At 57.0% G+C, this 104,315-nt stretch overlaps 2 protein-coding genes and 1 non-coding gene across 3 annotated transcripts; 1 reads left to right on the forward strand and 2 right to left on the reverse strand.

Annotated features, from left to right (window-relative positions):
• Positions 1-7,600: 7,600 nt before the first annotated feature.
• TMEM255B (transmembrane protein 255B) lies at positions 7,601-43,810 on the forward strand. The gene is made up of 10 exons (XM_072976592.1): positions 7,601-7,796; positions 14,607-14,749; positions 17,332-17,394; positions 20,394-20,483; positions 22,300-22,380; positions 22,870-22,955; positions 23,652-23,811; positions 26,706-26,849; positions 31,281-32,123; positions 43,728-43,810. The coding sequence occupies exons 1-9, from the start codon at positions 7,742-7,744 to the stop codon at positions 31,446-31,448; spliced, it is 990 nt and encodes a 329-aa protein (XP_072832693.1). The 5' UTR covers positions 7,601-7,741; the 3' UTR covers positions 31,449-32,123; positions 43,728-43,810.
• On the reverse strand, positions 41,249-74,727 carry GAS6 (growth arrest specific 6). The gene is made up of 15 exons (XM_072976591.1): positions 74,464-74,727; positions 74,048-74,214; positions 61,538-61,562; positions 60,238-60,300; positions 55,098-55,220; positions 54,195-54,317; positions 50,713-50,835; positions 49,996-50,117; positions 49,239-49,357; positions 48,947-49,136; positions 47,344-47,508; positions 46,191-46,359; positions 44,225-44,397; positions 42,590-42,818; positions 41,249-41,717 (listed from the first exon to the last, which is right to left on the reverse strand). Exons 1-15 carry the CDS (start codon positions 74,540-74,542, stop codon positions 41,566-41,568), a joined length of 2,022 nt encoding a protein of 673 aa, XP_072832692.1. The 5' UTR covers positions 74,543-74,727; the 3' UTR covers positions 41,249-41,565.
• A 14,782-nt stretch (positions 74,728-89,509) lies between these two features.
• Positions 89,510-89,584, reverse strand: TRNAS-AGA (transfer RNA serine (anticodon AGA)). The gene has a single exon. It is a non-coding gene; the product is annotated as a tRNA-Ser (tRNA).
• Between the last annotated feature and the right edge of the window lie 14,731 nt (positions 89,585-104,315).

Below are 104,315 nucleotides of genomic sequence, written 5' to 3' on the forward strand. Positions count from 1 at the left end.
AGTGGCAGGAGGAGGGACAGCTGAACTGCATGCTGGTCCAGCAGGGCACCTGGGGCCCCGAGGACATCAGTGGGGCTTCTGCCGTCACCTGGCTGGTGCGGCTGATGTTGGGTCCCGCCGGGGATGGAAAAGTGCAGTCCTCCATAGACCCCCACGTGCCTGGGGGTCCTGCCAACCTTCTAGCCACGGCACAGACAGCTGCCCCATGGGATTCAACAGAGCGTGGGGCACCTCCGTCCTCAGACTGTCACACGGAGTGTGGGGAGTGGCCCCCTGTCCTCAGACTGTCACACGGAGCATAGGGCGCTCCCACCGTCTGCTCTCCCTGCAGCCGCGGGAGAGGAGTGGTCCTGACAGCACGACCTGGCGGCCATGGCCCTGCTGGTGCAGCCACTGCCAGAGGCAGGCCCCCGGGCAGGTGTGGGGTCGGACAGCCGTCAGGTGTAAGAGGCCAGCTCGTTGGTGGGGATGTTCCAGTGTGTCTCCGGGTCCCGGTGCACGGAGGACATTAAAGCCCCGCAGGATGACCATCTCTCCTGTGCGACAGTCAAGGAACTTTCTGGAAGGGCCTTGCGGAGTGTCCAGTGTTTTTCGTCTGTGACCTGAAACTGCCCCTGTATGTCTCCTGGGAGGCCCAAGACGGGGGACCTACAGGGTGAGGGAGGCTGGGCTGTTGGCAGGACTGGCTTTGTGTCCCAGGGTGGGACAAGTTGATCACCCAATGGCTAGAAATCCCACTTCACTGCATTCTGGTGCAAGAAAGACCACCTCTGATTTTCCTAAGCCCACTTAGTCTGCACTAGGTCCCCATGGCCCTGAGCAGAGTGATTTAAGCCACCTCGTTGGGTGGGTGTGCCCTTGGCCCTCGGCAGACAGAGACAGAGCTGCCCACAGGAGGGCCTCCTGGGCGCTCCCTGGGGCTTCTGGGCTGATTCTGGCCAACCCGATAACTGACAAAACCCAGGAAAGTCGTAGTTGGTCTGCAGTAACGGAATCCTTGGGCACCAAGGGTCCCGTCAGATGCTGTGTCCTCGGCCGGTCCTGCTGCCTGCACCGCCCGCTGTGCCCCGGACTCAGAGACCCGCCCGGCGCCGGGCCTGAGTGATGGGGCAGGTGAAACCCACCTCGTCCCCAGGCCCCGCTGTCCACAAGCAAGGCCCTACTCCAGCCCTTGGGTGGGTAACAGGGCCTTCGATTAGATGGGACACCTGGCAGGGTGGGGCCTGCGGTGACAGACACCTGAGGCACAGTGGATGGTGGGGCCCCTGTGCACAGGGCTTTGGTCTTCAGTCTCGCAATTCCCCGAGGTAAGGACGCCCCCTCGTGGGTGTAGTCACCCCCACCCCCTGCCCCAGAGAAGCATCTTGGTGAGACAGCGCAGGGCAGACTGGCGTCTCGGAGACTCGAGCTCCAATCACCTTCAGATTTGAAAACAATCTGAGTGGATTTTGGTTGTGGGCATGATGGTGCTGGCGAACTACCCTACCCCCACCGCCCAACCCCGGCCTGCAGCTGAAACCACTGCTGGGAGCTAGCTGAGGCTCTGATGGTGGAGAGGGCAGGGGCCCAGGACCACCGGTGCAGTGCCAGAGAAAGCACACAGGGCCCCAGGAGAGGCTGCTCTCTGTGCCGAGGGGCGGTGGAGGAGGGCTGGCAGGTGGAAAGCAAGGCGAAGCGGGGACTGCGCTTTGATGAGGCCACGACCCCCCCTGGGCTGTGCCAAGGGGCCCCGTGGGAACCCGGGCTTCCTCCCGCTCTGCCCGCCTGGCGGGAATGACCACCCCCAGCAACAGGAATGGCCCCCGACCCCCAACCAGCACGGCAGAGGCCACCTGCAGTAACCGGTGCTGCCCCCACCGCCCCGGGCGCCAGGGAGCCCAGGGTCTGTAACATGACCCCCAGATGTCCAGGACACTGCGAAGGTCACCCATCAGCCAGGAGCCCCCACCCCCAGCTGGACTGAGCAAGCCTGTCAACAAAGTCAGCATGCAGCCACGGCCAGTGGGGTCACCGATGGCCCCAGCGAGTGATCACCCAGCACCTGAAGGAAGTAGAAACAGACAATCTCAGCAAAGGGATAGGGCTGTGAGCCCCGGGGTCGGGATGGAGGGGTTGTTCCAGGCTGTCTGGCAATGCCTGGCAGAACACAGTCCAGTCCTGGACCAAAGTCTTTGTCATCCCCCCTTGGTGGCTCTTGGGGACAGTGTGGGCCAGCCGTGTGCTCTCAGGGGCCCAGCCAGGGTGACCGAGGGACCGCTCCTGCTGATCCCTTGGACTCGGTCACACGCCCAACATGTCTCGGTGACCTTTCTGCTGGGCTCACTGTTAGATCCTCACAGCCAGCTGGGTGTCCCTGTGTTTGGTCTTCACAGAGCTGGATGGGCCCAGGCCCTGCAGCGAGCGTTCAGATGTGCAAGGAGGGTCATTCCCACAGACGGGTGGGCAGTGAGGCGTGGGATCCCAGGTGCCCCGGGAACCCCTCAGCACAGTCCAGTGGGGGGTTGGGTCCTCGTCACAGCCCATGGTGTGACGACCCCGACTGGAAATAAAACGAAGAGGTTACCGACATTTTGTAAGCTCACAGAAGACCAGTTGGAAAGGAAGCCTCTGTTTGAAAATAAGTTTAGAAATCGTACGAGACAGGCTCTTGGGTACCACCCAGACGATTTAACACGAATAAGCCTTGATGCGGCTCTGTACAAACCAGACCTCAGTCCCCCAGTGGCAGCGGAACAGTGTTTTCCGGTTTGTCCTTCTTACGGGCGGGATGGAGGGCCGAGGAGATGGAGTTCACCCAGGCCGGGGCCTCGGGGTGTGACGGCACAGGTGGTCCAGGCCGGGGCACCTGCCCCGGCTCCTTGCCCAGCCCCGTGGGCTGGGGGCCGCGGGGCGTCAGTACTGGGTGTGGGCCGTGGGCGCGGAGGCCAGGCCTGCACGTCACAGGAGGCGGCGGGGCTGCACCCCCAGGGCCGGGAGGTGCCCTTATGGGGGTCAGGGCTGGGCCCCCGCTTCCTGCGGGCACGGAGACTGAGCCTTGGGAGGAGAGTCTCCCTGCGAGGGCTCATCCGAGGGGCGGGAGACGGTGGCTGCACGATCTTCCAGGGAAGCCCCCACAGCATTTGTGGTTGGAAACACTGGTGCCTCAGAGAACATCTCCCGTCTGGCCCCGCCGCCCCGCCGGGCACAGGCAGGCGGGGCCCTGCATCTCCCAGCCTGGTCTGCATTATTCATCCCCAGCGCACCTCAGGGCTATCTGCTTACAGGCGACTGGTGTTTTTGTGTCTGCACTGCCCTGGCCCCCCGAGGCCCACACCAGGCTGTCACTCGTGCTCCTTGCCTGCACAGCGGCCAGTGGCTGTGGACCTGGAACCGACCGGGCCTGTGCTGACGAACGGGCTTCCTGCTGACTCCCGAAGTCTTTTAACCCCTCTCTTTTTAGAGCTGGTCCTGGTTTCAGGGGCCTGGTGCCCACTCTCTGCTCAAACAAACAGGAGGAGGGGACGGGTCCTCCTCCACGATCTCCCCCAGGTCGGCAGAGACACCGACCTGGCAGGAGCAGGTGCTGATCAGGGTGTGGGGACCATGCTCATTCCATCTCTGTCAACAAGGCTTTTCTGGGCGCCCCCACGAGCTCCATGCGGCTCCAAGCAGGGAACAAAAGGCAGGGTGCCAGGATGAGCTTGGTTTCCTCACAGGACTGAGTGAGTGCCGGGGTGGCCCGGTGGCACTTCCTCACACCCGCCTTCGTCCGGCCCCGGGGCCAGTTCCCTGGCGCGCTCTGGCCCACTGCGGCAGCAGGGGCCCGCATGCTGGCACAGCACCCAGGGCCCACACTCCCTTCTTGGGTTGCTGGGTCATGTATTTTTAAATCACCCTGATCATAATTTAAGAAGCTAAATTCTACACTCTTCATCCTCTCCCCTGTGCAAGCTGGAGCCTATGACATTCCTCCTTGGAGGAGGGAGGCCAGGGCAGGGAGGGGTGGATGGGCAGGAGTCCCTGTGATTCTGCCCACTGGTGGTTTCTCCAGAGCCAAAGCCTGGTGCTGAGAGGTGGTGACTGAAGGAAGAGGGTGGTGAGCCGGTGCCCAGGCCAGACTCTGCTGCTGCAGCTCCAGGCCCTGGCCCTGCAGTCACCAGGCCCCGGCCCCCTCAGCAGGCGGGGAGGAGGCAGATGTGTGCGGGCCACAGAAGGCCACCTGAGCGTGGTGGGGACACCAGGGGCAGGCGATGAGGACCGATGGCCCGATGAGCCCCCTACCCGCTGCCAGCGTGACAGGTCTTAGGATCTTCAAACGCTTTACAAGAAGCAGGAAGGAGGTTGGTATCAGGGAAGACAACAGGCATTTATCATCACTGTTTTAATAAATTAGCTTCTTAATGTCGGTAATAATTGGTCCAGACCCTCTGATTGTCCTCAGACCGGTAGAAGACAGATTTCCTCATCTTTTCATAACTGCCTTTGCAAGAGCTAGATTAAATTATGTTTAAAAATACCCTGATCCAGACGATCGCTCCCTGCAGAGTTCAGCTGCTGCAGGCGTCCTCAGGCCCGCGCGGATGTACAAGTTGTCTGTCGGCATCCTCAGCTGGACAGCAGTGACCCCCACGCTGTGGCTGCACTGCTTGGGCTCCTGGAGGGGTGGGGGTTCCTGGGGGACTCTGACGATCTCTGTCCCCACAGCTCGACACGCAGGCCTTGGAGGAGACCTAAGTCTGCTCTGGTCCCGTGGACTAGCCTCCTGGTCCTCAGTCCTCCTCTGGGCGGGGGAGCAGGGGAGGGGGGTGGTCATGAGCTGATCATGACTCACGTGGCTCCCTGCCCTGTGACCCTCCTGAGCTTCCCCCGCCGAGCCTGCCTGGGCCCCAGCTGCAGGGCAGCGTGGACAGAACACTCGGACACCGTGTGCCTTCTCCCCGACACACACAGGTGCCCCGGCTGGCAGGGCCAGGCCTTGTTTTCAAAGCGACCAACCAAATCAGACTCACCTCCTGTCAGAAAATGTTAGGAATTACTCTCCATTTTGGGCAGATGGGCAAACAGGCATCTCCACGACCACCAGCCGCTTCTGGATTTACTTCTCACCCTCCTGGGGATGGTGTTGGGGGAGATGGCGAGTTTTCAGGGGCTGGGCTGGTGCTGCCCCACCGACCATGTTTCTCACCCGTCCTGTTCCTCCGTGCCCAAAGTGAGGGCTGCGCGGAGGGGACACCTCGCCTTGGAGGGAGGAGGAGATGTCCCCTCTTCTCCCTGAGCTCTGGGCTGAGGCCCTCGTACAGTAGACAGAGGAACGAGACACGGTTCATTAATGTGCAGCACACATCACATATCACACAGCATGGGCAGCGTCTCAGCGGAGGACAGAGGCCTCCCAGAGCCGGGGCGGGACCCAGGAAAGCCATCTCAGCCCCGAAGGGCGGCTACCGGCGGGAAGGGGCGTACACGGGACGAAAGTAAAGGGTGAGGTCTGCAGAGGCTGCTGGCGCCTCCCTGGGGCGGGGAAGGTCTGTCTCTAGTCAAAGGAGGATTTTCCGTTTTTAGGCAGAAAGAGGGAGCTTTTTCTTCTTAATTGCCTTCAGCTCAAAATAATTTTTATGTGATAGAGGCACATTCAGGGTGATGTCTTCTGGTTCCCTCACCTTTCTTCTCCCGCTGGAAGTCCTCCTTGTCAGAGCCCTCGAACCCCACGGTGTATCATGACTTAAACACCACCACTTATTCCCGTATGACTCTGGAGCCAGGTGTCCAAAATGGGGTTCACCAGGCTACAGTCAAGGCGTGGGAAGGGTGTCTAAGGGCGAACCTGCCTCCCTGCCTCTTCCAGGTCTGGAAGCCACCTGCCCCCCCTAGGCTCGTGGCCCCAGGTCCCCTCCCGCCTGGGGCAGCTGCTCCATCCTGTTCTGACCCCTCTCCCCCCTTCTAAGGACCCTTGTGGCGATGTTTAGGGCCACCTGAGTAATCCAGGCTCACCTCCACCTCAGGGTCCTGAGCTTAGTAAGCCCCTGTCACCGCAGACGGTGCTGCTCCCAGGTCCCGAGCCCCGGACCTTGTACCACACACATGTGTGTGAGCCACCCCAGCTGAAGGCTGAGTGGAGCAGGGCAGGGTGTCCACTCCAGGCCTTGCCCAAATTCCAAATTCACCAGCAAAATAAATGCTCTTATTTAAGCCGCTACGTTCCAGGGTGACTTGACGCACAGCTGTGGTGCTGATAGCCTTCAAGGCCCCGTCTGACTGTAAACACCTACCATCCTATGACTTTCATCTTCTGACCTCCTCCAAGCCAGAACGTCTTTCCTGGATGTTCTTGGGCAAGACTCGCAGGAGGGGTCCTCGGGCAGCCCCTGTATCCCCTCCCTATCAAATCAACACCTGGCCAGTCTCCTGGTTCCTGGAGCTCTGTCTCGTGATAACTAACCGCCTGACTGCCACCCAAGTGTCAAGCCAGCTGCCTCCTGGTCATCCAACACCTGCTTCTTTCTGGAGCCTTCATGATGGCCCAGGTCACAGTGAAGCCCCTCCTGCCTGTTCACAAGGTGAGTATGATGCACACGGGGTCACCTTGGAACTGGCCTGTCTCCGTGTCTGCTTTCCCACCAGAGCTGGGCGCCTCTAGGGCCCCAAGGCGGTGCCCACCCCCATGCCCATCCCAGCAGCTGTTTGGAGCAGTGTCTGTGCTTAGGGCCGGGATGGGAGGGGCCTCCATCCTGTGGTTCCACAGCCCACTCTTGCGGACCCCTCTAAAGCAGGCTCCCCTGTGGCCCTGACGTCACTTCGAGTCAGTCGTCTGTAAGGCCCCTGATCCCCATGAGCCGTCAGGCTGGCCTCCTGCTCGCCTGGCTTGCCCATTGGTACTGCCTCACGCCCCAGGGGTGGCAGACGCCACCTCTCAGTGACGGAAGCTCTCCCTCCTCCGCTCAGCCCTCTCCCTGCCTTTCCCTAAGTCCTGGCAGCGCTGCTTTGAATGCACTCTGCCTTGCCCTCCGCTGCTGTGTGTGCTATGCACGCAGGAGCGCTCGCTCCACCAGGACACCTGGCTGCTTTGTCTGTCCGTCCTTCGCACGTGTGTGGAACAGGGTCCAGTATATGCAGTGGACGCTGGACACAAGTCAAACGGCGTCTGTGAGTGAACAGTACTGTTTCCATGCTTAAAACTGCACGTAAATGGTACTATCCTTAATACTGTGAAATACTTGTTCTAGGAGTTGTTCCTATCGATGCGTGAAGCGCTTCTGCGCGTTAGCCACCATGCAGTGCGCCCCGGGAAGCGTCCTGAGACATCGCGGGGTGCAAGCAGCATTCACCCATTCACCAAGAGCTCAGTTTGAATACTGCGCGCCACCCTCTGAGAACAAAGGTGAAACGCGCATTTCTGCCCACGGAGCTGTGTGGGCAGTTGCGGGACAGACCCCCGGGGGCTGCGTGCGGGGACGCGGGGGGGCGCAGACACAAGTCCCGCGGGGCTCCCGCGTACCCCGCACGGGTCTTCCCTCCCCTGGTGTTCGATCTCCGGGAAAATCGGGAGGGGGCGGGAAGGCCGGGGGAGGGGAAGGGGGCGGAGCCAGGGCGGGAGCGCAGGTGGGAAGCGGGCAGACTGACGCGGACAGAAGGGGCGGCGCTCCGGGCGGCGGATCCTCGCGGCCACCGCGCGCTCCACCGTCGTCGCTGCGCAGGAGGAGAGGCTGCCCGGCGCCACCGCCCGCAGGAGCAGTCCCCTCCCCGCGGGAGCAGCCCCCCAGGGATGCAGCCGCTCCCGCCGCCGGTGCCCGGGCCCCTGGCTCTGCTGGACGCGACAGGTGAGCGCACAGGCGAGCACAGGCTCGGGCGCGCGGTTGTGGGGCCGCTTCCGCGGGGCTCGCCGCCCGGGAGCGCAGGCTCCGCGCCCTCTCCGCCCCCAGCTCCGCTGGGGACCCTTGGCGTTGGCGCAGGCCCTCCATTCACAGCCTCTGCGCTCCCTCCGCTTCTTCCTGGGCGTCTCTGCCCTTGTGCCTGTCTCGCCCTGTCCCTTTCCCCACTGTCTATTATTATGAAAAATACACCACGATAGACATAACCGGACAACCCTCTCCTTCCCCCCCACAAATTTCTAGGAAAAGTTTGTTTTACGGACCCTGGTAGCATCTTCCTGCTTGAAAGTGACCAAGGCACTTACAGCTTTCCCGGGCTTGCTGGGCTCCAGCGCGTCCTCCCGGGCTTCTCCCCTCATCAGTGCGCGGAATCTCTCATTTGCTGATTTCCAAACCAAGCCCGATGAGGCCAGAAGCCAAGCCGGCGGGAAACAGGAAGCCGGCCGCCTGATCACAGGTTCCCAGTGCTTTTGTTTCTGTACCGCGAAGTGGTTGGGACTGGAGCAGTGCCGGGTGCGTTTTCCTGAAGGGGAGAGGCAGAGACGGTTTTGAAAAGAAGAGAAAACATAGTTGCACAGTCAGTGGTGCTCTGCCGGCTGGAATGAGGGTGGTGATGTCTCGGCGCCCTGCTGCTGCTGCAGAGGTGAGCCGGCTGAACAAGCGTGCTTGACCTCACACCCTGTTGGGAGTGTCTGCAAAGTCTTTTCCAAAAAACTAGATGAGTAGTGTTGCTTGATTTTCTGATAATAATCAAGGAATCTAGCTTCTTCCTAAAGGAAACAACTCTACGCCCCTACTCTCTAGAGCAAAATGCTCCATGACAAACTGACTTCCTTCCTCAGGGAAACACGTGTTACAACTGTTTGTTACTACCAGTTATTATTAACTAGCTGTCACTGTTGGCATCACTATTGTATTAGAATGGTCTGATGATTTAAAAATAGCACTTCTGACTTAGGTTTTTCTTCTGAAGAGGAACTTTGAATTTAAAAAATGCTGGGGTTGGGGGAGGGAATAGCTCAAGTGGTAGAGCACATGCCTAGCATACCTGAGGTCCTGGGTTCAATCCCCACCACCTCCACTGAAAAATCAAATAAATAAATAAATCTAATTACCTCCCCCCTGCAAAAAAAAAATGCTGGGGTTGGTGTTTAATTTAAAAGCCCTAAACCTCATGCGTCTGGGCTGGGATGGTGGGTATTTTCTCTTACATCTCGGCGTGCGCTACTTGGAAAAGCAGACCACAAGGGGAGCTGATGGCTGAGGGCACAGCACTGCCCGTTCTCCCTGGATTGTCGCTTTGCCCCCACGGCCGCTGTCATGAGTGAATGAGCTCCTTCTTCCTTCTCGGAGGCTGGGCCCTGCTGGCAGGGAGGCCGTGACAAGGACCCTCCCGAGCTGTGCCCCCATCTTTGCGACTCCTTCCTGGCTCCACTAAGTGGAGAAAGTGCAGAAAGGGGGGCAGCACGGGGTCTCCCCCGACCCTGCCTGTCTTCCAGACGCAGCCAGGTGCCCGAGGGGGCTGATGGTGGGCGGCAGGGCAGGGGCAGGAGGGGCTCCGGGGAGCGACCAGGTGCAGTCCCGAGACATTCTAGACGAACTGGAGTCAGAACAGCGAGCAGGACGGGTGAGCACCTCGGCCTTCAGCTCCCACCTCGGGGCACCTCCCCTCAGCTCCCAGGTGGAGAGGCACCGGTGAAGAGTAAGCACTTTGCCGTCCTTGTGTTGGCACCCCCGTGGTCACGTGTTCATTACGTGCATAGAGACACACCTCGCGCCTTCCTGGCCGTTCTCTCACTGGGTCCTTACAGCAGGTAGGAGGTGAGGAGGCAGGTGGCTGTCATGACCTCTGCTGTGCAGATCAGGAAACACGTTCACCCTTCGCTTGACACCAGGGGCCCTGGTGGCCCTGCACGACCCTGGCCCTCGGGGCTCAGAGAGGGCGAGCCTGGGCAGCCACACAGCAGTTGGGCACAGTTCCTGTAAGTTGCCACCATGGCTAGAAGCCTCATAGTACATAAGTTCACGGACAGTCAGGACACCTCCCCATGAAGGCCTTGGCTCTAGCACTGCGCACAGGAGGAGTCCCGCCGGTGGGAGAGGGGCTCGAGGGAGCCATTCAGGGAACACTGGCTTTTTCGCCCAGCGTGGAGGACCGGATCTGAAAATGCGTGGGTCGTGTGGTAATCAGAAAGGTAGCCTGCCTTCTTGATTTTCTCTCTTCTTGTCTGTTTAAATGCAGAATTCTATGTTTGTAAAGAGCGTTGAAGGTCGGGATTCACCTTTTTTTTAAAATCTCTGTTGTACCTGGAGTCTAAGTATTACAGTTCGTGTCACTGGAAGGAGGTTGTTCAGGACCACCCTTCCCAGCGCCCCGGGCTTCACGTCCCCTTGAAACCTACGATCAAAATCCAGACAAGACAGCTCACGTCTTCCGCTTTTTATCACGTGGCAGTTTCAGAGGCAAAGGCAGACTCAGGAAGCAGTGGGGAAATGGCAGAGTTAGACTGGGAGTGGTTCCCGCGAAGATCTATGTGGTCCTGAAGGAGGGGTGTTTGATGCGTGTGTCAGAATGTCACGCCGGGCTTGACAAGGTCCCCCCGGGACTGGTGGCCTGGTGGGGCCGATCAGATCCCCGCTTATCACACAGCTTCCCTAAAGGGACAGATCAGGGCGGAGTCCAGAGCCTCAGGAATCAGAATGTGGTCAGGTGGGTCTGCCAGACGGGCCACAGGGGGCCACGAGACGAGGCCCAGACGGTCAGAACTGTGGTTTGAAGCAGCTGCCAAGACTAATGGTTAATTGTTTTACGTGTAACAGACGTGTAATGAGTGAAATTAGGGAAAACAGCAAAAACCAAAGTCCTGTGAAGAGCAGGGCGTTCGTCTGACGTTTTCTGAGATACGCAGCCGCATCACGTTTAGTTTTCGGAGTCATACTGCTCTTACCCCTGTTTGAACAACTGGGATTGAAAAGGGAACCTAGGAAAGAAACCGCCGAGGAAGAGCAGCTGGAAAAGCTGCCGACCGATGGGAACCGATACAAGATTTAGGAACAAAGCAGGTGAATCGACAAGCCCCTTAGTGAAGGCGCTCTTGTGAGTGAGTTGCGTTTGGAGGGGGACTGAAGAAGCCGGAAAGCTTCTTGCAGCATGTTAAGCTGTTAAAAACAGACTCGAAGGTACTTTTGTCCCAATTAAAGGAAAAAATAAACGCATTGAAAAAAGACCCCAAGATTATCTGCCCACTTCCAGCGCTGGAAGATGGAATCACTGTGAATTTCAGTTTTTTCCTCAGTATTTAGTATACTTTATAAATGTTCTAAGAAATAACTGTTGCTCTTACGAGCAGATAAAGATCATACATGTTTAATATAAAACTTCACTCTTACTTTTCCTTGTAGAAGTGCTGTTTTTCATCTTGGGGATATTTTCCGGCCCCCATCTGGGTTGGCTTTTAGCTCATAGACAGTGAGAGGCATGGAAAGGGGAGTCCCTGAGTAACTGAAAAAGCCAGGCGTGGGGAAGAAGGAGGGGGGTGAGGCTGGGGAGGGAGAGGAGACTTGGTGGGGGCTGGGGTGGGCACCCAGGACTGTCCAGCCAGCGCCGCCTGACCGCGGACACGGGTCCTGAGTGGGCACTTCCTCACCACCTGCAAAAGCACAGCAGGTACCAGGAGCCCTGTCTTGGCACGAGTCTGACAGTGGCCTGGCCTCAGGCCACCGGGGGAGAGCACCTCTGGGGGCGGGCGGGCTGCGGGGCTAGTGTGAGGCTGGATGGAGGTGGGAGTTGGCTCTAGAACCAGGGCTGGGTTTGGAAGCTGGGGCGGTGTCGCAAAAGCCAAGCCCGTGGCCGTGGGCGTGGCCGAGGAGCGGGCGTGGCCTGGGCAGCGGTCTCTGCGCTCCTTGCTCCGCCCACTCCTCTCCTCCACGCTCGCCCTGCCAAGCCTGCCTTGCTGGGCCCTGGAACCCTCGGGCCGGCGTCCCTGGGGCGGGCGGGGCTGGTCCGGGGCTGCATCAAGACCCCTGTGCTGTTGGAGTGGGCGGCCTTTTGCAGCCACCGGCCCAGAGGCCTCGCTTCCCGGAGCCCTTGCTGAGTGTGCGCCCTGGCCGCCCCGGGCACTGTGCGGAGAGCTCGTCTGGCCTCGGGGGCGTCAGCCTTCTGAGCAGGTTTTGTTCGGTCCGGACTTGTTCCTCTGAAGGTTATTCTCAACACAGCCCCCATGGTGGGTGCCGCGGGAATCGGGTAGAAGGAGCCAGAGCGCGCCCCTCCTCTGTTCAGATCCGCGTCACCGCCCGCCCGGGCTCTCCGGGGCGCAGCTGGGGGCAGGTGAGAGAAACCCTCCCTGTGGACTCGGGAAGTAAACCAGCCTGTCTAGGGAGGCAGAGAGGGAACGCCTAAGGGAAGGAATTCTGGAGCTGGTGGCAGGAATTGAACCCAGACACTCATGTCCAAGTCTGGAGAGGCCCGGCCAGGGCTTGCAGAGCGGGGCCTGCAGACAGTGTGAGGGCAGGGCCCCCCGGTGCGGAGAGGGCCCTCCATCCCGCATCCCCGGGACCTGGGCCTTCAGCCGGCTGGTTGCTGGGCTGGGTGGGAGCTGGCGGTTCGTTACCCTGGTGAACGAGGGGAGCTCGTCCTCTCCAGGTGGAGGTAATAGGTGGTTTAGGGTGAGATCTCTGGAGAAGGGTCTTCCCGAGGGTCTGGAGGAAGGAGGCTGTTGGGGGGGGTGCTCAGCTGAGTCTGAGGGGCACAGGAAGGGGGGCCTGGGCCTCGTCCGGGTCCTGCTTGGCCTCGGCATGAAGTGGCCTTCCTGAGAAATTCACCCTTGCTGGGTCAGCGGGTACAAACGGCATTGCCCAGTGGCCAAGTTATTCTGAGTGTGCACGCTGACTCAGTTTTGTGTAATTTATTTCCGAGTACGTGACAGTCCCATTCTGGGGTGTCATGACTGTGACCTGCTGTGAAGCTTTTCTGATGGGACTGTGGACGGACATTGCAAATCTGCAGACGCACAGGTCTAGAGGGTGGAACGAGGCAGCCGGCATGCGGCGGGGAGGGGGGCGTCTGACCTGTGGTTGCAATCAAATACGCAGCTGCCCTCACCAAACACACACACAATCGATTTAAAAAGCTTTGGATTGGGGAGAAGAACCATGTTTTTCTTTCCTCCCCCATTTTGTTTTGGAGCCACAGAGATCAAGGTGGGTAATTTCCCGGAAAACAGCACAGCAGCCTGGCCGGGCTCAGCGTGGCCTCCAGTCCTGCCCCCCGGCTGTCGCTGCCTCGCTGTGTGGTTGCTGATGACCACGTAGGAACAGGAGCATCTGGGATAGAATTGTGGTGACAATTATCACAATTGTGGTTACTATACAGGAGGCTTCCCTGAGAGGGGAAGAAGCTAGGTCTACACAAAACCTAGAGGTGGGGGCTGAGGGAGGAGGCGCCGGAGGTTTCCTTTCTTGCCCACGATCTTGAGTTCAGTGACAGAATGAGGTTTGGATGCACAGACCAGGACATCCAAATTAGTGGTTTATAGTCTGGAGATCTAATTCTGCTACCTAATCAAAGTTTGGAGGCGGACAACCCAGGGCTGTCTTTCTGTTCTGCCTTTCTTTGCATGCGACCTCCATTGTCAAGTTCCGTCATGGTCCAAAATGGTGGCTGGGGCTCCACCTTTATGTTCACACTCCAGGCAGCAGGAAGGATGGATGGGATAAAGGCAAAGGGACTGGCTCCTGTAAGAGGTTTCCTGTAGGACCACCCAAGTCCTTCATTAAGGCGGATGATTATCTGCTGGGAATCCAGCTGGCATGTTTCCACATTCAGTAATCAGGGCCTGCTGAATGGAAAGAGAGGATGGACGTGCAGGTGGGGAGAGTTTGGTGTGGAAGCAGGCTCACAGGTGCACCCAGGGAGCAGTGCTGGCTGCCTGAGAGGGGAGCATGCACCTTCTCTGTGCACAGGGCGCAAAGGTCCTCCGTCCAGTCTTAGAAAGCGGCAGGTGTCTGGTTCACAGGCTCCCTGAGGTCCAGGGGTGCTTGTTAATGAGGCTAAAGTGCTGGTGGAGCTGGGCACAGAGCAGAAGCTCCACAAGCGGCCGGTGTGACTACCGCAGTGTGCGGTGAAGCCAGGGACTTGGAACCTAGGGAGGGCTCGGCCGCCCTCGGCTCTGGTATTTACCAAGAACCCACTATGTGTGGGCGCTGTCTTAGGGGAGAGGGGTGCAGCAGGGAACCAGGGAGCCTGCACCTGCCTCACTGGGCTTGTCGTCTGGGGGACAGGCATCGGGGAAGTGAGCACAGGACGTGGTGACAGTGACTGGAGCCCCTCTGGGTGCAGTGGGGGCTGCAGGGGAGGGCAGCCGGGCTCCTGCTTCTGACCGCAGGAGGGCCAGATGGAGGCGCGGATGAGGGAGGCTGTGCAGGTGGACGAGGGGCCCTAAGTGCGGTTCAGGGATTGATGGCGAGGAACCGGCAGAAACCTCAGGGCGGGCGGAGGGGCAGTAAGAGATCCCGGTCGGAGGACCGGGGTTGGGTGAGAAGGAGCTGGGCAGTGGTGGTCTCCACGGCTTTTCAGAGGCCACTTCAGTGCACCTGAGGGGGGCCCTGGGGAGGGGCAGGGCGAGCGAATGCCAGGTTCCAGCGAGTGGGCGGCAGGGCTTCGGGGAAAGAGCCTCGCTGACCCCGAAGGTGCCCATGTTTGCTAGGACCCCTCCCCGAGCCCGGCCCTGCACTAATCAGCTCCTTGTTTGCCCTCCCCAGAAGGATTTGAGAGAAGAAAGAAGACATGCCTGTGGTTTGTGGGGTCTCTGCTGGTGGTGTCCACCTTCATCCTGACCATCGGCCTCGCCGCCACCACCAGGACGGAGAATGTGACCGTGGGGGGCTACTACCCTGGGATCATCGTGAGTGCCGCAGTGCCTGGGTCTGCCGGGAGGGGCGGAGGGGCCGGGGGCCCCGGCGGACACAGATTTCTGTGAGGTAGTGACACGCTCCACCCCAGCCCCGCAGAGGAGGAGGTTAGGGTGTGGCTGTGGTGGGCTGCACAGCAGAGCACGGTCAAGGCTGCTGGTCAGCTGGCCACAGAGGGGTGAGTGTCCTGCACCGCCAGGTGGCCCGGTGGGAGCACGGGGTCCCAAGGAGTCGGGAGGGACAGGGGAGGGGTCAGAGCCCAGGGGTGGGAAAGGCCCCAGCCCAGTCTCCCCGGAGTCCCCCGAGGGAACCAGCCCTGTGACACCTGGATTTTAGCCCCATAAGACCAAACCAACCAAACCAACCGTCGGAAAACAGACATGGAGCTTTCCAAGGTGCCTGCCCCGAAGCCTCCATCGAAGACTCGTTAGTGACACAGTCGCGTGGGGACAGCAGGTGGAGGAGCTGGCGTCACCCCTCCTGACTTCCACTTCTGGGCAGGAATGCCAGTAAACCGACAGCCTAACCAGACCGGGCAACAGCAGCCCCCAAAGTCAGCATCACCCAGCGGAGTTCTGAACCAGGAACCCACGTCCTTGTGCTAGCAGTAGAACCTGCTCCAAGTGTCGGCAATGCACTCAGGGAACATCTGTGAAGTTGCCGTTAGCAGCTCTCGCCCTCCAAGGGCACCAGAACCTGAGTCACTGTGTCATTAAGTGCTGAACCAAGACTTAAAAACAGAAGTTTAATCTCACTGCGCTCACTAAAGTGTTATCAAGGTTAGTGACAACATTGGTAACATTTTTAGCAAGGATGAAATATTTGAAGACAGTTTGTAAAAATTGTTCATCTTTATGTGATTTTTACTTTTGTGTTTTGTGTGTGCTTTATAAGCCCACGTTCTCCTCCTCTGCGTAACTGACGAGTAGGCCTAAGGAAAGGGTCTGCGCTGAGTTTTCTCAGCGAAATCCCACGAGACTGCTGCTTTGCCCAGGTCCTGGGTGGGCGGGGAGCCTGGGGTTCAGGGCCGTGAGGATGCGTCCCCCCGAGTACTCGCAAAGCGTCAGGGTCAGCCTCAAGGAGCAGCTTTTTGGCCTGTTCTCCAGGCTTCGCTGATTCGGGATTTCACTGTGAGGTCACACGCACAGCAGCCTGGGTGTGTTCAGAGCCCTGCTCTGCGAGGAGCCTGATTCCGGGGCTGTGGCCAGGAGGAAACTGGCTTCCACTGAACGGTTCTGAGAGCAAACTGTGGACACGACAGATGGGATTCGCCCAACGAGGACGTGGATAAAATCACTTTTGTGGAGACACTGCGTTGACCTGGAGACCTAGAGCCAAGGGAGGGTCTCAGGGGGACCCCGGGTGGGAGGGAACAGACGCCATGACGTTTTGGAAAGAGGATTTTTTTTCAAATCCCCCAAAATGAAACTTAGTGAAATGTAACGGATGTATTTTGGCACTTTCATGCTGGAGTGGGATTTTGATATTCTGAGCTGTGAGAGGGACTGTTGTATTTTGAAGAAAACGCCCACCTTTCCTTTATTATTGGTGGAAACTGTGCACTCTGGTCCGGCTGCAGATGTGCCTGCAAAGACATCCCACATGAGCAGGTTGGATTTTAGTGCATTAAACTTGGCCCCACAGCCTAGGGCAGCCACAGTTGTGCTGGTCAGCTGGTCACCTGTCCCCAGGCTGGCTGCGGGCCAGCCCCAGATGGTCGCTCAAAGTCGGAAGCGCAGGGCTCACCTGCGGCAGGCGGGACTGCAGCGCAGCCCAGCTCCCTGCGGCCTGGGAGATGCTCCTCACCCGCTATTCTGAGCTTCAAGCTGAGGGGAAAGTAGGAACTTCCTCCACCAGGCCCGCACGCCCGGGCCGTGCTTGGGTGGAGGGACCCTTCTCCTTGACATCCACGCAGCCGTGTGGGTTCCCCCAGCATCGCCACGTCACTTGCGCCTGGGGGCTGAGAGCGGGGCTTCCTCCAGAACAGGCGGATCGATTCCCGCCCGGCGCCCGCCCCCAGCGGGAGTTCCCGCCCCCCTCGTCTGCTCGCCGCCGGGATCACCTGTCTGCCTGCGCACCCGAGTCAGCGCCCCCTTCCAAGCGGTGTCGTCTGCGTAGTGTTGCGGCGACTGGCAGCGCCCCTGAAACGCGCTCGGCTCTGGTTTCCTGTGACCCCACCCGAGGAGCCGATCCTTCTCCGACTCCTCCGGCCTCCAGAGGGCTTCTCCTGCCCCCGCGCAGCGGCGGGGCTACCACGAGGACGACCGACCGGTCAGGGTGAGGGGCACGGGCCCTCTTTTCCTGAAATCAGGTTAAACAGATGGGGGCATTAACGTATGTGAAGACAAGACCAGACGGGTCTGTTTCAGCGTTTCCATGCCAACCTGGTGGCGCCGGAGGCGCTCCCCCAACCCACCTCCGCTTAGCGGCTGGAGCTCCGAGGGGGCTGGCCGCCTGGCCCTCTGACAGAGCGCTTGGGTGGGCCGTCCCCTGTGCGTTGTCACCGCCCAAGGTCAGCGTTAGGCTCCAGGCCCGTGACCCGAGCGCTCTCTCTCTTGTCCTCCTTTGGTGTCAGCTGGGCTTCGGAGCTTTCTTGGGAATCATTGGCATCAACCTGGTGGAGAACAGAAGGCAGATGGTGAGCGTGGACATCGTTTCTGTCACGTGTGAGGGGGTAGTGGGTGGGAGGGGGTGTGTGGGTGTGGGGTGTGGGTGGGAGTGGGTGGGGGGAGTGTGGTGGGAGGGGGAGTGTGGGAAGGGGGTGTGGGTGAGGGGTGTGGGTGAGAGGGGGTGTGAGGGTGGGGGGTGTGGGTGGGGGAGTGTGGTGGGAGGGGGAGTGGGTGGGGGGAGTGTGGGGGTAGTGGGTGGAGTGTGGGAAGGGGGTGTGGGTGGGGGGAGTGAGTGGGGGGAGTGTGGTGGGAGGGGGGAGTGTTGGGGGAGTGGGTGGGGGAGTGCATGGGCGAGGGGAGCACAGGCAGTGGCATGGGGACGGTTGAGCACCACCGTGTGCACGCGGCAGTGTCCAGCAGGTGCTGGCTGGTGGCAGGTGCTCGGAGACCAGCAGCCACAGTTAGGTCCTGCATTTAAGCACGTAGGTCAGTCAGGATATTCATGCTGCTTCAAAAGTAGACAATAAAAAGCTGAGAAAACGTCAGCTAAAGAGCGTGCTCGTGACTCGCACGCACCCGAATGTGTAAGAACATTTCCTCTTCCCTTGATCTCCTTTTATTCCGGTGCTTTACAGTGGAAACATTGAACCCTACTCAACGTGGACAGAGCGGCATAGCAGCCTCTGCCCACCTCCCAGCGTCGTCATTGTCTCTGTAACTGTTCCACTGTTCAGTCTAGAGGGTGGAATCTAATCACCAGAAATGGCTTCACCGTTATCTCTGACCTGAGAGCCGCCAGTCATGTCGGCTTCTGCTGCTGCCCCGTTGCGGGTGGCTTACTGCTCTCTCCCCACCCAGACAGACTGAGGAGCCCGTGGTTTCACTGGTGGCTCTGCCATCGGGCGTGGTCCCCGTGGCCAAGGATGGAGCTGTTATGGGTCTAAAGCAGTTTCCTCCCCCCACGGCCGTCCAGGTGGGAGCACTCAAACACATGCTGGAATCTTCCGCAACAGGGTTTAAAATCCTCAGACTAACTGAAGTCACTTAGAAGTCGATGAGCATGTCCCCTGGGGGGCAGGGCATCAGCCTGTGTGGGGGAGGGTCCCGGCTGTCCTTCCCGTGCCCCCTCTGCTTGGGGTCAGGGCATCACGGGCCCCTTACGGGCCCCTCCCCTTCTGTGCAGAAGCCCAGCTGGTCTCTGCTGCCCCCAGGACTGGGTGGGTGGGGCTGACACAGAAGGGCTGTGCAGGCAGACGAGGGCGCATGTTCCGAGGTCCTGGGTGCGCACGGCGTCTCTGGTGGGAAAGTGAAGTCACTGATTCCATCTCAGAGCAGTTTCAGCCACCCAGCGACAACCATCAGTAACCGTTAATAACAGCCAATAATTGCCAGTGACCGTCAGTGACTGTCAACGACCACGAGTAACTGTCAACATTACTTTGAGGCACCGGTTTCCCCCTGACTTTTCCCGAGTGAGGATCATCATCACCCACCCATTTCTTTCTTCATCAAATGTTTCCCAAGCATGCATGGCCCTGAGCTGGGCACTGGGCGGGGAGACTGGTCTCACGGACTTAGAGCTGTGCATGGAGCGTGGGGGGCGCTGGGGGAGGATGGGGAGAGGCAGTGGAGGCAGACAGGGCCTGGGGGTCTACTCCCAGGCTGGGATGGGAGTGGAGCTCGGTGGTTAAGGCTGAGACCCAGGGGCAGCTCAGCTCTGTCCAGCTCGAGATGTGTCGGTTCTGTTAATAGTTTCAGAGAACCAGCGTCAGTTCTCTTCACTGCTTGTCTGTTCTCCAGTCTCTGCTTTGACCTTTGTCACACCTGCGCCCCCAGCTTCTGGTTGGTGGGACCCAGGAGGCCCACAGGGCGTTTATGCAGTGTACGGATAGTCAGAGGGGAGATGAGGGCCAGAGAGGCCAGCAGAGCAGAGACCGAAGGACTGGACGCAGCTCTGATTTGATGTTGGGGGCCTGGCTTCACCTGGAAGCAGCTCGTGGGGGCTGCGAGGAAGGGAACCCAGGGCACGGGCTTGGCCCTCGTAGCCCATCCTGTCCCCTGGAGTAGCCACTGGGAGCTTCACGCCAAAACTGAAACCAAAGTCCCAGGGGTCAAACCAGCCCGAATGCCTGGTGGAACCAGTAAATACTTCAGGTTAACCAGGGTGGGCGGGAGAGGCCGTGTGGAGTCTGTGACCAGGGGAAGAAGCAACCAGCTGACGTGGGAAAACAGCTTCCAATGGAACCGTGCTCTCTAAGGTTACAGGCGGAGCTCTGCAGGCGAGCCGTGGTCTCTAGTCAGTGGCTCGGTTTTCACAGGGTTTGGGTGAGAAACTCCACGGTGACTTTAGGCTCCTTTGGGGACTGAGCACTGGTTCTCAGGCTGCGGTCGTGGCCACTGGAGAGAGTGTAGGGGTCCTGGTGGGTTTGGAAGGGTTGACCCTTGGCCGCTCAGTGGGGAGGACAGACGGGAATTTTTATACTATTTTTGCTGTTTGTTTTGGTAAACCTGAAATCATTCATAAGAAAAGATAGAAAAATGTTGAAGAAATGGCCAACAGATGTGAGCAAAGGGCCTCTGCCTCCGTGAACACAGAGGAGTGTGTTTGAGGGCACAGGGAGCCTTTTTTGCCCATCAGCTCGGAAACCCCGAGGTTGGCCCTAGGCAGCATCTCCAGGCTTCGGGGGCAGGTGGCAGGCTGCGGGAGGAGCAAGCCCGCAGCGTCCTCTCGGGTGCTGAAGCGCGAGACCCTGCCCACGGAGCCCCGACTGCGAGCGTGGGTTCCTGCATGTCCCGGGAATCCACCCCGCAGAAATACTTACGCGTAAGCCCAGAGTTTTACATAGAACCGTGTAGCAGCGCTGTATTTGCAAGATGTCGCAGACGGTCACACTGCCCTGAAAGCCCCATCACCTCCGTGTGGGGCGGCACTGCATGCTCTGGGGTCCTCGGCCCCTCCCTCGCCTCCGGGGGCCTGACGCTGGCCTTGAGGGTCCGTCTGTGCTGAGCCCTGCCCTTCTGCTTCCAGCTGGTGGCAGCCATCGTGTTCATCAGCTTCGGGGTGGTGGCCACCTTCTGCTGCGCCATCGTGGACGGCGTGTTTGCTGCTCAGCACATCGTGAGTTTCCTTCACTCTTCCTGATGTTGGTCTCAGTTACTTTGGGTTTTAGAAAATCTGCAGAGTTAAGTTTCCTTTTGCAGGCGCAGCTCAGCACCCCCACTGTCTGTCTCCCCACTGGTGTTGGCCGACCGCGGTCTTGTCCCTCCTGCCCCTCGCTTCCTCCCGGGCTGACCCGGCTCTCCCCGCCGCCCCCGCCCGCAGCCCCAGCACATCATTGGAGCCAAAGTCCTCAACGCCCCACCGACTCTCCTCAAGTCTCTTTAAATCAACAATCTGCTGCCCTATGACTTCCCAGGTTTTTAGCTCAAATGCATCTTTCAGGAGGAGTGGCAGAATCTTCTGCCTCCGTGGCACCTGACGGCGTGGAAGTCTGGGCGGACGAGCCTGGCAGTGGATCTTTGAACGTGAGCCACATCGGACGCTTGTGGCTTGGACCTGTGGGGCCCCCTCGGCCTCGGCACAGATCACATAACGCAATATTAAATTGCGTTAAAATCAGCCAAGGCAGCCAGCCGAAGGAAAAATGCAAAACCCGTTGTCAGACCGCATTGGATGTGTCCGGATCCCTTTTCTGTGTTTGTGGAAGTTCTGTTGCACGGTCAGGAAGCGGTCCTTCAAGTTCCAGTCAGGCAAGTCCGAGAGCGTCAGTTGGAGTGCAGTGCAGCGGCCGTCCTCATCAGAAGCACCGAAGCGCTTGCCTGACCATCAGCCCCGTTTCCCTTGAAGTGAGCCAGCCCTGGTCACGTGCAGTGGTGCTTCCTGCGTTCGTCCACCAGTTGGTACCTTCGTCTTAGGACTCAAAGGTGGGGAGACCGTCGGGTCTGTGCTGGCGCTGCACCTGCTGTCTGCTTGCCAAGGGGTCTTGACCGTCACCCTGTCCCGCTCGAGCCCCCTTCTCAGCCCCCGTTCCAACGAGGCTGCCACAGTGAAGTCATGGCTACGTTTCCTGAGGAACCTCATTAGGCATTCTATGGCCTTGGACAGAAGTGACTGGGCTGAGATGCAGACTCAGTCACGTTCACTGCCCCACCCGCCTCCAAGCTCGTCCACGGGTACAGCAGCGTGTGACCGTGCTGTCGGGGCTTCTGCTGTGGACAGAGTGCTCCCATCCCCCAGACTGATGTGTTGAAACCTTACCTCCAGAGAGATGGGTCCTTAACAGGCGATGAGGCCCTGAGGGCGTGGAAGGAGGGATGGATGGATGGAAGATGGGTGGGTGGTTGCGGGTGGAGGGATGGAGAGACGTACAAGTAGAGGGATGAATGGATGGGTGGCTGTGGATGGAGGGATGGAAGGATGGGTGAGGGGTGGATGAACGAATGGAGAGATGGACGAGTGGACGAGTGGATGGATGCATGGAGCAATGAAGAGATGGTGGAGTGTTACGTAGATGGTTGAATGATTAAGCCATCAGATGGACGATTGGCTGGTTGGATGGATGACGGAGTTACTCTGAAATCCGTCTTGCTCCTTTCCTAGTAGTAAAAAGAGTTTTGCTTTTAGGAAAAGAGGTAGGAGCCAAGGAGTCTCTCTGGGCTGTGTGTGAGTGCACAGTCGTCTCCCTTCAGCTGCCTTGAAGTTGGGGGAAGACGCGTCCATCTGGCCGCAGGGCAGGGCGGCTGCTCACCCACCCTCTGGGCACAGGAGCCCAGCTGCCCAGGGATGAGCCACGTGCTTCCTGCCTCTCGGTCTCCTTCTGGGAGGCTCTGGTTGGTGCTGGCGTCTCCGCTTTAGACTCAGCGTCTGAAGTCGCCTCTGGCTGCTCTGGATTTGGGGCTGAAACCACTCCATTCCATTTGTGCCTCGTCTCCAGGAACCCAGGCCCCTCGTGGCGGGAAGGTGTCAGTTTTACTCCAGCGGAGTCGGATACCTGCACGACGTCTACCAGACGGAGGTAAGCAGCGGGGCCGGTCTGGCTCCGCGACCCGGTGGTCTCTGCCCGTTGACCTCACACACGTGGGTGGCGGGGGTCCTCCTGCCGGTTGCAGAGCGCTGGGGGAGGGAGGAAGGTGCATGTTTCTGCCCCAGTCTTGCTGCTTTCACATCAAAAGCTGCCCAAACACCTGCACCCCAGTGCCGCAGGCGCCCGAGGGGAGGCCTGCGGGTGGCTTGGGGTGTGCCGGCTTGGTCCAGTCGTGCTGCCCGGAGCCCTCTCCCTCCCCTTGTCCAGTGAGTGTTGGCCACCTGGCCTCCTGGGGTGGCTGAACCTAGTCCTCGGACTCCTCCCAGCCCTGCTGCACCCGGTCTGGGGGAGGGAGGGGTGGGTCAGGAGGGGCAGTGGTCTGACTGAGGGGCAGAGTGGCTGGGTCCCCCCTTCCCCCAAGGGAGGCCTCTGCCCACCTGGAGTGAGGCCGGCGGGGACCTGACGGGTCTCTGCTCGCAGGTCACCTGTCACTCCCTGAACGGAAGGTGTCAGCTGAAGGTTAGAAGCAACACCTGCTACTGCTGTGACCTCTACAGCTGTGAGAGGTGAGAGGGGCCTGACGGCTGGGGGAATCAGAACCCTCCCTGCATTGTCTTTTAAATTTTGTGTTACTAGCTTGAACGCCTACATTAGAACTAGCAGGGAGCTGAATGTTTGCTTCTTGGGGCCCCGTCTCTGAATTGTGGAAAACTCTGGGGGTCTAGGCTGCACCCCCTCCCTAAGAGTGGGGATCTACCCCGTTTCCACCCCAGTCAGGCTACTGGCAGCTCCTCGTGGCCGGGGCCATATGATGAGATGCCGTGGTCTAGACCCTGCACAGACCTCCGCAGGCCCAGGCCACGGGGCCAGGATGAGCCTCACTGGGGCTCACCCTCCCGTGTTCCCTGCCAGGGCGGCCAGGTGGAGAGGGCTCTGCTGTCAGCCTTTCTGCCCTGCTGGCTCTGAGGGCGACCAAGTCAAGGTTCCATCTCCCAGGGCCTGTGTTTGGGGCAGTCTTTCCTGCTCAGAGGCCTGTGCTCCCTCCCCAGGTGGACACCAAGCTCCCTGGGGACAGCCTTGCCCCGGGTCTTCAGGGTGCGCTCAACAGACAGCCCCGTCCCTCCATGGTCAGGGCCCCGGGACTTCTCAGCAAACGCCTGAGCACCTGGCTGGACACTGTGTCTCTGAGCCACCCTGCTCGCGGGATGCGTCACCTCAGTGCAGGTGTGGGTGACGCTGTTGTCCCCCCTGCCCCCGCGCAGCACTGAGCACCCTCCCGTCTACTACGAGTTCGTGGGCGTGAGCAGCTGCCGGGACGTGCTCCACCTGCACCGGCTGCTCTGGGCCTCGTTGGCACTCAACGTCCTGGGCCTGTTCCTGGGCATCGTCACTGCGGCCGTCCTGGGGGCCTTCAAGGACGTGGTGAGTAACGCCCGCCCCGTGCTGAGCAGACCAGGCCCACGGCCCCATCACCCTCACTCACAGATGAGGGGACAGGCCGGTGGGGCCCAGCCTCAGGGCTGTGCGTGGAAGCAGGGCCCTCAGTCCCCTCCCCACCTGAGGCTGGAGCCACTGAAGCCCACGCAGGGGGCACGACTTCAGCCGCAAGGGGACCTGAGCCTGGCACCCCCATGGCTGTGTCCACATGTGGATTGCCGGGGCCTCCCTCCCTCCCACCCCAAGCTCAGACGACTGTGAGGCCAGCCTCCTGGGAACGGGCTCCAGAGTCTGGGGCCTCCGGGGAGGGGCAGCTCTGCAGGGCCCAGGCCGGAGGCTGCTCTCGGGCTCTCCGCAGGGCAGTGTCCTCCCCAGGGACCCGTCTGTTCTGATTTAGGTTCTCACTGGGGCCAGACGCCACCTCCTGCAATGTCACCCTTCCTCCACAGACACCAAGGGGAGCTCACAGCCGCCCGGTGCCATCCAGCGCTAACGAAAACACAAATGTGTGCAAACACAGCCCCCGCAGGCCAGACCCCAGCCCCGTCCGCAGCTCAGACTGCCATGTGGTGGCTTGTCACCACAGCCCGGAGGCTCTGGCCATTGGCCACGTTTCTCAGCTTACCGGGAGCCTCCGAGATGTGACATGTTTCTTGAGGGTTCCCTGGCTCCAGACAAAACCTGAGATGCCACCGAGACCCTAAGCCCCATAACCACAGCCGTCCCGGCCCTCACCGGGCAGTGCAGCCGCTTGGTCGTGGGATGTCTTTACACTCATGAGGGACGAGTGTCCCATCCTTCGAGGACGAGGGCCAGGAAGCCTGGCGTCCGCAGGGCCCCACGGTGCATCTGCACAATCCCCCGGGGTGGGGCCTTCCTGCTGTGGCCATGTCAGAGCTTTGCCCCTGGCAGATTATAGGAGAGCGAGGTTAGACCAGACTGACTCGCAGTGTGTCTGGTGAGCGTCCTGCCGGCCTGCGAGCTGGGGTAGAGGTTGGCCTGTCCCCGGGGATGGCGGTCAGCCCAGTGGGTTTCCGGAAGCAGCTCCAGAGCCCACTGAGGTTACGATAACCTTGCTGGAGTGTTCTCTCGGGAAGGTAGTAATATCCTGGGAAGGCCCTGGTCACACAGGCAGGACATGGAGTTCTGTAGACTCTGGACAACCTCCTTCCATGAACCCAAAGCTCTGGGGGGTTGTAAGAAGCAAGGCAGGTGATTCCTTAAAGCAACTTTAATGGACCTTATAATTTAGGAATTATCTTAAGGGATGAAGACACTTCACTGACCACCCAAAGCCCTCGGCACTGAGGGCCGGGAGGGCCGGTCACAGACAGCTCATCCTGAGGGGAGCGGGGGAGCCTCGGGTCTGCAGAGGGTCTCCCGGGGCGGGGTTGCTCCAGCATCGTGGCAACACTTACAGACACCCGGCTTAAACTCAGCTGAAACCAGTCTGAGTGAGGAAGGGTCTGCATTGGCCTCGGGTATAAGAAGGCAGGTGGGAAGTCCTGCTGGCCCAGCCGGGGTCACATCGCAGTCACGGGGGCTCAGGGGTGACAAGGTGGACAGGCGGTCATGCCAGACTGGGCAGACGCGGGACGGGAGGCTGGGGGTGGGGTCCAGCGTCCCCCTCGGAGTGGCCGTAGTGTCCCGGAATGAGGCTGCCTCGTGGGAGACCCCAACCCCTGTCCCCCCGGGACCCTGAAAGGCTGAGTAGGGCTAGGCGGCTCCTCTCTGGCCCTGACCCTCGACCCTCACCAGCCCTCTCAGCCCCAGCCCCCAGGCTCTCCCCTGTGGCCGGGAGGCCCCCAGCCACGCCTTGGACCCTGACGGCTCTCCGTGGCCTTGGGGCGCGGCTGCGGGCTGAGCCGGCTGGGTCAGGGCGTGTGCAGCTGGCGCTCGGCTCTGCTCGTTGGCGAATAAGGTGTCAGGGCGTCGCGGTGGCTGAGCTTGGGCTCTGCCTCGAGTTCTCCGTCCTGTGTCCCTGCTGCTGAGCCATCGGCTCCCTCCTTGGAGTTCGACTGACTCCTCGATGCAGTTCAGCGACAGGCAGGCCTCGTGCTGAGCTCCTGGTAGGAGGGCCTGGCTGGCGGGGCAGCTCTGGGGGCTCCCTGCTCCCCCTGCCCCTGCAGGCCCAGCCTCCCCACTGCCCAGCCCAGCCCTCAGCCGGCTCTGGTCACCTCCAGTGCTGCGATGAGCTTTCAGACCCTCTGCCCCTGCTGTGTGGCCCCTCCCCAGATCCACGGTGCCTGCCCCATGGCAGTCAGGCGGGAACCCAGTTCGTGCTCTTAGGGAAGGGTATGCCTCTGGTCTGGGAACCCTGAGGCCCCCAGGGGAGTGACTGGCCGCCCTCGGGGGAGGAGTCTGTCCCACGGCCCGTCCTCCCCCGGGGCTGGGTGAGCAGCCGAATCAGGCCCAGGTCCCGATTTCCCCTGGGGAGTCAGAGCCTCCCGTGAACTGATGGGAGCAGGAATTTGGGAAGTTCTGGTCTCGTCCGTGCTTCTCCAGAAATCCCTGCAACCAGAGCTCTCCCTCACAGCTGGGCCACGGGAGCACCTGTGGGGAGGGGCCCCCAAAGCCAGCCCCTTCCTCGTGGCAGCTGCGTGGGGACCCCACGACACAGGCCCCTGCAGTGGAGGGGCTGGGGTCTTCCTGCTCTTTCAGAAAAAGCACCAAGAGAGCCTGGCCTAGGCTGGCGGGTCCCTGGGACAAAAAACCGAGAAAACGAAAAGCGGGACTGAGCCCCCTTTTAGGGAGAGAGCCTGGCTGAGGACTCGGGACCCAGAAGGACGGCGGCTGGGGGATGAGTTTCTCAGAGAGGGGTCGGGTGGAGGGGCGCACGCCTGGGAGGGTCGGCTGACGCGTCTCCACCCTCCTGGCAGGTCCCTCTGTCCCAGCGGGCCTATGGCCCGCCTGCACCGCCCCAGATGCTGTACAACCCCGCCCAGCAGGTCCTGGCCTACTCCGGCTTCTGCCCTGCGCCCGCAGCCCTCCCCACCTGCTCATCCTTCCCGCTGCCTCTCCAGGTAGGCTGAGCGTCTCCGGGCTGAAGCCGCTGCTCACGTCATGGGCAGTGGTCACTTAGCCGTCGGACAGGGTGCAGGGGTGGAGGTGCAGCTCTGGCTGAAGGTCAGGGGGCCTGTGGCTTCCCCTCCTGATGTAACAGGGCAGTGCAGTTGGCTTGCACCAGCAAAGGGTTCGGGACAGTCTAAGGGGACGTGGAGGGTGACCCCAGGCCCCTTGCCTGGACGTCCAACAGCTCTCCGGGGCATTTGGGGCATCCTTTGCTCTGTGTGGCCCTGGTGACCCAGCCAGCCCACAGAGGTTCCTGTCCAGAGTGAGTGAGCCACCCACCCACCCACACATCACCGACACTGGGACACTTGCACAATGCTGGCCTTGGGGCTGCTATGGGAAAGGGGGCATTTGGAGGCCAAACCTTGTTTACAGAGCAGTGCCCCCGGCCCACCCTCCCGCTGCCGGCACACCCCCGTTGAGATGACAGACATGTCCCCAGCTGTCGCCTGTGTCCTCGGAGGCAGAGGTTAACCTGTCTTAGCCCCGGTGTTGAGGGCGACCTGGTGGACCTCCTCTGGGGTCTGTGTCGATGACAGTGGTGGTCAGCGACCAGTCCTGGGAGTTCCTGCTACCAAGGTGTGGGATGGGCTTTGCTTCTGCCCTTGGGCGGGCGGGGGCTAGGGGATGAACGAGGGGATGCCCAGACCCCGGCTGTGTGTTGTGAGGTCACATGCCTTCATTTGTTTGGGGGGCCAGCGCCCAGAGAGTGACATTGGCAGGACGTGACACCAGCTTAGGACCGGTGGCTGTACAGGATGGGTCTGTCTGGGGTGGATTCGAGGGGGGCTGAGGTGAAGGGACTGCCGTGTGCACCTGTTGCCTCATCTCTGTGCCCCCTCTGACTTGGAGGAGCCCGCAGACCCACCCCAGCTCACCCCTGGGTCAGTGAGGTCCGACGGCGCGTGTGGCTGGAAGGGGGTGTGGGGTCTCTGGACCTCAGGAAGTGGGGGTGCGGCATGTTAAGAAAGCCTGCAGGTCACGTCCTGCCGAGGACGGGCCAGCCGGGGAGAGTTCAGCGACGACCTTATCTCCCTGTGGGATTGCCCGTCCCCTCCTCTGTGCCCAGCTCCTTCTACTTGCCTTGAGAATGAAGCTGGTGGCTATGCACCCAGGGCGTTGGGGGCCTTGGAATTCATAGAGGAGGCTGGGACACAGCCTGAGGTCAATGCCACGCCTGTGCGGAGAGGTGGCTCACAGGATGTGCTGTGGGAGGCCTCCACCGGCCATCGCGGGTTGACCAGTTAGCCAGTCGCCATCCTGCCCTGCAGGGTGGGTCCTGAGTCTGGGCATGAGAGGCCCCTGTGAGCCTGGTCTCCACTGGAGAGAGGCCTGGCTCCAGACCTGGGAAGGGACTATCCAGGGGTCAGGAAATGAGCTGGTTGCTGGCGCCCCCTGGTGGCGTCACTCCTGAGGGCGGGCACGCCCTGGTGTCACGGGGCACAGCTTTCCCAACACCCAGGCCATACCTGCAGCCCCCGCCTTGCCCAGAAGTGTCACCCGCATCCCACCTCCGGGCGTCCTCCCTGGTCCCCATCACAGGAAGGATTGCGTCATCTGGGCTGTGTCCTGTGTCCTGGGGGCTCTGCTTGGCCATCCTCATCTGCTTAGTTTGCAAACCTGGAATGTGAGACCCACAGCTGTAGGGAGCGCTGGACCCTCGGCTGGTTGGCCACCTGTGGTCACAAACCCAAGCTTGAAAATGCAGTCAGGGAGGGACCCACACTCCCTGCATGCTGGCTGGTCTTGCCACCCCCACGTCCACCTTGAGGTACCACAGCCGCTCCCACACACGGGAGCTCCCTGACCTGGGAGGGAGGCCATGCTGTGCCAGCATGGCTGGGAGGTGGAGATGACCCCCACAGGGCCCCTCCTCTGGTCTCAGCCCCGACATTCGGGCTGGGTTGTCACCAGCCTCCTGCAAGCTTGGCCAAAGGGAGGACTGGGGGAGGACAGGGCCTCATCCTGCTGGTGCTGGAGGCCGACAGCAGCTGGTGCTCTGCTCCCTGAGCTCGGGCACTGGGCGGCTTCCTGCTCCTGTCCCCTCAGGGGCTGTGGTCCTTGCAGGAGTACAGGGTGGGGCATGGCCTCCGTCCATGCAGCTCAGTGCTGATGAATGGACCACTTTATCCGGTGTTGGACCCCATCCTCATCCACCTTGCAGCCCTGGCTCTTCACAAACAGCAGATGCTCCCCGTTCTCCCTCCCGAGGAGGCCTGGGCTCCCCTCCCGGGGCCTCATCAGCCTTTACGCCAGCGCACATGTGAGTGTCATTCCACAGACGTCAGTAATCAGATTTCCGGGAGATGACAGTCAGGGAGTCTCTGTGTTTCCTGAGAAGAAAAACACAGGTTGATGCTGCTGCTGTTGACCAGCAGAGGAGGCAAGGGGGTGTTTCAGTGCTCGTCAAAGTCATCAGCAGTGGAGATGCTCTCACATAACAGCAAGCAGCGAGCAGCTACTGGCAGGCTGTTTTGAGCAGTTAGTCAAAAGAGAAATCCAGAAGGGAACCCACCTTCCTTGCTCCCAGGGCCACCCGACCAGGACGTGCAGGGAAGGGCTTGGCGCTGATGAGCTTTCAGGAATAGGACATGCTGACCATCAGCTTGCATCCCGCAGCTAAGGGACCTCAGGCCCTATAACCGAGGGACTTGCTGTCTGTTCCTCTGACGGGGTCGCCTGTGTGGACAGAGCCTAGTTTGCTCCGTAGTTCCTGGTGGTTTACTCTGTGGTCCGTGGTGGTTTACTCTGTGGTTCCTGGTGGGCTGCCCCGTGGTCCGTGGTGGTTTACTCCACGGTTCCTGGTGGCTTACCCCGTGGTTCTTAGTGGGTTGCTCCGTGGCGGTTTACTCTGTGGTTCCTGGTGGTTTATTGTTTCCTGCTGGCTCGCTCTGGCTCCCACTGGTTTAGTCCATAGTCTAGTGTGCTTTAGTCCCGGTTTTCTCAGCTGCTGTCTCCTGTGAAGCACTGAGCAGACACGTGCTTGGAGGGAGCTGGGAGCCCCTAGCAGACCTGAGAGGGTGTTCTCTAGAGGTTTGCTTTGTCCCCCGAGGTCAGATAAGTGTGAATTTGAGAGAAAGGAAGAAAGAGAGGTGGGCAGGAGCCCAGGGCCCTTGGACTCCAAAAGCCCCAGCTGTCGAACCTGAGCTCCAGCTTATGAGAAAAGTCTCCTTTCAGATCCTGAGGTCTGAGGCGTCTCTGGAGTTGGGGGTGGGGCGGACCGGCCTCCCCAGGACCTGGGTAGCTGGCAGGCGGGCAGCAAAGGAGCCACACCGTATGGCCACAGACTGGAGCCCGCACACATGCCTGTGTCCTGTTGTGGGGGGAGCTCGCTTTATTTATTTAATATTGGTTTAAAGCAGGCATTTTTAACCCTTAGAAATTAAGAAATAAAAAGAAACTTAAGGTTTGTTGACAGGTGGGAAAAAAAGCTGGAAATTTCATTGATTTAGAATCTGTGCCACGCCCCAACGTTTCCTTCACAGAATCACGTTTTCTTGCGTCTACGTGTATTAGTGTGGCTTCTCCAGAGAAACAGCTGACAGGGTGTGTGCGCATAACAGACTCAGACACAGATATGTCTGCAGCTACAGGTGTCGATGCTACAGACAGAGGCGTACAGGTAGAGAAATGGAGGTAGAGAGAGAGTCAGAAACCTGCAGGGCAGGCCACAGATTGGAGGCCCCTGGAGGAAGGGATTTTGCAGATTCGAGTCCCGTCAGTCTGGAGGCAGAACTCTCTGTTCCTCAGGAACCTCAGTCTTTCCCTCTTTGACTGATCAGAGGAGGCCCTCCCACAGCGAGGAGGGTGGTCTGCTGATCTTCCTGGTAATCGTGGCTAGAGAACACCCTCAAAGTGACCTCCGGACTGTCTGAGCAAAGATCTGGGCACCGAGGTCTAGCCAAGTTAATGCGTAAGGTTAACCATCACACTGTGTTGAAAATATTCATGTTCTTGGTTTTTTTCCCTTAAAATATGAAGTGTCGAGTCAACCCAGGGCCCCTAGCAAGCCGTGCAGCCTTTTCCGCAGACAGGGTTCGCATGACCGTGTCCCGGCATCAGGCCGGTCGATGGCCACCCCATCGAGGGTTGAGACTGGTGCCCAGCAGGCAAGGCCAGGAGTCAGGGATCTGCAGGGCATTCCTGCAGGTGGTGGATTGGCGTTTGTGCAAAGGGGGCCCCGCTGGGCTGAACTGGGCCCTCCGTCCGGCCCCTGGGATTGCAGGCTGATCAGGGAGCAGGTCCCACTGGGAGGGCCTGGGTCTGGGGAGATTGAGCTGGGGGCGCTCTGGAGGGCGCTGGTGGCACGCTCCTGGGCTGCACGTGGAAGTGTGTGTGGCTGCCCTCCTGCCGACTGAGGATGCTTCTCTGTTTAATTGCAGCCCTCCAGCGGCCTCCCGGCCTTGCCCAGCGCTGACCTCTCTATGTCTGAGGACACACGGCCTCCGTCTCAGTCCAGCTCCGGCTGTGGGGGCCCCCCCAGTGTGCCCCCTGTCTATGCTGCCGCCCACGTCCTCCTGGGGGAGAAGCCGCCCCCTTATGCACCCTGACCAGAGCCAGAGATCGAGCAAAATCTCCTTGGGGTTGTTAGAAAACAAAGCTGTGTCTGCAAGCCCTGCTTCCGTGGCTCAGCCTCCTGGACACGGCACAGCACCTTCCAGAGGCTGAGCCCCTTCCCTCCCGGGGCGAATCACAGGGGCACAGAGCCCCGGGGGCCGTGGGCGGCACCTCCAGGTCAGCTGCACACCAAACTGCGGGTCCCCATGCAGGGCCCCTCGCTCGCTGACAAAGCAGCTTCACGCCCTCCTGTCGTCCTCGCTAGTCATTGCGTCATTTTGCGAAGGGCATGTGGCCCCGTGCCGCGAGAGGAGGGGCTCTTGGAGGGGACATGCTGTGGCTGTGTCTATTGGTCGTGTCCCCAGGGACACGTCTGCTCCAGCGACCGGACTCCTGGCTCACATATAAATGCTGTTTCCAAAGCCTGCAAGTGCCTGGGGTCCGTGCTCCTTTCCAAACGCCGACCCGCTGAGGGGACGTCTGCTCCCTGTGGTTGCCCGTTTCCTGTGTGAGGCATCTGTCTTCTGTGGAGTGTGTTGGGGGAGCCCGGCCTGCTCTGGGGGGCACCCCGAATGGGCCTCCCCCAGCAGCTGTGCCCAGTACAGACCTGAAGCTACTACCCCAGACCCCCGGGCACCTGCCCACTGCAGACACACCTGAGGGAGCAGGTGAGCACGGCCCTGCACAGTCGAGTCCTGGCCCAGTGGCAGACCAGATTTACAGTCCTGGGTCTCTGGGGAACAGGGGAAGTGGGGGAGAGAGGAGGGACGGGGAGGGGGGCGGCTTAAGAGGACGCGGTCTCCTGCTCCCCTGCGGGCTGCAGGCACATTTGGTCTGACAGACAAAATACCCCCGGCCCTCGCGTTCGGAAAACACCCCCCGCTCTGCTTCCTGTGCCCGTCAAGCATTTCCTCTCGAGGAGGGAGGGCCCGGAGAAGAGTCTGGGCCCTCGACTCAGGAGGGCCTCTTGTTACGGACGAGGCAGGCAGGCCCGGACGCTGGTCAGGGCGTCTGCCATTCTGGTCCCGGCAGCCCCCTGGCCGTTCCGGGCAGCAGAGCCAAGACTGCGTGAGGTGAGTGACAGAACCCCTGGTTTCCCGGCTCGTGAACGATACTCACGCCAGGCTGCAGTCTGTCCAGGGCGCGTGGCTGGTGTTCATCCCCCAATTACAGACGCTTCATTGCCCAGAAATGCCCAATCATAACAGTAGCAGCGAAGATCACTGGCCGTGAATCACCACACAAATACCATAATAATGAACAGTCTGGGGTGTCCTGGGAGCCACCAGCAAGCGACGCAGACACGAGCGAAAGTACCTGCCCCACGCAGGGCGGCCCCGCGCCCCCCACTTGTGCAAACTCAGTCTCTGAGGAGCCGTAGAGCGAGGCCCGCCTGCATTTTGTTGAATGTGGACTCTGTGTTTCCAGGGGTCCTGACCCCGTGGGCCCCGCACAGCCCTGGCCTCTGTGGCCAGGACCTGGGGCTTGAGCCCCAAGGCCACGAACGCAGCGGTCACTCATTGTCAGCTTGGATTTTAGGTCAAACCATCCGTGGCCAAGCTGGCTGAATTGTTTGACTTGCTTCGGGCATATCGTAAAAAATAACACAACTGTCAAATTTAGAAGGAACAGTTCCATTGGCTGAGACGGTGCCCTCGGCCACACGTGGCCTTGCCGCTCCTCCAGCTGTCCGCCTGTGCCCGACTCAGTGGCCCCCGTGGGTCCCAGAGTCCCTCCCCGTCCGCCCCTGTCACCCAGACTCACTGGCCCAGGTCCACTTCCTCATGGCTTTGCTTGGCGGCTGCATGAAGAGCTAGGATCTGGTTCAAAACTCATCCTTTCTGGGGGCTTCAGGATCATGGCGGCAGGAGTTTGTGGGCTGGGGTGGCCTGGCGTGCACCGAGGACCCCACGGGACACGTGTCCTGACACCCAGGGTGGCTCTCACAGGAAGAGTCGGCTGCGATCTGGGGAGATCGTTTTTCACCAAAGAAACGTGCCTTGAACGTCCTGTAAACGGCAGTTATCAAGTGATTGACTGTCTTCCCCGCCTGGACTGTGCACGGAACAGAGAAGGTGCTTCTTATTTCTGAGGCTTGTAAGAGCCAATTGGGTCCCGCGGGCAGTTTTGCGTAAGGAAGACCAGTGCCTGCCGCCACCCCACAGCCGCTCAATCCTCCGCTCTGCGAGGGTCCCGCAGCCGCGCCCATGGCCGGGCGCCCCGGGCAGCGGGGGCGGGGTCACAGTGCGGGTCTGGGGACTTCCGCTGGCTTGCTCCCTGTGTCTGAGGGTCTGCTGCTTTTTTGGTACATTCGCTAGTTGTTGGACTTTTTTGGTTCCACACAGAAGTGACGTCATATGGTACCTCAGTCTGACTCATTTCCTGAGCAGGGTGCCCCCCCGGGGCCATCCATGTTGCACCAGAGAACAAGCCAGCGGTGGCCAGTGTGGGGGGCAGTCTAGGGGTGGGGGCGTGGGAGGGTCAAACCACTGGGCGTGAGGCAGGCTGTAGGATGTGCCTGCGACACGGGGAACACAGCCAATGTTTTATAATCACTGTAAACGGAAAGTAACCTTCAAAAATAGTATAACAATAAAAAACAAACCTAGGGACTTTCAATAAAGTGTAAGAATTAGCAGCCGCAGACACGTTTTTACACTGAGGATCTCGTGAGGACATTAGCGCACACGAGATCCACAATCGAGTGACTGCGGTAGGCGAGGCAGAGCCTGGCTCCTGTGCTCCCGCCGGCCGCCGGCGCCACCCGCGCTCAGGCCGCGCTCCCGGCTCACCCCGGGGAGGCGCCGAGGTGGAGTTGCCGGTGCTGGCTTGACTCCAGGGCTTGACTCCCAACCGGCCTCCGCCCTCATCACGCGCGTCTGTTCATTTCGCTGAGTGTCGGGTAAGGCTCTACCGGCTTCGTTTTCCCTCCTGGCGTCCGTGGGAGGGGCAGGTCCCGGGCACAGGTCTGGTCAGCGTGTGCTGGGGACACCTGTGTGGCTCTCACAGGCGCTTAGCTCTCCCAGTGTGAGGGGCCACCTGGCCGCCCATCCCCGCACGTCCATTCTGAGTGTGTTAAAATGACAAAGCCAAGCCACGAAATGTCGGGTGGACGACCGTTCCTTCACGCCACGGAGATGCCAGCCTGTTTGGGTCCCGGAAGTTCTAGGAAGAAGTGGCTTCCAGTGGATCTTTGGTTTATGTTCTTGGTGTTTGGGGTCAAAGTGCAAAGACACGTGACATTCGAACACCCCCATCCTAGTTGTTTGAGAAGGAGCTCTGGACACAGGGCCAGGGTTCTGGGCTTGGACTTTGTTTCCTGCTGTCCAGGGTGTATTTACTCTGGTGCAAACGACCAGACGAAGCAACAGAGGAGAAATGAACAGAGGCTGGGACCTGAGCTGGGTGCAGGCGCTGGGCTCCAGGACGCCCACCTGCTCCCGTGGGCACTGTGCTCAGAGCCTCCCAGGAGGGCAGGCGCTCCACGCTTCACCAGAGTCCACAGGCCTGGGACGTGCTCAAGGTCCTGCCTTCTTGGCGCCCTGTCCCCCCCGCTCCAAGTTCTGCACTCAGACCTGAGCCCCGGAAGCGGGAAGAGTCACCCTCGGGGGGAGGTGGGGCTGGGGTGTCCTGGAGATGGATACCTCACACCCCAGCAAAGGCACCAAGTGCCCCCCCCCCAGTTTTCCAAACAGGAAAGACTAACGTGACCACAGAGCTCGAAGCCAGCCGTCTGCTCAGGTTTGAGGGGCGGAAATCAGAGAGGGGCTGCTAGGCACGAAGGAAGCGCCCAGGGAGGATCAGGGCTCGGACGCCATGCCCAGCTGACCTGCCTGGGATCACACAGCAAGCACCTCGTCTGCCTGGGGTTTAAGGACCAAACTGTCCAACGGAGTCAGGGGCTCTGCTGCCAAGACATTGGGTCCACGAGCACCGGGATGGGGTTGTTGGCTCCGTGGGTGAGGGCGTGTGGGGGTTGCGGCTCTCCCCGGGGTCTCGCAGTTCCCGTGTCCCCCAGGCCCGTTGCAGCCCCCGGAGCAAACAGCTGGGACGCTGGGTTGCAGACTTGGCAGCCAGTCTGTGCTGACTGGAGCCCGGCCACGGGTGCCCAGAACATGGAGACAGCCTTCAACCCCACGCAGGACCCGGGGTGGGACACATGGGGCATCAGAGTTTCCCCTGACTGTTCACACCAGTGTCGCCCAGCCCCTGTCCGCCTGCCAGGGCTTTTCATCTTGCCCAGAGCCAGGAGCTGATGAAAAATATTAAACTCCAAGGCCAACAATTTTGCTTTTATCCACAAAAATGTCTTTATCCCTCACCCCAGCCACAAAGAATGTGAATAATTCACCTCCTGGTCTGCTGGTGGCTGCCAGGCCCCCCCCATCTCCAGGACCACTCCCAGACCCTGCACGCCGCGTGCATCCACGTGTGGCCCCCAGCCCCCAGGGCCCCCCACCTGGGGACACAGCCCCTGCCCCTCTGTCTGCGAAGTGACCCACTCTCTCCTCATCCCAGACTGAGGCAGGTAGTGGGAGGCGTCAGGAAGGCTGCTAACGGGGACAGGGTTCCCTCGCGGCCCAAGGAGACGTTCTGGAACCAGTGGTGACAGATGCACTGAAACCGCTGAATCGTGCACTGGTGAAGGGTGACTGTTACGCTGTGTGAATTGAGTCTCAGCGGAGAGGGGGTTTGTCTGGTGCCAGCGCACACGAGCCCTCTGGGCAGGGCCGGGAGTACGGTACATGCTCAGTTAACGATACAACGGTCATGGGCGCAGTGAGGGGCCCTCGTCTGGTCCTGAGTGGCCTGTGGTCACCCAGCACCGCCCTGCCCGCCCCACTCCCGCCCTGTCCTGTCTTGTCGCCCGATTCTGCTCCCTCTGGGCGGGGGATGAAAACACAAAGGAGGCCAGAGCAGAGACGCTGCTGGGTTGTCAGGGCATGCTCAGCGGAGGGGGGTCCGGGGCAGGGCCCTCGCTCTGCCAGCAGCTCTTGGGTGGCTCCCGTTACTTTGTGTTTCCCTTTCCCATTTACTGAACCTTTTAAGTTACAAATCTAATACATGTGTGGAAAGCAGGCTGCAGACCTATAGGTGTAATGCGGTGACGCTGACAGAGCAGGGCTGTGGGGCCGGCCCTCCTGGTCCGCCGTGCTGACCGTCTTCCGCAGCCCTGTTTGCGCGTGGACGGGCCGAGGGCGCCAGGCCTCCGCCAAGCTTCACACCAGTGAGATGCGACCGTGGGCTGGACGTTCGTCTGCTGCCTGTGGTTCTGCGTGGGACGTGGGACCGCCATTCTCGGTGGGTGGGCGTTGGGGTGTCTCGGGTTTCCTGGGGTGTGTGGGGCCCCTGGCGTGGCTTTGGGGCCCTGGCGACCTTGACTGCTGGCGGTGCCCAGCCCCGTGTCTGCTGCAGGGAGGACCCGCTCGCTGCTCCAGCTTGCCGGCATCTGGTCCTCGCACAGCGGCGGGTGAGGGGGTTTCTCCCTGCGGGCTCACCTCGTGGTGTCTGTGGTTCGCATTTCCCTCCGTGTTGAGGAGCGGCCGTGGAACTGACAGACTGGCCCACGTGGTCCTGTTCTGTGCAGGGTCCGCCTGTGCCTGTCAGCTCCCTGCTCTCTGCTCCTGTTTGCAGGAGGGATTTGTTATGCGTTCTGGACGTGCGCCCCGTGCGGGCCGGGAGCTTCCCGACACCCTCTCCCGCCTGAGCTTGTTGGCTGCCCTCTTTCTGGTGCTTGAGGAACAGACATCCTCGATTGATTGACTTGTTTGTTTTTAATGGACTATTATTTAGAGCAGTTTGGATTTACCACAAAGTTAAGAGGATGGTGAAGGTTCTCTCACCGACCCTCACCCCCACGCGCGCAGCCTCCCCCACTGTCAGCGCCCCCACCAGGTGGTCCGTCCGCTGCGACCCTGAGCCAGCACTGCCCCCGCCGTCACCCCGGGCCACCCCCGGTGGTGGGCGTCTGCGGGTTTGCACACGTGCGACGACACGTGCCAGCCGTTGCCGTCCCCTGCAGAGTAGCTTCGTGCCCTGGAACTGCTCCGGGCTCCGCCCCTCGGCCCCTCCCCAGTCCCTGCTGCCTCCGTGGTTCTGTTGCTTCCAGAACGTCACGTGGTGGGGGTTGGACAACGTGCGCCTTTTCCGACGGGCGTCTTCCACTTCTTCACACGCATTCAAGGTTCCTCCATGTCTTTTCACGGCTTGGAGGTCACCTCTTTTTCTCACTGAATAATAAAGCAGCGTCTGAGCGGAACACGGTCTGTTTACCCATCACCTGCTGAAGGGCATCTCCGGTGCCTCCAGGTTGGGCAGTTACGAACACATCTTCCGTAAACAGCTGTGTGCACACTTCTGTGTGGACAGTTTCAGCTCCCCTGGGCAAACAGCAAGGAGCACGTGGCTGGGTCAGCCGGCGAGGGTGTGTTCAGTTCCCCTAGGAACCGTCTTCCCGGTGGCTGCACCGTTCTGCGCTCCCGCCTGCGGTGCTGAGTGCCCGCTGCTCCACGTCCTCGCCAGCACTTGGTGTTGCCGGTGTCTGGGTGGGGCCGTTCTGACAGGTGCCCGGTGGTCTGTCCCTGCTGTTTAATTTGCGCCTCCCCGAGGATGTGGTGCTGAGCGTCAGTTTGTGTTTGTTTGCCACCAGTGTAGCTTCTTTGGTAAGATGTCTTTGAAGCCTTTGACGCGTGTTTTTAAAATTGAGTTGTTTGCTTTTTGACTGTTGCGTTTCAACGGTTCTTTGTACATTTCGGTCACAGAGCCTTATCAGATGTGCCTTTTGCAAATATCTTCTCCTGTTTGTGGCTTGTCTTCTCATTCTCTTGACAGTGTCATTTGCCAGAAGTGTTTCGCTTTAACGGAGCCTGGCTTAGCCGTTATTTCTTTGTGGGTCGCACCTTTGGCGTTGGATCCGAAAAGTCAACCCAAGTCCCAGGCCGTCCGGATTTTCTCCTGCGCGTCTTCCAGGAGTTCTACAGTTTCGTGTGTAGATCTTTGCATTCAGACGTGTGATGGATTTCGAGTTGGCTCTTGTGAGGGGCGCAAGGTTTCGTGGAGGCTCGTTTGCGTGCCGATGTCCAGCTGTTCCAGCACGCTCTGTGGAGAGACTGTCTCTGCTCCGTTGTGTTGCCTTCGGTCCTTTGCTGAAGAGCAGTTGACTCTATTTTCGCGAGTCTGTTTCTGGGCTCTCTCTTCTGTTCCATTGGTCTGTCTGTCTGTCTGTTCATTTGGCAATACCAGGCCGTGCTGATTACTGTAACTCCTTTAACGAGTCTTGAGGTCAGGTAGCGTCAGTCCTCCAACCTTGTTTTTCTTGAAGTTCTTGATTTTAATGCAGCCCAATTTTTAGATATTTTTCTTTATCACGAGAGCGTTTTGTTTTATATTTTAAAGAAATATTTCTTCACCCTAGTTCATAAAAATAGTCTTTTATCACAGAGGTCAGCAAAGTTCAATAAGGGACAGACAGGACGCACCTCGGGTTTCGAGGGCCAGCAGTTGTTCAGCCACTGTTCAGCTCGGCCGTCCTAACGTGAGAGAAGTTGGGCACAGGGGTCAGTCAGTGCCGTGACTGGTGCCAATGAGGCTTTGTTAACAGAGCCAGGGGAGGGCCACACTGGCCCACAGGCTACAGCTTTACGTTACCTCCTAAATGCCTCGTACATTACCTCGGAGTTAAATACGTACTGTTCCTAGAGGTAACCTTCTGTGTTACGTGAGCTGGGGTCAAACGTCCTCTTTCTGGAATGCGGGGTTTTCGACAGGTTTGACTTGCCCCAGGGGACGTGTGGCAGTGTCTGAAGACATCTGTGACTGTCTCATGTGTGTGTGTGTGTGTGTGTGGGTTCCCACTGGCAGTGGCATGCAGGCTATAGGGATGCACCTAAATGTGCTAAAGGCACAGGACAGCCCGTCACACAAAACTGTTACCGATCTATAGTATCCGAGAAACAAACAGAAGAACGAAACACAGATGTTACTCTTAAAACCAAAAGAGCAAAAAACTCTGAGATCAGCTCTGACCACATTCTGTGTCAGCAGCATAACCCATCCCACCCCCCACCCCCCATGGCGCCCGGTCAGATCTCTGTGCGGTCCTGCAACGCGCACAGTCAGACCCACCCCAGCTGCTCCTCCATGGTGCACACAGTCAGATGCAGACTCTCCGTCAGCCACGGCCTCGTGTGCAGTTTGGCCCTGCCTGGACCTGGGAGCAGCAAGTTCGCCAACCTGGTCGGCACAGCTGGGAACGTATTGCAGTGTTTGGCTCTGACCTGGCCGTAAGCTTTTTCTTGGCAGCAGTTAGGGTAACCCCTGGCGCCCAGTGGAAGACTAAGGAAACCGCACCAGGAAACAGATGTTGCCTTGCTGTCCCCGGGGAGAAGACGAACCCAAGGTGGTCAGGAGGCCCCAGAGCGCTGGCCTGTCTGTCCCGGAGTCCAGCCCCAGGGCTCTGTGTGAGTCCCCTGCTCTGCTGGCCGTCCTGGCCTTCATGAGCCGGTTGTGGCTGGCCAGGAGGAAGCTCACAGCTAGCCAGGGCAGCATTCCATAAGAACATTCCAGAGCCACCTCCAGAGTGGACGGGAACCAGAGAGCATGGTGAGAATGCTGTGGTGACAAGACTGAGAATTGGATCAGGCTCCAGAGTGGCTTTGGGCTCCTGAGGCCACACGTGGCCAGACGGTGGGCAGCCCAGGTGGCTCCTGGGGGCCACAGTGGGACTGTGTGTCCCACATTCCTTGGAGTTGTGCTCAGACCACTCACCGAGCAGACGGTGTCTGTGCTGGTCCTCTTGGTCAACACCAGGGTCCTCAGGACTGGGCTCACGAGCTCTAGGTGGACAGCCTGAGGCTGTGTCCCTCAGCTCCAAGCCCTGGCCTGACCTGCTCAGCCCATCAGTCTGCCACCCTGATCCCGGAGCCAGCACAGGGGGCTGGGTTTGGGGTCCACTTGTGGTGTGAGCCACACACGTCTACCCCAGTCACAGGTGGAAGGAGATCCACGGTCTGTGGGAGAGGCTGGGTGGGACCCCCCTCCTTCCACGGGGACCTTGGCTGGAGGTGGACGTTTCATGAGGACGTGGGCTCTCCGAGGCCCACGCCTGACCTCCCCCTGCCCCCGGTCTGTGGAAATCTCTTGAAGAGCCTCTTAGACTGGTTTTATGAAGTCCTGAGTCAGCAGAATTCCACCCAGAGGCTGCTGAAGTTGGGGGACCCGAGCGAGCTGCACTGGGGCCCTTGGGAAGCAGCGTGGGCCACGGTGCCTGGAGGAGGAGAGGCTCCCTCTCGAACCAGAAGAGAGTTGGCCTCGAGGACTCACCGAGGGCCTGGCTGGCTGGCGTGGCAAGGTGGGGCGGTCTGGTGGCCCAGCGGGAGAAGGCTGGTGTGGGGTCTCCACGACACTGGTCCATCAGGCGGGACCCCTGGGCCAAGCTCACCTCAAGGGACCAGACCGAGACCTGAAGGTACAGGGGTGACTTGAAAGGACACCGGAGGATCAGGCCCCCGGGGCCCAGCAGGGCTGGCCTGAATAGCTGGGGTGGGCCGCGGTGTCACTGTGACCCTAGGGCTCCTGCTGGCCTGAACCTGCTTTTCTGCTCCCCAGCCACCTCACTACTGAGTGTGTACGTGCACCGCGTGTGCACGTGTGTGTGGAGAGGCGGGTGGGGCCCCTCCTTCCACGGGGACCTTGGCGGCAGTGGATGTTTCACACTTTCTGCGGCCCCTTGGCCTCAGACCTGCCGACGGCTGTGCCGCTGAGCACCAAGGAGCAGAAACCGCCAACACGGGGCTAGAAAGGGTCTGTGAATATTTTATTTTTCCATAGTTCTAGGTCAGAAAGAAGCATCTGGTAATAAAAATAACAGAATCACGTTCCTGGGGCCGCTCTGGCGGGTGTGGGCCTCGGCCCCAGGAGGGCTCGGGCTGGCCCTGAGCTTAGTCCACTATTTACACGTATGTTACACGGCGGAGGGTGGCCTCAGAGGGACGTCGGCCGGGATTCAGTGTTGTGCGCGGGGTCACTGGTGCCCCCGCCTTCCTTCCTGCTTGGAGGAGAAGGCGGGAGGCATGCTGGGCGGGGGCGCGAGCGTCCAGCAGCAGCGGGAGCCTAGGCGCCCGGCGTGATGGGTGGGCAGGAGTGGGAGGTGATGTCGCTGTGCTTGTAGGTGGCCTCGTCCAGGTCCAGTGCCCTCCCGTTGACCTCCAGCGTCATGCAGCCGTGGTAGAATGCTGTGACGGGGGCCGAGGTCACCGGCACCTCTGGCCGCGTGGAAAAGACAGACGTGTCTCAGTGGGCGGGCTGCCTATCGTCTGGGGACTGGGCTCCCCCGCCCCCACGGCCTGCTGGGTCCCTGCGCTCCTCCAGGGCATCACCGTCCCGGCTGGGCCTCCCGACAGACAAGCACTGGACAGCTGCCGTCCGCACCCCCGACCTCCCAGGAAGTGCACACAGACAGTCCAGTCACTTAAACGCTCTCCTCCTGGCTCAGTGACTCATGCTGAGGGCTTCCAGGCTCTCTCATCCTCTTCAAAGCTTTGTTTATTAAACTAAATGGAGTTTGGGTCTGGCAGCTGAGACAGAAATCCTGACATCTGTGGCCTGCAGCGACCACCCCCCTCCCCGGGAAGTGGGGGCCAACGGGCTTCCATGAGTTCCTGGCCTTCATCTGCCCCCTGCACTCTGCCCTCACTACTGGGCTCCATCTGACCAGACATGAGGCCCCTGCTCTGCAGGAGCTGGCTGTGCTGGCCCTTCCTGGATGCAGGAGGCACTGGTGGTCATTCTGTCCGCAGCTGCTGCACTGGGACTTGGGGGGTGAGGCTGGCTGGGGGCACCAGGCACCTGGCTCTGGCACGGCCCCTGGTGGACTGGGCTCTCCCGACCATCCTTGGCCCCTTGGCTGGAGCCCATCTGACACCCGCTTGGGGGTGCTGCGGGGGGCTCCGGGAGGTGGGGTGGCTTCAGCCCGATGCCGGTCCCCAGTGAGTGTGTTCCCATCCTGGCCCGATTCACTGCTGAGCCAGTGCAGACACACACGGGGACAGGGCAGCTGGTAGGCCCACCTGTGTCCTCCCCTCCTTCTGGCACAGACACCCCAGTTCTGCTGAGGTGAGCAGGCTGGGGCCCCTACCTGGCAGTCCCCCAACAAAGGTCAGCACAGAGCCCTGCAGGCGCCTCCCGAGGACGGCCAGCCTCTCCTGTAGCCCCGCAGCGCTCACTTCACTCTGGCCCTTGGTGCCGTCCACCTCCAGGGCAGCCCGGTCCTGGTTCACAGAGATGGTCACCACGTGCTCCTGGCCATCACAAACCTTGATCTCCATCAGGACCAGGGCAATGCTCTCCACGGCCAGGACCACCAGCTGTGGGGAGATGCACACCTGAGCAGGGGAGGGCGGCCATGTGCTCCCGGGCCCTGTGTCCTGCCCTGGTCTGGACCCTCCTGTGGGTGGGGTCCCTGCAGCTGGGCTGCGGCAGGAACTCAGTTTCTGTGCGTGTAAATGACAAGGCCCCTGGGCACGAAGACGGACAGATGGAGCAGTGCATCCTCGGTGGGAGTTGGGGTAACAAGTTCTAGCCACGTGGATGCACGTGCCTCAGCCTGGGCAGAGATGACCACAGCCACCAGCGTGTCCATGGCCAGAATGTGGGGAAGGACTGCTCTCTCCACAGGGAGATGCCACATGGAGCAGCACGCAGGGACCTGGCAGCAAATGCGAACTGCCCAAGAGGCAGCCCAGGTGCACATGCCAGGCAGGACACGCCTCCAACACAGGACAGAGACACTGTGACCACAGGGGACAAAGAAACTGACAACAGGGGACAGAGACACAGATGACATGGGGCAGAGACCCTGTGACAAGAGGTGACAGAGACATTGTAATGACACAAGGCAGAGACACTGATGACAGGGGACAGAGATGTGACAACCAGAGAGAGAGACACTGACAAGAGGGGACACAAGGCAGAGACACTGTGACAAGAGGGGACAGACATACTCTGACAATTGATGGTCCCCCTCCTCCCTCGCTCTCCCTGCCCGGGGAGGTGGTCTCAGCTGTGGGCCTCCAGGCTGTCTACCCCGAGCATGGGACCCTGTGGAGGCCGGGCCTGGCAGGTGAGGGCCCGGGGGGCCTCTTGGCCCCTAGCCCAGGTGAGAGAGTCTGGCTAGCTTGGAAGGCAGGCTGACTTGGGGAGCACGTCCCCCTGGGGCAGCCGTGCCTCCCTTAGTCCAGAGGCCAGAGGATGAAACCTATTTCCATCTCCTCCAGATGCTCTCTAAGAAGACAGCACGTCCAGTGACCACGGTGTGGACCTGGCGTCGGGAGACAGTAGGGAGTGGTGGGGACTGCGTGGAGGCGGCAGCGTGTGGGTCCAGGTCTGTGCTCAGAGCCCGAGCGCGTCGCCCAGGGGATGAGGCTACAAGGCCTGGGCCGTGTCTACACACCTGTCTCCTCCGGGGAAACTGGAAATCTTATTCGCGAGTGGAATTGTCCAGCTTAAGTGTGAGCGATTGGTTCACACGCTCTAAGCCGCTGAGCGGGTGGGAAAGTGTCCCCTCTGCACAGCTGGCCTGTGGGCCCCCAAGTGCAGCTGCCGTGCAGCTGTGTCAGGGACCTCGTGTCCCTGCGTGGCTGGGCAGACCCTGGTGAGAGTCTGGGGGGCGGACCTGAGCCCAGGAGGCGCAGTTGGGCCCAGGGGTGGCTAGCAGGCCGGCCGCCCGGGGACAGTGCTCACCCCTGGGGCGGGGCGGGGCGGGGCGTGGCACCTGCTTTTTGAGCTTCTTGGTGGAGTGGTAGTCGACCAGGGCCACTGACAGGGCGACGGCGTGGTCGTCTCCCACCAGTGCGAGCAGCACGCCCGTGTCAGTGGCGGGGCGAATCCGAGCCATGGCCTCTATCTCCCAGGTGGTCTCGGTCCCCACGTCCGGTGACGTCCGTGCTGCAATGGAGGCGGCGCATCGCAAGGCAATACAAACGAGAGGGGGGCAAGAGTGAGCGAGGCCGTGAGCCCTGGGCTGCGGGGAATGCTGGGCCTGGAGGCAGATGGGAACCGGAAACTCAGTTCTGAGCCTTCCAGGCTCCACCACTGTGTGACCTGACAGCTGGGCCCCTGACTCAGGGCCAAAGGCCCCAGGGCCACCCAAGGATGTCCGTGCCAGTGCCCGCCCTCCCCATCGCCCCTCTGGGTGACCACCAGGCCATCCAGGCCCCCAGGGCTGCAGGCGCAGGTGCACCGCGGGCCGCGGCGTCCACCCCCAGCTGCGTCCAACGTCCTCGCCTCTGGACAGCTCTTCCCACAGAGTGGAGGGGAGGCTGGGGGCTTCCCGGCCCTCCGGCCCCCGCACCTCACCTGTGGTGTTCAGGCAGCTCTACAAGTTGAAGCACTTGGAAGAGTTTAAAAAGCAATGAAAACGGAAGCTGGTCATTCCGACCGCACATACAGTGTGGTGTTCTGAGCCGTGCTCGCTTTCCTGTTACAATTAGCACCTCAGTGGGGTGGTCCTTTGTTCAGGTGTGCTACACACGCTGCAGCAGGTGCACTGGACGGATCATGAACGGCATGTGTAGATCGGGCATCTAATGCACCTGACTGACACATGGAACCCCACAGGTGAGAACGTGGAGACAGAGAGGGCAGAGCCAGAAGGGCCCCAGGAGCCTGGGCAGGAGTGGGCTCTAGAGAAGGGGACGTGAGGAGTCACCCAGAGCCTCCCTGGAACAGGTGTCGGCCGGAGGCCCAGGAGGCCCAGGAAAGCAGGCACCTGCTGGAGTTGCAGACAGACCATACTCCAGTCACCCAGCCAACCCGCTGAAAGCGGGGCTTAGGCTGTGCATGGTGGCCCCTGGGCTGGGCTGCACGGCTCTCCCAACACCCTCAACTCAAAAGTCACTATGGCCCATGAACCAGGCATGGTGACTGTTCTGGGCTCCAGCCAAGCCCCATCTAGGGAAGAGTCGGACAGAACCGTCAGCCACCCCGCAGCCTGAACTGGCCAGGCCGACGTCCTTGGGACAGACCAGGCGACCAGTGTCACTGATTTGCAACAGTCACTCAGTCCACGTAAAGCTGATGTCTAAGTGACTGCTCACTTATCAGCACATGAGAATCCTATGTCTTTACTGTAAATTGTCACTAACTAATAATAAAGGGAAAAAGATAACCGTGTTTTGTTCTAAGAGTTAAGGGCCCGGCTGCAGAGAAGCTGGAGGCACGCGGGGCTGCCCCCCCACTCCTGGTCTCCTGCAGCGGCCTCCCCAGCCCGCCAGGTCCGGCCGCCGTCAAGGCCTGTTCCCATTTCCTTTCCCCAGACGTACAAGGAAAGCTCCTGCGGTGCTCTCCGCACCTCAGTGCCTGGAGGCAGAGCTGCGGGGCCGGCCCCTCCCCCTCCTGGAAGCTGAGCTCCCTGCAGTGCCTGAGGGGCCGCTGCTCCCCCGGCCCACAGCCGTCCACGTCCACGTGCAAGAGCCCAAGCCTGTCTTGTCTCAGACCATCTAGAAAGCACCCCCTGGGACCCCTGCATCTGCCTGGCTGGCTCTTCCCTCCACCCCTGCCCCTCACAGCCGAGGCCAGGAGCGGCCGCCCTGCCAGGTGGGCCTGCGCCCCGGCCCCCAGCCCAGGTCTGAACACCACACTGTGGTCCTAATGGGGACCGTCTGCTGGTTTGTCTGTGTCCCCATGTGTTTCGGCGGCAGGACGACCACGGCTGTCCTCAGGCAGGAGCCAGGACTCACCGTAATCCAGGCTGTAGAAGGCAAATCCACTCCCGGGGAAGAAGGCCCCCTTCTCCGTCACCGAGAAGCACTGCATTTTCACATTCACTTTGACCGTCTCCTGGATGGTGGTGTCCTCACCGTTCAGCCAGTTCCAGCTCCTCATGCAGCCGTCCAGACGGGGGTTCATCTGGAGACAGAGACGCCCAGTGGCTCCCTGGGCACCACATGTGCTCCCAGGTGTCGTGACACTCGCGCCCTCTCGGCTCAGGCTGTGGACACCACTGCAGACGTGGAGGTTAATCTGCTGCAGGGCTCTGCGCTCGACAAAGCCCGAGATCAGGAGTGCAGTGCACGCAGTGGGCCCGCTCCCCACGCAGGACCACGGCGGGTGGGCTTCCCTGTCTGCACCACGTCTCCCCACTCACCCAGCAGACAAAGCGGGTGGGGCGAGGTGACACTCCACGCTGTGCCTGGCACTCTGACCCGGCACCAAGCGCACACGAGGACAGGAAGGTCAGGGGCTGGGGACGTCAAGTCTGGCTCAGCCATACACCCGCCCTATTGTTCTGAGCAAATCCCGATGTCCCCTCAGCCCTCGTCTGTAAAACGAGGCAGGAACTTTGGGGTGCAGGACACCCCTCACCCCGTCTGGAGGGGAGACAGTGCTGCCATGATCCTTCATTTGGAACCTCAGCATGCTGGACTGACTTCTGGTGTGTGGCGTGGAAATCAGAGTCAGGACGCCAGTGACTCTGGCCGTGGATGTCAGTGCGTGGGGCAGGTGGTAGGAAGGGGCAGGACTTTGAGAAATGACCAACACTGACCTCCCATCAGTTTTTTTCTCCCCTTTGGAAGTCCTGGAGGTTTAACAGCCCAAATGTCCTTGACAATTGTCAAAAAAAGTTGACTAGTCTGTTTGTTGAAGAATAATTTCAATGTGATTTATCTCTACTGCAAGATAGACATTTGTATTATCAATTCAGGTGAAAACTCAAATGAGTCTCATAGAAAGAGACGCTGAGTTTACCGACAAAGCTGCACCTGCTGGAAAACGTGTGTCTTCCTCCAGGTCCTCTGCCAAACCTGGTCAGTGCTGCCCACGGCCCTCAGGGTCAAACCCCACCCTCACCCATCCTGGGCTCTGACCCCAGGAACTAACAGCTGTACTTACAGGCTGGACAAGGTCTTTCTCCTTGAAGGGAATGCCTCCTACAGTAAGATTCAGATGGTACAGTCCTCTGTCCAGCTGAAACAGATCCCCAGCCACTGCAATCTTCATAACAGCATCCTTGTTCACCTTGATCACCAGGTTCCGCTCCAGCTCCTCAACAGAGATCTGAAGGACACAGGCGCTGTGAGGGGGCGGGTGCCCCTTCTGAAGGGGCACCCAGCCTTGGGCACCAATTCCTGTCACGGCCTGGGGCCAAGAGACTCCCAACCCCGAGGGGACCGTGCCCATCACTGCATGGGCCCCCTGCCGTCTACGGTGTGGCTCTGGCTCTGCCAGTTTCCCTCCCAGCATGGCTCCTCCCCCTCCCCCCTCTCCTGCAAAGGAGTCCACTGGAGCCACTCCCCTGTCCCTGGGCCCTAAATTAAGCCTCAGCCAGGGAGCTGCCTTCAGGGGGAGGAACTCATGCTCTGCACAGCTGGAGGGAGGAGAAGACGCTCTGTTTCAGAATCTCCAGCAGCTGCTCCGTGTCTGGCAGACTGAATGCTGAGCAAACACACAAATTCATTCTAAAACTTTCCACTCTTTCCTGCGTTCCTCGTAGGAAAATGTAAAAACCTATCACTCTGTACACTACGCGCCCTTCCAATGCCCCAGAAGCCTACTCGTTTCCTTTTTGGCTCAAGGGGAGACACATTTAGACATTCAGGTCTGGATTTGGTGTCTGCACTGGGGGCCGGGGGGCAGGTCGCACAAGAGATGATGGTTGTCGAGCCCGCCCTGCTCCTCCAGGACCAGCTCGCGTCTCGGGTGGGCTGGCAGCTGCGCCTGCCGCCTGGCCGTGCTCCTCCAGCGCCTGCCCCTGGGGCAGTGTCCAGCCCCCTTGGGACACCGCGTGCCCCTCAGCCCGGGGCCCGGTTCTCACGTGCAGAGCTCAGCCCCTGACACGCGCCCCTTGGATTCACTCTTTTCCCTGTAACTTTGCTGAAGGTGCTTCTCTGGCTGCTCTGGAGTTGCTTGGGCTTTGAGAGATCAGGAAAGAAGGAGCTGGGCGTCGCTGATGGGGTGGAAATGTTAGCAAACGTCTACAGTGTTTTTTTTCATGGAGGCCAGGGCAAGTTTTTCCACTTTATCTTCTCTTTTAGAGGAAAAAAGAATGCTTTCCCCATTTCTCCCTCAAGTGTTTCCCCCTAAATGCCCAATTCTGACCCAGGGAACTCTGAGGTCTGGGAGGGACCCTGTGTGTCACAGGCCACTCAGCCCTGGGCACTGTGACGCAGGACAGAGCAGTGGGTTCTCAGGGCAGGTGTCCTGTGTGCTGCAGGTGCCCAGCAGCCCCCGGGCTTCAGCCCAGCTGCCAGGAGCCCCACCCCCACCCCCGTGACTGACAGCACCATCTCCAGACACAGCCAGTGTCCCTGGGGCAGTTGCCCCCCGAGGACCACGGTTCCTGCGGTGGAAACCAGGCTCCGATTATGTGATGAGATGTCACCTGCCCTGCCGTCGCAGGGCCTGCTCACTGCTGAGTGCATGAGCGAGCACAGTGAATGCTGGCCCTTGGCCGGCACCTCGGCCCTGCCCAGGGGCGCAGCGGTGGCACACTCACCGTCTGCCACATGCCGTGGTTGATGACTGGCCCGCTGCTGGTGACGCGGCCAACACCCTGGTAGCGGAGCTGCAGTTCCAGCCGGCCGGCCCGCAGGCCCAGGACGATCCAGGTGCTGTCCTGATGGCCTCCGGCGAAGAACAGGACGCCCTCGGGGTCAAAGGTCCTGAAGTCGAACTCGGCCACCAGCCTGAGTGCCGGCACCAGGGGACGAGCAGGTTACACACAGGTTGGGGGCGTGCGGCCCCTCCCTGCAGAGCTCACCACGGCCCCCTGCCCGCTCTGCGCTCACCTCGTCGGCTGCAGCCGTTTGAAGCGCAGTCTGATCACGGGCGTCCCGCTGAACATGCGGCCGAGGTACAGGGACTTCACGCTCTTGGCCACGTTGAACGGCACGCAGGGCAGGATGTCCTGTCGAATGGGGCGGGGGGAAGCGTCAGGGGAGGCGGCCCAGCCCAGCCCTGGTCACGGGCACCTGGGGCCTGCCGGGCACGCCCCGGCCCAGCGTGGACCCTCGGCCTGCTCCCTGGCCTGCCGTGGGGGCTTCTAGGAGGGGCTGCTCTCAGACATTTCCAGAAGCCTTGGGCTCCTTGCTCATAGCCGCCTCTCCCAGTCTCTTCAGTGCCCTCCCTCCCTGCTAATTTCCCTTTTGCTTTTATGTTTTAAATTACGGAATACTTCAAAAGGACAGAAAAGCATGGAGAACAAAAAACAACTAGAAAATGTTGTAAAATAAGTAAGACATAGAAGCCTTGAAGACCGCCTTTTCTAGAAGGTTCCCTGCTCTACAGCACAGCTGGAAGCAGGCAGAGCAGGTCTGCGCCCCAAGGTCAGGGGGTGCTGACTGCACAGCCCCCCCCCCCCGAGCACAGGCCACATCTGCGGCGTGTGAACCAGTCGCACTCGGGGCAGGAGTTACCACGACTTCACAAACACAACAGAACACCCAGCGGAAGGGCCATATCTCCCCATGCGGCCCGAGGACACGGGCCTCCGGGCAAAAGCACCACTCCCAGGAAGCCTCCCACGAGGCTGTGGCCGGGCGCTACCTCGCAGGTGCTCATATCCAGGGACAGCTTGAGGCCCCCACGGCCATCGCAGTGGCAGGTGTAGCTCCCCGGGGAGTTGATGCAGGCCTGCTCACAGCGTCCCTCCGCACACTCGTCCACATCTGCAGGCCACAAGGTACACCTGAGCCCCGCTGCTGCCAGTGCACACCTCGTTCTCGGATCACACCGCCGTGGACACGCCCCCAAGCACGTGACCCCAGAGACCCCACTCCCAAGGCTCCCACCCAGCCAGCCGCACACACTGTGATTCCGCGGCTCTCTGCTGGGGAAGTGGCCACTGTGCTCGGAGACAGGGGAGGTCAGCACAAGCTGAGCCTGTTCCCTGGGACACCCAGACTCAAGGTTCCGGAGCAGGTCCGTGCCAAGGACAGCATTGCTTGCAGGTGAGCATGGGGCCCAGGGATGGCCTGGAGGGGAGGCGTTGGAGGCAGGGCCTGGACCACCCCATCCCCTTTCTCAGGAAGACAGCGGGAGGGGACATCCTCTCTGTGCCCCCAGGAAGCGATGGGGCCAGGACGGCCCCAGCACAGCAGGTGGAACCAGGTGGAGAGAAGCTGGTGGGCTTGGGGGCACGGGGGCCCTGCCTGCCTGCCCCTCCCGTGTCTGTGGCAGGTGGCAAGGTGCCCGGCTACATCAAGACGCACAGGCTTGTCTGCGTGTGCACGCCCGTGCCCGTGTGTGCGCATGTGAAGGTACCCTGGCAGGCCTTCTCCTGGGAGCTGAACGCGAAGCCCTCGTCGCAGAGGCAGGAGTAGGAGCCGGGCAGGTTCCGGCAGCGAGCCTCTCCGCAGGCGCCCGTGTCCGCACACTCATCCACGTCTGCAAGAAAAGCGAGCTGCGCTTCAGGTCGGCCAGGCCGCTGGCAGCTGGCCTGGCCCGTGCTGCCGCCTGCCCGGCTGAGGCGTCCAGCTCTGCTGGGTGAGTGATGCCTGGTGGTGTCGGACCAGCTCTGGGCAACGAGGCGTCCCCTCCAGTCCCCCTCCTCCTCTAACCCCACCCCTCCCCATCCTCTCCTCCCTCCTCCTCTCCTGCCTCCTCCCTTCCTTCTATCCACTGGGCTCTGCAGCTCCAGGCCCAGGAGCAGGGTGGGGATGGGGGCATTTCTCACCAGGGGCCTGGTGAAGAAGGTTGATTTCAGATACGGCAAAGGGCACCCACTGGCTGGGGTGCACAGGATAGCTGCTTAATTCAAATGACCGCAGTCCAGGAAGTCCAATGTCACCCCAGGGAGTTTGGCCTGAAGTCCGCCCTGCGCCCTGGAGCCCCGAGCTGGCTCCTGACCCTGCAGCCACAGCCCTGGGCGCTGCCTCTCCCTTACTCACACCAGGGTCTGCCCGTCGGAATCGACTCCAGTCACGTAAATGACCATCAAGGGTCTCCCCTGAGGTTTCGTCCACTCTGCCACTTTGGCAAAAAAGTAGACAAAGCCTGCCTTGAAGAACTAGTTCCTACAGAGACAGAAGGAACATCGAGAAGGTGCGGCAGTGCTTCAGGTAACACCGATTCCGCAGACAGCAACGCAGAAGTGTGTGCGGCCAAGACGCAGCTGCTCACGACTTGGCCACAGGGCAGCTCACCGGCAAGCAGGCTTTCGGATGAGAAAGCCGGATTTCTCCCAGGCCGCAGGCATGAGCCAGCACAAAGCGCACGTGCTCCCTGAGAGGAGTGTGTGAGCTGCGATGACCCCACAGGCAGGACTGACCGTGTGGACACTTCAGAGCCCACGGTCCCTTTGGGAGCCAGCCTGGGCCGATCCCCCCACCAGTCCTTGCTCCCTGTGTGCAGGTGCAGCCGTGGATCCAGAACAGCCCCAGTCGCAGGGGGGTGAGGGCGCCAGACACAGGGCGGGGAGGAACCAGGCTCGCACTGGGGACTGCGGGGCAGGAAGCTGCCCCACACAAGGCAGCCTTGAAGCGCCGGCCCCTGCCCTTGGCTGGCGAGGTCCTGCCTCAGTTGTGGGGGAGCTCGCACCTACCCTGCAGTCTCTGCTGACCTCACTGGCTCCACGAAAGCTCGCTGTCTGAGTGATGCCCAGCCCTGGGTGGCCCAGTGGCCCGTCCCTGCAGGCTGGGCAGGTGCAGGGCCCCCACTGGCCGCTCTGTGATGCCCTAGGTGGGGTCCGCAGGCCTGAGCGGCACAAAGCCCCCCCCCCCCCCCGGGCTGGTGTGACTGGAGGGCTGGGCCCACCGCAAACTCTGACTTGAGCGTCTGGGGCCCAAGAGGCTGCACCTCACAAGTGCAGGAGGCAGAGCTGGGGTCTGGGCCTCACCAGCACCAGGGAAGGCATGGTGCGGGGACGCCCTCTCCAGATGGGAACCTGTCCTGACTGTGTCCCCAGCAGACCCAGTGCTGGGCATCCCCTCCTCACAAGAAACAGTGGACAGAACCCTGAGACCACTGTGCTCCCAGCCTGAGCCATCACCTTTCTCCTCCCAGAGTCTCCAGCAACATGGGGGTGGAGCTGGGGCCCAGATGGTGCCCTGACCTCCCTCCTCGGGGCCTCTTGCTCCGCCCCCTCAAGCCTCAACCCTCCCAACACTCCTCCCCGTGAAGATGCCGCCACCCAGAGCATGGCAGTGGGAAAGCTGGGCACGGGCGGGCAGGTGGGTGGTGCTGGCCCCTGGCGCCAAAAGCCCAGGCCCAGTCCCGCTGTTCACGGCGGGCTGAGTCTACAGCAAGACGGCACCGCACGCCCACAGCCTCCTCGGCCTGGGTCCGTGGGTCTCAAGGTACCAGAGGAGACAGTGACAGTCAAGAGAAAGGGAGGTGTGTGGGCAGCATCAACAGGCACACCCTGAAACCTGGCAGTGAGGGTGGGGTCCTGCCATCACATTGATTATTAATCAATCACGCTAACCCCAGGCAAGCACAGAACACCCCCCTGTTCTGCACACTGTTCTGGGGGGAAAAGGCAACAGGATGCAGGGGTGCACTCAGACCACCAGAGTCTTCCTCACCATTCACAGACTTGGTGGGAGGGGTGACAGGAGACTAGTGATTGGGTCCCTAGGGGTCTTCCAAAGAGGTTAAAGCAGGGCCCTTGGGCAGGACAGCAGTGGTGCCTGGGGGTGTCCAAACAGACAGTGCAGGGCTCCCCAGAACCTTAGCCTCACAGTCAGTCGGGGTGGGCCCTCAGGACTCCCTGGTGGCAGCAGGTGCACAAGAAATGAACCCCAAGTAGAAAGGCTGCCGATCCCCTAGGAGCAGTGGGGGGATGGGCCCTTGGGTCACAGTGAGACACCCAACATGGGGCGTCTGAGGCTGCAGGCTGAAGTCCCTTCCTGGGGCCAGACCGCGCCAGGAGCATGGAGGTGGCTGTTCTCGGTGGGAGGGGCGGGGGTTCCCTATGCACTCGGGGAACCACCCTGTGGATGCAGGGACGCCTCCCGGGTCTCGTCAGGGCTGGGAGCCACCGACGTTTTCACCTCGAGCACGACTCAGGGATGCCCTGTGGCGCCCGGCCTGCCTGGGCGCCGACCCTGACGCTGCCTCTCCCCAGCAGTTCCAGCTCCTGTTTCCTGGGTGAGCCAGCCCACAGCACTGAGAGACGGCTGCAGTGAGGGGGGGGCGGGAGGAAAGGTGTCCCTGCAAAGTGGGGCGCGGGGGGCTCCTTTACAGCCTCAGAGTCTTCCACTGGGCAGCAGCCAGGGTGGACAGAGGATGGGCCACAGTCTGCAGTGGCCTCATGTGTGCTCAGGCTGCTGGGCCGAGGGAGCCCCAGCCTGGGCTGAGAGGAAGTGAGAGGGACGCTGGCCTTTCTCCGAGGGAGGCCATGGCCCAGGGCCGTGGGGCAGCCAGCCTGGTAGATGTGGGATGTCCTAGCCCCCGACTGGCACAAAAACGCCTGCCGCCCCGTGGCCTGGAAGGAGGCCGAGCAGCTGCCTCCCCTCTGGGGCTGTAAGCTCGGCCTCCCCAGCTGGGCCGGCCCTGCATGGATCTCAGTGAGTCATCCCCTGTCACGGTGCTGGGGCAGCTCCTGCGGCCGCCAACATGCCCGGGCATGTGCTGTCTCTGCAGGACGCACCCCGCTCCCCGCCAGAACCAGAGGAACCAGCCACTGCCCGCAGTCTCCTGCAGACAGCCGGCTTCAGCAGTCTGGCCATTCGGCAATTGCAGAGTTAAAAGGGGGAGGAGCGGAGAGGCGGGGTGAGCCAAAGGGTCCTGGATCCAGGCCTTACCGTGGCAAGTCTGGCGGTCCTGGGAGAGCGTGTAGCCGCCATAGCAGGCGCAGTGGAAGCTGCCTGGCTTGTTGGAGCAGATCTGGCTGCAGCCCCCGTTCTGCTGGCCACATTCATCCACATCTGGGAACAAGACACAGAGGGATTAGGGCCGTCAGAGGTGACCCACCTCCCGCCTGGAGCAAGTGGCAGTGTCTGCACACCTGACCCCACTGACTCCACCCTCCAATTGTGGGTGGGAGGCCCCCGCTGTACCCGGGGCAGTGATGGTTCACCGCGCCAGCTTCCTGGGAGACGGGGCTCTCCATGCCGTGAGGGGGCTGCCCAGGGTTCTAACCAGGTCTGGGGGGTTTTCCACAGCTTCTTTGCCAACACTACATAACTGCAGACTCCGAGAGGTCGGAGGTGAACTCACTCTGGACTCCTTGTCAATCAATGGGGGCAGGGCATTCCTACCGGCCCCCCTCAACCCCCGCGGCCTGGTCCTGCCCTCAGAGAGGAGCTGCCTACCCATCCCAGCTCACAAGGAGCTGGCCTGAGCTCAGGGCTCAGCTCGGCGGCTTTACAACCCGATGGTGCCCTGCCCGGGACACAAACAAGCCCTCCGTGCGCTGTCCAAACATTCGTGCTCTGGGAGGACTTCAGGGGCTGAGGCACCCTGCCCGCCCAGCTTCTCCCTCCTCTGCGAGCTGAGCGGAGGCTGACCATTGAGAGGCCTGGGTCCCTGACAGCCTCAGCCAGACAGGCCAGCAAGGCCGTGTCCCGGGTGGGCAGTGAGGTAAGGAGAGGAAGAAGAGAGGGAGCTGGCAGCCCCTCCGGCCCGGGGCCCTGCAGCCGGCCGAGGGAGGACCTGACGCCTGGCCCTCGCCCTCCCCTGCTCCCCCGCCAGCTGCGTGGCCTCACCTGTGTTGCAGAGCCGCCCCCTCCAGCCGGCTCTGCACTGGCAGTAGAAGTTGCCCATGAGGTCCTGGCAGACTTGGGTCCCCTCCTTATTGCAGGGGTCCGGAGAGCATTGGTCAGGCAGGTCTGCATTGAAAAGAAAGAGAAAATCACTCTGAACTGCTCCTGGTCGGCAGGGAGGGAGCGGTCATGGGGCACCAGTGTCCCCTCCACTGGCCCTGGCCGACTGCACAGATCCCCCCGACCCCAGGCAGGAGTGGGGTCACAGAACAGGCTGGCCAGGCCCAGGCAGATTCCAGGAAACCCAGGTCAGCTCAGAGGGTGTAGCCACCCACTCATCAGGCCAGAGAGGTGGGGGCTGGCCCCAGGGGCAGCAGAGGCGAGGAATGAGCCTTGCTGGCTGGGGCTCGGACCTCCCAAGGAGCAGGTCACCAACCCTCGGCTGACCCCTGGTCCCGGACCTTCACCCACATTCTCTCCACGGGTGTGGCCGCCCCTCCCATCCCAGAGGGCCACTGCCCAGCCCAGGCTGCACTGGCTGGGGTCCCGCAGGAGGCTGCCTGCCCCCCACAGCACCTCAGCGAGGCTCCACCGCTGCATGGTTCCTGCAGTTTCAGGGCCCTGGTGGCAGGGTTTCCACGCGGAGCCCCCGACTCACCCCCGGGGTGGGGAGGCCCCCCAGTGGAGATCCCGCCCTCCCAGGACTCAGCGTCGAGAGATCTTGAGAAGGGCTTTCACTGTGCCTGGTGGGGCCGAGTGCAGGTGGGGCTGGCAGGGAGGGGACACGGGGGAAGGAACATGGGGAGGGGACACCTGAGAGGCTGGGCCGTTCTGCAAACACAGGAAGCTGGAGAACAGACCTGGAGAGGCGGGTCTGAGCCAGGCAACCAGACACCACGGCTCTCTAGCTTTTCCTGTCCCCGCCCTGTGCAGCTCTGAGACCCCTGTTCACTCCACGGCCTGGCTACTAGTTACAGGCCAAGCCAAGCCAACAGGGCCCCTGACCACTGAGAGCACCAGGCCAGTGTCTGTCCTGGTGGAGGCCGGCTAGGCGGGCACTCACCACTGACCTGTCACTTCTTTCTTAGAAGGGCTGACATTTCCAGCCTGACGCCGAGTCTGGGGCCAAGCCAAGACTTTGCCCTGTGGGGCTCGCTCCTGCTGCAGGAGGCCAGCAGGTCCTGTGTTCCCGCAGCCCACTCAGGCCTGTGTCAGCCCTGGGCACAGGCCGGACACTGCTCTGTCCTCTGCATCCCACACGGGCCTGGGCACCCGGCCACCTGGGGACCCCCTCAGGAGGCCCAGCTGCGCGGGAACCCTCGTAATTGTCTGTGTCTGCAAACTGGAACCCAGGCCTCTCACTGGTTCTTCTTGAGCCCTTCCCACAGGACCCCAGAGTCTGCTTGCTCTGCGCAGTTATGGCCAGCAGAACACCTGCGGGCGGAGACCAAACACAGCACCTCCAAGCGCCTCTGGGACGCTCGCACAGCTGTCTGTCGGGCTCGTCTGAGACCCCCTTTCACTCCGGAGCGAGTAGGAATTGGGTCTAGCAGTCTGACGAAACGGGGTTTGGGGATGGCAGGTCAGCCCTGCGGCCCCCATGTCGCTGCTCGCTGTGACCAGTACCCCACTCTGGGGACAGAAGCGGCCCAGGGCCAGGAGCGAGAGAGGAAGCAACGGGTCTGCTTTCCTGATCCCGTCTTGGGAGGAAGGGGCTCGGAGGGGCCAGGGAGACCCGGTGGGGGCCACGTGCCGGGGCCTGGCTGGCTCCAGAGCCGGACGGTCCAATGCTCAGCACATCAGAGGCCCGGCGAGAGGGATGGTGGGGGCACAGTGTGCGTCTCCACTTGACGTATTTGGTTAGAGACTTGAAGTCGTATCAGAAGTACATACTTGGCTTGTTAACTTCGCCTGGAATTTGCCTAGAATGCCCAACACCCCCCCCCCCCGTTAAAAACCTCAGGATCCCGGGGGCTGAGAGGCCAACACCAGTCTCAGCTGGGAGTGGAGTGGTTCTGGGAGATTCCCACACAACACCCATCCCAGAAGAGTCTCCACCCGGCACTGCTTTATCTGTTACCCTGTTCAGAACCTTGTCTCCAGGACAGAAGGAAGAAGACACACAGGTGCCTGCAAACTTCTGAGGGATTCAGTGGACACGTTCGAGAAGCCAAAGCTTGGGCCTGAGGGCCCTCACGTAACGGCCCACAGAGCCTGCACAGGGTTTCTGGGCCAGACGGGGTCTGCCCGGTGTCAGGCCCGCCGGCTATCTTGGCCCCGTGATGCTGCGGGAATGGGGGAGGAAGGACGTGGCACAAGCCGCGGGCTGGAATGTGGAGCATGTGCTGACCGCTGGCAGCCTCTGCTCCTTCTTCCAGAAATCTGGGGCTGATGGCAAGTTATAACCCAGGCGACACATGCAAATATGGGCCCGCTGTTCTTGCCAGAGAGGAGGGGCACAGACACCCTTCCCTCAGGACGACACCAGGCCCTGTGCCCCCCACGAAGGCTGCAGGAAACCCACAAGCAAAGCCTCAGAAACCGGCCCCCATCCTCCAGCTGGAGGCACCGGGTGTTTGGGAGCCGGGGGGACTGTCAGAGAGGAGCCCCTGGGCCCGGCCTGTCGGCCTCAATGTAGACATGTGGGAAAACTGAGACATTCCCTTTGTGGTTACAGCTTTGATGTCACAGCAACGGAGAAAACACTGAGCTATGCCAGGCTGACATCGATGACAGCATTCTTAGGAAGGAACCGGCACAAAGTTGCCTGAGTTGTCCCCATGTGCACGGAGGCCTGGAGGCCCGTCTTCCAGGAGGGCAGCGCGGGGTGTGCCCTTCCCGTGAGGCCGTCCTGGGCCCAGCTCCCGTCTTCACGCCTGCCCGGCGAGGGTAACTGTGCTTTGCACAGCCTCAGGCGTCCGGACCTCCACAGGCCAAGGCGGCATCCGAGCTGCATGGACAGTGCCCGGGCCACACGCGGGGGCCCCCTCGGCCCGCAGGGAGGAGGGGGTGAGAGGTTTGCTCAGGGTCATGGGGGTCCTGGCAGACACAGCCATGGCCACCAGGAAGGAAGGTGTTTCCCAATCTGCCAGAAATGCCCTTAGTGCATCTGGCACGAGATTTATCCCCTGAACACCAGCTCAGGAAACACCCTGGGCCGCCTCCTTCCTTATCTCCCAGGCCACACGCCACCTGGGGGGAAGGTCCAGTCCCACAGGGGTTAGGAAACCATCTTTGCTGTTCAAACAACTGAAGATACTCTGACACCATGAAACCTCGCGTGCAGGGACACAGCCCAGGAGTGCTGCAGCTCCTCCTGCGGGAAAGCTGCTAGAACTAGGGGCTGTGAACCAAACCCCCGGCCCTGGCCGCCGCGTGGGGGATGAGCGAGCACAGCTCTCTCCCAACCTCACCTCCTACGGGGATGTCTGGGGCAGGTCACACGCTTAAACATGAGACACCAGACAACACTTTTATAATCTCAGGACAGATGCGGTCTGAGCCCAGGCACTAAAACCACCTAAGAAACTCGAGTACATAATTTAAAAAGACGAAACTGGTTTGGCAAGTTGACAACAGCAAAAACACAGCTAAGAACAGAAAGCCAAAGTGACAGGAAGCAGGAACTGCTGTGACACTCCCACATCTGCCTGAGGGCCGTGAGTCTGGGTGACTTCTGGGGAAGCGGAAGTCACGGGGACCCTGGGGCAGCAGAGGGCAGGGGCGTGCTCCAGGTCACCCGCGATGTACGCCACAGGTCTGGCTCCTTGAGAGCAGGGGCCCGTCTGCCCAGCATGTGCTCCTGGGAGGCCACCTGGGAGGTACCCCCGCCCCCTACCCCCCACTACATCCATCACTTCCTGTCCCCCGGGGCTGGGGCTGGTGGTGGTGACCCGGGGCGAGTCAGGTAGGGCCAGCGGCTGGTGGGTAGGTGGGGACGGCCACAGTAGTGGGGCCCTGGCCAGCTCTGGTCTGCCGCCTGCCCTCCACGCTCTCCCCAAGGCGCGGTCCGAGCCAAGCACAGGAGACCTGGCGTGCAGGGCTGGCTGTGCACTCAGAGCCACTCCCCTCTCAGGTGGAACAGGTGCATGAAGACCAGTGTGGGTGGGCTGGTGTTAAGTGGACAGCACCGCAGGGCGTGTGGACCAGAGCCAGGGTGCGAGCCAGGCTCCGCTGAGATGGTGCTCGGTGCCACGTGTGGACTGGAATTCATGCAACAGGACCCCCAGAGCGTCACTTCTACTGTATGATCATTCAGAACAGCAACTCTAGTAAAAAGGCTCATGACGAACTGAGGGAGATTTTGCTGCCTTGAGTACAAATGGCTGATCTGCAAAATCTTCCACGGCTCCTACAGAGAAAAGCAGGCAAAGAAAACGAACCATTCACAGAAGGAACGCGAGGCTGCCAGACACGCAGGCCAGCCTCACTCCTCTGGGAGAGACACAGGCTGAACTGACTGGGTGTCGTTTTCCACCAGCAGAGACCAGGCAGTGAAAAGACCCCCCTGGGCTGGTGTGCGGTGGGGACGGGTCTGCCCTCCCGGGGCGCCGGGGCCCGGGGACCGACCTTGGCCTCCCCCCGCGACCCCGCCCGGGAATCTGTGCTGCAGGCACGTGCAGACAAGGCTGCCGTCACCCCCGGTCTGTTACGGTGGAACCTGGAGCCGGCTGGGAGCCTGCAACACTCACTGCCAAAAGGCGCCCCCGACCCCCACCCGCCACAGCGCGGGCGCGGACACCGGTGCCAGGCCCACAAAAGCACACGCGGGGCGGCGGGGAGGTCGGGCGGCACAGCGAACTGCCTGCGCCTGTGAGAAACGAGGCGCCGCCTGGGTCTCTCCAGGTCTGAGATATCCTTAGAATCCGTGGCCGTGGGGAAGGGGACGTGACTGAGTGGGAGGCAGGGCTGGACGCGCCTGCTCCTCCCCTGGGAAAGGGCCGCCTCTCACACTGGGCGCACCTCCCGCCTGCTCAGGCAGCCAGCGGCTTCTTGCTTAGAAAAGGAAGCTCCGCGAAAAGGGAGCGGCTGCCGGCGGGTGCTGTGGCTCCAAGACAACGGGGGCACTCAGACTCCTCCTGAAGACGACAGCGAAGCCGAAGCCGCCATGACTCCGGGGCTCCGAGGAAGGAGACAGACTTACTTTGCACGCAGGTGACAAAATCTGGGTTCTTGGCATACGGAGATCCGTGTTTGCTGATGCATGCTGCAAGACAGGACGGGCGGCGCATCACTCTCCATCACGGCCGGAGCGGGCCCACACCACCGGGCAGGGGGCCATTCACACTGAGCAGGCACCACCTCCTCCAGCAGTAGCCCAGCCTGGCTTTTGTGGGCACGGAGCATCTAACACTGGCAAATGGGGGTGCCGCCACCCACATGGAGAACGTGGTCTCCAAAGGGGCACTGGTGGCACGCAGCAGGCCACCCAACCGTGGTCAGAGCTGAGCCTCCACCCGCACCTGGCCCTGGGTCTGGACACCAGTCTCTCTGGAGCTCCTCCACGCGGATCCGGACACTCCGCGCAGGGCCTGGGGCAGGAGCAGGGGTGGCTGGATGAGCTAAACTTGAACTTGGGCACAGGGGTTGTCGACTGTCCCTCCCCTGGCCCTTCTGTAGGTGGCCACTGCTCCCACAAGCCAAGTGGGATGTGGGCGCAGCAGCGGATGGCCCCAGAGGTGGGCTCGGGGGCCACTGCCACCTTTGCCTGAGGAAGCAAGCCCACAGGCCTGGGAGCAGGCCGGCAGGGGGCCCACAGCGGGCTTCTTGGGGCTGCTCACGGGTCCACTCTGCTTACTGACAGATGTGGACACAGAGGGGCACCTCCCAGAGGCTCTAAGGCCAACGGGAACTTTACCAACATGCATTCACACAATGAAAGGGAGGCCCCGGAACACACCGCTCTCCTCGCAAGGGCAGACAGGTCTGGGGGACCCGGGCCTTCCAGGCTGCACTGACGAGACCCGCTGTCGGCCCCGAGGGCCACCAGGGCTTCCCAGAGGCCCAGCGGGTGACCCGCTGCTGAGGGTGTGCCCACACACACCTGTCGTTCAGAGTAAACAGAAACCTTGCTAACGTTCTCGGCCTTAATGAGCAGCATGGCAAGCAGCGATATGCACAGCCCACGCACACGAAAGCCCTACGAGGTCTTCAGTGTCGGAGTCAACAGTCCCGAGACCAAGGAGTCCGAAAACACCAAGTCAGTCAGTCCCACTTAACGAGCTAAGCCTGCAGCCGAGCAGAGCAGAGGGCGTCGCCCAGCTCGCCGTGATGGTGTGAGAGACACAGACCAGGGTTTTGACCCGGGAGCTCTGGGCAGTTCCAGACTCACGTGTGATTAAAGCATCTTTCCTCCAGGAATGACTTAGTGACGGGTCTGACCACCTGTTCCTCCAACATGCGACACACACCCCCAACTAGAAGAAGCAGTGATTTCAACTTACCTAAGTATCTTGGATAAAAATAGTCCTGCAGAAAAAGAGAAGGCAAGAGTTCAGTGGCAGGTACCAGGCGTCCGAGCACCCCCGCCAGCAGCTGGCCACCTGCGCCTCCCTCTCCCCACCCCGGACAGAAATGGCTCCAGGGAGGCTGGCGTCTGAGGAAGGCGCTCAGCACCCATGGGACAGGACAGCCCCGGAAGCCACTTTTTTGCCTGAAGACCACGGGGAGAGGCGTGATGTCTGCAAGCCTGAGACCAGACCTGCTGTGACCAGCACAGGCCACCTGTGTCCACTGAAAGTGCGAGCGAAGTGTCTTGTGGGGGGACGAGAAAAGTTCCAAGAAAACTAAGTCTTCGACCCTCAGGGACGCAGGGCCCTTGGGGAAATTCGAGGCCTCTGTGTGACTCTCAGCAGTTACTGTACTTGGAACACAAGCTACCGGATGGGCTCGGAGGGTATAAACGGGGGTCTTTCCACCCAGGCATGCAGATCAGGAGGTCGGCACAGTACAGGGTGGTCAGACAGGAGGCTGTTGTCCTGACCCCTCCAGCAGCAGCTCCGGGCGTGGGCCCAGACTCACCGCAGCCTGGCCCCCGCGCACCTGGGTATTCTGCTCTGGCCGGCCTCGGAGAGCTTGGCCCTGAAGACCCTCCTGAGGGAGCAGGTGACCGGACGCCAACGTGAACTGCCTGCTGGTGGGACTGCAGGTTCCTATGCTGCTTGTTTGATTACTCCCCACACCAGCCTCCAAGGAGGGTGTCGTAATCAGCCCCCTTATCACAGACCTGTGAACTGAGGCTCCAGGTGGGCTGTGGAGTCTGATGAGGCCCCAGAGCTGGGAGGGCGCTGGGGGGAGGCATCAGAGGGCACAGAGGTGCCCGGCCTGCAGGACACGTGCGCCACCGCGTCTGTCACCTCCACTCGCACGCCCGGCCAGGGCCCCTCGAGCCGGGGCGGGGCGGGGTGCTCACCCTGTGGAGATGCGCTCAGATGCGCTTTTACAAAGTGACGTTCTGGCAAAGATGCCATCTTTTAAACTCAGCTTCTTTAAAAGAAACGTAAAAGTCAACGTAAGTTTGGGATTCAGTTTGTGTGATGGTTTCAAAGGTGACATTCAGTGCAAAGGTGACAAAGAGGCAGGCAGAAGCCGGGGGGCTTCGAGGCTCTAGATCCTCTAGGCTCCCGGGACCCTGAGGCTGGGCTCCACTTCTTTCTCTTGCTTTCAGTCCTGCGCCAGCCGACGCCAGGAACAGAGAAACAAGGAGTCTGGGGCCCTGTGACCAGATCTCTCAGTGCCCCTCGGGGTAGTGGCATCGCCCTGGGCTTAGAGGGAGAACAGAGGCCACTGGGCTTTGTCACAAAGTGGTGATGGGGATTAGGACGGACGCAGAAAGTGCCCACCCAGGTTCAGGAAACCAAGGGTTAGACTGAGAACTGAACGATGGCTAAGAACCGCAGGAAGAGTCCCCAGCGACACACAGATGCCTGCAGACCGCAGCTTTCCAGGAAGGGGTGCTGTGTTTTCCAAAATTGTGACTGGTTAACAGTACCGTGTGACGTGTTTTAGTAACGAATCCTACTGTTGTGAAAAAGCACTGTTAACAGGAAAACAACGCCCTTCTGGCCTCAGGGCACCTGCCCTCAGATGCCACCTGCTCCCTGCGGTCTTGTGAACCCGGGGCCCTGGGAGGACCTGAGCCCGAGGGCAGCTGGGTCCACTCAGGTCTAAAGTGAGGCTGCGATTTGTTCTGAAGCCACAGGGGGAGTTTCTCTGCATGGCCCTGTCTCTGCTCCTGATGAGTCTGGCCCGGCGGCCGCCTCACCGATGACAGAAGGTGCGGTGAGAGCCTGTGGCTGGTGAGGTCCTTGAGAAGCCCCTCCGTGGACAGACCTCACACCGGCCTCCACCTGTGCTGACCACCAGGACCCCGACTTCCCAGCGGGGTCTGTGCCCAACAGCGACTCCACCCCTCAAGGCAAAGGTCAAGAAATGCAGGGAGCAGCCCACCCTCACTGGGCTGGGTCAGCGAGGACTGTCGACTGGCCACCCCCAGCACCCTCACTGCGGGACACTTGGTTCTGGAACTGCAGCTCCAGAAGCAGCAAGGACCTTGGGCAAGCCTCCTCCAGGCAGCCCGCCTGCCTGCAGCTCCAAATCCCCTACATGCACTGTCCTGTGGGGTCCCTCCCTGGGCCTCTGTGGCTGGGTGGGGAGGGGGCTTTCTGGGGGTCTCTCTATCAGACGTGACGCTCTGAGGGCAGATTCGCCTTCTGAAAAGAGTCAAAGACATGGGAGCCAAGTCTGTTGGAACGTGCGCTATTGAGATGGAACCACCACCTGGGCTCAAACAGCACAGGACTGAAAACAGCCGCCTCCTGCAGCTTATAAACAAGGCACACTTGCAGCTGGGAAGGTTCTGGAACTTGGCCTCCGATGGCTACCGAACACCTTCATGTCCAAACCTCTGGGCTCCCCAGAGGCCAGGAACATGGTGGCAGGGCCCAGGTAAGCCACGGATGAAAGAGGGCCTCCAGCCCGACACTGCGCAGCCTTCCCCACGGTGCCCTCACTGCCTGCCCCCCATGGACGGATGGATGGACTGGGCAGCGCCCTTCCCAGCTCGGCTGGGAGCCCCGTGGATGCAGCCTTGCACACACCGGGTCGGGGTGCAGGATTCACTCTGTCGTGGAGAATCCGGGAGTTTCACCTGGATTTACACGAGGGAACAGGAGTCACGTAGCACATCACAATACATGTGGCTACTTCTCAAACAGTAAACTAAGAATTGATTACTTCCTTTGATGGATAACTGCCCCAAAATTTGTTTCCAAAAACCTATGGTCCTTGACGAGGCAGGCGGACGCGCGGGTGTGATGCACACTTTGCCTGTTGATGTGCCACGTGCAGAAGGTCTCACCCCAGGAAACAGTCAGAGGAACTGACTAATCCTCTGGCCACAGGGGACCCTTGGGGGTGGCTACAGACCCCTGGAAAGCCCAGCTCTCCGGGTCCTTTCACACCAGTTTAGGACGATACTTGCTGCTGTCCAGATGCTCAGGGCCCTGGCAAAGCAGTTGTGGCCTTGGGTGCGTGGAACCTGCGCCCCTTACTCACCAAGTGCTCCCGCTGCAGTATGCACCTGCCCACAGCAGCTTCTCGCCACACGGCCTCCACGTGCTTCCCACCTGCTCTGGGCACCCAGGGCACCAGCTGCTGGTGAGGCACCTGCAGGAAGCCCTGAGCGAGTCCTCCAGCCCCTCTGGGTCAGCCAGGCCCTAAGGCAGAGGTTGGCAGCCCTGCCCCTGTCCCCCAGCTGCGGCTGATGGCTCAGGTGACAGGCGACTGCCCAGGCCCCCAGGGAAGTGGAGGAGCGGCTGGTTCCTCCAAGCTCTGGGTTACGAGGTACAGCATAGGTCTCTGACGTGGTTAATGACAGCATCGACTGCCAGGTGTGGAAGTGCTTGTGGACAAATGAACCGTGTAGAACAGGTCTGCTTCCGCACACCTCTCCCCCGCGGCAGAGATTTACAGCTGCTGCCCACGATCCGCGACTCTCCCTTCATCCTCAGTAACAGAACTCTGGATTTATTTGGAGCTGCAATGCCTCCAGCTACGAGACTACACTTCCCAGCCTCCGTTGCATCTAGGCTGGTCATGTGACTAAATTCTGGCCAATGAGATACAGAGAGTGAGACTGAGTGAAGAGAGTGCGGCATGTTGGTTCTCCATCCTCCTTGCCGGAATGCAGATGTGATGGCTGGTGCTCCAGCATCTTACCCAGTATTATGAGGAGGCCTGGAAGACAAGGCCGTGCACCAATCCTGTGGAGCACACACAGGCTGTGTGAGTCCTGGGGCACTCGCCATTGAGCAGCCCTGGTCAGCCTGCCTCCCACTTTTTTTCACCTGAGAAATAAACTACCTCATTTAAACCTCTGTTGTTTACATTTTCCAAATTTATGCAGCCAATACCAGGCTAGCTGAATCTGACAAATCAGTGCAAACAGAATTATAAGCACCTGCAAAGTAAAATTATAAATCTACCAAGAGTCAAGGTTTCACACGTCAGTGAGAACGTTTAGGGAAACAGCCACTGCTAAGGCTTTAATAAATAAGGCTTTAGACCAATTAAAAATGGAAGAAGAGAAAGTTTGCAAGTATCATGGAAAGACTGCTCCAGGAGAGAGTAACCTGGTGGTCCAGGATTAAGAGAAGGTGGTGGGAATACTGACAGAGGTGGCACATACTTTCTGCAAAAGTGTCTCCATTTATGGTAAGAAGAATTTTGGCTTTCTAAAAATCATTATTGTTTTGGAAAACATATGACCTACCCCTCCCCTCAAATCTTATTTCAATGTCTCTTCGTTCTAAAAATTTAGTGCCTAATTACCCTTATAATCCAAATTTTATACAGCATGAAATGGAATAAATCTGATTTTCTAATTTACAGTTTCATGCTCAAGTTTAATTTGTACACTCACTGTGTAATCTGATCAGTTTTGAGCGGAGCACTCTCAGTGCCCTCTCTTCCTATCTAACATGCCCTCCTGGCCAAGGCCTCTGAGAGCTGCTGGCTCTCCCCTTCACAGCACTGATCACCCACAGCTTTGCTCGGTAAACTCTTCTGTTCTCAAGGCCAAAAGTGGCAATGCCACTCACTTGAGTGGCTGGGGTGCTCATGGGCAGGAGAGGAAACAGCTAAGCCTCGCCGGGCACTAAGCCTCACCGGGCACTAAGCCTCACTGAGTACTAAGCCTCACAGGGTAGTACTAAGCCTCGCCAGGTACTAAGCCTCGCTGGGCACTAAGCCTCACCGGGTACTAAGCCTCGCCGGGTACTAAGCCTCACCGGGTACTAAGAGCCTTACCAGGCACTAAGCCTCACTGGGTACTAAGCCTCACTGGGTACTAAGAGCCTCACAGGGTAGTACTAAGCCTCACCGAGCACTAAGCCTCACTGGGTACTAAGCCTCACTGGGTACTAAGAGCCTCACAGGGTAGTACTAAGCCTCACCGAGCACTAAGCCTCACTGGGTACTAAGCCTCACTGGGTACTAAGAGCCTCACCAGGCACTAAGCCTCACAGGGTAGTACTAAGCGTCACTGAGTACTAAGAGCCACACTGGGCACTAAGCCTCACCGGGTACTAAGAGTCTCACAGGGTAGTACTAAGCCTCACTGAGCACTAAGCCTCACCAGGTACTAAGAGCCTCACTGGGCACTAAGCCTCACCAGGTACTAAGAGCCTCACAGGGTGGTACTAAGCCTCACCGGGTACTAAGAGTCTCACAGGGTAGTACTAAGCCTCACTGAGCACTAAGCCTCACCAGGTACTAAGAGCCTCACTGGGCACTAAGCCTCACCAGGTACTAAGAGCCTCACAGGGCAGTACTAAGCCTCACAGGGCACTAAACCTTACCAGGTACTAAGCCTTATCTGCCAGGCTGCCATGTCCTCCCAGTGAAATGAAACTCACAGAATTAAACCAGCAGAACTTTACTCAAACTACAGCTATGTTGTATTGAGGGATTTCTAAGCACCAGGCCCAGTGCCAAGTCCTTCATGCTCCCTCTGGTGGCACAAGAACAACCCAAAGATGTCCAGGTCCTCCTCCTTGGCACCTGCCAATCCGGTGGGCTGTGCAGCAAAGGCAAGGGGGTGCTGGTCAGGAGAGGAGGCCATCACCTGGGGCATCAGGGTGGGCTCCGTGGGACCACCAGGTCCTCAGACATGGAAGAGCAAGGCAGCAGGAGAGCCAGAAATGAAAGGAGCCAGATCAAGAAAAGAGCCGCCGACCCTACTGGCCGTGAAGGTGGAAGAGGGGCCAGGGGATGCAGTGCCTCTAGAAGCTGGAAGAGGCAAGAGAGGGTTCTCAGCTGGACCCCCTGGGGGAGCAGCACCCCAGACTCACTTCAGACCCTGCCTCCAGACGTGTAGGTCTGTGCTGGTGTGTCATAGCGGCCGTGAGGAACCACAACCTCCCCAATCAGATGGAAGCTCCGTCCCCGCCAGCACGCGGCAGCCGGCCCTGGGGTGCCCAGCGGAACCCCACACGCTGTCCGTCTGCCGGACACAAGGACGTGCCCCCGACGGGCCCGTGAGTAGAGTACGTTCCACCTCAAGTTTTGGGGCCCAGGGTGGAGCGGAACCAGCGGGCTCTGGGCAGGGACGAGGCCTACCTGGTCTCAGGTGCACGGGGGGACGCGGGGCTTGGGCCCCATCCCAAAGCTGCAGGGGGCACCGTGCAGCCGTCCAGCAGCATGAAGAGGACTGAGTGTCGGCCCGTCTTGGGAGGGCCGTGGCAGTGGCCTCGGGACAAGGCCACTGGTTCCAAGCAGTGGTGGTGGTGGTGGGGCTGCGGCTTCACCCCATGGCCTGAGAGGCGGCAGTGCCCCGATCAGGCTGGGGAAGGAGGAGAGGAAAAGAGGGGCATCTCAGGCACCACGTGTGGCCCTTCACTGGACCCACACAGGCCACAGGCAGCCACATCAGACACGCAGGTCATGCTTCCCTGTTTACGTCATTCAGGAAAGTAAGGTACACTTTCTCATCATGCAAAACAGCAAAGTAAAACACTCGACAGAGAACAACATGAACAAGTTAGCAGTCCAAACAGTGTGGTTGGAGACAGCCTGTGGACAAAGTCAGGGCCTCCAGGAGCGGGCGATGCCCTAGGGCCTGGTCCCTGCAGCGTCCACAAGCAGCCTGGCGTCTCCTCCATATCCTCCCCCTAGAGACCTGGCTCCGACGAGCCCCTGTGAGCTCCTGGGCTGCGGCTCAGGAGCGCTTCAAACCAGGCGGTGCTAGGACTCCTGTCTGCTTGGGGCGCACCTGCAATTCTGTGACATGCTAGTTCAAAAGCCTGCTGCTCCTGGCACGTGAAAGGGAAGGTGACATGCAGCTCGATGCTTCTCAGCCCGAACCATGGCCCCCACCCCTCCACCCAGGGAGGCGCTCAGTTTTCGGCAGCATCGAATGCACTGGTGCCAAAGGAGACAAACCCAGAGGGCGCAGAGATGGGTGAGGACCCAGCGACTTCTGTGATGACTTTGTCAGGGTTTGCGACGTGACATGGGAGGGGAGCATGCCTGCCTGGCCCTGGCAGCGGCCAGCAGCCCCCTCCTAACCTGTCCTGTTCTTCCATTTCAATCTGAAGCGGTGCAGATGCACTAAGGAGACAAGTGTCCAAACCTAGCCTGCCCACCCCCGCCCCGGGGACTGCACCTGCAGCCGCCAGTCATGCCTCAGTCCTGGGTGGACGGCCCCAGCCCGGCCGCAGGGGCCCCTGGCCGCTGCAGCGGTGACCAGAAGCTGGCAGAGCCCGGCTGTGAGACTTCCATGGAGCACAATGTTGCAAGAAGAGGTACTCAGAGAACTGGGTCTAGATGGCAGGTTTGGGGAACAGATGTTGAAAAGAATGCGTTTTATTATTGTGAGCACTAACTGGAGGAAAACAAACTTCATCCACAATTTGGGGGAAAAAATCCAAGAAAATAAGAATGAGAAGTGTGATAGTAACACGTTACTACCTCCTCTGAAAAGCGTGTTTTCAGTCAGTGCAATTTTCCCCCGGAGGGAAATAAAGATCTCTCCCACCTCCTGCTCCTCCCTAAAAATTATTTTAAAGCTTAACGAACTGCACTCTGTCAGACTCAAAATTTACAAGGCATACGCACCAGGTATGCAGTGAAATCACTGGACCAAAATAACCCCTGAACGGGCAGAGCACTGCCAACATCAAATACTAACCCCCAAACCACAGCAAAGTCCGCACCTCACAGAGACAGCCCCACCTCTGACCGCAGGAAACGCAGCGTGAAGAAGTCGGACACCTGCCAGCAGTGCTGGGGTAAAATAATAACCTGGAAGTGTTTGGAATGTCCTGGCCCGGCTACTTGGAATGTCAAGAAACAGGCCACAAGCATTAGCTTCTCACAAGGGTGCTCTGTCCCTAAGTAACACAGCAGACCTTCCGTGTGTTCAGAATCCCTTCAGTCGGTTTTCCACAGAGCTGAGCCCACTGGCGAGGATGAAGTGTGATTTGCAAGGACCGCCCTGTCATTAGGCTGGAGAGACCAGCTCTGAGTCCTGCAGACCCCAGGGATTAAAACAAGCATCTGGGGGGCTGGAGAGAGCCCTCCTCTCCCCCGGGGCCCACCAGGGAGCAGCAGGCCTGGCACCGGGACCTGCGTGCTGGCCCAGGCCTAAGCAGCCGTCTGCAGACCTCTGAGCTGTGCAGGAGCCAAATCCGGAGAAAACACAACCAGTCGAACAACACTTCAGAGAATCCAGCCACTGCCGGCTTTCTCAGCCTCCAGGGGAGCGCCCGGGGCCAGGGCCCAGCCTGGAGGCCTCGTGCCTGGAGGCCTCGTGCCTGGAGGCCTGTGTGGCCAGTGGGAGGGGGGCGGGGCTGTGCAGGGCCAGGAACCTGGTCTCATCCCCCGTGGACCCCAGAGCAGCAGACAGGACAGTGAGGGTGTGAGTCTGAGGGTGTCTGAGTGTCCGAGTGGTAGGGACGGCTGTTGGGGTCAGTGGGGCTTTGGGGGGCAGGTGGGCCAAGCTGTCCTGGAGGTCACTGGAGGTAACAAGGTCCCCCTCTTCCTTCCCATCCTCCTGCTGGACTCCAATTCTGTCCTGCACAAGATCCCTCAGGCCACTCCAACAAGGGGAGACTTGAGAGAAGGGCCTTCACCTCCCTTGGGGTGCCACCCTCAGCTTTCCCCAGACTCTGGATCTCAGGCAGACAGGGGTCCTTGGATGGCAGACGTGGTTAAGTCAAGGCCAGCAGCACCATGGGGCTCCTCCAACCCTGATCATCCCCACCACCAGGTCCTCACGTCTGAGAGAGTGGGGGTCGGGGGTAGAGGTGACGGGAGAGAGATGGAGGGAGAGAGACAGAGATAGAGAGAGACACGGGGTGGAGGGGGAACACACAGGGTCAGAGGTCAGGCTCAGGCTGTGCTCGGATGCTGAGAGGCCCCTAGGGTGTGACGCCCTGTGCTGCCAATACTGGGGTCATTACTGTTTGTGTCTCAGTTAATGGAGGCGGGGGTCAAGGACCAGGGCCTGGAATTCTTTCCAGTTCACACCAGGTGCTGCAGGTGGTGACCTATGACTGGGCAGCAGGTCAGGCTGAGGGAGTCTTTTGTCCAGAATCCTTTCCGGGAGCCGAGAGTGATTACTGAGCTGGTATCGGCGCCCGGAACCTGCCTGCCTTAAAGGACTTGCGTAGGAGGGTGACTCTGGGCTGGCCTGGGGGAGCTTTGGGAAGAACTCAGGAGAGTCCAGCAGAGACACGTGGGGGCTGGCGACCCAGGGCCTTCTGAACGAGACGCCAGGACAGAAATGTCAGGAAGAGAGAGTAACAATGTGAAAAAAGAAAGCAAGATAAGGTGGGAATCCAATCACCCCTGGGCTCGGGGGAGGGTGGGAAGGGTGATAGGGCCTGAGCTGTAGCCTGGACACTCCCCTGCGAGGCAGGGGGGCAGCGGGGCCAGGACCCCTGGAGTCAGGAAAGCCCCCAGGCTGCTTCCTTTCTGGCACAGGTGTGTGATAACCCCAGAATCAGGAAGGAGCCATGTGCCCCCAGCTACCTGCTCAAAGGAGAGTTCTGAATGAAGGTCAAGCACCTGCCCTCCCCGAAGAGGAAGATGGCCCAGTTTGGAACAAGCTGTTTGGCAGAAAGACCCTAGAATACACCCAGCACAGACCACTCAGGAGCAGGGCCCCCGAATTCCAGGGAGGGGTCTGCAGTCCAGGTGCCCATGCCTGCCCACTCCCTACTCCCTCCCAGGGCACCCTGGAGCCCCAGGAACGGGAACGGGAGAGGCAGCACCTTCCCTGCCGGCAGCAAAGAGCAGCGTCGTCAATCCTGCACCAGGCATGTGGCTCCAGCTGAGCCAGACACACTGAGGACAGGCGGCCAAGGGTGAGGCCCCAGAGTGGCCCTGGCCAGTGAAGACCGGAGTTTCCTACAGGCAGCTGCTTGAGACAGCAGGCAGGTCACAGCCCGAAGAACCTGCAGGAATTTAGGACACAGGCAGCGGTCCTCCTGGTTCCTGAACTGAGGTCAGGGCACCTCATACTGTCACTCTGTCGGCCTCAACCCACAAACACTCACAATGAGCAACACTTGAAGGGAAGGAATTAGTGCTTCTAAAGAGAGTCCCAAACCTTGTGGAGCAGAGGAACCCGCCGATCATTTCACAGGACCGCCTCGTTCAAGAGTGCTGCTCTTCCATAGCTGTGTTAGCAGTAGACGGAGTTTGCAGGGGCTCCCCCTACCCCGGGATCCCGGCTCTCCCCAGAGTGCGTAAGGGACGGTGTGGACCCCAGCGTTCCACACTGCCTCTCAAGGAAGAGGAAGACTAACCCAGGGCCAAATCCAGACAAGAGAGCCAGCAGTCTACATAGCGATCCACACAGGATGCAAGGTGCAGGTTAGAATGAAGGGTCTGCAGCCAACTCACTGCACGGGAGGCACAGATCAGCTGCTCTGCCTCGGGGAGCTGGTGGATAAAGGGGAAGATGGATGCTGTTTGGGGGTGGGGGTCAGGGACAAGGACAGGAAAATTATAGACGCCTTGATATGAAAGGAACTCACACGTCCCGGACCGGGTGGCTCGGAGAGGATGCCCTGCAGGGTTCCAGCAACTCCACCTCAGGAAAAGCGCAGGAAAGTTCAAAGTCCCCGCACAGAAAGGGTGGTTGCATTAAAGTCACAGTCAGTGAGCACTGACTCTTTTTCTCGTCTTCACTTCATATGTTTGTAGACAGAGATCATTAAAATATAAAGGCAGCTCAAGTGAGAGAGGAGATGAGGCTCGGGGGAGGAGGACACGGGGACCGAGTGCAGGCTGTCCAGGCAGCAGGGCCGTGGGTGGGTCGGGGCGGCGGTGGCCTCACTGCCCTGAACTCTTGTCACCTGCAGGCCCAGACCACACCCTGGACAAGCAAACGCTCTGGGCTTGCACGGGGCTGGTAAGCACTGCACCTGTCACACGAGCCTGCAGCTGGGCAGTGACCCTCGGCTGCTGGGCACACAGCCTGCCTCGGGGACCTTCGGAAAACTGGGCCACTGGGACCCAGCACTAAAGACATGGGAAAACAGTCCAGAAAAGACCAGCAGAACCGCTCCTTGCGACAGGGGTCAACCGTGTTGCTGTTGACCCCAAGGGCAGTGACCTGAGAGAGCACCTGTCCTGGCGCAGCCACCAGCCAAGCCGCAGGGGACACCAGGGACACTGCAGCCTGGCCACCGCTCTCGGGCTGGTTTCAGGAAGGGGACAGAGGGGTTGTCAAGTGGAAGTCAAAGCCCACATCCCTCCCGGCCATGTGTTTACTGCATGCGACGTTTCTTTACTCCCAGAAGAATGCTTTAAAAGAAAATTTCCTGTAGAACCAACAGCAGCTGTGAAGTCACCCTGAGCTCACAGTGCGAAGTGATGCAGTGCGAGTCCTTTCCATCACTTTCACTTCCCAAAGTCACCTTTCTGAGACAGACATGCACCCAGGGGGCCCACCGTGCACCACTGCCACCAATGTTCTTAAGCAACGTCTCCTCCCCCCACCACACCCCCGAGACGGCATGGCTCTGGCTCCTCCGCAGACACCATCCACACTCGGGCTGCTCCCTGCAGTCGGCGGCTCAGCCACCCCACATGCTCCAAGGACATTATTAATAGAAATGCGTCCTGAGCCAGCACGTCAGGCTCCTGAAGTCACCAGCTGCTTCCAAGAGTGCACCTTGCTGAAGGGGCCAGGTCCCTCCTTGCTTCCCACCCCGACCGACCCCTGACCCCTCCCCGTATATGTTCCAGTGCTATTCTTGTCATCATATTTTGGGACCTGCTGCGGCAGCAGTGCCAGTCCTCACACCTTTCAAGCAGAAGCTCCATTCCTCACCTCCAAGCCAGTGAAGGGGGAGGCGAGTAGGAAGCTGTGCTGGTTTTTAAGCCATTTCTTTCTTTTACATTTTAAAACGGACTCTACTTCACTCTGGCGGAGCTCTCATACTATCGCGTATTTCCTTTAAAGTGGCTGCATTCAGAAGCCTGCTGATGGAAGGTAACTTCAGGGTGTCAGTGGGACCCCACGGAGACATCTGTCTCTCCCTCCTCCGCTAACGCGAGCACCCGGGGTCACCAGGAGAACCGGAGCCCCAAAGCAGGAGGCTTGAAGACTGCCAGGCCCTCTCCCCACACCCTAGGGCCCGGCCCTTTCGTCATTCCTGACCGCCTCCCTGTTGAACCGCCTCGAGTCCCAGGCGCGCCGGTAGCAGGCCCCCTGCTATGAAGGGCTCCGCGCAGGGAAGTCTGCACTGCGGAGGAACCGCGGGGCTCCTCACCAGGGCGCGGGCAGACCGCGTCCCCAAAAACGCGGTGCTGCAGGGACAGCGCTGGAGGCGCCGCGGCCGCCTCACCCCTCCGCATCGCGGCCCAGCCCCGCCCCGCCGCGGAGCCCCAAGGCGCCCGGGGCGCACACCGCACCGCCCGAGCCCTGCCCGCGTGCTCACCGTCTCGGGGTCGTTCTCGAACACCTCCCGGGCCTCCTCCTGGCTGCACAGCTCCTCGATGCACTCCCTCTCCAAGTGGCCCTGCTTGGCCTCCTCGAAGATCTGATAGGCGCGGCGCTGTCTGGGCCTCAGGAACTGCGCCGCCTCGCGCGCCCGCAGCATCACGGCTTCCCGGCGCGGGCGGGAGGACGCCGCGGGGAGGAGCGGGAGGAGCGGGGAGAGAGCGGGGACACGCCGTCAGCGCGGCCCCGCACGCCTCGTCCTCCCGGCCGCGGGCCCCGGGATGCGGCGGCGCACGGGGTGGGCGCGCGCGGGCTGGGTCGGGGTGCGGGCACCGGAGCTCCCGTGGCCCTCGGGTGGCGGGGTGTTCCGGGGCTCTCCCGGCCCCCGGCGCCGCGGCCCCGCGCGGTACTCACTGTGAGCGGACTCGGAGGCCAGCAGGAGCAGCAGCAGCGCGGTGCCCAGGGCGGCGGCGGGCCCGGGCGGCGGCGGCATGGCGGGGCGGGGGCCGGGGACGAGGACCCGGAGAGGACCGGGGCCGGGAGCCGGGCGCGCGGTCAGAGCGCCCGGGGGTCCGTGGCGAGCCGCGGGCGCCGCGGGGCGGTGGCTCCGATCATCCTGTGCAGGCGGCTCTGAAGGTCACATCCCGGCGGCTGCACCTCGGCGCTCGCGCGGGGCTGGGCGGGGGCGGGGGCGGGGCGCGCGGGCAGGACCGGCCTCGGGGCCGCGCGGGGCGGGCGGGGCGCGCCGCGCCGCGCCAGCCGCCGCCGCCGCCGGGGCCGAGCCGGTTTTCTCCCGGAAGATCAAGGGCGGAGGGGAAACAGGTCGCCGGCACGAGGGGACTACTCGCTGGCCGCCGAGACCAAGTGGTCCCAGCGAAGGCGTTTCTCCCCAGGCAGCGATGAAGCTTATTTAGTCGAGATGGTGAAAAGCACAGAAGAGGGCACAGCCAGGAGCAGCCTGACAGGTGCAGTTGGAGCCTTCGCCGGATTGAAGCCCCTTCCACCCTACATCTGCCACATCCTTTCCCGCGTCTTCGATCGGGGGGCACATTTTCTCAAGACTTAAAACCCACTGGAGAAAAGACACAGTGAAGTCAGCTCGAGTCCCAGTGGGGTCCAGCGAGCGAGATGAAGTTACTTCCTATTGTAACCCTTGTTTTCCATAATGATGACTCTGAAACCCTTGAGGTTTAAACTGAAAGCAACTTTCTGCTTGTTCTTGGAAACCAAGACTTTCTTTCTGTCTCTCCTCCCGGAATATTTTGCAAAGTCACAGGCAGAAAACACACAAACAAGCAAAACCAAAACATAGCAGGCCACTCTCGGGAAGGAAGCAGGCAGCGAGCCCCACACCGCAGGGAGGGGGCTTGCACACCCCGCCCACGGGAACCCTGTTCCCGGGTCCCCGCCCCCAACGTGAAGATGAAAGGCACAGCCAGCCACCCCCTGCCCAGGGGCGCGCTTGGCTTGGTGGGCTCCACGCCCTGAGTCTGCACCTGTTTCTCCTCGCCTTCCTTCCTGGAGGGAGAGTAAGATTGCACGGCTGGTGATTCTCTGAGGTCACGGCTTTGAAGGTGGGGTTCGCAAGTATTTAAGTGGTAAATTCGGGAAATGGATGCTGCTGAGTCCTACAGAGAGAGTTAACAATTTAACAGCTAAGTCATCCACACCTGTGTCTCAGCTAGTTGCCAGACACTCCCTTGTCAGTAGGCGACTCAAATGCCCAGTGACTCAAAAGTCGACTGCAGATGCCAAGGCACTTAATGCAGAATATTGATCATGTTAATATCCCTGCTTGTTGTGCTTAAGAAGTCCTGGTTTCAAAAAATCCGGGTGGGGAGAAAAATTCTTTAGTTGGCTTTTACGCCGGACCTTTAATTAATCAGAGACACTTCTGATATTTCCTAGGGCTTCTAAACTGGCAGCCGGTGGGCATATTTCAAGAAGCGTGAGAACTCGTAGAAACTGTTTGCAATTACTTTCTGCATTATTTGTGTGTATTTGAGGAATGAGGCAGTTCTCAGAGTTCGGTCCTGGCCCCTCTGTGTGCCTCTGGGAGGGTTTGCACTGGGTGAGAACCCAGCTGCCTGGGCGTCAGCACGGTCCTGGCTGGACGGAGCCTTCAGGTCCCCTAACCTGTTGGCCTGGACCTCAGTCCCCTTCGCTGTAGTTCCCATTCACCCCTTTACTGAGCTTGTGTCCCAGCAACACAGCACTTCCCATTTGGTAGAGAGCTGGTTTAAGAAAATGTATTCACCACCCGCTCGTAACTGAGCTGAGGTCACCAGTTTGCGATATTACTTCTTTTCTAACATACGCGTTTAGTGCTATAAATTTCTCTTAAAGCAGTACTTTGGTGGCATCTGACACACTTTGAATCCTGTATTTAATTTAGTCATTTTCCTCTATTTCAAAATACTTCCTCATGTTCCTTTCGCTGTCTCCTTTGACCTGCGGGTTATTTACAACTGTGTTAGTTTCCAACGATTTGGGGAGTTTCCAAATATTTTAGAATGTTATAATTTACAGTTCAGTTTCATTGTGGAAAGAGAACATACTGTGTATGACTTGTATCCTTTTTGCCCTTTCAAAGTTGTTTTGTGGCCAGAATATGGTCCATCTTATTGGATGGAATGTTCTAGAAATGTCCATTAGGTCAAGGGAGAAGACAGTGTTGCTCAAACCCACTGTCCTTGCTGAGGTCCTGCCCACTGGTTCTGCCAGTTTCTGAGGATGGAGTATATTGAAATTCTCCAGTTACAATTATTGTATTACATAACTATGTCTCTTTCTCATTACAGTTCTGCTGAGTTTTGTTTTATGTATTTTTAAGTTTTTTAAAAAGTTTGTTGTATAAATGCTTAGGATTGCCATGTCTTGAATAACTGACCCCTTTACCATAATAAGATGCCCTGTTGTTTGCCTTGAAGTCCGTTTGTCTGGTTATGAATACAGCCATGCTGGTTTTCTTTTGATCAGTGTTCTCATGATACACCTCTTCCCATTGTTTTGCATTTACTCTGTTTGACTCTTTATATTTAGGGTGGGTTCCTGGGGGAGAGGGCATCGCTCAGTGGTAGAGCGCGTGCCCAGCAGGCGTGCGGACCAGGGTTCAATCCTCAGTACCTCCATTTAATAAATAGGTAAATACATAAATATTACCTCCCGCCCTAAAAAAATTAAGTGGGCCTTTTGTAGGTAGCAGGGTCTTCCTTTTTAAAAATCCCCTATGACAACATCTGCCTTTGAATTGGGATGTTTAGACCATTTCGTTTAATATGACCATTGATATGCTTGGGTCTAAACCTACCACCTATTTGTCCCACTGGTGTTTCTCTCCTGTTCTCCTTCTGCCTTATTCCGGATCCACTGACTGTTGTGGGGATTTTATTTCCATCACTGTTCGTTGTTAGTTCGGCGCTGCTCCCCTCCGAGCCCAGACGCCATTGGCCTCCCCCACGTAGCGTGGCCTCTGGCAGTCCCTTTCCTCCACCCCCAGTTTCCTTTTCTGCAATGTTGCACAACACGGGTCCTGACTCTCGGTGTGTGTGACAATGAGATGAAACGGGGAGGGGGCTTCCTTGACACACACAGATGGAGCCGTGGCTGAGACCCCCTGCCGGTCCTGAGGCAGCCGCTCAGCCTCCATCCCATGCCCTGCTGGTCTGAGAGAAGGGGCAATGGTCTCTTCATTGGGTGTGTCTGTTGCTGGAGGGGCTGCTCCCAACCAGGTATCAGTTCACCCAAAACCACTCCCACCCTCAGGTCTAGCACAAGAAGACAGCTACGCCAGGGGAATCGCTTGTCAGGGGAACCTCGTGGGGGGCGGGAGTCGTGGCAAGGCCGTGGCTGGCGGATGACAGTGCCGTCCCTGGGGCGGGTCCTGCTCCGAGACTGGGACAGCCACATAGTGGGGAAGCACACGGACGCTTTGCCCAGTCCAACCGAGGGCCTGTGTTTGGACTCAGCAGGAGCCCTGTGCCATCGCCTGGGGGTGATTGCTGCAAGGCCTGGGAATTTCAGGGGTGCATCTGTCAGGGAACCCTGAGTTGGACCCCTGAGAGGAGCAGGCCTGCACTGACCTCTGGGCTCTAGCAATGTCAGCGCTCCCTGGGGCTTGCTCTGCAGCAGTTAACGTGTCCTTCAGGGGCCACAGGGCTGCTGCCGCAGCTCCAGGCTGATCCTCACAGCCCGAGGACACCGTGAGTGGCTCTGCAGGGCTCCCGCTGCAGTTCCAGGGCTGCGTCTGGTTGGCCTCATGCGGGTGGTGCTCCCACTGTGGACTGGGGCAGCGTGTGTGCCCGTCCCTGGCCAGACCTACGTGACCACCGGCCCTGCAGGTGGGCAGGGCTCCAGCAGGGAAAGTTGCTGGGCAGACAAAATGCCACACATGCCCTTGTCAGAAGAGCTTTCTGTACTGGAGGTGGAGATACATGCGATACAATACCAAAGTTTTACATTTTTAGAATTGTCGGAACAGTAACTATTTTTCAGAACATTTTCCCCTCCTCTGACTGATAAAACATTTGTTAGAAAAATACATAAGCTGGCTTAGGCTGTATTCTAAAGATGTGACACCTTGATGCGACCTTCTGATGCAATCACAGTTGAACGAATCTTCCTGCCCTGGCACCGGCACCGGGGGCAGCCTCGGGGCCAAGGGGTGTGCAGAGCAGGGGGTCAGTGTCAGCTCCCTCATTGCCCACACGACCCAGCTGGACTTTCCACTTCATTATTGTGACAAAGATCTGTCTTTTGCAAAGCCTGGTAGAAAGTGTCCTTTTGTACCCATTTGGCCTCCCAAGTAAATCTGGTTAGTTAAGTAGTTCTGAACATACCTCAAGTGAATTTTAAGTCGAAGCAAAGTAACCAAGAAAGAGCTGTTCCAAGGTCCTTATCAGCCTGGCTCTCGGGAGACCCGGGAGGGTGAGCTGTGGCTTCTCCGTGGTGTGCGTGTGCGCAGCTTGACCGGGAGGGCCTGGGCTGCGGCAGGGCGGCCAGGCAGGTGGCGGGCCCATGGAGTCGAGGCACAGGGATGCAGGGAGGTGACAGCAGGTGTGCGGCAGCAAATAGTTGACGCCCTACAGCAGCCCGCAGAGCCGGCGGGTGACCAGCCTCGTTGAGTCCCGGGCATGAGTGGGTGCCCCAGGAACCCCTCCCCAACTGGGGGCTCCCCCTCTCAGTATCCCACGTTCTGTTCTTGTGGCTTCCAGTGTTTCAGTGTGACACTGCCCATCTGTTCAGTTGCCATTTGCTGGAACACTGAGATTTCCAGGACTTCCCAGTGTGCAGTGTGCCGTGTGCCTCCCAGTGCTGGAGGGCGGTGCGGCCCTAGGTTGTGAGACACGTGGTTGTCAAACCTCTCCTTCCTGCCCCAAGTCCCCAGGCAGGCTTGCGATCCGGGTTTTATCCCTCTTGTCTCTGCCTGGGGAGGGGTCCCCGTGACAGTGATACTCGCCCCTAGGGCTGGGCTGTTGGCCCGGGTCCAGTGCCCTCAGCTGTCTGCCCGCTCTGCCTGGGAGAGGCCACCACGCTGCTCTTTCACATGCGTGCAGGCGGACACACTTCCTGCCGCTGACCTGGGCTTCGCCTCGGCGACGGGGCGAGGCAGCCGGAGGGTGGGATCCTTCTCCCCTGACAGAGGAGGGGCAGGACAAGGTGGCCCCGGCCCGCAGAGCAGAGCCGGCCCTGGGCACTGCTGTGCCCGGGCTCCTGACCCAGGACACCCTGCTCACAGGGCTGTGCCCTGGCGGCTTTCTCTGGTCTCTAACATTTTATTCCTCCTCCTTGTGGCCTCATGCGGAGCCTGGGCACTCTGGGTGCCGTCTCCCTGGGAGGCCAGTGGGGACCGGGGACAAGCCCCTGGTTGGTCAGCCGTCCTGGGGACCTGTGTGTGATGAGGGCGGTCCCAGCGCCAGGCGTGCTGTGGAGACCCTGCAGCTCTGCAGCCCCCCACCCTTTGGTGATGGGGGCCCGTTTTCAGGGAACCCAAGCAGCTGGGCTGGTGGGACCTGGGGTCTGAGCCTCTTCCCCCTCCCCCACTGATGAGCTGACAGACCCGGGCTGGCCTGCTCCTCCCGCGGCATACCGGTCGGTCCTCCTTCGGGCGTGGGTCTGGGGCCGGGCAGCTGGGAGGGGGAGAGTTGGCATCTTGGTCGGATCTGCCTGTCGAGGCTGGTTTAAAACAAAGTAACATGTGAGGAGGAGGTGGTCTAGGGACCAGTGGACTTGGATTTCTCATACGCCCACCTGCGATGGCTGAACCCTGATTATGAAGGGGGCGAAACGTAAACAATGTGTCATCTCCTGGACGTGCTGGTCTGAGCCCTGACTTTTAGATAAACGGGTGAGCTTTGCTTTAGTTAATGAAAAGCAACCTGGTTCACGAGGCTGAGGGCGTCTGGAAACATCCCTTTGGAGAGCACCCAGGACGTTCAGAGCAGCCGCAGCGCCTTTGGAGCTGACCTGGCTACTTCAGTACACACAGAGTTGGTTTCTAACCTTCAAGGCCAGGCCTGGTGAGCAGTGTTGGTCATGGTGCCCACGGGAGAGCTGCGACACTGTCTCAGCACAGCCCACCAAGCTCTGGTCCTTAAGAAGGTGGTGTCAGTGTCCTGGAGCCACTGCAACAAAGGACCATGAACTGGGGTTTCAAAAAACAGATCTGTCCTCCCAGTTCTGGAGGCACATGTCCCACCCCTTGGGGGGGGGGTCCTTTCTGCCTCTTCTGGCTCCTGGTTTTTCCGGCATCCTTGGCCGCCAGGCACTGAGCTTCAGTCTCTGCCACAGTGTCCAGTGTGTGGACCTGTGTTCTTCCTCTCTTGTAAAGACACCAGTCGTGTTTGACCAGGGCCCCCCGACTCCAGGGGGACCTTATTCCTAACTAGTCACGTCTCCCGTGACCCTGCTTCCAGCAGGTCACAAGCTGAGACAGCGGGGGTCGGACTTCAGCATATGAACTTGGGTGCGTTTTCCGAGGCCGGGAGAGCTGGTGGACCGTCTCTCCTGCAGGCTCCTGCCCTGAGCTGCCTTAGGTGATGGTTTTCTCTTCTGTCTGTGGGTGGGACAAAGTGTAGTTTTGAGCATTTCACAACCTGACTCCCACACAGAGACGGAAGGAACAAGCGTCAGATATTTACTAACTCATTGGTGAGGGGACCTGAGAGTTGGTTCAAAGAATATTTTAAGGGACTGAATGTTCATGGGCGTTAACAGCGGGATGTGGACAGGGCTGCTGGTGAATGTCCTCGAGGTCACGCGGGTAGATGTGCGTGTTATGCACAGAACGTGTCCTTAAAGTGTGCGTAGGATTTGAAGCTATCTTTTCTTCTGGGAGGGGATTATCTGCCTCTTCACTGGAAAAGATCTGAGTTAACATGTAACCCGGGAGCCTGAATCTGACCTGCAAGGCACTTAGCTGGGACGGTGACGGGGGTGGCGTGGCTGTGGGGGCCTCGCCACGCGCTCTCTGGCCAAGGCTCCGGGTTTGGGGTGGACGGTAACACCGCTCCGCCTGCTGAGGGGCCCTGTAGTGTCAGGATGCGCCCGGAGGCTCCTCTCACTCAGTGCGCGTGTCACCAAGTGGCACTTCACCCACGTCCTGACTAGTGGCCGAGCCTGGGGTTCTAGGCCCGGTTCCCTCCCCGTGAGGTTCTGCGCTTGTGCGTCTCCCGTGGTCAGCGCCCACTCAGGGCATCGGTAGCGGCACTGAGGTGCCTCCTGGGGACCAGGCGTCTTCACCAAGGGCCTGCTTGTTGGAAGTCTTTCTTTGGTGCTTAACAGAAGATGAGTGAATTCTTGTTTGTTTGGGTTTTTTTTAAACATTTTTATTGAGTTATAATCATTTTACAATGTTGTGTCAAATTCCAGTGTAGAGCACAATTTTTCAGTTATACATGAATACATATTTATATTCATTGTCACATTTTTTTCTCTGTGAGCTACAAGATCTTGTATATATTTCCCTGTGCTACACAGTATAATCTTGTTTATCTATTCTACATATGCCTGTCAGTATCTACAAATTTTGAACTCCTAGTCTATCCCTTCCCACCCACCCACTTGGCAACCACAACTTTCTATTCTGTGTCTATGAGTCTGTTTCTGTTTGGTATTTATTTATTTATTTATTTTTTTAGATTCCACATATGAGCGATCTCATATGGTATTTTTCTTTCTCTTTCTGGCTTACTTCACTTAGAATGACATTCTCCAGGGTCATCCATGTTGCTGCAAATGGCGTTATGTTGTCATTTTTAAGGTTGAATAGTATTCCATTGTATAAATATACCACCTCTTCTTTATCCAGTCATCTGTTGATGGACATTTAGGCTGTTTCCATGTCTTGGCTATTGTACATAGTGCTGCTATGAACATGGGGTGCAGGTGTCATCCTGAAGTAGGGTTTCTTCTGGGCATATGCCCAGGAGCGGGATTCCTGGGTCATATGGTAGGTCTATTCCTAGTCTTTTGAGGAATCTCCATACTGTTTTCCACAGTGGCTGCAACAAACTGCATTCCCACCAGCAGTGTGGGAGGGTTCCCTTTAGCCTCTCCAGCATTTGTCATTTGTGGACATTTGAATGATGGCCATTCTGACTGGTGTGAGGTGATACCTCATTGTAGTTTTGATTTGCATTTCTCTGTTAATTAGTGATATTGAGCATTTTCTCATGTGCCTATTGATCATTTGTATGTCTTCCTTGAAGAATTGCTAGTTTAGGTCTTCTGCCCATTTTTGGATTGGGTTGTTTGTTTTTTTTCTTATTAAGTTGTATGAGCTGCTTATATATTCTGGAGATCAAGCCTTTGTCAGTTTCATTTGCAAAAACTTTCTCCCATTCCGTAGGTTGTCATTATGTTTTACTTTTGGTGTCCTTTGCTGTGCAGAAGCTTGTAAGTTTAATTAGGTCCCATTTGTTTATTCTTGCTTTTATTCCTATTGCTTGAGTAGACTGTTCTAGGAGAACATTTTTGAGATGTCAGATAATGTTTTGCCTATGTTTTCTTCTAGGAGGTTTACTGTATCTTGTCTTATGTTTAAGTCTTTGATCCATCTTGAGTTCATTTTTGTGTATGGTGTAAGGGAGTGTTCTAGCTTCATTGATTTACGTGCTGCTGTCCAGTTTTCTCAACACCATTTGCTGAAGAGACTGTCTTTATTCCATTGTATGTTCTTGACTCCTTTGTTGAAGATGAGTTGACCAAAAGTTTGTGGGCTCATTTCTGGGCTCTCTGTTCTGTTCCATTGGTCCATGTCTGTTTTTGTACCAATACCATGCTGTCTTGATGACTGTAGCTCTATAGTATTGTCTGAAGTCTGGGAGAGTTATTCCTCCTGCCTCTTTCTTTGTCTTCAGTAATGCTTTGGCGATTCTAGGTCTTTGATGGTTCCATATAAATTTTATTATGATTTGTCTAGTTCTGTGAAATATGTCCTGGGTAATTTGATAGGGATTGCATTAAATCTATAGATTGCCTTGGGCAGTGTGACCATTTTAACAATATTGATTCTTCCAATCCAAGAGCATGGGATATCTTTCCATTTTTTAAAGTCTTCTTTAACTTCCTTCATCAATGGTTTATAGTTATCTGTGTATAATTCTTTCACCTCCTTGGTTAGATTTATTCCTAGGTATTTTATTACTTTGGGTGCTATTTTAAAGGGAATTATTTCTTTACTTTCTTTTTCTGTTGATTCATCGTTAGTGTAGAGAAATGCAACTGATTTTTTTAACGTTAATCTTGTAACCTGCTACCTTGCTGAATTCTTCGATCAGCTCTAGTAGTTTTTGTGTGAGTGAATTCTTGTTGAAATTTCTGTTTCGGAGCCAAGAATAGACACTTAAACTACGGCACCTGTAGAACAAATTCCAGGTAAAACAAATGAATCTGGTCAAGGTCTTAGAATCCACAGTGAGAAACCCCCAGCTCTGCTACGGTATCACGTGCCGTGTGCTGCTGGAATCTCCTTGTGTTTGGTGCTCCGGGCACTGTGGACCCTGAGCTGGGCCTCCCCTGAGCTGTGCAGGCAGACGCAGGCCATGGACATGAGGCTGAGCCCGAGCCCTCTGCCCCTTTGCCCCTACCGGGCCTGACTCCCACCACGCCGCCCGTCTGAGGGCAGAAGGGGAGCCCGTGCTCCCTGGGGGCCGACCTGAAGTCTGTGCATCTTGGGGCTTAAATGTAGAGGGGGCGCCACGGTACAGGCCAGCATCTCCCCATCTCTTCAAAGGCAGCAATGTGTCCCCAAGGAGGGATGGCCGTCCCGTTGTCCCTTGCACTTTCCTCCTGGACGATGCTCTGGTGTCTGGTCCCCTGCACACCCCACCTCCCCCTGCCTGACGTCTCCCTGCAACTCACAAAGCCATGGCTGCAACTTGCCTGTTTGCTGCACGCGGAGGTTCCCCTGGAGCAGGCAGGGTTGGGGTTATGGGTCTGAATGACCAGCCCTGTTACCCATCCCAGGCGAGTGAGAAGCAGCCGTCGGACGATGCGCTCTGCGGTGGAGGTAGTGAGGAAGCCGGCGCCCAGAGGAGACACTGCTCTGGGATGCCGAGGCCCCCTCCCTTCCAGGCTGTTGAGTTTGGGAACTTGATAAGGAAAAGCATCTTCTTTTTCTGCTTTTTATGAGAAGAGCCCAGGGGAGCACAACCACTTAGTTATGGTCGGTCGGTGTCGCAGATCTTCTGTGCTCACAGCACGGAGCTGAGCAGGACTAGAAACCCGCATCTCACTGGCCCCAGAGGGCCCCAGCCCAACCCAGTCTCCTGACATTTCCTGTTTCTGTTTCTGAGATTTGGGCAAAATGCAACAGTGAGTGAAGAAAGGGGCCATTTGACCTTGGCTGCCACGTGGGTCGGGGCCTGAGGGGAGGAAAAGCCGTGGGGATGTTTAAAGCTCTTGCAGCCTGCCTGGCACGTGGCGGGGCCTGGGGGCTCTGCTGAAGGTGGCCGCACAGCACAGCCGACACTTGGAGGTCGCCCTGGGCCCCCTCCTTTCCAGACTGAGACCAGGCCCCCGGGCCAAGGGAAACGTGGAATGCTGGCAAAGGAAATGCTTTTGTCCGACAGGGCTTATCTGATTTCCCAGCTTGTAGCCTGGTCTTATCAAAACAGGCCGTTTCCTGTGCTACGCAAGGGGGAGGGTGTGGGGGCTGTGGCTTCGGCAAAGCCCAGGTGTCGGTGGAGGGGAAACCGAGTCCTGGTGGGCCTGGGCTGCGTGGTCGGGGGTTGGACTGTGAAGACGCCCATGTGAGGGACTTGGCGGAGTCCTTCCATCACCCGGGTGCGTGCGTCCGCCTCCCCCTGCCTCCCCGCAGAGGCCTTTGAGGCGCACTGTATCCCTCTGTTTGCTCCCAAACTCTCCAAGAGAAGGCAGTGCCAGAGAAGGAAAGTGAAGGAAAATGAGGGCAAAGCTGAGACAGAAATGGAGGCGATCCTAAATGCACATGTCTGCGCGGCCCGAGGCGTAGACAGCAGCAGACTGTTGCAGGTAAGAAGCCTCCCGGCCCCCAGGTCTGCACGCGGTGGGGGGTGTGCACAGAGCACGTGTTCAACGTCGCCGCCTTGATCAGAGAGTCGGAGGCGACAGCCCCGCCTCTGGGTCGCGGTCAGCTGACCAGAGGTCCCTGGGGACAGTTAATGCACAAGCCTTTCAGGCTCACTGTGGAAACTGCAGACACACACAGCAGGGGTGGTGCCCAACCAGCCCCGGCTCTGTCCCCAGGGACCCAGTCCATCGCCCACCTTGTCTTGTCTACACTCCACCCACTTCCTCATGGGGCTATTTTAAGCCAGTCCAGACGTCATATTATTTTATCCATAAATATTTCAGAAAGTACTTCTAAATGAAAGATAAGAGCTAAAAACGCCCCACAAACCGCAATTCCATTTTTACAACAAAAATAATTGACAGCGATTCCTTAAAGGCATCAAATGCCAGTGTCAGATTTCCCAGGCTATTTCCCCATATTTAAAATAACTGTTCTTGTAAGCTTATCGGCTTGGGGCAGGCTCCGGGCTGGCACAGCGAGCGGGCACCGGGAACGGGGTCAGGCGTGTCCAGGGTGCTGCTAGGGGTGCAGACGCCCATCAGAGCTCGTGGGGCCGGAATGGGAGCCCGCGGGCAGCCCCAAGCCACGAGGGGACTCGGTGCCCCTCCAAGCGAGCGCACGTGACAAAGCAAAGCGGGGGCTTTTCCCCGCCCCCAAGGGGTCTGTGCACACAAGAGTGGAGACAGGGGTGTGTGCGGAAACCAGGACAACAAAAACTGCTCTTTTATTGCCATCAAGGATCTTTCCAAATTCTTTTATGCAAACAAATGTGAATATTTTATCAGTTTCCACCTCTCTTACATTCAGTGCAATTTCATGTGCACATTGTTCAGCGCCTGTTTGTGACAACCCCTAAAGAGCCTCTTCACTTTTTAAAAAATTAATAGACTTTGTTTTTTAGAGCAGTGTTAGGTTTTACAGAAAAACTGAGCAGAAGTACAGGGAATTTCCATACGCCCCCCCTTCCCGTTATTAACATCTTGCGTCAGGGGTGCATCTGCTACGACTGATCAGCCGGTGCTGACACATCACTAATAAAGCCCATGGTTTACGTCGGGGTCACTCCTGGTGCTGCACACCCTATGGGTAAGGTCCCATCTTCCCCACCCGTGTCATCAGAGTACTTCACAGCCCCCCAACCCGCCCCCCGTGCTCCTCCTGTTCCCCACAGACCACCAGCCCCTGCAGCCACTGATCTTTTTACTGTAGCCATAGTTTTGCCTTTTCTAGAACGTCACTGGAGTTGACATCACGCAGTGCGTAGAGCCTTTTCAAAGTGGCTTTTTTTTCACTTGTAACATGCATTTAAGTTTCTCCTATGTCTTTTCACAGCTTGATAGATTTTCTTTTTAAATCACTGACGGTAACAGTCTATCGTCCGGATGTAACACAGTGTGTTTACCTATCCACCCATTAAAGGACATCTTGGTTGCTTCTGAGTTTTAGCAACTGTGAATAAAGTTGCTATAAACATTTGTGTGCACGTTTTTGTGTGGACATACATTTTCAACTTACTTGGTAAATACCACAGAGCCTGAATGCTGGGTCACAGGGTGAAGACTGTGTCTGGCTTTGTAAGAAACCTCCAAACCATCTTCTGGGGGCTGTTCCACCTTCCTGCCAGCCATGACGCGCGTTCCTGTGGTCCACACCCTCACCAGCATTTGGTGACGTCAGGTGTGTAGTGGTCTCTCACCGCTATTTTAATTTCCACTCCCCAGTGACATATGATGTGGAGCATCTTTTCATATATTTATTTGCCACCTCTATAACTTCTTTGGTGAGGAGTCTGTTCAGAAATTTTGCCCACTTTTTAATTGTGTTGTTTGTTTTCTTATTGTTGAATTTTAGGAATACATTCTGAACTCCAGTCCTTTATCAGATATGTGCTTTGCAAGTGTTTTCTCTTAGACTGTGGCTTTTTTCAGTCTCTTAACATGGGCTTTCACAAAGCAAAAGTCTTTAATTTCCTGTTAATTTTTTTGTTTGCATGTGGAAGTCTATTTGTTCCAGCTCTATCTGTTGAAAAGACAATCCTTTCTTCTTTGTGAAAGATCAGTTGGCTGTGTTTGTGTGGCTTTATCTCTAGTCCGCTCCTGTGGTCTATCTGTCCTTTCGCCAGTACCACACTGTCCTGATTAGTGCAGCCTGAAGTAGGGCAGTGTCTGTTCTGCAACTTTTCTCTTCTTTGTCAATATTGTGTTGACTTTTCTGGGTCTTTAGAATCAGTTTGCTGATAACAACAAAGTAACTTCTTGGGATTTTGATCAGGATTGTGTTGAATCTATAGATCAAGTTGGGAAGAGCTGACATCTTAGCAGCCGGAGTCTCCCTGTGCCTGGATATGGAATGTCTATTTATTTGGCTCTTCCTTGGCTTCTTTCATCAGAGCTTTGTAGTTTTCCTCACATAGATGTTATACATCTATATGTTTTGTTTACATTTTTACAATTGGTAGGATTATACCTAAGTAGATCTCTCTTTTTTGGTGCTAATGTAAATAGTGTGTTTCTAATTTCAAATTTCAATTGTTTATTGCTGGTATGTTGGAGAGCAATGGACATTTATTCACCGGTACAATAATTAACCACTATTATCCTGAAACCTTGCGAAGGTCACTTATTAGTCCCAGGATTTGCTGTTGTTGTTGATTCTTTGGAATTTTCTAGACAATCATGCCATCTGCAAAAAAAAAAAATTTATTTCTTCCTTCCCAATTAGTATAATTTTTATTTACTTTTCTTGTATTATTTCATTAGCTAGGACTTCCAGTATGATGTTAAATAGGAGTGGGGACACAGGACATCCTTGCCTTGTCCCCAGTTGTAGGAGGAAAGCTTCTGGTTTCGTACCATGAGGCACGATATTAACTGTGGATTTCTGTAGCTGTTCCTCATCTTCTTGAGGAAGTTCCCCTCTATTTCTAGTTTGCAGAAAGTTTTTTTTTTTTTATCACGAATAGATGTTGAATTTTTATCACGTGCTTTTTCTGCATCTACTGCTACGATTATATGACTTCCTCATCAGCCTGCTGATGTGATGATTACGTTAACTGATTTTCAAATATTGAACAGCCTTACATACTTGGGATAAATCCCACTTGGTCATGCCATATAATTCTTTTTATACTTCGTTGTATTCGATTTGCTAATATTCTGTTGAGGATTCCTGCATCTAGGTTCCTGAGACATAGTGGCCTACGCTTCTCCTTTCTCGTAACGTCTTTGTCTGGCTTTTACATTAGGGTAGTGTTGCCCCGTAGAGTGAGCTAGGAAGCGCTCCTCTGCTTGTATCTTCTCTGATAGACTGCAGCAAGTCAGTGCTATTTCTTCCTTACAGGTTTGGTCGTGCTCTCTGGGAGCACACCTGGGTCTGGTGCTCTCACTCTCTCCTTTGGAAGGTTATTAATCATAGACTCGATTTCTTTACTGGGCACAAGCCTACTCAGATGGTCCACGTCTCCTGGTGTGCATTCTGGTGGGCTGCGTCTTTCAGGGAGGTGGTCCACTTCGTCTCGGTTTTCAGATGGGTGGGACCTGTGCTGATGACCCGCTTTCATTTCTGATGCTAGTAGTTACTGTCCTCTTTTCTTTTTTTGGTTACTTTGGCTGAAGGTTTATCAATTTTACTAATCTTTTCAAATCATTAGCTTTTGTTTTGTTGATTTTCTCTACTGTTTTCCTTTCCATTGATTTATTACTTTTTCTTTCTTTCTTTGAATTTAATTTGCTCATCTTTTTCTAGTTTCGTAAAGTGAAAGTTTAGATCATTGATTTTAGATCTTCCTTTCTGAGCTATTCATTCACTGTTGTAAATTTCCCTCCAAGCACTGCTTTCTCTACGTCTCATAAATTTTTTTTTTTTGCGAGGGAGGGGAAAGTAATTAGGTTAATTTTTTTATTTTAATGGAGGTACTGGGGATTGAACCCAGGACCTCGTGCATTCTAGGCCTGTGCTCTACCACTGAGCTATACCCTCTCCCCGACGTCTCATAAATTTTGATAAATTTTCATTGTCATTTAAAAATACTTTTAGATTTTTCTGGAGGCTTCTTCTGTTACTCATGTGTTACTGAGAAGTGTTTTGTTTAACCTCCAAGTACTTGGGACGCATCTTCAAAATCGCTGCTTCCCCCCTTGTCGTTTACTTGTGAACTCACGGAGGTATTCTTCATTTCTGTCGTCGTGGTTTCACTTCTCGCACTTCCTTTTTATTCTTTCGTGGTACTTCCCTCTCTCTGGCCCGTCACCCCCATCACTGCATTTTGTCCATTTCTCCCAATGGAGCCTTTAGCTTATTAACCTTAGTTATTTTAAGTTTCTGGTCTGATAATTCCAGAATCCCCGCCATACCTGAGCTGGTTCTGGTGCTCGTTTCAGTTCAGACAGTGTTTTTTGCCTTTCAGCTGCCTTGTAACTTTTGATAAAAGCTGGATATGATGTGTCAATTTAAGGAGCTAAGACAAACAGACCTTGATTTAGTCTTGGGTGGGAGGTGAGATTTTTGTTTGCCTGGTGTTATTTCTTGCCATATTGCACTGGCAACTACCTCCACTACATGTTGGAAGAACGGTGGAAGCAGTCATTCCTACCTTGTTTCCTATCTTATGAGCAACTGTTTGCTGTTTCACAGTTAGCATTATATTAAGTGTAGAACTTAAAAAAATACCCTATATTGGACTGAGGTAATTACCCTGTTCTACTTTGAGTTAATATAGTTTGCTATTTTTGTCTTTTTAAAAAAATTATGAATGGTTGTTGAATTTTGTCAAATACTTTCTATATGAAATGAAAGTATGAATGGTTTCTATCCTGTAATCCTATAAATTACAAAAATTGATTTTTTAATTAAAGTTATTTATTTTGAGACAGTTAAAGATTCACCCTCAGTTGTAAGAAGCAGTACAGAGACTGCATCCTTTACCTGGAGACCTGAGCTGGGTCTTCTGGGGCAGTCTGGCTAAGCCCAATCACGACTCCAACCCCTGGACGGTCCATCCTGATGGGTGTGGGGATTTGGGGAGGTAAAACTTACAAACAACAAATGATAAGGTGTTGGTGAGTAGACTGTCCCATGTGACCCTCACCCCCTCCTTTCAGTGACTCCCCACTGTCCCCTTGTTCCCATCACAAGTGATTGGCCTGTTTCTGAACTTGCTGGAGATGGCCGCGTGCCGCGTGCCCTCTGTTCTGTCTCAGGAGGAGGTGTGGCCCCGTCCAGGGCTGAATCTTCTCCCCCCTCCTCAGAGCACCTGCAAGAGGTGCTGTGCTTCTGCTGTTCCTCTGGGAGGGGGCTCGTGTCAGGGGCAGGGAGGCATGTTCGTGACCACTTTCTAGACCCTTCCTGGGGTGACTGTGGTGCGTGCCAGCAGGCCTTACACAAGAGCCCTCGTTGGGTGGTTCGGAATAAATGTGGGGGGCACAGGACACACAGGAACCTGAAGTTGGGGTTCTCTGGGCACGTACACAAGGTCTGCCAGCAGCTGGTGGGGACCAGCAGTCAGATTCAGAGATCTGCACTAACAGGGAGGCCAGGGGCTGGCAGGTGGGATCAGTGCTGGGACGTCTCCGAAACAGACAGCAGAACGTTCGGAAGTCCTACACAGCCTAGAAGCGGATTCTTCTTGCTGAGAGTCATTCCCACCACAGGACAGCAGGGATTCAGATGCTCCGAACATCAGCACATGGAGGCTCTTGGCTCTCGGTGCTTACCTCAAACCTGAAAGGGCCTGGAGTCAGACTCCATCATCTCTAATTGGACCTCGGGCTCCAAAAAGGCAAAAATAAGCTGTATCATGACCACCCGTGGGCTGGAGGAAGATGAAAGCGGTTCTTCTAAGTTCAGGGACCACAGGCAGAGCCGCCCAGAAGATCTCAGTGTCTCTCCAAGTGTAGGGTCGCCTCCCTCCCACCTCTTTCCTTCTGCTCTCTGCAACCTGGGGGGTCCTTTAGGAAACAAATATATGAACTGTCCTGGAAACAATAAATAATGAAAATTAGAGCCAAGCTCCCAGGAAGGAGGGAGGACTCTGACACGCCTCCTGCTAGAGCTTTGTTTTCACACGCCATGGAACAGGTGGGTTTTCTTGATGGTTCCACTGCACCAGAGTGAGCTTCCCCCACGCTGGGACCTCAGATTTACAGGTCCCCCCACCCCACCCCACGCGCCCAGGAGGCACCTCTTCCAGGATGGACGCCCCCGCCCCCGCGCTCACGCTCGCTGGCCACTCTCGAGTCTTTGCTGCGTGTTTCCCTGCAGCCAGTGTGCTGGCTGCAAACAGCAGGCACTCCACAGAGATGGCGAGTTGTGAGCCTCACAGTGGGTGCTTCTTGGGCATGAATTTCTGCTGACTTAACATTTTTTGCTCTTCAGAGTAGAACAAACTCTTTCCCCAAACTCTCCAACAAACGACCGATGTTTCAGTATTTGAATATGCTTTATGGAATTAAAAGCAGCAACCTGGTGTAAGGCCAGCCAGGTAAGAAACACCGAGAGTCGTGAAGACGCTCACACCCCTGGTTCTGATGCTGTGCCTCTGACAACTTATCCAAAGGGAAGAATTCAAAACATGGAAAGGTCTCTATCTCCAAAATACTCATTCTAGGACAGTGTTATTTGTAATCGTGCAAAATACAAACAGCTCACAAGTCCAAAAGGGAGGTTATTAGGTGGGACGAGGGTGGATTCTCTGATGGATGATGCTTATGAGGAGTTAACGACGTTTGTTCATGTGTCCCTGAGTTACAGTCCAGTGTTCTATGTGATAATAAGCTTGTATGTATGACTGAACTATAATGTAAAAGTTCTCAAAGAAAATGTGGCCAAAAGGGTCACCACGGTGTTCTCCGGGTGGTGGGACTCTAGGCAACTTCTTTTTTGTAAATTTGTTTTTTCACTTTCTGAATTTCCTGTGATGAGCATTTCACAGTATAAAACCTCCCCCCAACCCCACACTTGGTGTGTATTTTCCACCGGTGTCTGGGCTGATTTCTGTTGTTCTGGTGCTATTTCCTGCATGCCTTCCCCTCCACACTTGGTAATTCCTCAAGCAATGGTGGATGCCCTGGGGACCCGGAGCCCTAAGGACCCTGGGGCTGCAAGCAGGGGCACCCGGCCCGTGTCTTCAGAGCGGGATAGTGACCCACCTTTGTGCCCCACCCCGTGCAGACAGGGAAGCAGGCAGAGGAGGTGCTCAGCGCTGGAAGAGCTGGCTGTCACCACACCCCACCGAGACCTTGGTCTGCTAATGTCATTCCTGGAAACGCTGTGAATCACTTCCAAGCACCTCCATTGTTTCAGCACATACTTTCCTCATGAGGTTGCCGCTGGTGGCCAGGCGATCTGCGCACTCCAGCAGGGTCCTCATACACCCCAACCTCCGCCCCCAGCAGGAGCACGGACATGACTTTGGCCTCACTTCCTTCCCAGAATGCGTCCCGTCAGAGACAAAGGACCTGTCCGTGACTTTGATTATCAGGGTCTTATTGGAGAGCAGGTCACTTTTGTAGCATTTAAGAAGGAAACAGACTTCCAGGAAGATGGCTAAAAGGACAGTTTTCTTGGGCTAAAGACTCGGAAAAGCCAGGATAATACTCAAAATAAAGGACAACCAAAAAGCGTTCAGCATGGAAATTTCCAAAAATAATGAGGAATTTAGAGAAAGAGACCACCCCTCGTTCAATTACCAGTAACCATTCTGGGGGGTGGGGAGCGGAGGTGGACAGAGAAGAGAGATGGCAGAGAACACGTGCTGGGCGGGGGCGCCTGTGAGCTGGCCCTGCGCTCAGCACGTCTGACTTCACACTGTTTCACAGGGAGAGAAGCAAACGTCTGTCGAGGCGAGACGGGTATTCGAACACCACCCTCACCGTCGTGCATGTATTCAGAAAGCCCACACGAAGATGCGGTATGGATGGTGTTCCGAAAGCACTGTTGGTGTCTGTCAGGACGACGTACCAAAGGCACCGCAGAATCACAGTGTCACTTGCGAGCGTGAGGGCAGCCGCGGGGTGGGAGAGCAGGGACAGAAACGACCGTGCCAACTGGCTGTTCGTAGGTGCCCGCCGTCTCGTTTAAACGCACAGCAGCCCCACGGGGCAGGTGCCCTTGTATCGAGTGTACAAATAAGGACACTGAGGTACACGGAGACATCAGATAATTAATAAGCAGGCAGAGCCACGCTGCAACCCAGACACGACTTTCAAGCCTTCATCAGCAACGTGGAAATGAATTCGAAAGTTAATTCCAGAAACTTTCCTGGCTGCAAGTGAATTTGGCATTGACCTTTCAGCAAGCCTCGCCCCAGAGCAATCTGAAAAGGAAGACTCCACTCCCACTCCAGCCCTAGCACCTACTTGTCAAGTTTTCAGATTTAGAAAAAGGAGAAAGGACCATATAAACACTCATGAAGAAATGAGAGGGGATAGCTGAATATTTAAGAATTTATCTCCTCAAAAGACTAGGAGTAGACTTACCATATGACCCAGGAATCCCGCTCCTGGGCTTATATCCAGAAGGAACCCTACTTCAGGAAGACACCTGCACCCCAGCGTTCATAGCAGCACTATGTACAATAGCCAAAACATGGAAACAGCCTAAATGTCCATCAACAGATGACTGGATAAAGAAGAGGTGGTATATTTATACAATGGAATACTACTCAGCCATAAAAACCGACAACATAACACCATTTGCAGCAACATGGATGCTCCTGGAGAATGTCATTCTAAGTGGAGTGAGCCAGAAAGAGAAAGAAAAATACCATAAGAGATCGTTCATATGTGGAATCTAAAGAAAACAAAAAACAAACAAACAAAAAAACCAAAGCATAAATACAGAACAGAATTTAGACTCATAGACATAGAATACAGACTTGTGGTTGCCAAGGTGGTGGGGGGTGGGAAGAGATAGACTGGGAGTTCAAAATTGTAGAACAGATAAACGAGATTATACTGTATATAGCACAGGGAAATATATACAAGATCTTGTGGTAGCTCACAGAGAAAGGAATGTGACAATGAATATATGTATATTCATGTATAACTGAAAAATTGTGCTCTACACTGGAATTTGACACAACATTGTAAAATAATTATAAATCAACTAAAAATGTTAAAAAAAAAAGAATTTAGCCCTTAGACTTCTGAAAGGAGGCTATGTTGTGGGGAACCACTGAATAAGCAGTTTCACTCTGGGTTGTACCTCCTGGTAGGAGCTTCAAGCACAGCACATCTGACCTCTGTCCTGGCCCTCCCTGGACACCTGTCCCAGCCCCTTACCTTCTCCACTTCTCTCCACGGAGCTCCTCTGGCCCCGGTGCCCAGTTCCTCCCAGTCCAGTCTCTCCGGACCAGGTAACAGAACATGTATGATCTCGCCAGGAATCTCTGTCTGGAAGTCCCAGTGACCACAGGAGCCGTCTCTTCGATACGAAGCCAGCATGAAACTGTGTCAGCAAGTGGCCCTGGTCACTCAGCCTCGTGGAAACTCCACAACCCGCCCATTTGGACTCCGTGGAACCCACGTAGGTGGCTGAGGTGGGGTTTTATTCTACTTCAAAACCGTGATAATTAAGAGAAGGTGACTATAACTGGTTCTAGGAAGTAAAGATGCATTTAATAAATTCTACAGAATTTCAGGGTATCAGATTGCAATGACACTGATACCAACTGGGAAAAGAAAGACGAAAAGACCCCACAGCAGAGGGCAGTGAAGGCTGTGCTCCCAAATACAGCAGAAGCGGCGTGTACACAGACAGCACCACGGAAAGGCGCTTACCAGCACTGAAAACAGGTGCAACGCAGACACAACATGCTGCGCTCGTGGCATGAGGGTCGAGCATAACCTCACACGTCCCGAACTTCAGTCTCTGCCAGTTTCAAAGGTTTGCCACATCTATATCATTTGAAGTGTTATTACTCACTTAATGCATCTTTAATAAATTCAATTTTTAAATTAAAGTACATTTAGTGCTGCCTACGATGATGTCTGTAAAATCGAGGGTTTGTTGTACTTTCCTCCTACGACACCCTGCAATAAATTAGCAACTTTCAAAACAAAGGGTCTCCATCTACGTAGCACAGAAAGCTCTTTGTCCAATCCCTCCACACTCTGGGACGCGAGGCGATGGACGGTTACCCTCACCTCGCCTCGTGAAGGCTCAGGTGACACGACACACCAAGGGCACAAACGGTGAGTGATGCCAGCCCAGCAAACCAGAGAAAGCCCCTGCCCCCCCACCAGGAGGGCCCCGACGCACGGACGTACGCCCCGGGGTGACGTCGCCGCGTCGGTGTGACCACACTCATTTCAGCAGGGAAATCCTCAATCAGACAAGTACAGGCCAGCCTCACTTCAAATACAAGTAATTTCTCGTCTCACGCAAGTTCTCACAATGATAGAGCTTCCAATGGAACAGATCTAATACATGGAAAGGGGGCTCCGTAATGTGTGTTAACACTGAAGAATATAAAAACGGCATAAATACCTGAATAGCTAGCAAGACGGCATTCTAAAATTCAAACAATATTTTTATCATTAAGTTTAATTATAAAAGTAATTCACGTGTTTTGCAGACCATTTGAAAAACAACAAAAACACAAATAAGAAAATAAAATTCATCCAGAGATAAGCACTTTTAAGACATTTTCACACATTCTTGATATGTTAAGACATATGTAAATGCATAAATATATGTTACATCAATATAGATACAGTTTCACAAAAATGCATTCCTTTATATATTCTGTCTATAACACATCTTTTCTATTTAGCAATATTGTTAGCCCTTTACAAGTTTACTAAAAACTCTTCTTTCTAAAACATCACTTTGAAGGCTCCATGGTATTTCACGATTGGAAATTGTAATCCATCTGGCTGGTGGCTGACCGTGGGACTCTCAGCACTGCTCCCACGTCGGCTGGGCACAGGTGCCCCCGCACGGGGGCTAGAGCAGGCGTTCAGTTAAAATGGAACAGTTGCGGTATGTTAGCTTTGCTGTGACTCCCTGCTTGAACCCCACTTTCCACTTGCCTGGCTAAATATTTCAACAAATAAAAGGGCTCTGGAGAGTGTATTCTTCCACCTGCTCACAACCTGTTTAATGCTCCTTCGTGGAGCTTCTGGTTTTTTGCTGCTTTACAAACGCGTGCATGATGGGGTTTTATGTTTTCTATACGCTTTCCATTTTTCATGCACTCAGATCCACCAGCCCTCCCAGCTCTGGTTTCTGCCTTTGATATTATGCTTATACTTCTCCGTTTGCACAAGGGTTTTTTTTTTAATAGTCCCTTACAAAATTTGTTGTTTCCTCCATACAAATTTTGGACAGATTTCTTGACCTGATTAATCCTACAGATTAAATGGATTGTGCGCTGTTCTGAATGGGCCCTCCATCCTCACCAATGTTGGCTAATTGGTTATTGCCAGCATCTGGAAATGCTCTCAGTTTTGTATATTAATTTTATTATCCATCACTGTAATCCCCTCTTTAGTTTTACTCATTTTGAGTCCATTCTTTGGAGTGTCTGAGGAAGTTCTGTGGCTCAAAACTCCAATTCTGAAATCAAACAGATCTGTGTTCATATTCTAGACACACCATTTGCTAGACCCAAGTCTTGGGCAAGTCATTATATTTTCTTTTTTTTCCAGCTTTATTAAGATATAACCGACAAATAACACTGTGTAAGTTTCAGGTGAACAACATGATGTGATACATACTATATTCTGAAATGACCACATATTCAGGTTAGTTTAACACACAAATCGCTCACGTAATGATTGTATTTTTTTGAGTGTGGTGAGCACATCTAAGACCCACTCTCTCAGCAAATTTCAGGTATACTATACAGTATTGTTATCTTAGGCCTTCAGAACTTACTCATCTTGTAACTGAAAGTTTGTAGCCTTTGGCCAACATCTACCCGGTTCCCCCACCCCCAGCCCCTGGCAACCACCATCTACTCTCTATATCTGTAAGTTGGACATTTTTGATTCCACATACAAGTGAAGCCACACAGTACTTTTCTTTCTCTGTCTGATATAATTCACTTGGGATAATGCCTTCAAGGTTCATCCATGTTCTGCAAAATGGCAGGATTTCCTTTTTTTTAAATGGCTGAATAATTATCCATTTCATACATACATGCATAATTATTTAATATATGCATGTGTGTACATATGTCTGATAATTACAGATGAATGGATAAATAAAATGTGATATATATACGGATGGATATATATACATGTGATTCACCTGCTGGCAGATACTTAAAAGTTGTTTCCACACCTCGACTCTTATGAATAACCCTGCAGTGGCCATGGAGGGGCAGATATCTCTTTAAGATAGTGATTTAATTTCCTTTGAATATATACCCAGTAGTGGGATTGCTGGGTCATATGGTAGTTCTATTTTTAATTTTTAAAGGAACCCCCGTACTGTTTTCCACAGTGGCTGCCCCAGTTTACATTCCCACCCACAGAACACAAGGGTTCCCTTTTCTCCACATCCCTGCCAGCACTTGCTGTTTCTTGTCCTTTCCACAATAACCATCCTGACACGTGTGAGGTGGTGTCTCATTGTGGTTTTGACCTGCATGTCCCTGGTGATTAGTGATGTTGAGCACCTTTTCATGTGTCTGTTGGCCGTCTGTATGTTGTCTTTAGAAAAATGTCTATTCAGGTCCTTTGCCCATTTTTAAATTGGATTATTTGTTCTGCTGTTGAGCTGTATGAGCTCCTTACATATTTGGGATATTAACCCCTTCCCAGACACATGATTTGCAAGCATCTCCTGCCATGCTGTAGGTCGCTGTTTTGTTTTGTGGACGGCCTCTTCTCCTGTGCAGAAGCTTTCTTAGTCTGACGCAGTCTCACTTGTTTATTTTTGCTTTCATCACTTGTGCTTCAGGTATCGAACCCAAAGAAATCTCCGTCAGGACCGACGGGCGCCAAGGAGCCCTCCCCGTGTGTTCTTCCAGGAGCCCCACATTTAAGGCTTTAGTCCAGTCTGAGTTAGCTTCTGTGTGTGGTGGATGACAGGGGTCCAGTTCCACTCTCTGCATTTGGATTTTGCTTTTCCAACACCATTCATTATCTTCTGAAAGCCTTGGCTCCTTGTCTGTAGCACGTATGTGACAAGACCCAGAGTGACAGTGAAGCAAGACTATGTGTACATAAAGGCGCATTATAGGTACCCTTGGGTGAAGACATTCTTAGCCTGCCACGTGTAAATGCGGTCGTTTCTTTCCTCCCACCCCGCTCACTCCTCCTCCTCCTCCTCCTTCTGGATGCCGAGTCTCTTCTTTATTTCTTATTTTGGTTTCACTGCATTGGGTAGGCTGTCGAGACTGCTGAGCACAGTGGAGACGGGGGGTCCTCTAGCCACAGCGCTGAAGAGGCTGTGAAAGCTGGGTGCTTCATCCCCAGGGGTGCTGCTGTCTGCCCCGACCTCACACTCCTTGTCCAGAGTTCTTCCAAACACAAACTTCCCAGCCGCCGCCTCTCCTGGACTTGGGGACCCTGAGCTGCTCCCACGACTGACACCACTAGGGCTCAATGCTGCCTGGATCAGATGTTGAGCTGTGAGCACCTTACAGTGGCCTTGCTTGGCACAAGTCCAGCGTGGGCTCTAGGACCAGGTGGGCTCAGGGTCAGGCCCTCTGTGTAGCTCCACTGTTCAAGCCGCCCCTGCTGACACTCTCTGCCTGAGGGTCTCCACCCTGCCCCTTCTCCCGGCAGACAGATCTGCTCCGGGCAGTTGGCCAAGTAATGCAGTAAGAGTTTCCCCTCCTCTCCCCACCTTTTTTCCCTTGCTTATCTCTAAGTCTAAAGAGATGTTGAAATGTGTTCGGCAGAAACCTCTGGGCAGCTTCCAGGTAGAGGCAGGCTTGTCTTCACAGGGAGGATTTACGACTTTGATGTGCCGCCAGGAGAGGAGAATAAAAGCTGGCAAGTAGAACACATTCAAGAGAGTTTCCCATTACATTAAACAAGCAAAAACATGTTAAGGATGTTTCCTTCTATTTCTGGTTGTCAATATTTTTTCATCAGATAATGTTGCTAAATGACATCAGTGCTTTTTCAGCAGAAGTGAAGAAACCCCAAAGAATATTTCCTTCTGATCTACTTCCTTCTTGTTTCCTTAGTGGTGTCTTCCCCAAAGCAAAAGTGCTACATTCTTACGAAGTCCAACTTATCGAGCTTCTTTCATGGCTCATGCCTTTTGAACCCTATCTAAGAAAACTTTGCCTACTCCAGAGTCGCATGTTTTTCTCCTGGAAGTCCTTCAGTTTCTCACCTAACAGTTAGGGCTGTGATCCGTTTTAGGCTAGTTTTTACGTGTCGGGTGAGCTAAGGGTTATCGGCTTTTTCCTCCGTGTGAATGTCCAGTTGTCTCCAGGCGTCACTGGCTGCAAAGACAGTCCTTTCTTGACTGAGTTCTCTTTGCACTTTTCTTGAAAATGAACTGACCATATGTATGTAGGTGTATTTCTACTGATATTTAAGGACATAGCTGCTTTTGTAATGTTATGCTTGAATTGTGCAACACTGCCAAATTTGTGTATTACTTCTGGTACTTGTTTGATCATGCATAAACAGGTTGATTTTTGTCATTTTTCGGTATGTGCTCAATTGATATGATCATGTAATTTTTCTTCTTTGGTCCATTAATATGGTGAATTACACTAAATGATTTTAAAACACTGAAACAGTCTGAATTTCTGGAATAAACTTCACTTGTTCATGACATAATTTTATTTTTGCATCTGTATTCATGAGAAATATTGGTCTGTTGTTTTCTTTTTTGTATTGTCTTTATCTAGTCTTAGTGTCTTAAAATGAGATCCATAAAATGTTTCCTCCTCTCCTACCTTCTAGAAAAGATGTGTAAAACTGTTGTTAATTCTTTAAAACTTGGTACAGTTCTCCAGTGAAACCATCATAAATTACAAATTCAATATCCCTAGTAGTTACAAAGCTATTGAAATTACGTACTTCACATTGGGTGAGCTGTGTTTTTCTGGTGACCTGGTCCATTTTGTTCAGTGGCCGTGCTATGCAGGGTGGTCGGCAGCGCTCCTTTGGTACCTCCTGGTGTCCGCAGGGTCTGTGGTGACGGCCCATCACTTCGGACCTAGACAGTCTGTCTTCCCTCTTCCCTCTCTTTCTCAGTCTCGCTGGAGGTTTGTCTCTTTTATTGATCTTTCCAAAGAACCAGCCCCTATTGCTACGTTGCTTTTCTCTTGTCTTCTGTTGTCAGTCTTACTGATTTCTCTTCTTACCTTTATCGCTTCTTCCCTTCAGCTTGTTTTGGGCTTATTTTGCTCTCCGTTTTCTGGTTCCCTGAGGCGGGAGCTCAGACGACTGAGTCAAGGCATTTCTTCTCTGCTAACGTATGTGTTTGGGACTATGAGCTTCTCTGTCAGCACTGCTTTAGTTTGTATCTCTCAGATTTTGACATGTTGTATTTTCATTCAGTTTGGCATATTGAAAAAATTTCTCTTGAGGGGGGAGGGTGTAACTCAGTGGTAGAGCACATGCCTAGCATGCACAAGGTCCTGGGTTCATTCTCCATAATCTCCATTAAATAAATAAATAAATAAATAAAGCTAATTACTTCCCCCTCCATAAAATAAAAAAAAAATTTAAAAAAATTTCTCTTGAGACTTCCTCTGTGCCCAAGGATTATTCAGAAGTTCTTGTTTAGTTTTCAAGTGTTTAGAGGTTTTCCTGTTGTCTTTCTGTTACTGATTTCCAGTTTGAGTCCATTGTGTCCAAGAACACATGCTGAGTGATTTCAATTCTTTTAAATTTGCTGAGGCTTGTTTTATGGCCAAGGATCCAGCCCACCTGGGTTCCTGTTCCATGGGCACTTGGAAAGGACGTGTGCTCTGGCGTCACTGGGTGGGATCTCTGACCAACGTGGAGCAGGTCCGCCGGTGTAGGTTCTTCCCCGTGCGTGCCGGCCTTCTGTCCCGTGGCCTCATCAGTTACTGAGATGGGTGTGGCACAGTCTCCAACCGGGCTGTGGGCTGGCTCTTCTCTCCTGCCAGTCCCATCAGGTTTTACTTCACATGTTTTGCAGCTCTGTTGTCTGACACATATGCACTTAGGATTCCTATGTCTTTGAGGGACTGACTCTTTTACCATTATACAGCATCCCTTTCCATCTCCCACAGTTTTCTTTGTTCTGAAGTCTGTTTCATCCAATGTCATGTAGTCTTGATACCGTTTGCAAAGTATACCTTACTCTACTCTAACTTTCAATCTGCCTGTACCATTATCTTTGAAGTGAGGCTCTTGTCACAGTTTTTAACCCATTTTGCCAGTCTTTTCGTGCACTCAGTGTGTGTGGGCGTCTACGCTCAGTGTGGTACCGATGTGTCAGGGCCAGCGTCTGTGTCTGTCACCTTACTTTTGTTTTGTTTGTTCTTTCTGTTTTTCACTTCTGTCTTCTTTTTCCTGCCTGCCTGTGGATTACTTGGACAATTTTTAGAATTTTTTTGATTTATCTATAAAGTTTTAAAAATACTTCTCTGTATGTTTTTTGTGTATTTCTCCAGATGCTACTTATGTATGAGGAACTTACCACAGTCTACTGGTGTCACCACCCTACAGTTCAGTGAAGACCAGAGCCCTTACATCCTTTACGACTTTCGTCTATGATGTAACTGTCTTGTTTCTTCCACATCAGTCTGTGGTAAAATTTTGCTTTGATTGCCAAAAACAACTTAGAAAACTCAGGAGGAGAAAAGCCTGCTGTGTTTACACATTTTTGTTCCCCATGTTCTTTCTTCCTTCCAGATGTCCAAGCCCCTCCCTTGGTCGTTTCCTTTAGGTCCAGGGAAATCCCATCAACCATCCTTTCAGGGTAGGTGCGCTGGAGACAAATCTTAGTTTCCCTTCAGATGAGAACGTCTTGATTTCCCCTTCAACTCTGAAAGCTATTTTTGCTGGAGACAGGCTTAGATGCTGACAGTTCTTTTAGCACTTGAAAGATGCTGGGCTACTTCATTCTGGCTTCCCTGCTTCCAACGAGGTATCTTCCATAATTTGAATTGCTTTTTAATTTCTTTGTGACTTGAACGGGTAAAACATCATTTCATTTTGTCTTTAGTTTTCCGAAGTTTGACTATGCTATTTTTTTGGTGCAGATTTCTTTGGATTTATCCTGTTTGGGAATTTTTTTCAGCTTCTAAATTTTGTAGGTTTATGTCTTCCCTGAAATTTTTCATTCTTGGCTTATTTGTTCATTCGTACTTTTCAGCCCCATATTCTCTCTCGTCTCCTCCCAGGACACTGATGACATGAATGTTATAACCCCACAGTCCCTAACATTCTGAGTCCTCCCGCCTCAACAGGTCTATTTTATCTCTATTGTTCAGATTGGGTGGTTTTTATTGTTTAAGCTTTCAGTTCACTGATTCTTTCCTCCATCCCCTCCATTTTTCTGTTGAGACAATCCATTAAGTTGTTAAATTTCGGTTCCCCCTTCCAGGAGAGCCACCTGGTATGGCAGGCAGGTGTTGCTTGTCTGGGCACAACCTGGAGCCCCAGAGACTGTCTCTAGTAGCTGGAGCAGGTCACAGGGCCCAGGGTGCGTGGTCAGACACTGGGAGGGTGGGGCTAGAGCCTGGCCTGGCTCAGGGCAGGGTGGAGTCTGGCCAGGCCACCTTCAGCTCCAGAATCAGGTGGGTACCCAGATGGAACTGGAGAAATGCAAACCTGAAGACGACTCCGGTCACCTCTCCTCCTTTCTGGCTCTCAGTCACCAATCGTGGCTGCGGCTTCCCATGTAGGCCTCAGACATACTATGATGCCCTGGGAGCCCGCCCAGCCCTTGCCCCATACTCCTCCTGACTGGGCCGCCTCTCAAGATGGAGCCAGGCCACCAGGCCAGCGCTGGGTGTGACTGTCAGGCTCTCTGAGAGTCTGTTCTTGGGCTCACAGGAACACTTTCTCCCCACACTGTTTCGTTTCTCAGACACAGGATTTTCCTGTAATGGTTGTAACATGCACGGTGGTGGTGACGCCGCCTGCACATTCTGCTGACGCAGTTCCCAGTGTCTTGGATGAGCCAGCTCATATTCCGCCCAAGTGCCCGTAAGGTTATTTCCCTCTTCTCTGGGCAAGGAGAGTCACTCACAGGTGTGGTGACGGGTGTCTCACCTGAGGTGACGTCCTGGCAAGAGCCTGCACAGGAGCCACTTGCAGCCAGTCTGACTCTGGGCCTGAGCTGCGGCTGCTCTGCTCTGACTGGTAGGGGAAGGCCCCAAGGGCCCTGGGTGCAGAGCCCTGCCCGTGGCTCCCACCCTAGTAGGATGGCTAACCTGCCCATAAGGAAGGCCTTCCGGCTGCTGTACGTCTACTGGCAACTTGTAAGCTACGTGGCAGGTTCATCCTTCCTTTCCTGCCAGCATTTGGGCTCTTGGCACACAAAGGGTTAAAGGTACCCACTTTTGCATCGGCAAAGTAAATACAGCATATTTTCTTAATCCTTCTCCCCATGTCTGTACACGGTTTTGTCTGCTGTGTTTAATGGAAGGAGAGCTCATGCCTGGTTCAAACAAATCCTTAAGCTGGAAAGAATGCTCTCCTGTGGTACGATAAGAAGGTAGAGGGAGGCACAGAGGGTGGAGCAGGGGGTTGGAGGGGCTGGCTGCCACAGGACCCACCCGTGGAGACCTTGGGCCGACCTTCTGTCCTGGTGCTTG

The sequence above is a fragment of the Vicugna pacos genome, chromosome 14 (genome assembly GCF_048564905.1).
Source record: "Vicugna pacos chromosome 14, VicPac4, whole genome shotgun sequence".
Taxonomy (NCBI): domain Eukaryota; kingdom Metazoa; phylum Chordata; class Mammalia; order Artiodactyla; family Camelidae; genus Vicugna; species Vicugna pacos.

Excerpts from the sequence above, each read along its gene's own strand:
- TMEM255B (XM_072976592.1), top strand. The coding sequence starts at position 7,742 with ATGCAGCCGCTCCCGCCGCCGGTGCCCGGGCCCCTGGCTCTGCTGGAC. Across the intron at positions 20,484-22,299 it reads TGTTTGCTGCTCAGCACATC|GAACCCAGGCCCCTCGTGGC; the intron begins GTGAGTTTCCTT and ends CCTCGTCTCCAG. Across the intron at positions 22,381-22,869 it reads ACGACGTCTACCAGACGGAG|GTCACCTGTCACTCCCTGAA; the intron begins GTAAGCAGCGGG and ends CTCTGCTCGCAG.
- GAS6 (XM_072976591.1), bottom strand. The coding sequence starts at position 74,542 with ATGCCGCCGCCGCCCGGGCCCGCCGCCGCCCTGGGCACCGCGCTGCTG. Across the intron at positions 61,563-74,047 it reads TCGAGAACGACCCCGAGACG|GACTATTTTTATCCAAGATA; the intron begins GTGAGCACGCGG and ends CTTTTTCTGCAG. Across the intron at positions 60,301-61,537 it reads TTTTTATCCAAGATACTTAG|CATGCATCAGCAAACACGGA; the intron begins GTAAGTTGAAAT and ends CCTGTCTTGCAG.